General features: G+C 42.6%; 2 protein-coding genes and 1 long non-coding RNA gene across 13 annotated transcripts; all 3 read left to right on the top strand.

The window, feature by feature from the left end:
- The first annotated feature begins 49,465 nt into the window (after nt 1-49,465).
- LOC139547762 (uncharacterized) lies at nt 49,466-53,392 on the top strand. 2 transcript variants are annotated; one of them, XR_011669598.1, is made up of 9 exons: nt 49,466-49,601; nt 50,399-50,459; nt 50,548-50,595; nt 50,957-51,001; nt 51,101-51,150; nt 51,268-51,325; nt 52,101-52,674; nt 52,776-52,822; nt 53,036-53,392. It is a non-coding gene; the product is annotated as an uncharacterized lncRNA (long non-coding RNA). The 2 variants fall into 2 exon arrangements; XR_011669599.1 differs by lacking the exon at nt 50,548-50,595 and having other exon boundaries at nt 49,480-49,601.
- Nucleotides 53,393-55,146: 1,754 nt separating this feature from the next.
- On the top strand, nt 55,147-81,634 carry LOC139547761 (echinoderm microtubule-associated protein-like 2). Of its 5 annotated transcripts, none has more exons than XM_071356820.1 (23): nt 55,147-55,295; nt 68,567-68,773; nt 69,314-69,446; nt 69,679-69,783; nt 74,191-74,213; nt 74,952-75,081; nt 75,807-75,956; nt 76,818-76,887; nt 77,050-77,064; nt 77,208-77,318; nt 77,503-77,598; nt 77,832-77,966; nt 78,052-78,151; nt 78,334-78,488; nt 78,746-78,871; nt 79,049-79,180; nt 79,415-79,482; nt 79,658-79,746; nt 79,936-80,033; nt 80,135-80,222; nt 80,309-80,404; nt 80,816-80,946; nt 81,138-81,634. In XM_071356820.1, the coding sequence occupies exons 1-23, from the start codon at nt 55,223-55,225 to the stop codon at nt 81,261-81,263; spliced, it is 2,457 nt and encodes an 818-aa protein (XP_071212921.1). In that variant the 5' UTR covers nt 55,147-55,222; the 3' UTR covers nt 81,264-81,634. The 5 variants fall into 5 exon arrangements, with proteins under 5 accessions (XP_071212921.1, XP_071212922.1, XP_071212923.1 ...); XM_071356822.1 differs by lacking the exon at nt 55,147-55,295 and adding an exon at nt 65,715-65,736; XM_071356821.1 differs by lacking the exon at nt 77,050-77,064 and having other exon boundaries at nt 55,148-55,295.
- Nucleotides 81,635-87,269: 5,635 nt separating this feature from the next.
- LOC139547760 (G-protein coupled receptor 4-like) lies at nt 87,270-135,276 on the top strand. Of its 6 annotated transcripts, XM_071356816.1 has the most exons (4): nt 87,276-87,608; nt 103,229-103,583; nt 103,914-104,009; nt 133,097-135,276. In XM_071356816.1, exon 4 carries the CDS (start codon nt 133,626-133,628, stop codon nt 134,748-134,750), a length of 1,125 nt encoding a protein of 374 aa, XP_071212917.1. In that variant the 5' UTR covers nt 87,276-87,608; nt 103,229-103,583; nt 103,914-104,009; nt 133,097-133,625; the 3' UTR covers nt 134,751-135,276. The 6 variants fall into 6 exon arrangements, 5 of the variants coding, with proteins under 5 accessions (XP_071212916.1, XP_071212917.1, XP_071212918.1 ...); XM_071356817.1 differs by having other exon boundaries at nt 103,229-104,009; XM_071356815.1 differs by lacking the exons at nt 103,229-103,583; nt 103,914-104,009 and having other exon boundaries at nt 87,270-87,608.
- The last annotated feature ends 5,798 nt before the right edge of the window (nt 135,277-141,074 follow it).

Raw genomic sequence — 141,074 nt, 5'->3', positions numbered from 1 at the left:
TTGAAGTGTGTTTCATTAAGTGATGGATTGCAGCTGCATGTTCCAACACCGCTCTGGGGTGTCAACGCTGATTGGGATGTATGGGAGAGAAGGGACCCCCAGGCAATTACGGTTAACCACCCTGCTAGCTTAGCCCACTGTTGGTTCAATGGTTTGTTTTTCCTCATGGTGAAGAATGAATGACTGAGCTTTGTTTCATAAGCCATAATTCACCCTGAGCACTAGCCCATTCATCGTAAATAAACAGAACTGATGGGGACTCTCACTCACTCCCAAACAGATCATCCCCAGGGTCATCCCTAGAGGTGGGTTTGTGTGTGTGTGTGTGTGTGTGGGGGGGGGGGGGGGGGGGGTTGTGAAGTGGTAACTCCACTGTTTAATCTCCAGGCATATCGATCAAGGACTGTGTATGTGAAAATGTTCCAAGGAAGTTGTTGACTTTGGGAATTCAATACTCATGCATTTGCCCCCCAATTCCACCAATCCCCTTCCTACACACACAGTAGCCTCCACATACATTATTAAACATGCTACAGTATATGTGTAAAACCATATATTTAAAATATGAGAAATAAGAGCAGCATGGCTATATCAGGAGAGGAAAGGAGAGAGGAAACATTCTCAAAATACCATTTTCATTGGTGGGGTGTGGGAATTAATGTTATGGAGGCACAAAAGCAGCATGGCTTACTTCCCAAATCCTCATTCAGCCACCATCTCTAGTTTCAAACAATAGCAACCTTGGGGTGTATCAGGATAAACCGAAACAAACCATCCTCAGCACCCTGACCACCATGAGACGAAAGGAACCTACAGTACCACATCCTGCAGCAGCACAAGGGAAAAGCCAGTCAACAGGAGTCAGACCTGATTTACAGAGCCTCATTAACATCTGAACATCACTCCAAGGGAACCAATGCATCACAATTTAGAAGGTTCACCGAGGTCAGAAGAGCGCTGTCAAATTCTTACTTTACAGATTTAAGGAGAAAGGGAAGGGGGACAAGAAGGCGGGGTGCAAGGAAGGGAATGTTGGTAGGTAGCTCGAGAGAAATAATGAGAGGATTACGATGTTATGTACACAGAGAGTTGGATACTGTGACATCGAGTGGGTTATGCATGTTGAAGAAACAAGACCTGCAACAGCAGTCTGAGAGACTATGGTGGCTAAGTCTCTGCCTAAACACACTGTAACAATGGCAGCCCACAGAAGCCCTCTAAGCACAATGCTCAGGTTCAAGCATTTCACAAGATCAAATCAAATCAAATTTTATTGGTCACGTACACATGGTTAGCAGATGTTAATGCGAGTGTAGCGAAATGCTTGTGCTTCTAGTTCCGACAGTGCAGTAATATCTAACAAGTAATCTAACAAATTCACAATGAAGACCTTATGCACACAAATGTAAAGGGATGAATAAGAATATGTACATACAAATATATAGATGAGCGATGGCCGTGCGGCAATAGGCAAGATGCAGTAGATGGTATAGAATACAGTATATACATATGAGATGAGTAATGTACGATATGTAGACATTATAAAAGTGCTGTTATTTAAAGTGACTAGTGATACCTTTATTAAATACATTTATTACATTTATTAAAGTGGCAAGAGATTTGAGTCTGCATGTTGGCAGGAGCCACTCTATGTTAGTGATGGCTGTTTAACAGTCTGATGGTCTTGAGATAGAAGCTGTTTTTCAGACTCTCGGTCCCAGCTTGGATGCACCTGTACTGACCTCGCCTTCTGGATGATAGCGGTGTGAACAGGCAGTGGCTCGGGTGGTTGTTGTCCTTGATGATCTTTTTGGCCATCCTGTGACATCGGGTGCTGTAGGTGTCCTGGATGGCAGGTCGTTTGCCCCCTATTGATGCGTTGTGCAGACTGCACTACCCTCTGGTGAGCCTTGCGGTTTTGGGCGAAGCAGTTGCCGTACCAGGCGGTGATACAGCCCGACAGGATGCTCTCGATTGTGCAGCTGTAAAAGTTTGTGAGTGTTTAAGGTGACAAGCCAAATTTCTTCACCATCCTGCGGTTGAAGAGGTGCTGTTGCGCCTTCTTCACAATGCTGACTGTGTGGGTGGACCAGGAGGGTGCTATGGTGTTGAATTCTGAGCTGTAGTCAATGAACAGCATTCTTACAGTACATAGGTATTCCTCTTGTCCAGATGGGATAGGGCAGTGTGCAGTCTGATGGTGATTGCGTCGTTTGTGGACCTATTGGGGCGGTCAGCCAATTGGAGTGGGTCTAGGGTATCAGGTAGGGTGGAGGTGATATGATCCTTGACTCAAAACACTTCATGATGACAGAAGTGAGTGCTACGGGGCGATAGTGATTTAGTTCAATTACCTTAGCTTTCTTGCGAACATGAACAATGGTGGTCATCTTGAAGCATGTGGGGACAGCAGACTGGGATAGGGAACGATTTAATATGTCCGTAAACACACCAGCAGGCTGGTCTGCGCATGCTCTGAGGACGCGGCTAGGGATGCCGTCTCGGCCGGCAGCCTTGCGAAGGTTAACATGTTTAAATGTTTTACTCACATTGGCCACGGTGAAGGAGAGCCCACAGGCTTTGGTAGCGGGCCGTCTCAGTGGCACTGTATTGTCCTCAAAGCGAGCAAAGAAGTTGTTTAATTTGTCTGGGAGCAAGACGTCGGTGTCCACGACGGGGCTGTGTTTTTTTGTGTACTCCGTGATTGACAGTAGACCCTGCCACATACGTCTCGTGTTTGAACCGTTAAATTGCGACTCTACTTTGTCCATCAATACACGGATTCTGGTTAGGGAAGGTTTTAATAGTCACAGTGGGTACATCACCGATGCACTTGCTAATAAACTCGCTAACCGAGTCAGCATATATGTTATTGTCTGAGGCTACCCAGAACATATCCCAGTCCACGTGATCGAAGCAATCTTGAAGTGTGGAATCCTATTGATCAGACCAGTGTTGGATAGACCTGAGCATGGGCGTTTCCTGTTTAGCTTCTGTCTATAAACTGGGAGAAACAAAATGGAGTCATGGTCAGATTTGCCGAAGGGAGGGCAGGGGAGGGCTTTGTATCATTCGCGGAAGTTAGAGTAGCAATGGTCCAGAATGCTACCAGCCCGTGTCGCGCGTTCAATATGCTGATAGAATTTTGGAAGTCTTGTTCTCAGATTAGCTTTGTTAAAATCCCCAGCTGCATTAAATGCAGCCTCAGGATATATGGTTTCCAGTTTACCTAGTGTCCAGTGAAGTTCTTTCAGGGCCGTCGAGGTTTCTGCTTGGGGGGATATACACGGCTGTGACTACAATCTAAGAGAATTCACTTGGTAGATAATGCGGTCGGCATTTGATTGTAAGGAATTCTAGGTCAGGTGAACAAAAGGACTTGAGTTCCTGTATGTTGTTATGATCACACCATGAGTCGTTAATCATAAGGCATACACCCCCGCCCTTCTTCTTATCAGAGAGTTTTCCGTTTCTGTCGGCGTGGTGCGTAACGAAACCAGGTGGCTGTACCGACTGTGACAACATATCCTGAGTGAGCCAAGTTTCCAATGAAACAGAGAATGTTACAATCTCTGATGTCTCTCTGGAAGGCAACTCGTGCCCTAATTTCATCCACCTTGTTGTCTAGAGATTGGACATTGGCGAGTAATATGCTCGGAAATGGAGGATGGTGTGCTCGTCTTCTAAGTCTCATCAGTAGGCCACTCCGTCTGTCTCTCCTGCGGCGACCGCATTGTTTTGGATCAGCCTCTGGGATAAGATCGCATGTCCAGGGTGGAGGTCCGAACAAAGGATCCGCTTCTGGAAAGTCGTATTCCTGGTCGTAATGTTGGTAAATTGACGTCACTTTTATATCCAATAGTTCTTCCCGGCTGTATGTAATAACACTTGAGGTTTTCTGGGCTAACAATGTAAGAAATAATACATTAAAAAACAAACTGCTGCATAGTCCTAAGGACCATCTCTGTCGGCGCCATCACAACAAGATGTGTTTTGTTACTCGTGCAGCTGAGGCTGGTGCTGCTGACAGCTGATATGACACCAGTCATAGTGTTTGTCAAGAGAGCACGTTATAAATTAGCACAGGAGAGAGTTGAATAACTCAATAAGCTTCAATAAATGTTGCCCTAAAGGTGATACAGTATTAAAATCTAGGAGACATAAACTCAGCAAAAAAAGAAACGTCCACTCACTGTCAATTTAACATGTGTAAATATTTGTATTAACATAACAAGATTCAACAACTGAGACATAAACTGAACAAGTTCCACAGACATGTGACTAACAGAAATGGAATAATGTGTCCCTGAACAAAGGGGGGGTCAAAATCAAAAGTAACAGTCAGTATCTGGTGTGGCCACCAGCTGCATTAGGTACTGCAGTGCATCTCCTCCTCATGGACTGGACCAGATTTACCCGTTCTTACTGTGAGATGTTACCCCACTCTTCCACCAAGGCACCTGCAAGTTCCCGGACATTTCTGAGGGGAATGGCCCTAGCCCTCACCCTCCGATCCAACAGGTCCCAGACGTGAACCCAGACGGGATTGAGATCCGGGCTCTTCCCTGGTCATGGCAGAACACTGACATTCCTGTCTTGCAGGAAATCACGCACAGAACGAGCAGTATGGCTGGTGGTCATGCTGGAGGGTCATGTCAGGATGAGCCTGCAGGAAGGGTACCACATGAGGGAGTAGGATGTCTTCCCTGTAACGCACAGCGTTGAGATTGCCTGCAATGACAACAAGCTCAGTCCGATGATGCTGTGACACACCGCCACAGACCATGATGGACCCTCCACCTCCAAATCGATCCCGCTCCAGAGTACAGGCCTCGGTGTAACGCTCATTCTTTCGACGATAAACGCAAATCAGACCATCACCCCTGGTGAGACAAAACCGCGACTCGTCAGTGAAGAGCACTTTTTGCCAATCCTGTCTGGTCCAGCAATGGTGGGTTTGTTCCCATAGTCGACATTGTTGCAGGTGATGTCTGGTGAGGACCTGCCTTACAACAGGCTTACAAGCCCTCAGTCCAGCCTCTCTCAGCCTATTGCGGACAGTCTGAGCACTGATGGAGGGATTGTGCGTTCCTGGTGTAACTCGGGCAGTTGTTGTTGCCATCCTGTACCTGTCCTGCAGGTGTGATGTTCGGATGTACCGATCCTGTACAGGTGTTGTTACACGTGGTCTGCCACTGCGAGGACGATCAGCTGTCCGTCCTGTCTCCCTGTAGCGCTTCTTAGGCGTCTCACAGTACGAACATTGCAATTTCTTGCCCTGGCCACATCTGCAGTACTCATGCCTCCTTGCAGCATGCCTAAGGCACGTTCACGCAGATGAGCAGGGACCCTGGGCATCTTTCTTTTGGTGTTTTTCAGAGTCAGTAGAAAGGCCTCATGAGTGTCCTAAGTTTTCATAACTGTGACCTTAATTGCCTACCGTCTGTAAGCTGTTAGTGTCTTAACGACCGTTCCACAGGTGCATGTTCATTAATTGTTTATGGTTCATTGAACAAGCATGGGAAAAAGTGTTTACAATGAAGATCTGTGAAGTTATTTGGATTTTTACGAATTATCTTTGAAAGACAGGGTCCTGATAAAGGGATGTTTATTTTTTTGCTGAGTTTAGTAATAGAAGAATATAATCTCCCCTGGCTGGAAAGATGATAAGATCTGGATATGCAGGGAAACACATGAGAAACATAGAACCATATCAGACATCAGAAGTGGAAACTTCCCATTGCTGGGCGGTGGTTGTTTCCTGCACTTGTCAGGGATCATTAGGGATGCTGGCTGAATGTCGTTGTATGGCTGCAGGCCAAAGTGTTCCAACTGGCAAGTGGCAGTCTGGCAGCTGCTTCATGCATGAGCTTCATCGCAGCTGATATCTTTTAGCTCTGCTGCCCATCTCAGGTCCTGGAGGACCAAACTGTATGTCAGATTCACACCTCTACTCCCAGTACGAGAGAGGAAGCTGATCTGGCCCACTCCAACCATCATTAGACAAATGATTCATTGAGTGATTGGAATGAAAGCATTGAGGCTTATAGCATGTGTTTTTCTCTTGTCTCCAGGAAGTCACACTCTCCTCCTGACTGAGATTAACCTGATCCATTCCCGATAACCCTAAAACAGGGCTCCCCAACTTGCGGCCCGCGGCCCGACTTTTCCCCACAGGTGGTTTTATTTGACCCCCAACATTTTTGGAACAAAAATATGTACTTAAAAAAATACTTTTTTACTTTTTTTATTTTTATTGTTGGACATAAAACACTGTAAAAACACCAGGATTTTTATCTAAGAAATCTGTTCCCAAGTATTCCCACGCATAATAGAGAGACACATGATCGTATACAAATGTAAGCAAGGTTTGAAATTATTATGTGTTAGTCAAACATTATATCTGTTTGGGCTTCTTGCGGTCAATTTGCAGTCTACAAATTATTTGTAATTTTGTTCCTAGTTCATGATCCCTGATTTTCTACCACATTCAGTAAATTAACTACTTGAATCAATAAGGCACTGAAGCGCAGTATAGTCCAGCAGACCAGGAACCAGTGGAAGGCTGTCCTTGAGCTGGCCACAGAAGGATTGTTGGATGGATTATGACTGTGTTGGCTGATAGCCATCCTTTTTCACAAGCACTTTCTGGCCTAAAACCAGCTTGAGTCATATCCTTATGTCAATACAGACTCTACTAATGTACTGGCATCTGTGTTGGGGAAATTATATTGAGTTATAACAGGAAAAGCAGCTATTATCAGAAATGTTGTAAAAATCAGCACTTTCTCAATAGTGCTGATTTGGATGTTAATCAACACAACTACAGTATATTGAACTGTGGATGGTCTGAATATTTACATGTAAAGTGCTTATACAATAACACCTGTCGGGAAATGTTTAAACTTGCAGGAGACTGGAATTCCTTACCATTGATTGCTGTGTGAGCAAATGCAGTGCTCACAGGTCAATGTGGTGCACAGTACATTAGAGATTTCATAAATAGGGCTCATACATTAAATAATGGTCCATCATTTTCTGTCTTGTTGATATTTGTGGGAAAAATCACCAAATTAGCATCATATGGAGAGTGTTTCATGGAGGAACAGGTAGACTGATCAAAACCCAAACAAAAAACATGCCTCTGTGTGAAGACCAACATTTTTTATGTTTCGCCCAAATCCAAAAGAGGGCTTGGCACAGCACTCGTGTTAGGCATTATGAAAACACAATGATGGTTATTCCCCTAGCTTTCCAAATCCTCACATTCTCAAACACATTTCAATACACAAGATTGAAACAAAAATATTCTCACTGAAATGTTATGATAGTGTGCTCACATACAGCAGCAGCATAGATACAGTCCTGGCACAGGGTTACGTGGCATTTCTCATTGATTGCAATCTTAAATAAATGCCCTAATTGACTTTTTCTGCATTGACCCCTGCCGCAGGAGATAAATGCTCAAGGAAAAGACAGTAGGATAGTTGTGTGTTGATCAGAGGTTTTAAAAGCAACCGTTAACATGAACATTTTTAACACTTTCTTTTCAATATTTTCTTAATGAGCATCGCTTAAGATGTTGCCGTCAACAGTGCCTCTTAGGAAAATAGGTCAACACTATTTAAAGGGCCAGTGTTGAGTCACTGTGCTAAGTAATTTTTTGATGCACCACACAAAGAGGGATATTCAGCTCAGTAATCATACGTGTCACGGGGTCGTCAACTTTTGTGTGTGTGGTTATGGTTCTTCTGGTGTTTTCTTTGAGAAATGTTCCACTTGATTCTTCCACTGGCCCATGAGCCATCCAGGAAATATATATTTATCATATCTAATGAATAAATTACGTTCTGTCTATGTTACAAGGCTACATGACTAATTGTCTGTATCACACCCTGATCTGTTTCACTTGTCCTTGTGCTTGTCTCCACCCCCCTCCAGGTATCGCCCTTCTTCCCCACTTATCCCCTTGGTATTTATACCTGTGTTTTCTGTCTGTCTGTTCCAGTTCGTTTTGTTTGCCAAGTCAACCAGCGGTTTTCTCTCAGCGCCGGGTTTTCCCAGTCGCTCTTTTTCTCGTAGTCCTGGTTTTGACCCTTGCCTGTCCTGACTCTGAGCCCGCCAGCCTGACCACTCTGCCTGACCTCGAGCAGGCTGACCACTCTGCCTGACCTCGAGCAGGCTGACCACTCTGCCTGCCCCTGACCTCGAGCCTGCCTGACCACTCTGCCTGCCCCTGACCTCGAGCCTGCCTGACCACTCTGCCTGCCCCTGACCTCGAGCCTGCCTGACCACTCTGCCTGCCCCTGACCTCGAGCCTGCCTGACCACTCTGCCTGCCCCTGACCTCGAGCCTGCCTGACCACTCTGCCTGCCCCTGACCTCGAGCCTGCCTGACCACTCTGCCTGCCCCTGACCTCGAGCCTGCCTGACCACTCTGCCTGCCCCTGACCTCGAGCCTGCCTGACCACTCTGCCTGCCCCTGACCTCGAGCCTGCCTGACCACTCTGCCTGCCCCTGACCTCGAGCCTGCCTGACCACTCTGCCTGCCCCTGACCTCGAGCCTGCCTGACGCCCTGTATCATTTTGGACTCTTCCCTGGCTATGAACGCTTGCCGGTCTCCGACCTGCCTTTTGTCTATCCCTTAGTTTGAGCTCTGGTATTTATTATAATCCATCTGAATCCTGTGTCTGCATCTGGGTCTCGGCTTGTGTCGTGATAGTTTGTTATCCTCACTGACTCTATTCAAGGTTCTACAATGTCATTGTCTCATAAGTGTCCCCAAAACGAAGTACAGGAGTGATTACACTTAATAGTAGGGAAAGGTAGGGCAATTGCCTCCTGTTATTATTCCCACTGCTGGCTGTGCAGCGTTTGGGCTCCGAGAAAAGTGCAAGGGCACATAGCAGCAACCGCTCCCATTTATGCCTCATTTGAAATTAGATTGAGTGCCATACACTCAATACAGACTCTAGATATTCTAGACTCAGATCCATTCAAAGGAATTGGATAGGAAATGTTCCTCTCAGGGTCTCTTAAAGTGCTGACCGTTCCCACCTGAAACATAATGGATGGTGACATTAACCTCATTAACAGTCACTCGTGTCTATCTCACGCCCCGCCAGGCCCCGCCCCGCCAAGAACACAGCAGGGGAGGCATTTTTCTAATGAGTCTCGTTGCAACATGAGAATGGCAATCCAGTGTAGTGCATCATTATGATGGCATACATGAGCCCTAATGTCAGACTAATCACAATCTATGAATTAGCCATGAGAATATAGTCGCTCTCTGCGGTTTGTTCAAAATCATAACCATGTGTCGAACTCAGACAGACAAACCAATTCTACTCCAATTACACATACTGTACAGTACTTCTCTAGTTTGGAGCCCCAGAAACCAGACGATTGACTGTCTTTAACAATAGAGAAAGTTACTAAAGCATCTCCCTCTTAAATGTGGAAGGCACTTTTCAGTTGAATGCATTCAGTTGTACAACTGACTTGGTATCCCCTTTCCTTTCTCTATCACGAAGGTTTCCATTATAGGAACCAGCCAGTGAGCAGAGTAAAACAGTGATACATCGTAAGCAGGGGGAACAACGCATGAAACAAATAGTGGCACTAATGTGTGCCTCCCCAGCCTTGTCTACCCCTCATGCCTCATATTCAAAGAAATTGAACTGTAGCACCTTCCTAGACCCTGAATCTTGAGTGTCATGGTGATTATTAAGCTCTGTAGAGTCAAGAACGGTTTACATTTCGCATGTCGACCCCTGGAAGAAGCCCTGGGGAAAGCCAATAATCACCAGTACATAATATCTGCAAATGGAAAACAAAGATTGGTTGTTCTTTGTTGATGGTGTTGGTATGTGCATGACTTTATGTTAGAAGCTATAGCTATGTACAGTATATTAGGAATACGACATATTGGGCTCTCCAGTTCATGTGACTAGTTGTGGTTCCAAGGTGTCATGTCATTCGGATGTCAAATTTGTTGACATAATTTCAAGTGATGTGCCTGTAAGGGCTCAGGGCCAGACCCAGATGCAGACAGGGAGGCAGATGGTTTGAGTGCTTGATATTTATTAGTTCCAAAAGGGGAAGGCAAGAGAATAGTTGTGGACAGGCAAAAGGTCAAAACCAGATCAGAGTCCAGGAGGTACAGAGTGGCAGGCAGGCTTGAGGTCAGGGCAGGCAGACTGGTCAGGCAGGTGGGTACAAAGTCCAGAAAACAGGCAAGGGTCAAAACCGGGAGGACTAGCAAAAGAGAGAATAGCAAAAGCAGGAGCACAGGAAAAACACACTGGTTGACTTGAAACGGAACAAAACGAACTGGCACAGAGAGACAGGAAACACAGGGATAAATACACTGGGGGAAATAAGCGGAGACAATCACAAGGACAGGTGAAACAGATCAGGGCATGACAGTGCCATATCGATTGGTCTTTAAACTTGTTGGATTTAGCCAACAACAGTGTTTAAGCCAACAATAAAACATACACATGGAAATCCCACAGGGAAAAGTAACACAAATGGAGAAAGAACAAACATAAGGATTAAATCCATCCATCTAGTCCAAAGGGTTCTGCACTGATGAAATTCCAGATTGGAATACCAAAGCCACTGGCCGTGTCCAAATACCCATACTTGCATCCTAAATAGTAGGCCGTTTGAGTATGAGAAAAAATAACATTTTATAGTATATACACTTCTGAAATCCCAATCCCCATTAGCTGACAACAATGGTGACAGCTAGTGTTACTGGGGTCCGACAAATAACGAAAAATACATTTAAAAAATGTACATGTAGTGTGCGTGTGTGTGCATCTATCAGTTACACAGACAGTACATGTCAGTACATACACACAGATAGGCGCCGAAGGAGATGGCTGCCGTTTTATGGGCTCCTGACCAATTCTGCTGTTTTGTGTATTTTTTCGCGCTGTTTGTAACTTATTTTGTACATAAATGTTTCTGCCACTGTCTCTTATGACCGAAAAGAGCTGCTGGATATCAGAACTGGACGAAGATTTTTTCTTTAACGAGGCAGACGTGAAGGATTTACACCAGATATCGACCAGGACATTTTTCAACCAGGCAGGTGCGCCACGAAAGTCAGAAATAACGATATAATAAATGCCTTACCTTTGAAGATCTTCTTCTGTTGGCACTCCAAAAGGTCCCAGCTACATCACAAATGGTCCTTTTGTTTGATCAATTCCTTCTTTATATCCCCAAAAACTCTGTTTAGCTGGCGCGCTTCATTCAATAATCCACCGGTTTCCCTCCTTCAAAATGCATACAAAATGAATCCCAAACGTTACCAATAAACTTCTCCAAACAAATCAAACAACATTTATAATCAAACCTCAGGTACCCTAATACGTAAATAAACAATACAATTTAAGACGGAAAATCGTTATTGTCTTTACCGGAGATAAACAACAAAGAACGCGCTTTCATCCACACGCATGAAAACACTAGAGCCAAAATGGGAGCCACTTAGAAAAACTACAAATTCTAGCTCATTTTTCCAAAAACAAGCCTGAAACTCTTTCTAAAGACTGTTGACATCTAGTGGAAGCCCTAGGAACTGCAATCTGGGAGGATTTCTCCTCATAATAAACATGACAGCCATTGGAAACAGTGGTAGGCTGAAAAAAATGTTTTTTTTTGGGATGGTTTGTCCTCTGGGTTTCGCCTGCCATATCAGTTCTGTTATACTCACAGACATTATTTTTAACAGTTTTAGAAACTTTAGAGTGTTTTCTATCCAAATCTACCATGTGTATGCATATTCTAGCCTCTGGGCCTGATAAACAGGAAGTTTACTTTTCGGCACACTTTTCATCCGGGCGTCAAAATACTGCTCCCTAGCCCAAAGAGGCCACCCATTCCAAAACTGACTGCAACTCTTTGTTAAGAGTTTCAGTGACTTCATTAGCTGTGGTTGTTAGTCCGTATATGGTTGAATCATCAGCATACATGGACACAAATGCTTTGTTTAATGCCAGTGAAAGGTCATAGAGAGCAGCCCTGTGGTACACCACACGTTACATGTTTGACATTAGAGAAGCTTCTATTATAGAAAACCCTCTGAGTTCTATTAGATAGATAGCTCTGAATCAACGATATGGCAGAGGTTGACAAGCCATAACTCATACGTTTTCTCAACAACAGGTTATGGTCAATAATATCAAAGGCTGCACTGAAATCTAACAGTACAGCTCCCACAATCTTCTTATTATCATATAGGCTATTTTCAGCCTTTTCCTGTGTAGCTTATCAGAGGTAGACATAATATGAAAAGAGCAAACAAAGCAAGAGAAGAAAAAAAACAATCAGCAGTCCATAATAGTTTGTGTGTGTGTGTGTGTGTGTGTGTGTGTGTGTGTGTGTGTGTGTGTGTGTGTGTGTGTGTGTGTGTGTGTGTGTGTGTGTGTGTGTGTGTGTGTGTGTGTGTGTGTGTGTGTGTGTGTGGCAGCTTTCACTCTGGCAGCTTTCACTACTGGGATAAGTTCTTTCTTCTTCTGGCGCACAGCTTCAGGAAAGAAGATGTACGCTCCTCTCAAGTTCTTGGCTCTGTCCAGAACAGCTACCTTGTCCTTGAACCTCAAGAACTTTAACACTATCGGCCTGGGCCTGTCACCTGGACCGGTGGTGGGTTTTCCAGTCCTGTGATCCATCTTCTGTTTCTCCGGGATCATTTCCCTCACTTTGTCCTCAGACTCCGTCCAGGTCTCATGTAGAAGTTCCGCAATTCTGCCCACAATAATGTTGTTCCGCCATAATTGTCCCTCGAGATAATCAGATTTTTCTGTCATTGTTATCATGGATTCACATACAGAACTGATGTCCTCCTCTCTCAATGACTTACAGATCGCTGTCATCTTGCCGTTGTCCTGTTTAATCCTTAAGAATCCAGAGCCCAGTTTCATAGATTTCAGTCTAATCCTTGTTTAGACTTAGGGCTATGAGAGGAGTGGTAGATTTTATCCTGCAGACTTATGGCAGCCTATAGTTTTTAAGGGTTCACTTGGTCTGAAACATTCCACGAGGATAACCATTTCACAACATTGAGGGACATTGAGTTCAGAGACAGGTGCTTGGCACAGTTCACCAAAGACTCTGACTCACACTATTGACATTTTTACACACTGTGCCAATAAAAACCAAAGAGATGGCCACAAGAAGATTCTGACTGAAGAAAGTACAAAGACAGAGCAATAGCGCTACACAGAGCTGTGACAAGATGCATGCACACCTGTGATAGACATGGCTGGATAAATATACTGCATGTGTAATGTTCGAAGCAACATCGACCAGTTTAGACAAACAAATTTCTCACAGGCACAGTATGTAGAATAATCCAATTTCTATAGACTTAGTATGGGTGGATGTGAAATATTTGTCAACTAGTGGTCTGTGAAGAAATGTCCAGTTAAAAGTAGTTGGTCAATAATATTGGTGAATAATATCTTAAATCATGTGTTCTTGACAAGTGACAGCTTAGGCAAATATAAGTCTGTACATGGTTTTTAGATGTACTATGGTTTGTTGGGCTGGCCAACAATTCCAGTATGGCAACAATTACATGACTAAGTAATGCAATATAAAAACAATAAGAAATGATTTATTCCAAGAAACAAACCATTCAACAAAAATGCAAAAAAAGCTCTCTCTCTGCAGTCTGGAGTGCATTGCTGTTCCATGATGAATCGTGATTGGCTACATGAGAAGGAGTATGACCTCTCTAGGCTTACAACAAGCAAAAAAAATGATGATGTCATCCATATGAATGTCTCATCTCACCAAGGTGCTAATGCTATGTACTCTTCATTTGATAACCAAAATGCAAAGGATTTCCAATCCGATCCATATCACTCAGAATGTCTCTCAGAAGATGAGAGAGAGAAAGAAGAAGAAACAGAGAAACGGATGATAAGGCTTTTATATCTGTCAAATATATAATTTAATCACTGCAGTACAGTCCATGCTAGAGTGGTAAGATAGAAATATAACAAATATGGGATATTACTGATGGGGGAACGACCCTTTATTATACTGTTGAACAATCAAACATTAACAATGTGACATTAAAATGCATTAAAGCCCTGTGTAACCATCCTTGCCAGGATGAATATGGCAAGCATACAAGGTGTAGTAAAAGATGATACTGTATACAATAAGTATAGATTCAGTATAGATACAGATATAGATTCTACATTAATGTTACATGAAGAGTGCTAAAAGAAACAGTAGTCTTTTTCCATAAGCAAAATGTTCCACGTCACACACTCTGTGGGAAAAATGTATTGTTATAATACCCTTTCACAGCTGACATATTACCATTGATAAATGAAAAAAACTGTGTAAAGGTTGTCCAAGCCATTAAAAGGGGTAGGTGAATATACAGTGAATAACCTGTGAAAAAAGGAATGGAAAGTGTCCATTGCAACAATCCATGACATTGCATAATAGCTGTGGCTGAGATGGACGTGATCCAAGCCTTGATTGAGCTTCAAGAGCACAAACAGGCTGCCGAAATACCCACATCATCCAGGGTCATGCCTACTGGGCTGGATATAGACCGTTTCACATTGCATGGATAACTTCCTTCACCTGTCTGTCATGTATCCTGGATTATTATGTAGAGCAAGGCACAGACATAATATGGTTTAAAGAGCAAGGAGTTTTAGTTTTTGTGAACAATACCAGTCCATAACCACTGTCTTATACCTGCAAAAGTTTTATATCCCTAGTCAGTTTATGAAAAACATAAAGGTTGGATCGATTTTTGGTTCTCAGGTACCACATTTCAACCATCACTGAAACTAGGGTTAAACAAATTGACAGCAACCTTCTGTTTTCTCCAGCGTTTTCTGAGATGGTTTTAAAACTGCTGGTGTTTCTTTCATCCGAATGCGGTCCGGGGTCAACCCCGTCAAGGGTTTGTTTGCCACTCTAAGACGTGTTATCGGATTATTGGTGGATGATTATGGCGGCCTATTCAGTGTTGATTGACAATGTTTTATATGATGAGGCATTTCAGGAGCTTGCGCCGTACTATAAGCAGTCCTGCAGAATCTGGTCAATTTATGACAACTTAGTTTAAACTGCTTAATCCTTGTGAGAGAACTCTGAGGTGATCGTCCCCAGGCGTTGTCCACAGACTGGCCACGGACTGGAGCCATAAAACGCACCATTGTCGTTAAATGTACCAGAGAAATATCCTTGCTTAGTAAGTGAACTTATGCAAGTTTGGCTCTCAAACCAACTACCCGTTTTGTCAAACTAACCCACCCCCGGTTTATGCCCCCATTTCATGTGATTGGAATTAGGGGGGTGATTAATAAGGAGAGGAATGACTCTTGAATGTGCCAGTTTAGTGCTTTTGCTACTTATGTAATAATGCTGCTGGATTGGTTTAACAAGGGCCAGAGTCCCTAAGGAATATTTTCTCAGTGAAGGACAGGCTCTTTCCACTTTCAGAGGTGCATATAAACACATAATTCAAAAGCAAGCGTGAGAAGGGGAAGGGGAGGAGGGGTGTAAAAAGTGTTCCTCAGCCAATTGTTTTTTTGAAGGCACTGTCCTGACCACGGCCACACGCCAAACCCTCCAGATAAATGGATGGTGGCGTGCTAAAAGATGTCCTTTAGGATGTGATGAAGCAGGTGCATTATATTCAGTATAATGCCAGCTATATTATTCTTAGCAGTGATGAAGATGGAAGATGTATTCAATTTAAAAACCACTCACCAACAAGGTTCAATCCTTTGGAGATGAATGTCAGGCCTAGTGGTTAGAGCGTTGGACTGGTAACTGAAAGGTTGCAAGATTGAAACCCTGAGCTGACAAGGTAAAAATCTGTCGTTCTGCCCATGAACAAGGCAGTTAACCCACTGTTCCTAGGCTGTCATTGAAAATAAGAATTTGTTCTTAACTGACTTGCCTAGTTAAATAAAGGTCAAATAAAAAATAAAATAAAAAATACAGTAGAGGCTTGGCACCAGATGACGAAGTAAGGTCAATCACTAGCCATTCTTTACTAGCCGTCCTGTCCTTCAGCAAATACCTTTCTCCAGGATTGCACGCCAGCATTTCCCCCTTGTTATTAATGTCCAGAGGTTGTAAGTAGGGTGTGTGGAAGGTACTTCAGCCTGTGAGAGACATTCAGAGATGTGACCATTTCAGCATTGATTGGACCCCTAAGGAGGAGTCACGGGGAGGGGGTGAAAAGGGAAGAGGAGAGGGTAGAGAGAGAGAGAGTAGCTTAATGGGTACTTTAGGATGAGGGTGAACTTCAGTACTGCATAGAAAGGAATTTAAAACCATACGTCACTCCATTAAAGACAGAGCATTTACAATCTATTAATATACAGTGGGGCAAAAAAGTATTTAGTCAGCCACCAATTGTGCAAGTTCTCCCACTTAAAAAGATGAGAGAGGCCTGTAATTTTCATCATAGGTACACTTCAACTATGACAGACAAAATGAGAAAAACAAATCCCGAAAATCACATTGTAGGATTTTTTATGAATTTATTTGCAAATTATGGTGGAAAATAAGTATTTGGTCAATAACAAAAGTTTATCTCAATACTTTGTTATATACCCTTTGTTGGCAATGACAGAGGTCAAACGTTTTCTGTAAGTCTTCACAAGGTTTTCACACACTGTTGCTGGTATTTTGGCCCATTCCTCCATGCAGATCTCCTCTAGAGCAGTGATGTTTTGGGGCTGTTGCTGGGCAACACGGACTTTCAACTCCCTCCAAAGATTTTCTATGGGGTTGAGATCTGGAGACTGGCTAGGCCACTCCAGGACCTTGAAATGCTTCTTACGAAAGCCACTCCTTCGTTGCCCGGGCGGTGTGTTTGGGATCATTGTCATGCTGAAAGACCCAGCCACGTTTCATCTTCAATGCCCTTGCTGATGGAAGGAGGTTTTCACTCAAAATCTCACGATACATGGCCCCATTCATTCTTTCCTTTACACGGATCAGTCGTCCTGGTCCCTTTGCAGAAAAACAGCCCCAAAGCATGATGTTTCCACCCCCATGCTTCACAGTAGGTATGGTGTTCTTTGGATGCAACTCAGCATTCTTTGTCCTCCAAACACGACGAGTTGAGTTTTTACCAAAAAGTTATATTTTGGTTTCATCTGACCATATGACATTCTCCCAATCTTCTTCTGGATCATCCAAATGCTCTCTAGCAAACTTCAGACGGGCCTGGACATGTACTGGCTTAAGCAGGGGGACACATCTAGCACTGCAGGATTTGAGTCCCTGGCGGTGTAGTGTGTTACTGATGGTAGGCTTTGTTACTTTGGTCCCAGCTCTCTGCAGGTCATTCACTAGGTCCCCCCGTGTGGTTCTGGGATTTTTGCTCACCGTTCTTGTGATCATTTTGACCCCACGGGGTGAGATCTTGCATGGAGCCCCAGATCGAGGGAGATCATCAGTGGTCTTGTATGTCTTCCATTTCCTAATAATTGCTCCCACAGTTGATTTCTTCAAACCAAGCTGCTTACCTATTGCAGATTCAGTTTTCCCAGCCTGGTGCAGGTCTACAATTTTGTTTCTGGTGTCCTTTGACAGCTCTTTGGTCTTGGCCATAGTGGAGTTTGGAGTGTGACTGTTTGAGGTTGTGGACAGGTGTCTTTTATACTGATAACAAGTTCAAACAGGTGCCATTAATACATGTAACGAGTGGAGGACAGAGGAGCCTCTTAAAGAAGAAGTTACAGGTCTGTGAGAGCCAGAAATCTTGCTTGTTTGTAGGTGACCAAATACTTATTTTCCACCATAATTTGCAAATAAATTCATTAAAAATCCTACAATGTGATTTTCTGGATTTTTTTCTCTCATTTTGTCTGTCATAGTTTAAGTGTACCTATGATGAAAATTACAGGCCTCTCTCATCTTTTTAAGTGGGAGAACTTGCACAATTGGTGGCTGACTAAATACTTTTTTGCCCCACTAACTATTGCACGGTCCTCATTTAAAATGTTATTTGTACACTTTTTTCTCCTATTAGATCAAAAGGAGAGCAACATCTAAAAGGCCTAATACGATTACTGTCATAATTACTACAGGCTTCAGTGCAGACAGGCAACACAGGCCTGGGGCTCCAGATGTCGGAGCTGGAACGTCATTGGTAAGCTGTCAGAGTTACTCAGTCTTATCTCCTGGGGTGCTCTCTGGATGGATGCTTAACAAGACTGTAAAAGAAACAATTTTGTCATACAAGATTCCTCTAATGCTTAAGTAACACAAGTAACATTTTACTGCAGTGGGCTAAATCAGGGTCACACAGAGTGTTTCTTGGTAGTCTTAAACAAAAGTAAACACCTCACACACATGGTCATGGGCTTAAAAAAAGAAGACATCTGTACCATGTCAGATATGGAGTTGAAATGTATTCAGTTTTGAGTTTGCATCCAAATATTACAATTGATATACATCACAGAAGACTGAAATATAACAAAACCGTTTGACATAGAAACACCAGATTTTCGGCGGGTTAAATATTTTTTTTTTTTGTTAATTATGAAATTATGAAAAATATGAATAACATTTCACCCATGAGGCCACAAGGTAATTTGACTGCAGGAAAGGGTTTTAAGGAGGGACCCAATCAAACATCTCTGGAGAGACCTCAAAATAGCTGTGCAGCGACGCTCCCCATCCAACCTGACAGAGCTTGAGAGAAACTCCACAAATACTGGTGTGCCAAGCTCGTAGCGTCATACCCAAAAAGACTCGAGGCTGTAATCGCTGCCAAAGGTGCTTCAACAAAGTATGGAGTAAAGGGTCTTTATACTTATTTAAATGTGCTATTATTTTTTGGGGTTATATAAATTTGCAAAAATTATTTAAAAAGTTGTCATTATGGGGTATTGTTTGTGGACTGATGAGGGGCAAAACGATTTAATACATTTTAGAATAAGGCTGTAACGTAACAAAATGTGGAAAAAGTCAAGTGGTCTGAATACTTTCCGAATGCACTGTATATACTGTGTGCATCAGACTGGAAAAACCCACACGCTTCCGTGAACCCACACACACAAACTCATTCACACACACATTTCTGAATAGACACCAATTAGTAAATGTTCAACAAACATGTAAACATCCCAGTGTTTCCCTGTAGAGTGTCCGGTCAGACCACACAGCAACTAAAGGCCTTGTTGTTATTGGCAGATGAACAGAGTATACATTGAGAGGCTCTGTCCACAAACACCCACAGATAGTCATCTGCTTTTAAGCCCTCATAGTTCAATTCAATGAGTCTAAACTTTGGATCAACGCCGACATCGAACAAAATAAAGGATTGTTCTCTCAGCCTTATAATAATAATTTATAATAATTTATTTAACTACAGAATGATTCTCAAAGCGCTTGAAAATAAAAATAAATAAACAAGTAGCACGTAAAATATATATGTAGCTACATAACAGAGAGTAAGTCTGGACTATTGTCAACTAGAGTTGAACGTTTTGGGTGTTTCAAGCCTCCAACAGATGGGATCCACATAGCAGGAACAGAGGGAGGGGTTTGTCAACAGGGAAAGATGAGCAGGTACTTCGGTGGCAGGCAGGCAGCACAGTTCACTCTCCATTCAAGGCGTCTCACCAGCGCCTCGCCATCCCTGCCGTCTGACTGCCTTGTATGAGATGAAGTTCGTTGTTAAGTTCCCTCTCACTCAATGACGACAGTCCGGACAAAACTTTGGAGGAATCCTCAGACTAAACAATGGAATTATCACTGCCAGCTGGCCATCCAATGTAGTCCTCAGGGGTCAGGAGACCTTAGAAACAACCAGAAAATAAGGTGGCGTATTCAAATGAAAACACACTAGGTAACTAGATAGCTAACTTGCTAGCATTGTTAGCTAGCTACAGTATGTTCAAAGAGCTGATTTGCCATCAAATTCCAGGTGCACGAAACAAGTAGATGTAACCTAGGCTTAATTTATACGCATTTAGCTATTCAAAACCTAAAATAAAAAGATTCAAACAAAAAACAAATAAAAAATATTCAATATTTTCTAAATGTTCCGGAATTCTCTGCCTAGGTAACCACCCGGCGCCATTGCAAAATGGCAAATGTGTAGAATAGCAGGAAACATTTTCTCTCAGCCTCATGACAAATTATGTAAAATAGCATGGGATTAGCTATAAAACTGCAAATGTTTGGACTTTTTGGTAGGACCCGCAAAACTGCACTACACTACTGCCTGTCAACAATGGACAAGCTACATGGTTTTGACTGTGCGTTGGTTGGGTGGGGGGATAATAGTGTGCTGAATACCAGGCTGGCTGGCAGGCTAACTGTTTCTATCTGTCTCAAACCCATCTAGGGACAATGAACCACATGCTCTGATGGGCCAGAGCAGACAACGACACAACAGCCGCGAGAAAGTCCTAAAGCACTGATTTCATTAGCTGAATCCTGCATATGTACTAAGACATATAGCCATAGTTTGAATCATAATTTTACTATTTCAGTACAAAGGGAAATCCATCAGGATCTTGGTGACACAGCAGACTTAGTAGCCTGCAGGGTTTGAAAGTGCCAGCTTCAAATCTACTTTATTACCATTCTTTTAAAAAGCTATAGCGATGTTTGGACAATACCCTAATAAAATATAATGATGTAAGAAGATTGAAATGCCATTTGTTTCGAAGTTTGGCAACTTCATAAAGTAATGTAACATTACACATCAATATTAGCAGAACATTGCAGCAATGTTTCGGGAACTACTTGTACTATCGTTAAAGTATGTTTTTAGAACAATTCTGGATCATCATGTCATAACCTTACAGAATACCTTTATAAGAGTCTTGCAGGAACGTTTCTTGTTTGTTCTTATTCTTGTTGTTAGTAGTAATATCTCCATCAACATTAGCTCCAACATTTTATTGCTGAAGTACGTTCAGGGAATGTTATTAGAACGATCATGTCATAATGTCACACTCTAACTTCATAAGACCATTGTAGGAATATTCCCAACTTGTTATTCTATTTCACCCACACTTTGTTGTGGCAGTATGTTCCAAGAACATTACCAGAACATTGTGTTATTACATCCAATGGCAACCTAAGGAGAATCTTAACGTTAGCGGAACTTTCCAGTAATGTTTTCTCAGAACCAATGACATGATTGCTGAAGAATGTTTGGGGAACGTTATTGTCATAACGTCACAGTATATCTTTATGAGTGCATTGTGGGAATATTCCCTGCTTGTGGTTATGTATGTTTTTAATAACATCTCCATCAACATTATCAGAATGTTCCCGTAATGTTTTCTCAGAACCATTTCGATTGCTCTGCCATTTTGTTGCGGCAGTATGTTCTAAAAACATGGCAGATACATTGTGTATTTACGCTACCTGGAAACCTAATGAGAATGTTTGGGGAATGATCTGTGATGGTTGTTACAGATGTTGTGGGCAACATTTTAGTCCTTTAGGAGAACATTCCAAGGATATTTAATTTGCTAACATTTTCTAAAAAATATATATTTGTTATCAAAAACATGTTTTGGGGATGGTATCATCTTAATGTTAGATAAAACCCTAACTAGAACTTAATGTGAATCTTAGATGATGTTCTGGGAATGTTACTGGTTTGTTGGGAGGCGTCTGACATGCAATATCAAGGACTTATACAAAACCAATATTGTCTACTTATATTTTTACATTTCAGTCATTTAGCAGACACTCTTATCCAGAGGGACTTATCGTATGAGTGCATACATTTTTGTATTGGGAATATTATAATCACACCCATCCATAGTAACTGTAATTTGGTCCTCACTTTCCCAGAAACACACAAATGTAAGCCTTGTTGAGACCAGGGGCTGGACTTAACAACTGCTGGTCAGATTCTCTATTAGAACGTCAGCTTTTACAGTTCGACTACTACGCATGAAAAAAGAAGATAAAAGAAACCTGAGGAGTATTGGAGATTGTAGTGTGCTAGTGACTAATGCAAGTTTGAACCCCAGGAAACCTTTATCATTAGCATACATATTTACATACTACATAGACTCATACTTGCACGAATTGGATTCGTAGAATATCGCAAGAATTACAAAAATCCTATGATATCATACTGATATCATACAAATTGCTAAATTTGTTAACATAACACAATTAGTACACAATTAGATGAATTAGTACACAAAAGACTTAGACACGTTTTGGCACGTGAGCCCCACTTTCAAAACTAGTGTCTGAAATTATACAAAAGTTTGAGAGTGCATCTTTAAAAGTAAAATGTATTTTAATGACACAGAGGTGGCGGGATATGCTGATTGGAATGACCTATAGCCTAGGCTACCGCTGTTTTATTAATATAATGACTCATGTGTAGTCAGAACTGAAGAACACTCAAGGTGTACCTTATGGCAGTGTTGTCTATGCAGCACTTCTTTATTTATGATGAACAAACAAGTAAGGCGAGTTCCATAATGCTCCAATGGCCAGTGGTATCTCATCACCATCTGTTCCTAGCCAGCAGTCTGCCTCAGAAGACTGTCCAATCAGGCTTTAACAGGAAGTGATGTGAGCCAGAAGAAAAATGCATGCAGTCAGCTATGCAATGATCGGCCCATATATTTATTTCATGTACAGTGCATTTGGAAAGTATTCAGACCCCTTGACTTTTTCCACATTTTGTTACGTTACAGTCTTATTCTAAAATTGCTTAAACAGTTTTTTCCCTCATCTACACAGAATTCCCCATAATGACAAAGCAAAAACAGGTTTTGTAAAAAATAAAAGTAAATCACAAATACATGAGTATTCAGACCCTTTACTCAGTACTTTGTTGAAGCACCATTGGCAGTGATTACAGCCTCAAGTCTTCTTGAGTATGATACTACAAGCTTGGCACACCTGTATTTGTGGAGTTTCTCCCATTCGTCTCTGCAGATCCTCTCAAGCTCTGTCAGGTTTGATGGGGAGCGTTGCTGCACAGGTATTTTCAGGTCCCTCCAGATATGTTCGATCGGGTTCAAGTCCGGGCTCTGGCTGGACCACTCAAGGACATTCAGAGACTTGTCCCAAAGCAACTCCTGCGTTGTCTTGCCTGTGTGCTTAGGGTTGTTGTCCTGTTGGAAGGTGAACCTTTGCCCCAATCTGAGGTCCTGAGCACTCTGGAGCAGGTTTTCATCAAGGATCTCTCTGTACTTTGCTCTGCTCATCTTTCCCTCGATCCTGACTAGTCTCCAAGTCCCTGCTGCTGAAAAACATTCCCACAGAATGATGATGCAGCCACCATGCTTCACCGTAGGGATGGTCCCAGGTTTCCTCCAGACGTGACGCTTGGCATTCAGGTCAAAGAATTCAACCTTGGTTTCATCAGTCCAGAGAATCGTGTTTCTCATGGTCTAAGAGTCCTTTAGGTACCTTTTGGCAAACTCCAAGTGGGCTGTCATGTGCCTTTTATTGTGGAGTGGCTTCCATCTGGCCACTTTACCGTAAAGGCCTGATTGGTGGAGTGCTGCAGAGATGGTTGTCCTTCTGGAAAGTTCTCACATCTCCACAGAGGAACTCTAGAGCTCTGTCAGAGTGACTATCGGGTTCTTGGTCAACTCCCTGACCAAGGCCCTTCTCCCCTGATTGCTCAGTTTGGCTGGGCGGCCAGCTCTAGAAAGAGTGCTTGGTTTCAAACTTCTTCCATTTAAGAATCATGAATGCCACAGTGTTCTTGGGGACCTTCAATGCTGCAGCCATTTTTTGGTACCCTTCCACACATCTGTGCCTCAACACAATCTTGTCTCGGAGCTCTACGGAAAATTTCTTCAACCTCATGGCTTGGTTTTTGCTCTGACATGCACTGTCAACTGTGGGACCTTATATAGACAGGTGTGTGCCTTTCCAAATCATGTCCAATTAATTGAATTTACCACAGGTGGACTCCAATCAAGTTGTAGAAACATCTCAAGGATGATCAATGGAAAAAGGATGCAACTGAGCTCAATTTCGAGTCTCTGCAGAGACCTGAAAATAGCTGTGCAGCAACGCTCCCCATTCAACCTGACAGAGCTTGAGATGATCTGCAGAGAAGAATGGGAGAAACTTTCCAAGTACAGGTGTGCCAAGCTTGCAGCGTCATACCCAAGGAGACTCAATGCTGTAATCGCTGCCAAAGGTGCTTCAACAAAGTACTGAATAAAAGGTCACATATACTTATGTAAATGTGATATTTCATTTTTTAAAATTATTATTATCAAAAATGTTAAAAATAGTTTTTGCTTTGTCATTATGGGGTATTGTGTGTAGATTGATGAGGGAAAAAACTATTGAATCAATTTTAGAATAAGGTTGTAACGTAACAAAATGTGGAAATAGTCAAGGGGTCTGAATACTTTCCAAAGGCATTGTATATCAGAGAAAAATATAGCCCAAGGCTGCTGATGGTGGCTTACAGGCTATTGAGAACAATATACCCAGCAAATGAGCCACGGTACTGTTAAATGTAAAAGAACCTTTGGTTTAGTCTTCAAGCAGTTTTGATACGTTTTCATGATTCTAACCACTACTGTAGGAAAGTTTGTAAATGGTGTGGGTGCTGTACTTTGAAAATAGCCCGAGGTATTATTTGAATGTGTCAGAACAATGTTGTTAGTCGAAGGGTGAAAACGAATCAATTTCGAATCTGTTTCCTTAATACCTCAATCAGCCTGACTAACCGGTGTCTGTATGTAGCCTCGCTACTTTTATAGCCTCGTACTGTTATTTTTCACTGTCTTTTTACTGTTGTTTTATTTCTTTACTTACCTATTGTTCACCTAATACCTTTTTTACACTATTGGTTAGAGCCTGTAAGTAAGCATTTCACTGTAAGGTCTACACCTGTTGTATTCGGCGCACCTGACAAATAGACTTTGATTTGATTTGATTTCCCAGGATATAGACATATACAGTATTGGCAGAAAACTTAAATATATCTGATATTGGCAGAAAACTTAAATTCTTGTTAATCTCACTGCACTGTCCAGTTTACAGTAGCTATTACAGTGAAAGAATACCATTCTATTGTTTGAAGAGAGTGCACAGTTTTGAACATGACAAGTTATTAATAAACAAATTAGGCACATACACTGCTGCCATCTAGTGGCCAATATCTAAATTGCACCTAGGCTGGAATAATACATTATGGTCTTTCTCTTGCATGTCAAAGATGATGGTACAAAAAAATACAAAGAAACGTACGTTTTTTTCTTTGTATTATCTTTTACCAGATCTAATGTGTTATATTCTCCTACATTCCTTTCACATTTCCACAAACTTCAAAGTGTTTCCTTTCAACTGGTACCAAGAAAATGCATATCCTTGCTTCAGGGCCTGAGCTACAGGCAGTTAGATTTGGGTATGTTAGGCGGAAAAAAATTAAAAGGGGCCGATCCTTATTAATGTAAGCTTGGCAGGGAATGAGAGCTAGGTGGTGACAGCTTTGAATGTAGCCTGACCACTTTCTCTACAACATGTATGAGTAGAAAGTTAAGTCTCCAAACTGCCTGCGCATTGCAAGAATAGCTTGGACATACTGTACACTTACCTGTGCATGCCTTACAAAGTATATACTGTATACAGTGCAAGAGTGCATACAAATACACTACAGTACATGTCAACATTAAAGCCAGGACACCTGCCTCTGTAAACTCTTTGTGAAACTCTCAATTTCCACTGCAGGAGCTGTTATTATCATGTAGTTATTATCTAACAGCCATAAAGGTGTATACACATACAGGTAAAGGATACTCAATGAGGGGCTGTGGAGTTTGATGGAAATCATTCACGACACTGACCTTTATGCCAACTCAAACTTGCTGCCTGGGACCCAGCACCTTCCTTGTGGCCCATTTCTGACAAAAATCTACTTGGACAGCCTGCTGAAGCCACTAGCGCCATTCGACCCTGCAGCTGCCCTCAGTGTCCTACCCTCGCTGTGTGCAGATGGCCACAGTGGACCATATCCTTCTTAATATCTCCCCAAGTGAACAGTGGCCATACCAGACTGGGTACTAACTGCTGCCTGTTACCTCATGGCCTTGCTTATGTGACTGGAGGGATAGGTACTGGCATCATTTCATAGACATGGGCATGACCCCTTCCCATGTTTAAGACACAGGGTAGCCCTATCACAAGGAGAAACATTGTCATGTTCACACAAGCACTCAAGTTCACAAAGTTTCAATTTCATTTCAACCACACAACCTACTAATTATCTTTACCGCCCTCCTCTTTCAACTCTTCCTCCGTTCACTCAGAGTTCAATGAGCAAACAAACACAGGGGGAAAACAATAAGCTGGAGTTATTGCGGTGCACTGGGTGGTATCAATCCTGTTTAAGAAAATGTAAACGGGTGTATTTATAGAACCTGGTTCATAACGGAACACTTCCACAAGCAAACAGTCCTGCTGTGCAGCATCTATGGCATCTGGCCATGTCTTTTCTCCTCAGCTGCAGTCATTCTGAACATGCAGAATTGCTCATTTTGGCATCTCTGTAGATTAGTGTTGTGTATATACGTAAAGCAGACATATTGCAGACATATTGCTTGTTCCGAGGAATGCAATGGTGGATTTTATGTTCAGATACAGAAAGCTGCTTCAGTGGACTCAGAGATCACTGAGCAATGAATGACCCTGAGCTAGACATCATGCTTTAGATTCTGTGGGATTGTATCAGATCGTTTTATACATTTGTCAATGAATCCACCATGATACTATTACACTAGAATGTTATGTTTGTTTTCGTTGCTCTATAAGACGTCATTGTTTAAGAACAAGGGACATCTTGGACTACATGGATAAACTAAAATCATTCAAGTACAGCAGAAACTCAGCAAGACACCTGATTGACTACTGCGAAAGGCTGCTTCTTAAAAAATTTTACTGTGGGGAATTAGCAGAATCCCCACCATAGAGGAGCAGAGGCTAAATGAAGCCCATGAGTCATTGTCATGGAAGTGTTCCATTATGAACAAGCAGCCTACCCAGCTGGCAAATTTTGCTAGTTGGAAGTTGTGGGAACGTATATTTTTGGTTTCACATTGGTTGTAGGAATGAAGCCATACGTTTCCTGACTGGTAAAACAGCATGTTTTTTAATGTTCTGAGAACAGAAGTGAAAATTTTGCTTGTTCTGAAAATGTTTATTTTTAGATTGCAGGGAGGTTCTGAGAACGTTTTACTCTGCTCTGGTTCCTTGGAAGTTTTCCTGGGAAGTTTTATTAACGGTCTGAGAACAGAAATTATCGGTGATTTAGATTGTTTTGAATAACTTCCTTAAAACTTACATGAACGTTTCAATACAACTTTTAATAACACTGCTAGCTTTTTTTTAAACTTTTGAACTCCAAGCACAGATGGAAATTAATTTCCTTAGGTATTAACCATGCAAACATTTATTTTTTATTATGACACGGCATCAGAACCTATGATCTTCTTTTCTCTATCCATGGAATTACTCCAATGTGCCCACAGGATGGAGCTAGAATGCCATGTTTTTTTACTAAAATTCTAATATTTTGCCTAATTTCAGTTTGTGACTAAACAATCATTGTACCATCTAAACCACTGTGAAATATATTTTCAATAACTACAAATATTGTATTTTCAGCTATTTGAAGCTGGTGTACAAAAACGAGAGTAAAAGATGCAAAAACTTGGAAAGCATAGAAATAGCGCACATAGAATAGATCTACTGCGTCAGACTAGCTTTCAATGAGAATGACAGATCTATAACTAACGTTTCTATGTTCATTTTTGCTCGGGGTCGCCCAAAAAGTTACATATTGCAACTTTAACGTTCTTGGAACAATTTGAGAACATGACTTTAAACAGAACCACAAGGAAACCTGTAGGAAACGTTGAACTGAAATTCCCACAGAAGAATGTTGTTTCTTAATGTTCTCTGAACTACTTGAGATCATTCCCAATGTCAAACCAGTTGGAAAACGTTCCTACAACATTATCAACATTTAAATTAAATCTAACTATGTTTGAACTTTTAGGAAACGTTCTGTTAAAGTAATGAAATACCAAGAAATATGCTGATAATGTTCCAAAGCCAAGCAACTATTCTGCACCATTCCCAGAAAGTTGTGGGAAGGTTGTATGCAAAATAACCATAGGACAACCATGCTCGCACCAATCTCTAAGAAACATATTGTTCTCTGAACATTGTGTGCTAGCCTGGGTACGCCGTGGAACAACACGCCCCACTTAGTGTCCCTGACGAGGTGTCAAAGACACACATCAAGCCCAAACACTGCAGGCTGCATAACACACACCACACACAGTGGCACAGTTCAAACATCAAACATACATAACCAATCAACATGCTCCCATGAACACACACACACTCACGCACACACACTGAGGCATGCCCCGCCCTTCACCTGTGGGGTGGGACCAAGGCTGACATTGAGTGATTATAGCACAGTTTACTGTAAAATGAATACCGGTAAGCAAGTGTGGTCGCACCTTGTTATCACAGGCAAGAGCAGAGCATGACAAGTAGTCACTTATACGCTTTAGCTTGTTACCCCCGCAGGGTTCCTGGATACCACGATACACACAGTGTGTATCATGGGGCGTGGAATTATTGGATCCGTTGATAAAGATGATAGAAATAATAGAAATACTCAGCTATATTGTGTGCAACATGTTTTGTTGTTGTATTATATTATTCTATACATTACACAATTGCCCAGTGAAATAGATTTTGTTTAACAAGTAATGAACAAAAATCTCAAAAAGATTCAAAAATGATTTATGAGATTGTAGAACACATTGGGAAGTGATCTTAGACCATTCCTCCATACAGAATCTTTCCAGATCCTTGATATTGTTTGTGGACTGCCCTCTCCATGTCAAACCACAGGTTTCCAATGGGGTTCAAGTCCGGAGACTGAGATGGTAATGGCAAAATGTTGATTTTGTGGTCAATTAACTTTGTGGAGTTTCGAGTGTGCTTTCAGGGGTTATTGTCTTGTTGGAAGATTCACATGCAGCCAAGTTTCAGCCTCATGGCAATCAGGTTTTTGGCTAAAATGTCCTAGAACTAGATAAAGTTCAAGATGCTGTTGACCTTAACTAAGGGCCCCAGAACCAGTGGAAGCAAAATAACCCAATAACATCAAAGATACACCACCATATTTTACAGTAGGGATTAGGTATTTTCTGTCTATGCGTTGTTCTTTTGAAGGCCAAATCCACTACTGGTAATCTTGACCAAAGAGCTATTTCTTCATGTCATATGACCAGTAAGTTGTTAGCTCATCACAACATCAGCAAGGGCTCTGAGAACCCATTTAACAGTATAGAGTTTCTCCACTAGGTAACCCAATCACTGCTAATGAAATGTGTGTCAGGAGTTAGAACAGTCAATCCCAGGATGTGTATACACTACTGGGGATTCCAGGGGCCACAGTACTGCTTTCAGAAGGGGACCCAGAGTGAGAGGATGGGGACCCTGAGTGCAATCTGTCGGGTGACCTTATGATCTTCTCTCAACGCCATCTGCTCCCTGGGCATTAGCAACAGGTGTGACAGGAGAAAAGCTGTGGGTGTGTCACCACTCAGGAAAAGCTTCAACCGTGTGTGAGTGGTGTGTGTGTGTGTGTGTCTGTAGGAAACTCTAGGGGCGAGAGACATATTGTAGAACTGTCATATATTCTCTAAATTCAAAAACAGCGGTGTGAGGGTATATTTTTATTTATTTTTATTTCACCTCATATAGAGTAGGTGCTCTATAATCATCCTTCTACATGTAAAATATTGCTCCTCCTAATGGGATGCTAAAACAGAAAATGGCTGGAATGTCACACCAAACACATAAGAAATATTTCAATGTTACTGAGACACTTTTTTGCATTTATAAACACTTCTTCTGATCATTAGTCAAGGATAGTAGTCAAATGGGAGTGGAGCAATACCAAATGTTGCAAGAATATGGAATAGAATCATTTCTTAGGTCAATATCCTCACTCATCATCCTGTCCTAGAACTCATTAACGTGTTGTTTGTTACCAAAATCACTTTCCCAGAAAATAATACATGTGGTACATGTTTCCCACAGAATACATGTGGTATTTCATTATTACGTAATGGTAAAGGAATGACGGCTCCATTTTGGAATTGAACCACATGTACTCTACATGGCAAGGATCAATCAGAGAGGGACAGTTGTTGATTTACTGTATCTAAAAACAGCATGCCTTCATGGAGTGTCTGTCAGGTACTGATGAGTACAACATGTTGGATGACCAAACGCACCTAACATCAAATCAGATGCTCGTCTGCAATGGAGGGCCAGCCATTTTATGTTTATCAAAAACAACTGCTTTGAATTTCGACAGAGAGAAACCACAATCTTTTTCCCATATACTGTAACCCTCTAAGTTTTCCTAAAACATGGTGACTCAATCAAAAATAAATCCATTATTATTTAAGAGCGACTGCACTTCTGATTTCACGTTGTTTTCATGAGTGCTCATAAAAAAATGACTGAAGGAAAACGAGAGTAGTCTTGGGGTGTGGTTTGATGGGGGTGTTTCTTGGGTGTGTCTTCGCCATTCAATCATAACAAACAAGGACAGTAGCTACCCAGTTCAAGTTGAAACATTATTGAAAGCAAGCTGGCAACATGCATCAAACATGACGTCAGGTTTGCTTGTTTATGAGCTAATGTTAGCTAGCAGGGATCAACTTGTCTTCAAGTGAAATGTTAGCTATGCAAATCTTCCTCTCACAGTACAGTTCAGGGAGAGACTATGTATATAGCTAGTTACATTACAGTATCACAGCCTAGTATGATAACTGCATAACCTATCAAAGAATGACTTGGCTTGCTAGCTAACGTAGAAAACTTAGCTACTTAACAACAATACACCAGTCTCAGGTTTGATGGTTGACAGTCCAAGTAGAAGCTAGTCGGATGTAATCCATATCCTGGCCATCTGCCGGAGATTGTTGAACAACTTTATGGAAGCCCATTTTCACTAGAGAAGCTATTTCCAGAGTAAGGGCAAGTACTAACCACACGTCTTGTATGGGGAAGACATTCCAGTGGGCGAGTTCGTTTTTCAACCATTCCATTGTTCCTCCTAAGGAGAGGTCTCTGCCCGGGGCATCGGCCATGCAAAGCGAACTCGCCCAGTCTTTTCCCAATAGGCAAAAGGGGGCATGAATTGTTGACATAATTGTAATCCAAACCCTCAAGTAAGTCGTAATAGTCAATTTCTGACACTAGAATAAATGTTTCTGACTCATATCGATGCCACATAGGCCATTTTCAAATCGATGAGTTGGAAAGGGCAGTTGACCTTTAATGGTTCACATCTGTATCTAAATCGATTAAAGGGATAGTTTGGGATTTTGGCAATGATTCCCTTTATCTACTTCCCCAGAGTCAGATGAACTTGTGGATACCATTTTTATGTTTCTATGTCCAGTATGAAGGAAGTTAGAGGTATCAAATCAAAGCCAATGCTAACTTGCTTAATAATTAGCTGAATTAACTTAGCAAAATCCCAAACTAGGCTATAACTAAATTAATTCCCTACCTTGAAAAAAAGTACAAAGATTGGCTGCAGTTCATGCTAGATGTTGCCAGATGGGGGACTGGCATTGTAGGCAAACATTGTTTTTGCATGATATTTGAATATTTTCGATGGCCTTATGAAATTAGGAATGATTTAAATCACATAATTTTCTTAGAAACAAATTAGTAGACATTTTGGAACCTGTCATCCCATACTTTGAAGGTTTCTTGTCCAACTCGGATCAAAGAAATGTGAAAAGACTCTGGTCTCCCTAGATCGCCAACATCTCCAACATCTCCAGGTGTCAGGGCTGTGGTGGTGAACTGTAGTTTAATCCCTGACTGTTGATGCTGAATGAAATCTCTCTCTCCCCCTCTATCTTTCTTTCTTTCTCTCCCTCCCTCTCCTTCTCTCTCTCTTCTTCTCCACTTCTCTTTCTTAATCAAAGCTTAGCTGTCTACATTATTACAGCTCCTGAGTGGCGCAGCGGTCTAAGGCACTGCATCTCAGTGCTAGTGGTGTCACTACAGATACCCTGGTTTGAATCCAGGCTGTATCACAACCAGCCTTGAGTCCCATAGGGCGGTGCACAATTTGCCCAGTGTTGTCTGGGCTTGTCCGGTGTAAGCCATCATTGTAAATAAGAATTTGTTCTTAACTGACTTGCCTTGTTAAATAAAAAATACAATTTTAAAAATACGTCAAGGTCAGTGGCCCATTATCTGTCTGGAGAGGTGCTGTCCAACCAAAGACTTGATTAATGCCACACACAGATGTATTGAGCCAAAAGCAAAAGGTGGAGAAAAGCAAGTCAGTCATGTAAACATTGACTACAAGGCGTCCAGCAACCCCTACTAGAAGGCATACATCAACTACAAGGCATCTATCAAAATCAACTACAAGGCACCCTCTCCTTAGCAGCATACTCTAAATGTTATTTGTACGGTATGCGGCTCCACAGAAGCAAACACACCTACAGTGCAGGCTGAAACGAACTAACAGCAAAGGACTTGACTCTGTAAAAGCACTCTAGAGAATGACAGGTTGTTCAGTTGCAATGCAACCACTTGAAAAAACTGTATGTAGCCTACTGATAGACGGTTTCCCCTTCGCCTGACTAGAAGCTATAGACATTTCAGCAGTCAATTAGTCGATTCACAACATGCAGGATGAATAGGTGTTCAGGCAAGCACGTCTCAGCTGTTGCCTCTCGGCTGTAGTGAGTGTGTGAGACATCGTTGACAAGCCTGGTGGCAGCTCTCTTTGTGCAAACATGTTAAATAAAACAAAGACACACAAGCTTACTGGACTCCCACTGTGATGATTGAGAAAGGTACAGTAGCAGTCATTTGGCTATGTATGGGAAAGCCCTCATCTCGTACCATAATCTACAGTACATTATGCAATGTGGAACAGACCAAAATACCTATATTAGATGATCATCAACAGACTTCAGATATATGGAAAATCCCTCTGAAAAGCTTTTGTCTTTCTGGTGATGTTAATATTAGCTGATCCTGATACTGTTTAAGATGTGAGTTAGTGTTTCATTGACATTGTAGCATTGACACCCCAAAGCCACAAAGCTACAGTGTTATGAGATGGAGCCTCTGGCAGTGACTCAACAGATATGAGTTAGGGCCTACCATACTGGCAGTCATTAAATCTTGTTTTTAATGTGCTGTCCTTACTCACTTCACGCTCCACAGCCCTTGTTGGCCGCACAATTGACTGGTTTATACTTGCCATTAAATTATCTTAATTAAATTTAATCATCCCATATGTTTTACGTTTATATGGAATCAAGAGCAAACAGCCAAACAGCATAAGCGGTCACAGTGAAATTGGACATTAGTTGTCCTCAATGTAACTGTTTAACACGTCAAAAGGTTTGGCGAATGGTATCACTTGTACGTTGTTGTTTACATCAATGCAGAGGGCCTTTGCTTCACTAGGAGTTAATTAAGTAAAAGTTAAGTAAGTCATGACATCTATGCATGTGAGTAGCTGTGGAGGCTCCTCAGAGGAGGAAGGGGTGGATCATCCTCAGTGAATTTCATAAAAATAAAAATTGTAAAACAGTTATCCTTTTTACATTAAACTACACTAAATATATTCACGTCACCAAATAATTGATTAAAACACACTGTTTTACAATGAAGGTCTACAGTAGCCTCAACAGCAATCTGTAGAGTAGCACTATGGTGTAGCTTGAGGACAGATAGCTTCCGTCCTCCTCTGGGTACATTGACTTCAACAAAACCAAGGAGGTTCATGATTCTCACCCCCTGCCATAGACTTACACAGTAATTATGACAACTTCTGATGAACGTCCTCCAACCTATCAGAGCTCTTGCAGCATGAACTCATATGTTGTCCAGCCAATAAAAAAGGATCAGTGAATTTAGTACTGAAAGCATAAGCTACAGCTAGCTAGCACTGCAGTGAATAAAATGTGGTGAGTAGTTGACTCAAAGAGAGAGAAAGACAATAGTTGTACAGTTTTGAACAAATTAATTTCTTCCAAAATGAATGAGAAGCAAGAGAGCGATGGAGAGAAAGATTGTCATTCATTTTCACGTCCTCCCTCATGTTAAACGGCACTGACTGACACTGGTGAGTAGCCATAGCACCACAGCATCTGACAGCTACTGTACAGTCTAGCTGTCAAATGCTCACCAGATAATATCAGTCAGTTAACATCACCTTTATGAATTATGAAGCCTTTAGGTGCTTTATGTGCTTGTTTTGACTACATACTGTAAATGCATCAAAATTCACAAAAAGCGACGTTAGCGGATGAAGATTATGCCATAGAATGAAACAAATAAGATTTCCTAAGCCTGTGTTTGGGGGCAGCAGGCAGGGGCGAAAATCTTATATCAACTTTGGAGGGGACAATTACATGACATTTTCTCAAGAGCAATTCCTGAGGGGGACACCAAAAGTAGTGCTGTAACACAGCCTACGTTATAATATGTTAAATGTATATTGACGAACCATAATACTGGATAATTGATAGGTAGTTAACTGAAGGGTTGTCCCAACTTGTTCAAATGTTTAAATCATTATAATACTACTACAAATAATAGTTATAGCAGTGTTCCTTATCAGTCCAGTAATATGCAGGCATTTGTATTTACAACCAGCAATACCAAGAAAAGCCAGTAGGTAGCAATGGTACTGTACATTGTGTATGGGTGCAGTTTTCATAATTATAATGAGCATGGTGTGATCTCATCTAAAATAATCTCCATTGAGAACCAAAGTTTGTCTCAGTATTGAATTTACGTTTTTATTTGACTTTTTCTGATACATGTATATGGTCATTAAATATGTGCTACTGGCCTGAATCTACTACAATAGATTTACAGGAACAAAAAGCTCAAAATAAGTACAATTCTAAAAGCGAAAGAACTACTTCAATGAATAACCCAAATAAATCAAATATCCTTCAAAAATACTTATTTATTGTTCATTCTGTGTCTCAACTCTTCAAACAACAGCTATGGACAAGTTCATTACCGTTCAAAAGTTTGGGGTCACTTAGAAATGTCCTTGTTTTTGAAAGAAAAGCTATTTTTTTGTGCATTAAAATAACATCCAATTGATCAGAAATACAGTGTAGACATTGTTAATGTTGTAAATGACTATTGCAGCTGGAAACGGCAAATTTTTTATGGAATATCTGCACAGGAGTACAGAGGCCCATTATCAGCAACAATCACTCCTGTGTTCCAATGGCACGTTGTGTTAGCTGACCCAAGTTTATAATTTGAATAGGTGTCACGAGAATGTCTATCCCAATGCTCTAACTGAACTATTTTATATCTCTGTCTAATTCCTGAAGGTTGTAAATCTCCAGTTCAAAGAAATAGACAGACAGTCTCAGCCTGCAATAGATCAATTCTTTATTCAGAGAGTGCTCTGCCCCCCTAGTGCAGAGCAAGTCTTTTTATACACACACACACACACACACACACACACACACACACGTTTCTTATCATAGGCTACTCCCTGCTTAGACAGGCAGTATTTTCCCACTACCCCCATACATAGTTATCTCGTCTCACAGTTGCTCCCTGCTTGCATAGCTACTGTCACGCCCTGGCCTTAGTTATCTTTGTTTTCTTTATTATTTTAGTTAGGTCAGAGTGTGACATGGGGGAAGTTTGTGTGTTTTTGTCTAGTATAGGGTGTTTGTATTGTCTAGGGGTTTTTGTAGAGTTCATGGGGTTGTGTTCAGTGTAGGTGTTTATGTAAGTCTATGGTTGCCTGGATTGGTTCTCAATTAGAGACAGCTGTCTATCGTTGTCTCTGATTGGGAGCCATATTTTAGGCAGCCATAGGCATTAGGTAGGTTGTGGGTAATTGTCTATGTCTTGACGTTAGTTGCTTGTGTCTGCACTTTCGTTTTGTAGCTTCACGGCCGTTTGTTGTTTTGTCTAGTTTGTATTAGTGTTCGTTTCATCTTCAAATAAAATATGTATTTATATCACGCTGCGCCTTGGTCCTCGCTTTCACCCGAAGACGATCGTGACAGCTACAAAAGAATACAATGCCCTAGTTATAATTCTAACCAAGCTACACACATCATCAGATTATATTCTTATGATTCTAACACATTTCACACGGTTATACAGTTTCATGGAATACTTCAGTCATTATCTTAAACATACAAATTCTTCGATCAATAGGCTAATTGATCATTAGAAAACCCTTTTGCACTTATGTTAGCACAGCTGAAAACCGTTGTTTTGATGAAAGAAGCGATAAAACTGGCCTTCTTTAGACTAGTTGAGTATCAGCATTTGTGGGTTCGATTACAGGCTCAAAATGGCTAGATACAAAGATCTTTCTTCTAAAACTCATCAGTCTATTCTTGTTCTGAGAAGTTAAGGCTATTCCATGTGAGAAATTGCCAAGAAACTGAAGATCTCGTACAACACTGTGTACTACTCCCTTCACAGAACAGCACAAACTGGCTTTAACCAGAATATAAAGAGAAGTGGGAGGCCCCAGTGCACAACTGAGCAAGAGGATAAGTACATTAGAGTGTCTAGTTTGAGAAACAGACGCCTCACAAGTCCTCAACTAGCAGCTTCATTAAATAGTAACCGCAAAACACCAGTCTCAACGTCAACAATGACGTAGTGACTGTTTTATTGTATTGAGTGGTAGAAGTAAAGAAATGTCGAACATAATATCCTTTGTTTGAACTACTTAATGGAGGTCAGGATCAAACCATTGTGAGGCAAAGGGTGGGGGTTCGCAATCTTTTGAAAGTTAAAACACGCTATTAGGTGTCTAATCATCACAAGTGCTTTCATTGCATATTATTGAAATTACATAGTTATGTTACCAGTGATATATTGTGGGGGAGAAATCATATTTTTCCCAGGATGGGGGGGCCGTGTCCCCCACGTCTCCCCTGGGATTTCCACCTATGGCGGCAGGTAGCCTAGCGGTTAGAGCGTTGGGCCAGTAACCGAAAGGTTGGATCGAATCCCGAGCTGACAAGGTAAAAATCTGTTGTTCTGCTCCTGAACAAGGCAGTTAACCCACTGTTCCCCGGTAGGCTGTCATTGTAAATAAGAATTTGTTCTTAACTGACTTGCCTAGTTAAATAAAAGGTTAAATAAAAAAATACCACATACCTTGTTTTTGGCATTTATCCACAACCCCTACAGAAACCCGTTAATTTCCCCATAGGCTTTGTCCAACGAACAATGGCAGAGTTAGTGCCTACAAAAAGATGACATTACTATTGCGCTCTATAGCTACACTGTTTAGTACAGTATAAAATGAATTAAGAGGAAAATGAACAAACGGCAGCCTATGTTTATGTGCATTCTTCCATGAATAAACTGAACTGACAGACATCATACATTCTCCTGATGTGACCTGACTTAGTCTATAGCTGCTCGAGGCTGACATAACACGATCAAAAGTAACCTGAACTGAGGTCTGACCAAACATGAGTAGTACAGAAAGCAGAGTTGTATGTGATCCCTCCCATGTTGGGATTACAGTAAGATTAAAAATGTATCACTAAAGACTCTAGACCTTTTGAAAGTCAGCCTACACAGTAGGCCTACGTCTAAAATTTAAACTACGGATTACGAAAAACAATCATGCATACTTTTCAAGCATTCTTTAGAGCGAAAAATTATTTTTGATTTATAATAAATTCTTCACTTGCACACGAGAAAAACAGGATTAAAAATGATTTACACTCGTTATTCAACATCACCTGTTCCTCAGCTCACATAAGAATGAAAACTTCAGTAGCTTTTCGCTAATCTTCCGGGGCTGCCCCAGATTGATTTAACCCCGCTCTGATCAGTGTTCACATAGCATAGCATCCAACTAACACATCCATCCAAAAGAGACCTGGCTCTTAATGAACTTAGTATGGTTCCATCATGGAACAGCTTTGAGTGTTTCAATTTTGCTTCAATTAAAAGGAATCCATCATTTTTCATTGACTGGATTTGGGGTCTGTGGTCAGTGAGCAGCAGAATTACTCCGATCTTTGTCAAAGTCATAAATATTCTTTGTTGAAATAACCATTCGTGTGCCAAAATGTGGTTCATTTCAATTTGCCCAGAGCGTACACACAGATATTGTGTTAGAGGTAAAAGTTAAAGAGTATAGTGTATTTACAAGTCTCCAAGTCTTTTTTCTTAGTAGGCTGTAGCACACTTTCAGCGCTCAGGTACACAATTGGACAGTGATCGTAATTTCACGTCATCACTTCCACGGCCAGACCCTTTAAAAACCCCAACATGTTTTCTGAGGCAGACTAATTTTATTTTGTGATGCACTGACCAAACTAAAGGAAGGCTAGCTCCTGGCCAGTGTTCTCTGATGAAGACACTGCTTGCGTCTTCATCAGTATTAATGCAGGTCACGTGGTGGAGGTCCATTATGGGTTACCACACCCTGCTACTGTAATTCAACGGCTCAAACACGAGACCTATGTGGCAGGGTCTACAGTCAATCACGGATTAGAAAAAGAAAACCAGCCCCGTCGCAAACACCGACGTCTTGCTCCCAGACAAATTAAACAACTTCTTTGCTCTCTTTGAGGACAATACAGTGCCACTGACATGGCCCACTACCAAAACCTGTGGGCTCTCCTTCACTGTGGCCAATGTGAGTTAAACATTTAAACGTGTTAACCCTCGCAAGGCTGCCGGCCCAGACAACATCCCTAGCCGCGTCCTCAGAGCATGTGCAGACCAGCTGGCTGGTGTGTTTACAGACATATTCAATCAATCCCTATTCCAGTCTGCTGTGCCCACATGCTTCAAGAGGGCCACCATTGTTCCTGTCCCCAAGAAAGCTAAGGTAACTGAGCTAAACGACTATCGCCCCGTAGCACTCACTGCTGTCATCATGAAGTGCTTTGAGAGATTAGTCAAGGATCATATCACCTCCACCTTACCTGATACCCTAGACCCACTTCAATTTGCTTACCGCCCCAATAGGTCCACAGACGACGCAATCGCAATCACACTGCACACTGCCCTAACCCATCTGGACAAGAAGAATACCTATGTAAAAATGCTGTTCATTGACTACACCTCAGCATTTAACACCGTAGTACCCTTCAAACTCTTCATTAAGCTCGAGACCCTGGGCCCCGCCCTGTGCAACTGGGTCCTGGACTTTTTGATGGGCCGCCCCTAGGTGGTGAGGGTAGGAAATAACATCTCCACCCCACTGATCCCCAACACTGGGGCCCCACAAGGGTGCGTTCTCAGCCCTCTCCTGTACTCCCTGTTCACCCATGACTGCATGGCCATGCACGCCTCCAACTCAATCATCAAGTTTGCAGACGACACTACAGTGGTAGGCTTGATTACCAACAACAACGAGACGGAGTGTGGTGTCAGGAAAATAACCTCACACTCAATGGGAGCACCCCCCTATCCACATCGACGGGACAGTAGAGGAGAAGGTGGAAAGTTTTAAGTTCCTCGGCGTACACATCACGGACAAACTGAAATGGTTCACCTACACAGACAGCATTGTGAAGAAGGCGCAACAGCGCCTCTTCAACCTCCAGAGGCTGAAGAAATTTGGCTTGTCACCGAAAACACTCACAAACTTTTACAGATGCGCAATCGAGAGCATCCTGTCGGGCTGTATCACCGCCTGGTACGGCAACTGCTTCGCCCACAACCGTAAGGCTCTCCAGAGGGTAGTGAGGTCTGCACAACGCATCAATAGGGGTCAAACTACCTGCCCTCCAGGACTGCTACATCACCCGATGTCAAAGGAAGCCAAAAAGATCATCAAGGACAACAATCACCCGAGCCACTGCCTGTTCACCCCGCTATCATCCAGAAGGCGAGGTCAGTACAGGTGCATCAAAGCTGGGACCGATAGACTGAAAAACACCTATCTCAAGTCCATCAGATTGTTAAACAGCCGTCACTAACATTGAGTGGCTGCTGCCAACACACTGACTCAAATCTCTTGCCACTTTAATAATTAATTATTGAATGTAATAAATGTATCACTAAACACTTTAAATAATTCCACTTTATATAATGATTACATACCCTACATTACTCATCTCATATGTATATATTGTACTCTATACCATCTACTGCATCTTGTCTATGCTGCGCGGCCATCACTTATCCATATATTTATATGTACATATTCTTATTCATCCCTTTACACTTGTGTGTATAAGGTAGTTGTTGTGAAATTGTTAGATTACTTGTTAGATATTACTGCACTGTCGGAACTAGAAGCACAAGCATTTCGCTACACTCGCATTAACATCTGCTCACCATGTGTATGTGACCAATAAAATTTGATTGGATTTGATCTATCTCCCACCCCATCAAAGAGCAATGAACAGACAGAGAGGGGGGAAGATAATAAGAGACGCGCATTCCTAAAGCCAGTATTGTCTGCTTCAGACCAGTCTCCTGCTGAGAGCGTGACGGCTCTAGAATCTGAACCCCTTTCATGCCCGGTAGCCCCTCTCATCCATACATACAACCCCCCTCTATAATAATCAGCCACGATGAATGGTTTTCAGAAAAACACATTTTACAGCGCAGAATGCATGAAAACAAGCTTTATGTTTGTTTGGGTTAGCAACCTGGACTCGGGTAGACTAACATGGTAAATGTGACTCGTTTCAGCGGGTCACTACTTCACAGGAGAGCCATTTGAACGTAAACTTCTTTTTTTAATCAAAATGCATTTTTTGGGGCAGAAAAGCTTCCTGGAACATGTGAACGTTCATGTGCCTTAATAACAAACTTGTATGCCATCTGTAAATACGAATACAATTGTTAAATTACGAGCCTAGTTGGTTCAGCCACAGTCGCGGTTTTGTCTCACCAGGGGTGATGGTCGGATTCACGTTTATCGTTGAAGGAATGAGCGTTACACCGAGGCCTGTACTCTGGAGCGGGATCGATTTGGAGGTGGAGGGTCCATCATGGTCTGGGGCAGTGTGTCACAGCATCATCGGACTGAGCTTGTTGTCATTGCAGGCAATCTCAACTCTATGCGTTACAGGGAAGACATCCTCCTCCCTCATGTGATACCCTTCCTGCAGGCTCATCTTGACATGACCCTCCAGCATGACAATGCCACCAGCAATACTGCTTGTTCTGTGCGTGATTTCCTGCAAGACAGGAATGTCAGTGTTCTGCCATGGCCAGCGAGGAGCCCGGTTGATCCGAGTGTTCTGTCCTAACAGCAGTCAAGCACCAAAGCTGTTATACAGGATTACCTACACATACTGACCAGCTCAAATAGACAGAAGCGCACTACATGGCAAACCAATAGACGCATAGAGTTGAGATTGCCTGCAATGACAACAAGCTCAGTCCGATGATGCTGTGACACACTGCCCCAGACCATGATGGACCCTCCACCTCCAAATCGATCTCGCTCCAGAGTACAGGCCTCGGTGTAACACTCATTCCTTCAACGATAAACGTGAATCCGACCATCACCCCTGGTGAGACAAAACCGCGACTCGTCAGTGAAGAGCACTTTTTGCCAGTCCTGTCTGGTCCAGCGACGGTGGGTTTGTGCCCATAGGCGATGTTGTTGCCAGTGATGTCTGGTGAGGACCTGCCTTACAACAGGCCTACAAGCCCTCAGTCCAGCCTCTCTCAGCCTATTGCGAACAGTCTGAGCACTGATGGACGGATTGTGCGTTCCTGGTGTAACTCGGGCAGTTGTTGTTGCTATCCTGTACCTGTCCCGCAGGTGTGATGTTCGGATGTACCGATCCTGTGCAGGTGTTGTTATATGAGTTCTGCCACTGCGAGGACGATCAGCTGTCCGTCCTGTCTCCCTGTAGCACTGTCTTTGGCGTCTCACAGTACAGACATTGCAATTTATTGCCCTGGCCACATCTGCAGTCCTCATGCCTCCTTGCAGCATGCCACATTCACGCAGATGAGCAGGGAGCCTGGGCATCTTTCTTTTGGTGTTTTTTTTAGAGTCAGTAGAAAGGCCTCTTTAGTGTCCTAAGTTTTCATAACTGTGACCTTAATTGCAGCATGTAAGCTGTTAGTGTATTAACGACCATTCCACAGGTGCATGCTCATTAATTGTTTATGGTTCATTGAACAAGCATGGGAAACAGTGTTTAAACCCTTTACAATGAAGATCTGTGAAGTTATTTGGATTTTTACAAATTATCTTTGAAAGACAGGGTCCTGAAAAGGGGACGTTTCTTTTTTTGCTAAGTTTAGTTGAAAAGTAGCTAAAAGGTCGTTTCTAATTAGCTAAAATGCTAAAGTTGTCTGTGATGAGATTTGATCACGCAATCTTTGGGTTGCTAGACATTCGTGTTATACGCCACCAAACCAGCCAACTTTTGTTTTCGCCTTAAGTAACCTTCTGTCTCATGTAACCATACCATACTAATTTGAGTGTGCCGAATTTATATTTACTATGTTACATCTAGCCTATGAGACCAGGCTGGTGTTAGTGCACTGGGGTGGAGTTGAGCAGCGGTGCTCGGAGGCATGTTGGCCCCTCTGTTAAGCTCCTGGATGTTAAAGCCAGACAGTCCAGGGTTCTGGGGGCAGCACAGTGGGGCATCCATGTCAAACGCAAAGAGCCACAGTGGTGGCCCAGTAGTGTTGGAACACAGCTAGCATGTAAACACTTTGGATGGAGCTGGTCTCTTCGATTGACTTCATATTCTTCTTCCCATTCACTCTTCTTCACTGGATTATTGTTACGCCTGGGGTCCTTTCAAACACTAGAGCTTGAGTGGTCACCAACCTTTTCGGAGTCAAGATCACTTTCTGATTCAAAATGCAAGCTGAGATCTACCGCTCAGATTGCAGTCAAAACACAGGAGCATACCGTAACTTGTGCACTGAGTGTACAAAACATTAGGAACACCTGCTCTTTTCATGACATAGACTGACCAGGTAAATCCAGGTGAAAGCTATGATTCCTTATTGATGTCACTTTTCAGGGACTAAATCCACTTCAATCAGTGTAGATGAAGGGGAGGAGACCGGTTAAAGGAGGATCTTTAAGCCTTGAGACAATTGAGACATGGATTGTTTGTGTGCCATTCAGAGGGTGAATGGACAAGACAAAATATTTTAGTGCCTTTGAATGGGGTATGGTAGCAGATGCCAGGCGCACCAGTTTTAGTGTGTCAAGAATTGCAACGAGTGGGGTTTTCACGCTAAACAGTTTCCCGTTTGTATCAAGAATAGCCCACAACGCAAAGGATATCCAGCCAACTTGACACAACTGCGGGGAAGCATTGGAGTCAACATGGGCCAGCATCCCTGTGGAATGCTTTCGACACCTTGTAGTCAATGCCCCAATGAATTGAGTTGTTCTGAGGGCAAAAGGGGGTACAACTCAATATTAGGAAGGTGTTCCTAATGTTTTGTACACTCAGTGTGTAACTTCGGGCTAGGGTAAGTGTACACTTGCGTAACGAAAGGCATTGACCCGATATCTGAGGAAAGAGCTTCAGCTTTGTTTTCACTAATTGTTCAAAATGCTGATGGGGATGGATAGGTTTCCCCTGAAATGAACAGTCAATTAATCTAGTCCAATCCTCTCATCAACTAAGAGACTAGTTGCAAGGATCATTGAGCACAATTGGTGCTTCACAAAGTGATTGGACCAATGGCTTTGTCTGGGTTGTCTTGGTAGCAGGAAGAAAAGGCACCAAAAAACAAACAAACAAAACCATTTGTGGGCACTAGTGATTTGTTATGAAAGGCAGTGACCTAAATGAGCAATAAATATCATCATCAATGCCAAAATCAGTTATTCAGCCAGAACATTGATGTTCCCCTGTGAAGATATATCTACAATTAAAAATCTATAGCCCTCTAAAGCCACAGGATAGTGTCCTATCCTTCAAGATACAGTACAATATACAGTATTTGAGCTCACAGAGTGAGTAGTTCCTCTCTTGTCTGATACTGGGCCCCATTCCATCATACAAAAGCATCACTCTAGTACAATTTTTTCATATTTTTCCAATTTTATTTTGTCACATTGACACCTAAAAACACTTTTTATATAAACATCTTAATTTTAAACAGATTGAAATGATTAGCATCAATAACAGTCTAAGTTTAACTCAAAATGAGAGATATGACAAAAATGCAACCGGTTTATTTAACTGATTTGATTGTTGTTGCAGTGGAATAGAGGCATGGAATAGACGGGGGAGTTTGTTTTATTGGATAAAGAAATATTAACACCACTTCCTGTGGTCTCTGTGTCCCCTACTGCTGATCCAGCCAGGCCATGAGCGTACAACAGTGTCCTGAAAGGAAAAAAAACATTGCTACAGTTATATAGTGAACATACTGACACCCTATACTAAACTTGTATACAGTACATGTAGAAGTAAATGGGGTTCAGCCAAAGGTAGGGCATAGAAATACTCACCACAATACATCAGAGACCACAGTTCAATAAATGTATGTTAACCTAACCAATTGGTTCCTTCACTGAACCTGCTCCACTCCCAACACAAATAAATCAAGTATCCTGTCATGGCAAGCTTTCCGTTAAGCAGTCAAAGTGGTGTAGATTCTGTGGCTTTTGGGTACACACAGTAAATAACCACAAATGGCCAGCAGAGGGATAATTAGAGCATGTGCATTGCCAATAAAAGTCTGCAGAGAGGAGATATACAAACACAGGCCCGCAGCTCAGTACACAGCTGCAACCAGGCAGGCAGCCAGCACAGTCAGAGCATCACTCATCTTCCATACACAAACCACCCTCTTAATGGAACCACTGAATAGACTTGTTATCCTCTCTCACAGTGGTGCAAGCACAGACTCCTTCAGGAGGTAGAATGGACACATCTTGGCAGTCATGTGAGAAATGCGGAGTGTGTTAAAGGTTATTATGATGTCATGCTCATAAATGATTCTGGACATGGTGGAAGGCATGCAAGGTTGACACAGCAGCCAGTTGGTCAAGACATGCGTGCCTGTGTCACTGGACCCTTTTAGTGCACCTGAATTATTTTAGCAGCACTGTGGCCTGCAATGCAGTCTCATTCCGTCAAGCACAGAAACCACTCAGTCTGAAATGTGCATACAGCATGCCCACAAGAGAATTGTATTACAATACAGGGGAAGTACTAATCAGCAGTACATTCTAGTGGTAGAGGAAGAGACCCTGCCGTGTTCAGGGAGGTGCTTTGCACTCTGGATAGGCAGGGTCTGGATAGGCCAAAATCCCATGAAAAGCAAGAGCCCCAGCTCCCATGGGGCAATTCCCTTACACTACCTGCAGAGATGTGCAATATATCCTCTACTTCTACAGTTCCATCCCAACTGTGTAACTTTAGAGGTCAACGCATAGATACAACATTTTTGTCAGGATTAGTAATAGGCCGTCATTGTAACTAAGAATTTGTTCTTAACTGACTTGCCCAGTTAAATAAAGGTTCAATTAAAAAAACGTATAGTAATGTGCTCAGGAGCTGTGCAGGCATTGGATTTGTTTGCTGTTTTATTGCTTTCTAGAATCATTTCCATGTAATGTGTTGCACATTTTCTTGTCAGTTAATATTTAAAATAAGTTCATATATTTGAGGTATTGTGCTATTATCATCTTGCATTAAGTTCAATTGCCTTTTTGCAGATTTGTACGGTCTTACTTGACAGCTCATTTCCCTGTTTTACACATCTTGGAAGCACTTTGCAAAGACGAAATGCTCAATTGCTCAGAAATACACATGAGTGGGTGTAGAAGCCGAATATGCAAGTCATTTGGCACAGGATAACCTTTCTCCTCCCAGACTGGTTTTGGTTACAGTGCCAGCGCCAGACATACATCACTCCTGTCAAATGTCAGATGTGTCCTTGGATTTCAGTAAGGCAGCATTTGAGGTCTAGGGAGACTTTTCAGCACAGGGAGTCAATGACGTGTTTCCAATGCTTACGTCAAATGTGCTGTCCCTTAATATAGCTATGTCCTTTCTTTGGTGCCAGTGGGCTCTCCATCTTTTACTCCTCAAAATGCAAAAGGCAGACATATTCAGAGCAAAATACTATTCCTTTTTTTTGCACGAAAAGCTACTGTTCGGGCATGCATCCATTTCATTACATTTGAAAGAGAGGGCATTATATAACATAGGGTTTGATCCAGGGACGGCACAAATAATGTTAGTCTACCCATTGGTTGTATGAGCATCTGCTGAAAATATATTCTGTAGAAGATCTAAAAGCATGTCTAATGTAAGCATGTTCATCATGTTCAGGAGAGTGGAGCAGACATGAGTCTATCCAGTATCACGGGTGTTTTTCTTTTTTTTCTGTCTGCCTGCCTGCCTGCCTGCCTGCCTGCCTGCCTGCTCGCTGTTGAGAGGTCTGTGAGGTGGATGCACATACTCAGGAGTAATCAGATCTAGAGATAGGAGAGCTGCCTCTGGTTTGATTTTTCTGCCCTAGTTCTCAGTGGGAGGCTCGCTGCCTGACTTCCCGAAGTTCCTCCTGAAGGCAAAATGGAAATCAAACTTGACTAAGTGCAACCGGGAAACACAAATTGATGCACATTAAAGCAAGTCAATGAAATGTGATTCTCATTCTTATCACAGGGTAGAGGTGCATGCAGAGGCGCTGTACTCTAAATCTGGCCATTACTAATAAGACTGTCAGACCTTATAACATTATTCACCATGTCTCTCTCTCTCTAGCATATGTTATCTATCTCAATCTGCAGCAGTCGGAAACTGAATGCACTTTGGCATCTCCTCCTGTACACACATAAGGTTATCACTGGCCATTTCTGTATAGTGTTACCCTTTGGCTTTGACTTTAAGTGCTGTGTTAGCGTGCGGTGCTCATACGGGGAGCCTCACCTTCTTTGAGCTGTGTCATATGTGTTCCATAGCTGCTGCTGAGATTTTCTTAAGCGATACCTTCCATGTGCGCCAGTGCTCTGCACTCTGCTATCACAGTCAAGATCCACCTAGGTGCAATATTCTGTTCCATTGTGGCCTTGCTCCAAACATGACTATGATGAAGCCGTTGAATTAGAAAAAATTACTTCTCATGACCTGGGACTTGTCATAAGAGTCCTGTGTGGCAGAGAAAAATGGAGGATCAATCAAGATCACATATTACACACTGAAATGGCTGAGAGCCAGTGTGATCATTTTATATGTGTATTTCAGCTCATCATCTAAAGTCTCAGAATGAGAGACTGAGGTGATGGACCTCTGATCAATGGAGAAAAAGAGATGCGATTAATGGAATGGAGAGTGGTTTCTATGTGGTGTGAGGCAGCTCCCTCTACAGTTCTCTCTACACCTTGCACATGAGAGACGTGACGGAAGCTTAAACAAGGCCTGCTCTCATTCCCTCAACTCATATTTCGATATAACATGGATTCCACTTGTTTCTTTCGCGTTGGCTGAATTACAATAGAACCCAATATTTTGTTGTACCCCTCCCCACTACATTTATAGGGTCCTAGACTACAGATTAACAATATATATATGCATTATAAGGTTTAATATTGTTCCACAGTTATTTTCTAGTCTCTGCCTCTTATAAAGAAACGGTCTGAGAGATGTGTGAGTTATTGCAGTCAAAACAGGGTGTCTGTGAGAAAGTGCCTCAAGGCTAAAAGAGATTCATAGACACAGAACCCTGCAGGGGAGTGAAAGAGATAAGAGACGAGTCAGACATACCACTATAAAGCAACTTGGGGAGTGGACATTTACTGCTGAGCCCTTATAAAACACTGGAACTATTGTATCTCCTGCAAGTTTGTAAAACTGTATATGCATGGGCTTGGTCTCATGAGTAGAAGGTATTGACATAGGCAGTTACATCACTTGGGGTTGACTGCAAGCATATTAAAAGCAACTTGGACTTTTCCTATTTTGCAGAACTCAGGAGAGACATCAGATGTATGTGTGATGTTTGATCTTTGACTTCTGTCTACAGCTGTATTTCGATTAAAATTGTTATGATTTATAAGTGCACATTTTGAGTGTTCCTTATTTGTTAAGTAAATAACGGAGCCCAGAAAAGTGGAACCAACAGGTTCAATAACCAAAATATTGTTTTTCAAACTCAGTGTCATATTTTAGCAGACACCCCATTCTTTCTGCAGACATCTTTGAATCTTTGTGTGAACTATGTGGGAAAGTAATTTTTCTAATAACCAAAGAAGAACCTTAAGGGAACGTTGCTACTTGATAGGGAGAATCACACAGTTCTGAGAAAGTTCTATTACCTTTGTAAAATAACGTTATTTTGTTGGAATTTGAGAACTTGTACATAACGTTCCCCACATAGTTGTAAAAAAACTATTCCCATAATGTTATGGGAAAGTTCTTTTTCTAAAAACCAAAGAGAACCTTTAGGGAACATTGCTATTTTGGTAGGGAAAATCACATAGTTCTGGGAATGTTCAATATAAAATGTATTTTGATTTGTTTAACACTTTTTTGGTTACTACATGATTCCATGTGTTATTTCATAATTTATGTCTTCACTATTATTCTACAATGTAGAAAATAGTAAAAATAAAGAAAAACCCTTGAATGAGTAGGTGTTCTAAAACTTTTGACCGGTGGTGTACATTCCCACAACTTCCAAGGAACCAAATGTGCTAGATGGGATTCTTTGGAAATCCCAGACCTGGCTGAAATATTATGGGAGGCAACCCATCTGTCTAGAAAGACTATTATGACATCTTCACTGTGTACTGATCCTCTCTGTAGTAAACTGCTGGAGATGTCTTAGAGCAGGGCTGCCCAACCCGCTTCCTGGAGATCTACTGTCCTTTAGGTTTTCAGTCCAACCCTAATTTAGCATATCTGATTCAGGTAGTTAAGGTCTTGTTGAACAGCTAATAAGTAGAATCAGGTGTGTTAAATTAGGGTTGGACTGAAAACCCACAGGACGGTAGATCATTGCCTTAGTTATATGGAAAGACAGATAGGTGGTCTGACTTTATTCAGTAGACTATTGAGATTCAATGGAGTGGTAAAGACTAGTGTAATGTCGCCCTCCAGTGATAGGAAAATATAAACCGTCAAATCACCAATATTATTTGTAGACACATTGCAGGTTTGGTATTTTGGGCCTATGAGGCATGACATGTAGCCTTTCATCAAATCATATATCAATGTCTTGGAACATGTGGCCTTGATGAAATATAAGAGAACATTTTGAACTTCCCCTTTGTAACAATAAATATTGTAATGTTTCCTAATAGGCCTACCAACAGTTTACAATTATTTATGTGGGCGTTGCCTAATGCGAATTAAAGCTACATCACAGATTATCCATTATATTGACCAGATACCCTAGTGGCCGCTCTAACAATGAAAATAATTGTCTTGAAAAATGGAAGGCAGTTGGAGGGAGAAGCCCCTGACTGCAGTGTGCAGTTTGGGGCCGGGCTCAATGTGGGCGGAGTCAAACGTCTGGGCCGGGCTCAATGTGGGCGGAGTCAATCGCGTTTAACCTGAACCCGTCCGGTCTCCTTCAAGGTCACCGAAGTTGAGGTAAACGTCGAAGGTATCACGTCAACGAAAGATAATCTTAATTGAACCTAACCTACATGGATAAAAATATAAACCATGGAAGTGAGACTGTCATTATGCAGTAATGTACTTTGTAATATTCATGTTATACCAGTGCAGTGGTATATTTTTATATGACCAACTACCGCACCGATGTTAGCATAGCATTAATTAGCACCCATTTGCACGTGAGCTAGCTAATTGCTCACAATGAGGGAATTTTATTTGGACAAATTTGCCTACTTGAGCAGTAAGCCCAGGTTTACATGTACAGTTATGTAATCGATTTGATCGTTGATTTTCTGTGTTTCTTCAATGTATGCCTTGTTGTGTTTGGCTGGCTCTAAATGTGTATCGTTGATGCCATTCCCTTAGTTACACATAGTGAGTCTACACAGCCTACACATAGTATATACAATAATGAAATCACCTGGTCCCAACATACATGGAAAGTCAAGAAAAGTAATTGTAACTTGTCCACACTGCAAACTGAAGTTTAATAAGAGAAACTTCAAAACACATTTACGAAGAAAGCATACACATTGCTTTGAAACAGTATCCAAGGAAAGATTTTTGGCATGTGAGCGCATTGATGTGAGAAATGGTGTGTTTGTTTGCAGTCTAAAATAAATTTTCTGGTCCAGCAACACTCAAACATGTTGTGAAAAATATTTGGGCTAATTCAGTTCCAACTGTGTTCAAAACTGTTATGCGTGCTGGAGTATAAAAAGCTGTTGAATTGTACTTTTTCTTTACTTTCACATACACTGTGTTCACAGAACCATTGCTTGGATCTTGTCCCCTGGACCTTGGAGGGCTTTTGGTGTGGATGATGTTCAGGTTAGATATTCCTTTAAATTATTCCACTGAACTGTACCATTTGATTGACATTCCTTTATTGAAAATTGTACCTTGTTCACACCACAAGGCCTACCAAAGCAAGGTTTCTCAAACAACTGGGGTGTTTGTTTTGATGGTAAGATGCTATTCAGTTTATTATATTAGTCCTATTTTCTGTTGTAACATATGTTATTATTATTTCTGTGCTTGCAGCCTGCAAAGCACACTATTGTTATTGCTCATACTTTTTCTTGTTTATTTTTCTTGACACTTTTTGGGACCAATTTCCTACAGTTTTTACACTACTTACACAATTCATACATCAAAAACTCCTGCAGAGCTGGATACTGATGTGACATGCTGTGACTTCTTGGGGGGGACGTCTTCTACATCCTGAAATATATTCCTGGGGGGTGGTATTATTATTATTTACTATTATCATTATTGTTGTTATCATAACTATCAAACTTAACAACCTACTCTTTCTTAACTTACAGTACGCTCTGTACATTGCAATGGAAGCACAGTGTGATTTCACTGAGGTATGTATAAATTATGAAATTCTCATCACTTGTGGACATAATGTTTTTTGTGATCCCCATCCGATTGTGTGATTTTCTTTTTCAAATGAAAACATGCAGCAAATTAGGCGAAGGTGGTGCCTAGTTCTCCTGCAGAACTTTCCCATGCAGTAAGTCTTGAACATTATCTTTTTAAATAATTTGCATCCTTAAAATCACTTGTTTCACTGTAGCCAGACTGACCTGAATATATTTTCATATTGAATGTATGTCATTCACTCACTAAGGTCTGAAGAAGAGAGGTTGAAAGATTGAAAAAGGCGGCGAAAACAAAACACACTACAGGTAGGTGTCATATGATGAATGGTATAGTCTTAAACCAATGTTTAAAGACTTAACCCCCCCTCTCATATGATGAGTGGTATAGTCTTAAACCAATGTTTAAAGACTTAACCTCCCCTCTCCAATATATTTCAGGATGATGCAGACTCGGTCTCAACCTTTAAGTCTTTACTGAAGACTTATCTCTTCAGTAGGTCATATGATTGAGTGTAGTCTGGCCCAGGAGTGTGAAGGTGAACGGAGAGGCTCTGGAGCAACGAACCGCCCTTGCTGTCTCTGCCTGGCCGGTTCCCCTCTCTCCACTGGGATTCTCTGCCTCTAACCCTATTACAGGGGCTGAGTCACTGGCTTACTGGTGCTCTTTCATGCCGTCCCTAGGAGGGGTGCGTCACTTGAGTGGGTTGAGTTACTGACGTGATCTTCCTGTCTGGGTTGGCTCCCCCCCTTGGTTTGTGCTGTGGTGGAGATCTTTGTGGGCTATACTCGGCCTTGTCTCAGGATTGTAAGTCGGTGGTTGAAGATATCCCTCTAGTGGTGCAGGGGCTGTGCTTTGGCAAAGTGGGTGGGGTTATATCCTTCATGTTTGGCCCTGTCCGGGGGTATCATCGGATGGGGCCACAGTGTCTCCTGACCCCTCCTGTCTCAGCCTCCAGTATTTATGCTGCAGTAGTTTATGTGTCGGGGGGCTAGGGTCAGTTGGTTATATCTGGAGTACTTCTCCTGTCTTATCCGGTGTCCTGTGTGAATTTAAGTATGCTCTCTCTAATTCTCTCCTTAGGACCATGCGTCAGGACTACCGGGCATGATGACTCCTTGCTGTCCCCAGTCCACCTGGCCTTGCTGCTGTTCCAGTTTCAACTGTTTTGCCTGCGGCTATGGAACCCTGACCTGTCCACCGGACGTGCTACCTGTCCCAGACCTGCTGTTTTCAACTCTCTAGAGACCGCAGGAGCGGTAGAGATACTCTTAATGATCGGCTATGAAAAGCCAACTGACATTTACTCCTGATTATTATTTGACCATGCTGGTCATTTATGAACATTTGAACATCTTGGCCATGTTCTGTTATAATCTCCACCCGGCACAGCCAGAAGAGGACTGGCCACCCCTCATAGCATGGTTCCTCTCTAGGTTTCTTCCTAGGTTTTGGCCTTTCTAGGGAGTTTTTCCCAGCCACCGTGCTTCTACACCTGCATTGCTTGCTGTTTGGGGTTTTAGGCTGGGTTTCTGTACAGCACTTCGAGATATTAGCTGATGTACGAAGGGCTATATTAAATAAACTTGATTTGATGTAGAAGAAGTCTCCAAGAAGTCACAGCATGTCACATCAGCATCCAGCTCTGCAGGATCAGGTACTGTATAGGCTATTAGCTAAAGTAAGGTGCATACTTGTACACACATCCCTAGAGGTTCCCTTACATTACTTAATGACCACAATCTGTTTTCTTTCTAGACAATACTTAAAACAAAATGCACGGCGAACTGGGAGCTGTGAACTGGGTATGTAGTCTACAGTGTGTAATGCTGAAGGCTTGATGCATGGCAAGATATACTAGTTGTGATGACTTGTTGAGTAGTTATAGATATCACTGAAAACCCCTTTAGTAATAGTAGATTTTGTTTGCGTGGTGGTATTGTGAAAGTGGGGTGTAATTTGTCTTGATCACCCAATGAGGCATTACTCTTAAGATTTATTCTTCCTTTTTCTTCAAGGAAGCAGATGTTCTTCTAAGGGACACCCTAGAGACAGCAAGGTGGTGCGAATGCCAAACATTGAAAGGCACTGTTTCCCTCCCTAGTGTAATTGGGATGGATGGGGAAGACCGCATTAACCCTTAAAGAACTACGGTTGTATGATGGCCTGGATGAAGAGGAACATTTTCTCCTCAAGGAGCCCTTCATGTTCCAGAGAGATTATGAGATGTTCTATGTGACAAGAAGAAAATGACTGTCTTTGCCTCTTTTGAGGAGGAGGAGCGAAGCCATTTCTGAGGAGTGATCAAACCTTGTTTTTGTCTGCTGTCTTAATTGTTAATTGTGTTATGTTTAGTAAAGATGATGTAGAAGTCACCCGAGTCTCTGATCTCTTTACTGGAGCTGGTATAACTTAATGTACAAAGCACATTCAGCTTATCAGTATGTCTATTTGGTATAGTCTGTCTCCATTCTCATGAGGAAAGTAAATAGCATTATAAATCAGGATAGGTAGTAACTGTATGTATGTGTGTGTGTGTGTATATATGTATATATATGCTCAATGAAATAATATAATTACAAAGGTATAACATTTATCAACACAATTTTAACAGTACATGACAAGCATAACAAGTCTGTTCACTGTAACAATATCTGTAGCTTGTCTCAAATATAGCATGAAGCAAAAAGTGTTACAACAGATCTGCTGGTACTTCATATAATATTTCTTACGATCTTCAAAAATGAAATATATTTGTATTCAACGTGTGCCTTGCGCAAACGTGTGTGTTTGGATTCAGTGTGTGATTGTTAAACCTCAGATGGACAAAAAAAAGGTGGGCGGGGTCGAACATTGGCCCCGGATTTGATTTTTTATATATTTTTTTAACCCGGCCCTGGTTTGCACACTGCAGTCAGGCGTACTTGGTCGGAGGAGGCAAGATGAGGTGGGACCATTCTAGCCAATGTTAGAGCAGATACGCGTGTGATCAACAGGCACAACGGTTTCCACTAGTTACCTGTCACAAAGTCAAAATATCGCGGCTATATCGTATAAAATTCATAACAACTAAATGTGCTTTGTGGATTTAATTCAAGGTTAGGCATACAGTTAGCTTGGTTACGGTTGGATTTATTAAAATCACATTTTAAAAAGAGAATTTATAGAAATTGGCGGCGTTTATGACTGTGGCTATGGTAACTACTGACGACCAGGCAAAACTCTGATATAACGTGTTTTTTTCTTAAAGTTGCCGTGTCCTACTTATATCAGTGCACTCGTAACAACATAATGATTAGGGGAAAAAACGATTTGGTCAAATAAGCCATTACATTTCTTGTTACACAAACTCCTCGCTTGATAAGCGAAAAACACGACAAACTCCACCTTCTAGAGAAGTCATTTTGGGCCGAGTTATCCCTCCATCCTCCACATTGAATACTCCCAAATTGTCCTTTAGGGTAATTATATTTCTATGCAGGTATCAAATAAGGGTGCGTTCGTAAATTCACTCTGGAACGCTCAGGGTGCGCTCTTAAATTCAGAGCTTTGTCAAATTGTCCATTCGTAAATTCAGAGCGTTTCGCTCTCCGAGTGTTTAGAGTGTGGCGGAGGAGTAGGGTTGATCCAAGCGTTCTGACCTCACAACGGCAGTCAAGCGCCCAAGCTTAATGGCTAAAGTTAGCTAGCTTGCTATCTACTTCCAGACATAAATGAGAGAACACCTCACTCTGACCATTGTACATAACGTTACCCTAGCAGAGCTGTTTTCATGTTATCCAGAGCGTTGGTGACTGTAACTGTGCTGCTGGCAACAATTTAATTAAGCTTTTTTTGCCAACGTTACTGACACCGGTCATATTCAACGGGTGTTGAGCGTTCGTAAATTCATCAGTTAAAGTCTGCGCTCTAGCACACTCAGACGAGAGTGCTCTGAAATCGGAGTAGATAGCCAGAGCGAATCTACGAACGCGTCCTACGTGTCACGTACCCCCCCACCCCCCCCCTTCCGAATGGTTGGCAAACTCGATGGTGAGGCTGTTGCTATAGTAACAGATACGGAGAGCAGACGGTAGTCTGGCTGGTGAGCGACAAACAGCGAAAGGTGTTGAGGGTTTCTGGATGTGGAGAAGTGGGGTGGAAAGACGTGTGGATAAGGAGGCTGCAAGAAAGGGGAGGTGACGGGTCTGTTTGAAAAGAAAGAAATGTCGGAGAGGATCGCTTCATCATGTGGGAACCTTTATGATACCACTTCACTCCTTCTCCAGTACTGCAATGGTGAGTTCACCTTTGACTTGGTGGCATCTTAGTCGACGGTGGTGGGACTAGGTTTTCGTGCACCTGTTTGCAGGTTTCATGCACCTGTTTGCAGGTTTCATACCAGTTTACACGAAACAGAGATGTGCCTCGAGCTACAGATTGTTGAATAGAATGTTAGCTTGCATCGTTAGAAATTATCTAGGATCTATCCATCCATCATAGAGCAGGCTGTCATGAACTTCATGTTCACTCACTGTTATTTTGTGATTGATAGGTGTAACCCAGAGCCATGTATTTAGAAACATATATGGCTCTGGTGTAGCCTATGGTCGACCTGCCAACCCTCTTTGACTATATGTAAAACATCCGGCTGGGGGGAAACAGATAGGCTATCTCTATGATATTTAATAGTGTTACTATTTGCATATTATGGTTTCACTGTTTCAGATTAAGTTGAATTGCCTTCGAGAGAAGAGTGACAGATGAAGTACACTGTTGTGGCTTCATCTCGCTGTGTTATAAATTAGAGAATGGTGTTCAATTTTTGAGGGGCAGCAGGGGCTGGACATGACTGTAAAGAGCGATCATAACATTACAGCTAATCAAAGAAAAGCTGATGCAATGATGCTGTAACTGGCCACATCACAAGACCAGGTTCATGCATGTCCAGTGTCCACTGTGTGAGAAGAAAACAAACACACTATAGGTAATGTCTTTTACTCTAAAGTATTAATTTATATTTCATGCACCCATGCTATCCAATGCATTTTCACATAGTTCACAAATCCACTTATGCATCAACACCTCGTTTGCCATGTAAGCAGTGTGAGAGTGAACATATGATATTTGATAGGACGTGTAGCATACCGAAATAGACGGTAGAAGGTTTTCAATGTATTGCTAAACAAAAATCTGTGAAACTCAGAGGTTCTGTGTATTGGGCTACATGCAGGTCTACATATAGCCTATAAGTAGAAGATAGCCTACTATAAAATCATATTCAGTGACAGGTGGACAGACATGGAGAGAGACATGTCATCTGTTCAAATGTCCAGGCTGTCCTGACCCTGTAAGCCTGGGTAGATAATTCCCATGGCAGGGTCTGGTATGCCCAGTACCCAGCCTAGGTGTCCTGCCAGGGTCTCCCATGGCCAATGCCTACCCAGCTAGCACATAATGTTCTAAGAACCATATGTTTCTTAGAGCTTGGTGAGAGCATGGTTGTCCTATGGTTATTTTGCATACAACCTTCCCACAACTTTCTGGGAATGGCGCAGGATAGTTGCTTGGCTTTGGGACATTCTCAGCACATTTAGGTAAATTGACCTAAAAAATGTCATTAATTTCTTGCTATTTCATTACTTTAAAAGAACGTTTCCTAAAATATCAAATATGGTTACATCTAATTTCAATGTTTGTAATGTTCTAGCCTCTTACGAACCATCCTGACCTCGCAAGTGTAACAGTATAACTTTAGTCCGTCCCCTCGCCCCGACCCGGGCGCGAACCAGGGACCCTCTGCACACATCAACAACAGTCACCCACGAAGCATCGTTACCCATCGCTCCACAAAAGCCGCGGCCCTTGCAGAGCAAGGGGAACCACTACTTCAAGGTCTCAGAGCAAGTGACGTCACCGATTGAAAGGCTATTAGCGCGCACCACCGCTAACTAGCTAGCCATTTCACATCCGTTACACAAGCTTACATTATGTTTCGCTACACGGATACAGTCTGGCCACGACAAGAGTCAAACCGTTTGAGCCCCTCCCTTCTATCCACCGTATGGCCGGACCACTCAGCATCCTCTAATAATCTGTGGATCGAGAACCCAATACTCGTTGTTGTCGCCCTTCATGGAGGACCAGATCAGAGAGGTTGTGAAGCTGGGGATCACTGCTGGGGATCCATGGACGTTGCCAGGTTTTCAGTAACCCAGAGTCTTGGTTGCTGAACAACAAGTGGTGGAAAATGCTGGCATCAACAGTGTATGGAGAACCTCATGAGGATTGTTGTGGAGGAGGTTCACGTTACATGCAAATGGTAACTATACATAATTTGATATTAATTAAGTCCACGCTATGTTGAACATTTATTGGACTCCTAGCTAACTAGCTAGCTAGTAGTGCATAAGTAAAAATGAAATGCTTGAAAATGTCCAACATATCTGAGAATATATTTTTATCATAGAAAACAATGAGATGGTACCTTTACAAATGGTTTACCATGATATTATAATTTTTTTATGATGTTTTTGAAATATCATTGTTCTTTTGTCATGTCTATTGCATTAACTAATATGTATTTATCATTGTCGTTATTACTTATTATCGCTAGTCACCATAGCAGCACCCACCCGTAGCACGCGTTCCAGCAGGTATATCTCACTTGTCACCCCCAAAGCCAATTCCTCCTTTGGCCGCCTCTCCTTCCAGTTCTCTGCTGCCATTGACTGGAACGAACTACAAAAATCTCTGAAACTGGAAACACTTATCTCCCTCACTAGCTTTAAGCACCAGCTGCCAGAGCAGCTCACAGATCACTGCACCTGTACATAGCCCATCTATAAATAGCCCAAACAACTACCTTCTTCCCCTACTGTATTTATTTATTTTGCTCCTTTGCACCCCAGTATTTCTACTTTGCACACTCATCTACTGTCAAATCTACCATTACAGTGTTTTAATTGCTATATTGTATTTACTTCGCCACCATGGCCTATTTATTGCCTTTACCTCCCTTATCTCACCTCATTTGCTCACATTGTATATAGACTTATTTTTCTACTGTATTATTGACTGTATGTTTGTTTTACTCCATGTGTAACTCTGTGTTGTTATATGTGTCGAACTGCTTTGCTTTATCTTGGCCACGTCGCAGTTGTAAATGAGAACTTGTTCTCAACTTGCCTACCTGGTTAAATACAGGTGAAATAAAAAATAAAAATAAAACTTTTTTGAATTTGTATTAACAGATGTCCCAGACTGTTTAATTCCCGACCACATCATTAGTGGTTCACCTGATGTAAAAAGGAGCTGGCTGCTTGCCTCTGTGTCACAAATCATGGACAGATTCATCATGTTTGGTGACATCACTGACATTGCAACCGGTGGCAGAAATATGTCCAGGGGCCAACCTCTACAGAGGAAGCATCTCTCATGCCGTATGCCAGGTTGCAGTTTTTCTTTTACTCATACAGAAAAGCAAGGGAGAACCATGAGAAAGAACATCATGACTTGGTAGTGGATTCAGTGCCAGATGCAACCAGGGGTTTAATCATTATGCCAATTCTGTTGCAAAATGTTTAGTCTGTTGCAAAACATTTTGCAACAAACTGTTTACTCCAATGGAAATTCTAATTGGACATTCTATTCTGGACATTCATTGGACATTCTATTGGACATAAACAGGTAGGTCCCTCCCCGTTTCGTTCCGTTTGCTCTGTTTGCTTCCATTTGGTTCTTAAATGGTAAACCGTTTCCGTAATGAATACGCCCAAGTCTAGTGAGGAGGACCACAAAAAACAACATACTGAGGCAAAACTCAGCTTTGGCTTCTTCCTGTCCAACATGTAGGGAGATGGGGAGATGTTGTTGTGGTTATACACTGTAGCTCTGTTGTTCTACAAAGCCTATGGTCATAGCCAATATGCCTACAGTACCCTTCTACTGACCTTGCAAGTCATTGCCACTCTTTCCCTTCGGTTGGCACACAGTCTTACCTGGAACAGGTTCTAGAATGTGAAGGGAAAGAATATCCCTCTTGACTTACACCTGGAACACCTCAGCTTCTTGAAGTAATTTTTGAAGGACCTGGGTCCAAACATGACTGAGCAAGCAACAGACAGGATTAGCAAGTCCATTGTTGTCTAGGACATGATGGACAGACGCTGAGTTAGAGGCATCAAAGTCTAGTGGCATCCATCATGCTGGTCGCCAGACCGGGGACATTCTAGCCTTTGTGGAGGTTGTCAGGGAGGCAGAGCTGTTAAAACCCAACCAGGCAGAGAGTTCACAGCATTCCCTGGTTTAAACAGAAACATTCTCTCTAAAGTGAAGTACAGTGAGTTGTTCCCGTTTGATTTGAAACAGCTTAGGTGCTAGGCTAGCTGGGGATGTGGTTGGTTTAATCTGACCATCTAACCCCGTCTAAGAGGACGGGGTAGAATAAATACACTGTTGTCACTGTAAATATTTCTTATTGACTTGTATTTATCAGTACAACTGTTTATCTGCTATTAGCTGTATAACTTTCCATGTATCATTGTTCTGTTGTCTACTGTAACAAAGTACAAATCTAACTTTGTATTATGCTTCTTGATTAATTCATAACTTAAAAGAAAATCCATAATGTTAAATTGAAATTAAACAACACCGCTGACAGTTATGATGGTTAGCATTTGAACAAGGAACAACATAATGATAGTAACAAATGCACATTTCATTCAGCTATCTAACTGCTATAGAACAACAATGTCCTCAGCTCAACAATGTCCCCCCCCCCCCCCCATTGTGCAAAATTTCTCTTGCGTGTTGTAATCAGAATACTGAAAGGTTGTTGACAATGTAGACACTGATGCTGTACCTGAAACACATACATTCACCAATAATAGCAATTATGACAGCCTGCATTTCGGGAAAGTTCTCAAAACCTGTGTCATATCTGATGTTTTTGAAAATATTGTAGAAACACTGCAGCGTTTCCAGATGTAATATTTTTTCAACAATCATCTTAGTGTCACGTTCTGACCTTAGTTCCTTTTTTATGTCTTTGTGTTAGGTTGGTCAGGGCGTGAGTTGGGGTGGGTAGTCTATGTTCTTTTTTCTATGTTGTTGTATTTCTATGTCTGGCCTGGTATGGTTCTCAATCAGAGGCAGCTGTCGATCATTGTCTCTCATTGAGAATCATACTTAGGTAGCCTGTTTCCCCCATTTTGGTTGTGGGTGTTTATTTTCTGTTTTAGTGTCTGTTCACCTTGCAGAACGGTTTCATTTTCTCATCGTTGTTATTTTGTGTAGGGTTCAGTTTTAAATTAAAATATGACGAACACTTACCACGCTGCATTTTGGTCCTCTTCTCCTTCACCAGACGAGAATCGTTACAGAAACACCCACCAACAAAGGACTAAGCAGCGTGGGAACATGGACTCCTGGACATGGGAGGACATTTTGGACGGCAAAGGACCCTGGGCACAGCCGGGGGAGTATCGCCGTCCGAAAGAGGAGCTGGAGGCAGCTAAAGCGGAGCGGCGACGCTATGAGGAATTGGCGCAAGGAAAAGTGCACGAGAGGCAGCCCCAGAATGTTTTTTTGGGGGGGCACACGGGTAGATTGGCGGACTCAGGTAGGAGACCTGAGCCAACTCCCCGTGCTTACCGTGGCGAGAGAGTGACTGGGCAGGCACCGTGTTATGCGGAGAAGCGCAAGGTGTCCCCAGTGCGCACGCATAGCCCGGTGCGCTACATCGCAGCTCCTCGAATCGGCCGGGCTAGAGTGGGCATCGAGCCAGGATGGATGATGCCGGCTCAGCGCATCTGGTCTCCAGTGCGTCTCCTCGGCCCGGTGTATACTGCACCAGCCCTATGCACGGTGTCTCCAGTTCGCCAGCACAGCCCAGTGCGGCCTGTTCCAACTCCCCGCACTTGCCGGGCTACAGGGGGGATCCAGCCAGCACGAGTGGTGCTAGCTCTGCGCTCGAGACCGCCAGTGCGCCTCCACGGTCCAGTGCATCCGGTGCCTCGGCCAAGGACAAGGCCTTCCTGCATGTCTCCCCAGCCTGGTGAGTCCTGTGCCTTCTCCCAGAGCCAGGCCTCCTGTGTGTCTCTCCATTCCAGTGATAATCCATGGCACGAAGCCTCCAGTGATAATCCATGGCACAAAGCCTCCAGTGATGATCGATGGCAAGAAGCCTCCAGTGATGATCGATGGCACGAAGCCTCCAGTGATGATCCATGGCACGAAGCCTCCAGTGATGATCCATGGCACAAAGCCTCCAGTGGTGATCCATGGCAAGAAGCCTCCAGTGATAATCCATGGCACGAAGCCTCCAGTGATGATCCATGGCACGAAGCCTCCAGTGATGATCCATGGCACGAAGCCTCCAGTGATGATCCATGGCAACGAAGCCTCCAGTGATAATCCATGGCACGAAGCCTCCAGTGATGATCCATGGCACGAAGCCTCCAGTGATGATCCATGGCACGAAGCCTCCAGTGAGGATCCATGGCACGAAGCCTCCTGTGAGGATCCATGGCACGAAGCCTCCGGTGAGGATCCATGGCATGAGGCCTCCAACGAAGGACATCAGTCCGGAGCCTCCAGCGACGCCCTCTAGTCCGGAGCCTCCAGCGACGCCCTCTAGTCCGGAGCCTCCAGCGACGCCCTCCAGTCCGGAGCCTCCAGCGACGCCCTCCAGTCCGGAGCAGCCGGAGTCTCCCTCCTGTCCGGAGCAGCCGGAGTCTCCCTCCTGTCCGGAGCAGCCGGAGTCTCCCTCCTGTCCGGAGCAGCCGGAGTCTCCCTCCTGTCCGGAGCAGCCGGAGTCTCCCTCCTGTCCGGAGCAGCCGGAGTCTCCCTCCTGTCCGGAGCAGCCGGAGTCTCCCTCCTGTCCGGAGCAGCTGGAGTCTCCCTCCTGTCCGGAGTAGCCGGAGCCACCCGTCTTGAGCTGCCGGAGCCGCCCGTCTGTCCTGAGCTGCCGGAGCCGCCCGTCTGTCCTGAGCTGCCGGAGCCGCCCGTCTGTCCTGAGCTGCCGGAGCTGCCCGACTGTCCTGAGCTGCCGGAGCCGCCCGTCAGTCAGGAGCCGCCGAAGCCGCCCGTCAGTCAGGAGCCGCCGGAGCCGCCCGTCAGTCAGGAGCCGCCGGAGCCGCCCGTCAGTCAGGAGCCGCCGGAGCCGCCCGTAAGTCAGGAGCCGCCGGAGCCGCCCGTCAGTCAAGAGCCGCCGGAATCGATCATTGTCTCTGATTGAGAATCATACTTAGGTAGCCTGTTTTCCCCATTTTGGTTGTCGGTGTTTATTTTCTGTTTCAGTGTCTGTTCACCTTGCAGAACTTTCGTTTTCTCATCGTGTTATTATTTTGTGTAGTGTTCAGTTTTAAATTAAAATATGACGAACACTTACCACGCTGCATTTTGGTCCACTTCTCCTTCACCAGACGAGAATCATTACACTTAGCTAACACTATCCACCCCGACCAACTACCCTACTTTCGTTTTTACAGAAGTAACCTTCTGTCTTATGTACAGTGTCTTCAGAATGTATTCATACCCCTTTACTTTTTCCAAATTTGTTTGTGTTACAGCCTGAATTGAAAATGTATTACATTTAGATTACACACAATACCCCATAATGTCAAAGTGGAATTATGTTTTTCGATTTTATTTACAAATGTAATAAATGAAAAGCTGAAATATCTTCAGTCAATAAGTACTCAACCCCTTTGTTATGGCCTAAAATAAGTTCAGGAGTAAAAATGTGCTTAACAAGTCACATAATACGTTGCATGGACTCACTCTGTCTGCAATAATAGTGTTTAAAATGATTTTTGAATGACTAATACCTAATTTCTGTACCCCACACATACAATTATCTGTAAGGTCCCCCAGTCGAGCAGTGAATTTCAAACAGATTCAACCACCAAGACCATGGAGGATTTCTGATGCCTCGCAAAGAATGGCATCTATTGGTAGATGGGTAAAACAACTAAACAGACATTGAATATCACTGAGCATGGTGAAGTTATTAATTACACTTTGGATGGTGTATCAATACACTCAGTCACTACAAAGATACAGGCGTCCTTCCTAACTCAGTTGCCGGAGAGGAAGGAAACCACTCAGAGATTTCACCATGAGGCCAATGGTGACTTTAAAACAGTTACAGAGTTTAATGGCTGTGATAGAAGAATGGTACTTACTCCACAAAGCTAACCTAATTCACAGAGTGTATTTGTACAGAATACAAATATTTCAAAACATGCATACTGTTTGCAACAAGACACCAAAGCAATACTGCAACAAATGTGGCAAAGTAATTACTTTTTTTTCTGAATAGAAAGTGTTATGTTTGGGGCAAATCCAATACTACACATTTCTGAGTACCACTCTCCATATTTTCAAGCATAGTGGTGGCTGCATCATGTTATGGGTATGCTTGTAGTCGTTAAGGACTGGGGAGTTTTTCAGGATATAAAAAGAAACATAATGGACCTTAAGCACAGGCAAAATCCTAGAGGAGAAGCTGGTTCAGTATGCTTTCCACCAGACACTGGGAGATGAATTCACCTTTCAGCAGGACAATAGCCTGAAACACAAGGCCAAATATTCACTGGAGTTGCTTACCAAGAAGACTGTGAATGTTCCTGAGTGGCCGAGTTACAGTTTGACTTAAATCTGGTTGAAAATCTATGTCAAGACCTGCAAAACACTTTGGGACTATATCAACAATGGACTAATCAAACAAATGCCAAAATATCGCTTTGGTGTTTTCCTTTAGGTGTGTTGTCCCGTGCCCACTAATTGGCCACACCTGATCTTTAACGATTGCTAGTTTCTTTTAAAATGGGGTCTGTTTGAAAATACTAAGAATGAACAGTTTTGTATGCTTAAAAAAACATGGTATGCTAGCTCCATCCTGGTGGCTCAGTTGACTAATTCCCATGGCTAGAGAACAGAAGATTATAGGTTTAAATCTCACTGATACTGTGTTGCTATAAAAAAATAAATGTTTGCATGAATAATGCCAAAGGTAATGAATTTCCATGTGTCCTATCTGTGCTCGAAGTAAAAAAACAATTAACCTCAAATAAGCTCGCAGTGTTATCAAAAGTCCTATTGAAAAAAGGAAGTTTAATGAAGTTAAACCTCTACATAATCTATCATTTCTGTTCTCAGAGCATTAATAAAACATTTTTTTTGTCACATACATGATGTTTGATTGTCACATACACCAGATAGGTGCAGTAAAATAAAGGAACCAGATTAAAACATTCTCAGAACCTCACAGCAAACTAAAAGTAAACGTTCCCAGAAAAGGAGAAAACATTTTAAAAGGGATCAGTTTTACCAGGTCATGAAACATATGGCTTCGATCCTGCAACCAATGTGAAACCAAAAACATATGTTCCCACGACTTCCAAAGAACCAAATGTGCTAGCTGGGTAGCCTGGATGTGCTGCAGACTTAGGATCGGTTCCAGGCTGCAGATCACCCCAGACGGTGGAATACGGAGGGGAGCAGCTCAGCTTCTCTGCCAAAGGGAGGTAGAATTGACTTTGGAGCCATCTTGGTCAGGGTTGACCTTTACTGTAGATTGGTTGCTGCCTTTGTGTCTGTGACCAAAGCTCTAGTCTGGACTCTGAATGGTCTGGTGCTGGTGGTGACGGTGACAGTTTAGCTCCTACAGTCACTATAGGTTAAGCACTTTAACAGCTGAGATAGCAATTGTGTACAGGTGTATTTTATCCCACAACAAGCTATTGATTATCATGAATGCAAACAATAGATAGTAAAAGGCTTGCAAAGGTAAATACACTAACTTGTGACCATCTGGCCCATTTGTGTTATTGACTGCCTCAGACTTCGTGCAACAATCATGGCTCATCTGTCATGAAATCTAATACCTACAGGTCAGCGTTTAGGTGTATTAACCATTGGCTCACATGGTGTAACAGCAGGTAGTACGATGCCCACTCTAGGGTTTGCTCACATTGTTACTCATGTAGACCCTGGTCCCAGTGGTGTGTGTGTGTGTGTGTGTGTGTGTGTGTGTGTGTGTGTGTGTGTGTGTGTGTGTGTGTGTGTGTGTGTGTGTGTGTGTGTGTGTGTGTGTGTGTGTGTGTGTGTGTGTGTGTGTGTGTGTGTGTGTGTGTGATTGATAGAGAAGACCTCAGTGACTTCCTTGGAGATGAAGGCAGGGGGCTGAATTGTGTCTGTCATTCTGTCAATGATATTATGTACAGTATGATTCCAGCCATGCCATGGTGTGCCTGATGTGAGCACATTCACATTTATCTCTCTGCATGGGTGCATTTGTGTGTCATGAATGGAGGAGACTCGGATCCCACCCACTGCAGTCTCACTTCCTGGTTGTGCCTGGCTGTTTCTGCAGCGGTGTAAATGTCTGGCCCGCAGCCAAGCCAGCCTCGGGCTGCATCCACTGCTGCTGCCGCTGTGGAGGCAGGACTGCCGGGAGCAGTGTCCTGTTACAAACAGTGACTCGCCTGTCTCTTTGTGAGCCGCATGTACTTCTAGAAAGGAGGAGGAGAATAAGTAGAAGGAGGGAGGGGTTGGTCCAGGGAGAGAGAGGCAGAACAGGCACTGGCTGTAGAGGAGACGAGGGGAAAACCCTACATCAGAAAGAAGCCCATCCTTGGCATCCCGGGACCCCCCAAGAGAGCTAAGGAGAGGAGAGCAGGCTGTCAGACTGACTGAGTGACTGGCTGACTGGTTGAGTGACTGAGCATGACAGGTAGGGGAAGGCAAGCAGACTCCAGAGCCCAATGAATATTTCAGCAGGCTTTGCTTTTCGCCCTGACCTCCATTGTCCTCTCGCATCACACAGGGGTTCATCCCTCTCCACCTTACGCCATAGAGCTAACCTTCCCTCCTCCCCTCCCATTCCCTCTCCCCATTTAGTCATTTTCAAATTATATCATTAGTAGCCATGCTTTTTTTTTACACAGCTGCCACCTGCTTTAACTGTGCTAGCTGTAATTGTCCTTTGCCTGTGCTGTGTCATCTGCTGGAGGCAATAAAGAGAAAGTTATTGAGTATGCATCATAAGCCTGCAGTCTGTCGGACAGCTACTGCGTGTAAAGTGCGAGGGGGAAGGTTGTTTCATTAACAAAGTAATGGGATGGCATTCCTGTGGAAACGTTGTTGAAAAATTAGGTAGGTATAAATGAATGAATGATCACACTTAATTCATTACCAGAAACAATTCAAACTGTTTTTTTTTTAGTTTGACATGGGGATGGGTGGAGTGAACATCCGTAGATGTGGTTGTTTCGTACCTTGGCCATTCAGAGGCAGTGTAATTGACATTAACTGCAGAGGCGATTTAAATCTTATCAATGCTTTTACTCAGCAGATTTCAAATTGTGACTAAGGTTATAAAGCACGCCATGGTTAATTGACAGCGTCAGCCAAGTAAATAGGTATTTGTTTATGTATGTCGGAGTAGGTATTTGTTATGTCGGAGTATCCAGTATGCATAGTCACTTTAACTATACATTCATGTACATACTACCTCAATTGGGCCGACCAACCAGTGCTTCTGCACATTGGCTAACCAGGCTATCTGCATTGTGTCCCGCTTTTACGCTACTGCTACTCTCTGTTCATCATATATGCATAGTCACTTTAACCATATCTACATGTACATACTACCTCAATCAGCCTGACTAACCAGTGTCTGTATGTAGCCTCGCTACTTTTATAGCCTCGCTACTGTATAAAGCCTGTCTTTTTACTGTTGTTTTATTTCTTTACTTACCTATTGTTCACCTAACACCTTTTTTGCACTATTGGTTAGAGCCTGTAAGTAAGCATTTCACTGTAAGGTCTACACCTGTTGTATTCCTGTTGTTTTCGGCGCACGTGACAAATAAACGTTGATTTGATTTGAGTTTGACATGTTCTTTCATTTCCCCTCCTGCTGAATCAAAAACATCTAACAGATGTTGGGATTCTTAAAGTCAAACGCTCAACTATGCCCAATTTGAATGTGTGTTCTCCCACAATCTTTCTGACTGAGAGATGAAATAATTGGTTCTACTGGGTCAGGCATGTTACAGGCAGAGTAAATAGGCATGTCAGTCAGGGCAGCATTATCCTAAGAAATCTTGTTGGTAGTACTGCATATCCTCCAAAGACACATTAATCTAACAATGTTCTCTTGGTCATTTGAATGGCATCAGTGGTGTAAAGTACTTGAGTAAATATACTTTAAGGTACTACAGTACTTAAGTAGTTTTTTTGGGTATCTGTATTTTACTTTACTATTGATATTTTTGCAACTTTTATTTTTACTTCACTACATTCCTAAAGAAAATAATGTACTTTTTACGCCATACATTTTCCCTGACACCTAAATGTACTTACATTTTGACAGGAAACTTGTACAATTCACACACTTATCGTGAGAACATCCCTGGTCATCCATACTGCCTCTGATCTGGCGGTCTCACTACACACAAATGCTTCGTTTGCTGGAGTGTGCCCCTGGCTATCTGTCAATAAAAATAAAATAAAATTGTGCTGTCTGGTTTGCTTAATATAAGGAACTTTAAATTATTTATACTTTTACTTTTGATACTTAAGTACATTTTAGCAGTTCCATTTACTTTTGATGCTTAAGTATATTTAAAACCAAATACTTTTAGACTTTTACTGAAGTAGTATTTTACTGGGTGACTTTCATTTTTACTTGAGTCATTTTCTATTAAGGTATCTTTACTTTTACTCAAGTATGACAATTGAGTACTTTTTCCACCATTGAATGGGATATGACGATAACAAGCACTGGAATTTTGTCAAGTGGCAAACAGTCGTCAACTCAACATTATAATGTATGTACAGCATTCTGTTACATTGTCACAAAATCTGTTTTAACTGCATTGTTTTGTTGAAAGACATTTGAAAGAATTGTCAGACCTTTCAGTTACAGGGCATCCTATCTGATATTGCACAGTTAAGCATTTGAGCTGGAACAGAGGATTAAATTGGACTGCCAAATGATGTCATCCCAGTGAAGGACGAGAGGTTACGGTCTAGCTGGCGAAGGTGCATAATTGACATCAGAAATGACGTCATTGTTTTCGCACTATTCACTGAGTTTTTAAAGTACGACGCGTGACATGGTTCAACGCGCTAATAAAATCAGCACAATATTCTTTTTCAAATTGCCGCCGGAGCTAGAACTGAGCTCAGGTATAATGTGCTAATGACAACACATAAAAGAGTAAAGTCTTCAAAATGGGGTTGGCCTCAATTTTGTTTCAAGCAAATACTGCTTTTCATTAATGTCAGAACTGCACTGTAATTTTTGTTCTTTGCTGTAGGAATTTAAGACCAACATATTGTTTGTCAAGGAAGTAGCCTAGTGTAATCTTTATTAGCAAAAACTAACACATAAAGCTTGGAGAATTATGCAAATTCCTGCTTTTGTACTGGGTGAACAACAAAACATCTTTGTTCCATCCCCCTGACACCATCTCTGTCTCTGTCCGTTTTTCCTTCTCCCTCTCTTTCCTCTCTCCCCCTCCCTCTAACCCCCACTCTCTCTCCCTATCTCTCAGATGACAATGTGTCTGCGGGCAGCACCATGGAGGTGGACGACCGCCTATCGCACCTGGAGCAGCGTGTCCAGTTGCAGGAGGATGAGATCCAGCTGCTGAAGGCTGCACTGGCCGACGCGCTGCGCAGACTGGGCAGCTGTGAGGAGCTGACTCAGCCTGGGGCCGGCGCGGGGGGGAGGAGGCCTACCTTGGCCGCACCCACCAAGGGTGAGGAACTGGGAGGCTGGGACCACGTTAGACCAACGTAGTCTCGTCAACATACAGTACTAGCTGTAATAGGAGAGTCTAGAAGCTTCTACTGAGGAGGTTGCATTATAAACCTGACGCACAAGGCGTGGAGAGTGTTGGTTGCCAGCCAGGGGAAATTGTTTTAAGATGTTCATACCCAGGATAATTTAGCTATTTGATTTGGAATTTTAGGACCCCTTAAAGTATCAAAAATATATATACAAAAATTATTTGATTAAACATTTAATTTGGCCCAAAGAAACACATTGAATAAAGAAAGTCAAAAATATATAATTTAAGAAAGTTTGTTCTGAAGTGTCTGTCCTATTTCTGAGAGATATAAGAAATATCAGGATACAATTTATATATTTTTTTTACATGTATTTAAAGCTTGCAATGGAGAGATACACCATGTACTGTATGTAGTTTTTGGTAAGAATTTGCACTGTTGATTTGTAAAAACTTCAACAACAAAGGTCTGTTTACTGAACCATTCTTCTTTCCCTCTTTTGATGCCAGTGCGCCAACTCTTGCAAGCCTTACCATCCAAGCCTCTCACTCTCAGCAATGGTTATGTCCAGCAGAAACATATGGGGGGATACCCTTCCTCCCCCTCTTCTCCCAAAAAGGAAGTGATGCTGTCCATCAAAAGGTAAGACATCCAAATGTGTGGATCTAATACTGTTTTTCTTGGTATCCTTCTATTTTGCATTTCCAAGCCCTTCCTTAGGGTGGCAGTGTGGCGTTGAATCTACAGTCTGCACTGCAAACTTATGACCGGAGACATTTCATATCCCTCTCATTATCCTTGTTCACTCTTCGCCCTCCCCCTCTTTCCACCTCTCGTCTTTTTCCTCTCCCTCTCACCTATTCTCCCCCACCAGGAAGAGCATGTCGACGGAGCGTCTGTCCACGGTCAGGAGAGAGATGGTGTCTGACAGCAGAAGCAGAACCACCTCGTCAAGCAGCTCCACATGTGGCAGGAGCAGGTGATTGTCTGATACAGCACAGACACCGCTAACCCCCTAAACACAGACACTGACTCAGCTAACCCTCAAAACACTGACACACCAAACACTCCTGCTCCATCTGTCTAACTGAGAGAGCATAGTGTGCAGCCAAGTAACCCTCTGACTGACAATGATGTAGTCATTGACCAGAGAAGACCAAAGCAGCAACTTAGCGTTGCATTCTCACATAAGTTTATGCTTAGGCAGCTCGGTGTTACAGTTAACTATGATTTGTTCCCCGTTAGCACACATCAATGTCCCTCTTTTATCCACAAGACATCTGTGTCCGTAGCTCACATCGGTGTTAATATACAGTACCAGTCAAAAGTTGACACACCTACTCTTTCCATAGTTTTTCTTCATTTTTACTATTTTTCTACAGTGTGCAAAGTTGCCATCAAGGCAAATGGTGGCTACTTTGAAGAATCTCAAATATAAAATATATTTCGAATTGTTTAATACTTTTTTGGTTACTACATGATTCCATGTGTTATTTCATAGTTTTGATGTCTTCACTATTATTCTAGAAGGTAGAAAATAGTAAAACATAAAGAAAAACCCTTGAATGAGTAGGTGTGTCCAAACTTTTGACTGGTACTGTACATCCATGCATACCTTATACATCTGTGAAGTCTACCCAACATCTGAGAATGGGTATACAGCTCATCTCTGATCTGAGGAAAATATCAAGACAGCTTGTCACGTCCTGAGCAGCCGTAACTGTCTCACTTGCCAGATAAAATACCCTTTCTTTCTCCCTGTTCGATCAGACAGGTGACATATGGTGTGGGTCTGTGTTCTTCTCAGCTATTCCTCTGGCTGACGTATTCTGAGAGTAGAGGTGCCAAGGTCTCAGGGGGTTTTGTTGACGTCCAATTTAGGACACTGATCGTTGTTTTTAACCTCTTGCTGTTCAGATCAGATGACAAATGATCCTTAAACACTTGTGTGAATGCACCAGTGATGCATTGCTTTGTAACACCGTGGTGTTGTATTTCTATGGAGAGAGCAGGTGAATGGACGCTGGATGTTTGACTGGCTTGAATCATTTAGACCCCTGTATGTGTAATGTCTAGGGAGGAGAGGAGACGGTTGGAGGTCATATGACCTCTCTATGTCGTCTACATACATATAGAAATTCAGATCTACTGATGTGTTTTTAACATGTACTTCCATAATTTTAGTCCGGTGCAGTGTTATGTAGGCTACTGTATTTAACAGCATCAGTCGTTTAATAAAGGAAGATGGAACAGTGTATTCACAGTCAAATGCATGGATGGTTGATTGTACCAAACAGAAACGCCCCACACCTGCTCATTGTTTGAATAGCAGATAACAAGATCTGATTGGTTTTATGGAGGTGCTATTAAGCTTTGAAAGACAGATGGATACAGTCAGTCCGTCCACTCCCTCTTCCCCCAATGAGCTCACTGCTGAGGGTGTCAAATTTCAGGGGCTTAGGTAACGGAGGTGTGGTTACAGAGCAGAAGGGAGGTCCAGCAGAGTCAGGAAGTGCCTCCCCATTGGTGGAAAAAGTGCCCAGACTCCGGACACAGCTAAAGTTAACTGAATCAACAAGGAAGCCTGGTAGTTGTCGACAGGGTTCTGTTGTGTGAACCGCATTGCCAACACCGTGCTGTTACCTAACGGAAAAGTTACCATGAAGAGATCACCCAGGTAAATTAATACGTAAACATTTTGCAGTTAAGAAGGTGATTGTTTGACAAGCCATTTTGGGTCGATGGATAGTTTTTTCCAACAGGAAGCAGTAACTGTTTTTATCTTATGTAGGACCTTTTGATGCGTTATCTTTCAATGGGGTTTGGGGAGGGGCAGCAAAGAAACAAGGCCAGAATGATGCAAAGACCAATTGCGATTTACAACAAACTAAAGCCATAGATAACATGACTAAGAAATCAAAAGAAGTGCAAGTAACGTTACTTTCGTACTGTACAAATACCTTTCCATTGTATCGTCTCTTTAAGAACATAAGTGTTTGCATGGGGGAGCTTTGCTCTGGGGAACCCAAGGGAACATTCTGTCTTATCACTAGGGTTCTCAGCTGTAAGTATTGGCCATCAGCTGGGACCATGTGAACGGCAATCCCGACGCACTGTTTTACGTTTAGAAACGTTAATAATTATCGCGTGCGATACAGTTTTAGAAACACAAAGCCCTCTACTTTAACATCACATCAAAAGAATTTCACAAATACAAAAATATACACTTACTGTACACTGTTTTAACCATTTGTAACACAGTTGCAGCCCACTTTTTTTTCTCCAGTTGAAACACTATTCTGGCGTCCTCCTTCCGTTACTCACAGGTGTTCGGAGCGTGCTAGATAGCTAATTAGCACAGGTGGTCGCCTCTGTCTTCCGTAAACAAGCGCCGTGTGGGAACTCTAACCATATAAAGGTGTGTAGTTAATTTAACCTTTTGTTTAAAATAATAATCAAACCGATATGAAAGATAAGGTCCTTATGCTTCCAAAACTGTACCGCAAGCGATGCATGCTAATATTCAGACCGAGCGTCGGGACTCTAAAACCCTCCCCGAACGGAAGATACCTTTGTGAATATGCACTAGGGTTAGCGTCAATGAATAGGCTAAGGGGAGCTCTGTCCCATTCCAGTTTTAGCTAGATCCTTTACGAGTTTGCATTACGGATGTGTGAGTCAACAAACCAAAAAGAATGGCCATTTTTCTATCTGTGGTTGATTTCCCCCCCTTGCTGTTGCAATGTTTCATTGGGATTGTGGGTGGATGGGTAGCTTGTTTATCTGGATTACGGATTCCTCTTGCTCTGCAGAATGACTGTTGATTGGCACTCTTGCTCATCCACATGCATTAAACATCTCGACTGAGGCACCCTGATTGCAGACTGGCTTGATGGGATAGCTGAGCCTGAGGACGAGGAACAGATTGCATGTATTTGAATGGGAAATTTGATTCAGGGGTCTGAGTGCATGCAAATACTGGTTGAGGAAGAGTGAATGATGTCCTGTTGGACCACTTTTCTATCTCTTGCTCTTTTTAAAGGAGATGAATCAGCAATCTGTACCTGAAGTCGACTATGGATGTATTTGCATATTTTGTTCTCTGCATTCGGGTAGCACCTGGAATTTACTAGGTAGGCCTAATGATGGTAGGTTATAATGGGTACTTTAGTATTTACTTCATAGATTTCAACATTAACGTTCTACCAAATGGTACAGTGTTTCTTGTTTTGAGGAACCTTAAAGAAATAAACTGCGTTGTCGGAGGCCTTTCAAGCCACACCATTATTTATCTCCCTTGGCCTTCCTGTTGCCAGTTCCCATCAAGCCTGGCTTTAATTAGTGGTTTTGACTCTTTCAGCGGCTCTCATTGGACACAACAGGGCCTCTCCTCTTTTTGAAAAGCTGCATGCAGGGAGACAAACAGGCCTTTGTGGCTACTTTTTAAAGAGAGCCCTTCCCCGACTGTCTCTGTGGTTGTCCCACAAACAACCAGGCTCCAGATATAATACACTGTAGTGAATGAATGCTCAGCCAAAGACAGAAACATGAAAGCCTCTCAGTTTACTTGCACTTCTTCCCTCAAGTTTTCAGTCTGTCGATCTGTATTGGATCTTAGTGTGTGCTATGCCTTGCGATTAACCAAACTGGTATTTGCCCATATGTACTACTAATACGGTTTCAGTTTGAAGCATGATTTAATGAGACAAGCTGTCAAAGAAAGTAATCTGCAGTAGTATTGTAATTGTATCCAGTCTTCCTCCAAACTGAATAACCTACTGCTCTATACTCTCGGATTAGTTAAAATGCACAGATTGGCAATTAATGTTCCTCCTAGACTTTTCTCTCTTATCTTACTTACCATCACTCCTGTGACTGTGTTGCCATGGTAATCTCAAACTGTCCTAGCTAGGCAACCTTTCAGTGGCTTTGACAGAAACTCATTGCTTTTCAGCTGATGTAGGGGAGTGCTGAAGAGGCCACCCGACAGGATATTGACTGTCTGTGCTGTCTCTGTCACTCTCTCGTGCTCTTTATTTCATTCTCTATCACTCTCTCGTAACTGGCCTTATTTTCCATTTCATGGCACGGCACCAGTTGTATTTTCTGTATCATGAATACAGTATTTTCCCGTCCGCATTGTTTGAATACTGTATTTAATGTTTGTTGTCTATATGTTCTACAGTATGAACTACTACTTTTAATATTGCAGACTATTTGGATAATGCTCACCGTGCATTCTGGCGCAGGTAGATGGGTTCTAGTGTAGATAGAAAAGTCAGAGGCATAAAGGATGAGGTCACTGAATAATTTAGTCCATTGCAGCAACACCATGAGTTTAAAAACGGCATCTCAGAAAATCACTCTTCTCTTTTTCTCGTTTCAGCAAAGAATGCGCCGTCAATGCAGGTACGTCTTAGCACGGCAACAGGCCTGCGTGTGATTCCTTTACCATACGCGGCACCCTTTTTATACCTTATACCCCCTTTTTATACCTCAAGCATTGGCCAGTTTACTACACAGGAATCCATGAGCACTGAAGTACAGAATGAACATGTCCAATAAACAACAACCAATAGCCTGTCTGTTATTGTTGGGGTTGTGTTCATTTTTAACAAGCCAATTACCTGCATTTTCCCTTGTCCTCTCTGAGTGCTTGGGTAGATGATTCGGGACCACAGAGCTGCATGCTAAGAGCCAGAAAGGACAGCACACTGCTCCGTTAATGAGCTCAATTGACTGGTGTTATGGCAGCAGCCACAACACTATAATGCCAACCAGAACCGCAATTTGTTTTTAATATGACGCTATGTCAGCCAAGAGAGACCGTATTATGGGGTGCCCTGAGTTATAGTGCCTCAATGTCATGTTTTTGTGCAAAGCTTCAGAACCGTTTGAAATGACACACTGAAGCTGTGTCTTTTGCCATCATGCTTCAGTGATTCGACGCACAAATCCTACCTGTTATATGGTTGAGGGCACAGACTTTGTTGCCGTGCTTATGTACAAAAGACTTACATTTCACTATCTACCGTTCATGCTAGCAAGGAACGGTATAGATAGGAAGGGTTTCACCATTAAAAAAAAACAATTTCTCTCTCCTGCAAGTTCTTATCTCCCTGTTCTCTCCCCCTCTCCTTGTATCAGAGGATGGCTATGTGAGGATGTTCTTGAGGGGTCGGCCAGTCACCATGCACATGCCTGACCAGAAGAGGGACAGCTACAGACTGGACCACAAGGGTGCGCTGCCTGAGCACAAGCTCAAACTGCAGTGGGTGTATCCTTCTGTCGCTGACAAACAGAGAGTAGTGCTGCAAGGCATACAGGGGTGTATTCACTACGAACCAAACGGAAAACAAAACAGGGTGTAACCTACCTGAACTATTCCAATATAAGCTTGTTTTTGTTGCTTTTTTCCCCAGTTTGCTAGGGTTGGAGTAAGGATTACACCCCAGATGAGGCAGGGAAAGCTTGTGATGGACAATGGCTGCAGAAATATATTTAAGCAATAAGGCCACGGGGGGGGGGGGGGGTGTATATGACCAATATACCACGACTAAGGGCTGTTCTTAGGCCCCACGCAACGCGGAGTTTGGCCACATACCACAAACCCCCGAGGTGCATTATTGCTATTATAAACGGGTTACCAACATAATAGAACAGTAAAAATACATGTTTTGTCATACCTGTGGTATACGGTCTGATATACCACGGCTTTCAGCCAATCAGTGTTCCGGGCTTGAACCACCCAGTTTATAATGTGCATTTGTGAAAGAACATTTCAGTGCTGCAGTACTGTCATCACACCTGAATATAGTACCACATTACTATTTTTATAGTTGATTACATGTGTGTGAGTTTATGGCCTCTGGGGAGTAACTTCTTTGATTTGTATTGTACTTCCCTTCCATAAGTTCTGAGATTGCATCAGCCTCCTACTGTTCAACAGTATAATTGTTCAGACAGGATTACTGTTGTGGTCCTTAACCCTCGGTTGTCCAGGTATGGGTACAGGGGCAGAGACTGCCGCTCCAACCTCTACCTGCTCCCCACCGGGGAGATAGTCTACTTCAATGCCTCCGTGGTGGTGCTCTACAATGTGGAGGAACAGCAGCAGAGACATTACCTGGGCCACAACGACGATGTCAAATGGTAAGGCTAGTTGGTGTGCTTGGTTCAGCAGCTCCACCACCATAACCTTTTAAGATGACTGGTGCAAGCAAGCAACTTTTCTTCAGGAATTACATTTTTTCTTCTTCTTAGCCTTGACTCCAGATGGTGACACCCCACTGCATTTAGTGCAGCACGTAATAAGCTATGCAAAAGGCAAGATGTGTCATCTGGAATTTATTTAGCTAAATGTGATTGCACACTAGATGGCATTCACAGTTTTGTCTGATAATCATCAGCTATCGTTTGATTTAAATCGGGGCAAGGTAGTTTTGCATTTTCCGAGGCTAACTGCCAAGAGAACTTCCTTGAATGACACATTGATTCAGAATAAACTTTATTTAAATGAGGTCCCGTTTGAGGCTTAGTGTCTCCTGTGCAAACAAAGGTTGGGCTGGTATATGTTAATGTCCTACTTGCACAGTATCATTTTCATACATTTTGGGCTATAGCTAACTCTTTGATACACCTGACCAGAATACTCATTCATTTGTATTGTGAACTGTTTTTAGTGTGGCTATAATAATGTAGAATTTATCTTCAAAATGTGCAAATGTGTTCATGAAACTATTACTTATCACAACACTAATGCTTCAAGGGCTTTTCATACCAGTGTATTTGTTGTAGGGCCTGTTATTTGCTTTTTGAAGTATCATTGACTGTTTGTTTATTTCATGGGTCATTAATAAAGGGCTGAATAAATGAGTTGACTGTGACGGCATTACAGCCCGTTGTATACAGAGACGGGGAAAAATACACAAGAATTCCCCAGAGGACAGTGGGAAAGGTTAACTTGGCCTTATGACTCGCTACATCACTGTGACTGTACTGTCTTCCCGACAGCTTAGGCATCCATCCAGACATGGTCACCATAGCCACTGGACAAGTCGCCGGAACCTCCAAAGATGGCAAGGTACATTTTTAAAATCAACGGTTTTCTTCAATTCAATTCAATTCTGATTCTCTTATTGGAATCGTATGTGGGTCACAGTAGTGTGTATGTATGACTGCAGTGGTTCCAATTTCTCTCTCTCAGACCCACTCTTTCTCTCTCTTTCATTAATTTCATTATCAGCTGTTAGAGGGCAAGGTACATTTAAAATCAACAATTTCTGAAGAAATGACCTGTTATATCCTCTTATGGCCATCTTATATTGTATATTATTTATATTTCATTATAATGCATGACTGCACTTTATCCAATTTCTTTCTCAAACCCACTCTCTCTCTCAGCTGTTGCCTCCTCATGTGCGTGTGTGGGATTCGGTCAGTCTCAATACCCTGCATGTGATTGGGATGGGCGTGTTTGACCGGGCAGTCACCTGTGTGGCCTTCTCCAAGTCGGTAAGCCCTCCCCAACCTGCTTACAGACCGAACTTTGAGAAAGTCATTCATTAGTACTTTGAAAACATGTTCCGTGACAATAGCCAGCATGTATATGTTAAATATCTATAAATTGTCTGAAACAAATAGAGCCATTTATTTACATGATTACGTATGCCTCTGACTAATACCTGTTCTTCAACAGAATGGTGGTGCTCATCTCTGTGCCGTCGACGATGCCAATGACCACATCCTGTCTGTGTGGAACTGGCAGAAGGAGAAACAGCTGGCGGATGTGAAGGTGATGAAGCCTCAGATTTATCTACAATATGCATGAGGAGAGCTGCTTTATTTGGTATTGCATGGTATATCACTGCAATAAAGACTAGTCATGATTGATCACTGATCATAAATAAAGAAAAGTGAAGGCGTCAGCAGTGTAGGCCTCGGTATGATTAAGTGTTAGGTCTGTGGTGTAATCAGTCACCATCGTCTGCCAGTTCAGGGGTCTAATTCTCCTGTCATCCCCTCCAGTGCTCTAATGACTCAGTTCTGGCCGCAGCCTTCCATCCCATGGACGACAACCTGATCGTCACCTGTGGGAAGTCCCACTTGAACTTCTGGACCATGGATGGAAACACTCTCACCAAGCGCCAGGGCCTGTTCGATGTATGTGGATGAGCGAAAGACAACTTAACTTCTGCCTCCTGTTAACTTTTTAATTATAACGGAACTGTTAAACCTTTTCTTCCAGAAAAACGAGAAGCCCAAGTACGTGCTGTGTGTGGCCTTTGCTGAGAACGGAGACGCCATCACAGGAGACTCCAGTGGAAACATCTACGTCTGGGCCAAAGGTCTGTTTGAAGACCGTAGCCTTCTCAGCCACTGTAGCTTAGTGCTCTGCAACCAGTCGTTCAATTCACACATCCATTTCTTATATGAAAGCAATTTATTAGGAAAAAAAGTACACATCGCAGAAGTCCACCTCACGTCCCTCCTTGAAGCATATTATTTGACAGCGGTTTGTGATTGACAGGTGGGAACCGGATCAGCCAGGTGGTGGCGAAGGCCCACGAGGGCGGGATCTTCTCCCTGTGTGTGCTGAAGGATGGTACACTGGTGTCCGGTGGAGGGAAGGACCGCAGGATGGTGCTTTGGGACCACGACTATAACAAGCAGAGTGAGATGGAGGTGAGAGAAGAGGGTGTGGATGACTCCGAAGGTTGAGTAAACCTTATGCAGATAAGGACACACTGTACTCTTTATGACCCAAAATTGAGACTGCTGAGCTCATGGCTTCCCTTGACTTTTCCCCTTAGCACATAACAGTTACAAAGACCAAGTGTTTAACTGTATAGGTGTCCTTTGGGCAGCTGTAATTCTACTTGAGAATGACAGATGAGATGTATAGTTTTATGCTTGTTGCTGTCGTGTGTCCTCTTTCTCAGGTGCCTGAGGCGTTTGGGCCAGTGAGAGCCGTGACTGAGGGGAAGCAGGGGGAGCTGTTAGTGGGGACCACCAAGAACACCATCCTTATAGGCTCATTCCCTGAAACACTCAACCCTATAGTACAGGTACACAACCTGGCAATTGCCAATGTAACATATCAGTAGGAAGTATGTTTTTACCTGTAACCCCCATATTTCTCTTCTCTCCCTTCCTCTTTTACCGTTCTTCCTCATCTGTCTCATTTTGCTTTTTCTGTACATGCAATACCCTTTATCATCTCGCCTTCTCTCTTAATCTCTCAGGGTCACACAGATGAGCTGTGGGGTCTGGACATCCATCCTTCCATGGAGCAGTTTGTGACTTGTGGCCAGGACAAGCAGGTCCACCTATGGGACACCAACTCCCATCAGCCTCTCTGGAGCAAGACCACCGAGGTGCTCAATCTTCCAACTCTTCTCTGTAGCTACTCTCCTTTTGAATATACACCAGCTTCAAGAGGAGAGTTGTACTTGGTCCAGATCCGCACTTGGTTACCTTGCTGTAATGACCAAGGCACCTGCAACATCTAGCTTAGTGAATTTACATCAGTCCATAGTAGTTGTCCTGACTTGTATGTGATGGGCACCATGTAGCCCTGTTGATCCTCCATGTCTCCCTCCATCTTCCAGGACCCAGGGCGCTCTGCAGGGTTCCATCCCAGTGGAGCTGTGCTGGCAGTGGGGACCATGACAGGAAGGTACTTCAGATCCTCACGCATTGGCTTGACAATCATCTCTTATTGGACAATGAAATGCTAACAGCACAATTTAATTGGACAGGATGAAGGATTTGGTATGGAATTTGATTACATAGTATCAGTGCAATGACACCATCAAATAACCTCTCCTATACTTTCCTCATCCTGTCTGTAGGTGGTTGGTGCTGGACACTGACACACAAGACCTGGTGTACATGCACACTGATGGCAACGAGATCATCTCTAATGTCAAGTACTCCCCAGGTACCGTGCAAGAGTCATTTCCAATATTATAAATCCCACCTTAAATATACACGTTGTTTATGGCTCCAATAAGTGTAATCTCAAATGGCTGGCCATCTGTCTGAACTGAACGGTACAGGATTATACAGTGTTCTTATCCACCTCCTCCTACATCCACAATCACAACTAACCTAACTCTCCTGCTCTCAGACGGCAACTTCCTAGCCGTAGGTTCCCATGACAACTTTGTTTACATCTATGCCGTGATGGAGAATGGCAAGAAGTACAGCCGCGTGGGGAAATGTACTGTAAGTAATAAAGACAATCCCATTGATGGGAAATTAAATCCCTGTTTTAAAAACTATTACACTAACATTTTTGTGATTTTGTTTATTTATTTTCCTCATAGGGTCACTCCAGTTTTGTCACCCACCTGGATTGGTCCGTCGACAGCCAATACATTGTAACCAACTCAGGAGACTACGAGATCCTATTCTGTGAGTCTCTTTTGTCCAAACGGATAACTCTGTCTATAACTATAGTGTTGTGGTACATTCAAGCTTATCTTCTGTTTGTGGTAAAGGGGAAGCTTCCAGCGGCAAACATGTGACGAGCATGGACCTAGTTCGTAATGTGGAGTGGGCAACCTCCACTTGTGTACTAGGCTTCAGCGTCTTTGGTGAGTCACCACTTCCTGTTTCACTTGTGATATGGGGTAATGATGGCAAAACCAGACTGTAGCTTTATAAAGACAAGAAATGAAACTTCTATGCGTCATCTGTAACTGAGTTCTTTAAACAGTCGGTTCAGGTCACTCTAGAAATTGGTGATTGTGACAGCAGTCAATCATTTTAAGATGGAGCTGTTAGTCTTTGCAGTTGTATCAAGTGGGAGTCTATATTGTTTCCTGCCTCTGGTGTGGTTCTATCTAGTGGAGTAGTAGAGTGTTTACTTGCGTTTACCGTCTACCCACCTTTTGCGGAAGAATGCTTTGAAAGTATAAACACGTGACTTTTTTTTTCACCACGACTGGCGATCACAGTTTATCCAGCTATTGTTTCTTTACCACTACATCGCTGGTTCAATCTAGGTGTTTGGCCCGACGGTGCTGACGGCACAGACATCAACGCCGTGTGCAAGTCACATGACTCCTCCCTGCTGGCCTCTGCTGACGACTTTGGCAAAGTGCACTTGTTCTCCAACCCCTGCTCCCAGCCAAGGGTACGCTTGTCGTCATTTACATCTTATATGCTTTTATATTAGTGTTTTCACTTAAATTAACTTGTTTGCATCTAAACATATGTAAGTTAATCATTCAGGGGACATTTGACGGAAGTGGAAGTTAGGATTTGCCCCTCAGTGGATGAATTATGAACCTTCTCTTTGTTTGTCTCCCTTGTCACGCCATGCAGGCCCCGAGCCATACCTACAGTGGCCACAGCAGCCATGTGACCAATGTTGCCTTTCTCCACGACGACAGTCACCTGATCTCCACTGGCGGGAAGGACACCAGCATCCTCCAGTGGGTGGTCGCCTAGACAACTCTGCTGCATCAGTCTCCACCGTCGCCTCCTGCCCTCCAGAGGGCAGCACTTCTGTGCCTATAAAAACACCCACTTTAACCCTCTCCTCTCTGCACTCCTGTTTGTCTGATGGTACTGTCCTGAGGTGCCACTAGGTGGGGCACTGACTTCAGAGAATAAGCATGTCGAGCCTATTTAAGACTATTTAAACACAGTTGTAGCTGCTATTTATGTTGCAAAGGTCTATAGAAGTATATCTGAGTGGCTGTGCTATTCTAATATTAACTGTAATGTGGTGTGGCACCTACAGTAGCACTTGAAACATATTTAGGACTGAGTTTAAGCTGTGCATTGCCTTCATTTGTTTAATAAAGTTTCTAACCCGATCATGTTTGAATATTCTCTGTGACTGTATTTAAAGAGCTATCTATCAGAGGCAGTGACTCAAATGGTGTACTGCGACTTTAAAAGGTAGCGTTAAATAATCATGTTGAATGTAATGTAGAATTGCAAACATTTTGGGTCTTCTGACTTGCTTTGGAGCTACCGGTATGTAGTTGATCATCTACTACAGTATACTCGTATCACTTCCTACTTCCTGTTCTCTGTAGACTGTCGACATGCTGACGACCATAACAACCCTTTTAACCTATTTGTTTGAAGGCTCAAGGTCACCTGTTATTGGTCATGAGGCTGCTGTGGAGATGACCTGTCAACACGTGTCTGATTAGCAAGGAAGAAGGTCATAGTAAACCTCAAACAGCATTAACGTCCTATTTTTGTTTTGCCCTCTGTGGTTCAATCATGTGGATGAAGTCGTGTTTTTTCCTGTAAATCCTAGGTAAACAGACAATGTCCTTGATCATTGTCCATTTGCAATCCTATTTTACTCAGTACTTCAAAAAAACTTAGTCATAGTTGGTAAATACACTTTCAGGTACTTTGGTGTGTTTTGCACCAAAAACCTCTGCACTCCTACTTACGCATCAAAGTAATTGCTGTCCCGCTTAAAAGTAATCTGTCAGCTATTCAGAATACCTCACTCATCATTTAACAAACATTCCCGTGTGTTACTGAAAACAAACACGAAAATGGTGGTGCAAGTGGGTTGACTGTCTACATATAGCAAACGCTGCCGTACTGTATTATGTAAAACGGATCTCTACAAACCCAACCTCAAGCATGGAGGTTAGTGGATTTTAATCTTCAAAGAGGAAGTGCATATCTTGGGTAATTGGTTGCTGGGCAACAGCTGGGTTGATGCTGCTGTGTTGAAGCCCTGGCGTGTGGGAACACTAATCTGCGTCTTTCCAGGCCGCCTCAAACTGCTCCCTCCCTGGTGCTCACACTCACTGAGGTTGGGGGGTGGGGTAATAATATCGACTTCTTGGGAGATATCAAAAGTTATACAAAATTACTAACATTTCTAGAGTGGAATTAGGCAGATGAGACTCCCAGCAGCTGTGCCAAGCAGCCACTTGAGTGGCTTTTTTGTGTTTTCACTCAAAGATTAAAGCCCAGGCTCAAAATAGAACCACTCTAGTACTAGGAGGTCTAGATCTTTTACCCCACCTCTTCCCCTTGAAATTCCCTCTAAGATTGATGACAAAAATTTAATTATTTGTGGTATAAAGGATGATTGAGCAATTATGAGTAATTTGGTTACCATGAAGTAGGTCTAAATGTTTTGAAGTGCTTGCTGCTTATCAGCTGTCAGAATCGAGTACATCAAGACAATGAAGGTAAAATAAATTGAAATAAGATTTAAATGACTTGTATTAAGCCTTTTTTAAGGTTAAAAGAAGCAAAATGATCTACCAATGACGTTCAGATCATTTAGCTTGGCAAGAAAAGAAAAAACAAACACACCAAAAAAAACAAGTGATGTATTACTCTATATAAGATTGCTTACATTTAACTTTTTGCAGTGTAAATAAATCTGAGTTGCTTTTCTCTACTGTCTGGACCATGGGCTCAGATTCATTACCAACAAATATTTATCCATATTAAGCTCTAATACTAAACAGTCTGTGATAAACATAAAATATTCCAGGTTTAGGCATGAATCCAAATCTAAAAACTAACCGAGGAATACAAATATAAGAATGCAAATGTAATGCTATGCCTTTTTGTCTCAATTCACTGCAATTGGCTTGTCCTTGTTTCTTTTAAATTCTTTTGAAAACGTGTATTTAAAATTACACTGCAAGGTGCCTGTTGATGAAGAATTGATGGATTAACATTTGTAGACCTAAGAATGGCCACAAGGGGATTATGTCTCCAGTCCAATATCTATAAGGTGTGGTGCCTGTAGGATGTCCAGTAGTAATTCAAGTCAATAGCCAATTTGGAGGAATCATTGACCGGGTTGTCTCTTGAAACATTCAAGACCAGAATATTTCTGATTTATATCTCTATATAAATTATTCATATCCCTGTATAAATATAATTAGAATGAAATGAATCCTCTTAAAACAAAGTAATTTTTTTTAGTGGGAATAACTGTTTGATGTTTACCCCTTAGAGATGGTGATTCAGGACAGAAAATAAGCAGATGGGCCAAAACAGATTCCAAGTAAAACCGCAGCGGGTGGAAGAGTTTGACTCCGGTCTCCCACAGAACATAAAATGACGCTAGATATCTATTTGATTCTTTGACACACGTCTAGCCTGTGCTGAGCCTGTTTACCATACTTCTGATCACACTGTTCCCTTAGCCCACCACATGGAGAGAAGCCATCCTTTCTCCTCTCAACAAGGACCATTTAATTGATCACTTTCCAATACACAAGACTGGGAAGGCTGATACGGCATGTCTTTCTCTCTGGTCTTGTGTGGAGTATTTATGTTGGCCAGCATGAATCAATCTCCAGCTGGATATGCAGAAGAGATACACTGTGATTCCTTTTCCATTTGTGGCTTGCTTGTGAATTGTAGATGCACACTCACTTATAGCCCTGACATCCCATCAGACTGGATGAAAGACTAATTGGATCTCACACAATCACAGCGTAAACTCACAGGTCATGTGGACAGATGCAGGGATGTAGGTTCTACAACACACCCTAGTGACCACTGATATGGAAAGTCTACAGTGGGGTCTGAAATTACTGACAGCCTTGATAAAGATAGGCAAAAATGACTGTTTAAAAGAAATCATTCATATACTGAGCTATACACTCAAAAATATTTGGGATTATATAATTGTATACTAATACAATTGCGCAGAGAAAGAGATCTTGTTTAACCTTTAACCTCTAACCTCTAAATTGTTGTTAATCTAACTGCACTGTCCAATTTACAGTAGCTATTACAGTGAAAGAATACCATGCTATTGTTTGAGGAGAGTGCACAATCATGAACTTGAAAATGTATGAATAAACCATTTAGGCATATTTTGGGCAGTCTTGATACAACATTTTGAATAGATGTGCAATAGATCATTGGATTAGTCTAAAACGTTGCACATACACTGCTGCCATCTAGTGGTCAAAGTCTAAAATGCGCCTGAATAATTCATTATGGCCTTTCTTTTGCATTTCAAAGATGATGGTAGAATTTTTTATTTTTTTTAAACATGTTTTTTTATTTTATCTTTTACCAGATCTAATGTGTTATATTCTACTACATTGATTTCACATTTACACAAACTTCAAAGTGTTTCCTTTCAAATGGTATCAAGAATATGCATATCCTTGCTTCAGGTCCTGAGCTATAGGCAGTTAGATTTGGGTATGTCATTTTAGGTGACTATTGAAAAAAAAGGGGCAGATCCTTAAGAGGTTTTAACAAGTAATATTTTTTTCTCTCAAAAAGGTAGTGGTCAAAATTATTGACACCCCTAAAGATTCTTATAAAATAAAGTAGTCAAAAGTTTAGTATTTCGTCCCACATCCCATATCCCCACGCAATGACTACATCAAGATTGTGACTCAAACTTGTTGGATGCATTTGCAGTTAATTTTGGTTGTATTTCTAATTATTTTGTGCTCAACAGAAATAAATGCTAAATAATATAGTGTGTTATTTAGGAGTCATTTTTATTGTAAATAAGAATAGAAATTGTTACTAAACACTTCTACATAAATGTGGATGCTACTATGATTAGGAATAATCCTGAATGAATCATGAATAATGATGAGTGAGAAGGTTACAAGGGTCAAAGATCATACCCCTAAGACATGAAGAGACACAAACACAGGCACAGACACATGCATACACACACACGATAACATACACACTATACACACACGTACTCATGGATTTTGTGTTGTGGATATGTGGTAGTAGAATAGTGGCCGGAGGGAACACACTTGTGTTGTGAAATCTGTTGTGAAGTACTGTAATGTTTAAAAAAAATTATAAACTGCTTTAATTTTGCTGGACCCCAGGAAGAGTAGCCGCTGCCTTGGCGCAACTTTTTTAATGACGCTAACTTTTTATTCATCAATCATGACAGTCAGCCTATGCTATGAAGTCATGGTCAGTATAGGCTGTTATGTCTCTGTACAAGAGACTACAGCATCATTTCAACATGTGTTTTTTGTTTATGATTACAGATGCTTGAAGGCATCTGGCTGATCGGAATCAAAGCTTGGTGATGCAGCAGTGTGCTGTCCAACATTTTGTTTACAATTTGAGTGTATTACTGGAAAACTGTACTCTTAATAACATGCCCAAAAATAGCCTGGTTTTGGCCTGAGTCAAACCCCAGGCCGAAACAAAAAGACACAGCTAGGAATGTATGTCCAAAACAAAAATGAATTGACACTACAGGGATCCATAAATGCACAGGTGTGCTTTTGAAGTGGAATGTTGATGGGAGGAGCTCATATAGAATATGGAAAATAATTTTAAAAAATTATGGTGGAAAAACTTGCATCTAGCAAACAAGCATATGATCTGACGTGGAAATCTGTATAGGCTACAATGCATTGCTTCATAAGCTATTGTAGGTTGGTTACTATGACACCAGAACTGCATTTGACAAACCCCTTGCCTTTATCTGTCTTGTAGATTCTAATTCCCTGGCTATCTATCTCTGTGTCTCTTTGGAGGTTTAGTTTTATCAGAGCTGTTTGTGCTGTGCATTTGACACATTCCATTTGCCACAGTAGTGGGTCGGCAGAGCAGCGTGGGGTACACAACTCCCGCTCTCTCTCTCTCTCTCTCCCTCTCTCTCTCTCTCTCTCTCTCCCTCTCTTTATCTCTTGAGTTCGTCTGGTGTAACACATGAAATGGAGCTATGCACCGTAAAATGAGGAAGATGGCTCTTTTAATGGACTGTAATGACTGTTGTTGCTAGGATAGAAGCCTTTTAGTGTGATGTACGGAAAGAGGGGCCGTGATTTCAACATGTTTCATTTCACATTGGATCCCTCTTTTGATGTTGACCATTACTTTACAAGAATTTATGTCTTGTTCATGGCAGCAATTTAATCACTATCTCTCTCTCTCTACCCCCGCCACCTCATTACATAAGTGTTGGGATAACAGCTTATTTTAAGTATCCCCCTGTTGAAGTGAACCTGTAAATATTCCAATATTATGAATATGTCAAGAATGTGAAGTACTGTTTTCATTTAAAACAATGCCCTGGGATCCACCCTGAAACCCTATCTTGGCTGTGATGGTAACATCCTTGTTTAGTTGTTTTTTTCTCTGTTTATTTGAGGATTTTGTTCAGGGAACTTAAGAACTGAAACAATCAATGGCAATATGTTTTGCCATATCGAGTCTTAAAATCAACCCAAACACTTTATAGTGTTAGAAATAAAAGCTAAACGGTATTTCCAGCTCTCTAAAAAAATCACACGAGTGTAATTTCTCACCTCCACTGCTAGGATGGGGGCCTTTAAGTGTGATGTACAGACAGAGGGGCCATGATTTTAACAGGTTTCATGGCATCAATCTCTCTCTCTCTCGCACACACACACAATCTCTCTCTCTCTCTCTCTCTCTCTCTCTCTCTCTCTCTCTCTCTCTCTCTCTCTCTCTCTCTCTCTCTCTCTCTCTCTCTCTCACACACACACACACGCTCTCTCATATACGCACGCACTCTTTCTCGCGCTCTCTCTCTCTTCACTCTCCATTCTCGCTATCAATAACTTTTTGGGGTTTTTCACAGAAGTTAAAGAAATGTAATGTCCGATGATAAGCATCTGATTGCAAATATGAAGCATTCTGCCAAATAGAGACTACAGTGTGGCGATTGCAGACGCGTACCTTGAGTGCACTGTCCCAGTGGCGCCATCCACATAAGGTGAGCAAAGCAGAATTCGACATAGCGCCGTACTCAGAGGAGTGAGGATTACACCGTTTACTCAACGAATCAGTTGTACTACGGACAATATCGCGAATGTAAGTGTTTCACCTTGTATTTCATGTAAACTATAAATGCCAATTAAGACTTCAGAAGTGCGCGCGCCTGTTATCACCTGCTTGACAAAGGATGGGCATTTATTTTAGGCGCATGTTTTGTACCATAACTACATTTATCATTGCCTTTTTTTTATTAAGCTCTCTGTTTTGTATCTATCTATCTAATCTATTTAGAGTAGACCTATCGAAAGTAACGTACGTAATAGTGTGAATTCCTGATAAGATAACATTTACAATTGTTGATGGGTCTCGTGAAATGTGAAAATTGAACGGCTATATTGGCAGCATTTATAGTAACTTCATTTCACTAAAGGTTTTACTATCTCTACCGCGCCCACTTATTTGACAGTAGCAAAGCAGTTCATTGAATTGCTCTCCTGCTATAATAAATACTATTCCAACGAGTATTAACGGAGTCAATTCAATGCACATTGGGGGTCTTTTCTGTAAACATTCAGCACAATGGAACGTCTGTTCCTCCTTCAGAATTCTCCCCATTGGCTGCATTGATGGTTGTGGTATTTACAGCATAATCTCACCCTTTAAAGACTATCTGTTTTGTATTCAACTAATCCCCATTTCTGAACCAGTAGGAACGATCACCCTTTAACTGTTTGAGCTGCTGATCTTTAAGACTCACATATGACAATGTGGTTTGCTAAAAGCTCTGGAATTATTTACCCTGTCTTTTAGACAGTGTTTTCTTACCAAACCGCTGCAATTAACTGCGAACGCTCACTTCCCTTGCTTTTGTAAGCCATTTATTAAAACATTCTAGGCCTGTAGAAGTGTATAATCTCCAGTAGTTGTGCGTGTGTAAAATCAGTGGGTAAGCCAAGCCAGAAAAAAAGCCATATTACACCCTATGTGTTGTGATAATTGTGTTGTTTGCTCTAGAACCTGTTAGTTCATAAGCCTTGCAAGTTGCCACCTTGATATACAGGCCTAAGGCAGAGACAATAAAAAGACACAGTGGCAGAATAAATTCAACCACACCTTTGTTTCATTTCAAAACCGCAGCAACATCTGTCTGGTGGTGTCCACAAAGCATACAGTTACATGAAGCTGGCTGCAACCTGGTCTCAGAGCGTTTTGTATTATTCTGTATGTAAATCTGTGGTAATACATTTAGTATGCTTTGTTTCATTTCATATGGTATGTATTAATTTGTGGATGTCCATCACCCATTTCACATGATATGTTACGAATGATAATTCATAATATATGTAACAAATTTGCTATATGTACAATATGTTACAAATTTGCAAAAACAAACTACAGTCGTGGCCAAAGTTTTGAGAATGAGACAAATATACATTTTCACAAAGGCTGGTGCCTCAGTTTGTATGATGGCAATTTGCATATACTCCAGAATGTTATGAAGAGTGATCAGATGAATTGCAATTAATTGCAAAGTCCCTCTTTGCCATGCAAATGTACTGAATCCCCAAAAAACATTCCCACTGCATTTCAGCCCTGCCACAAAAGGACCAGCTGACATCATGTCAGTGATTCTCTCCTTAACACAGGTGCGAGTGTTGACGAGGACAAGGCTGGAGATCACTCTGTCATGCTGATTGAGATCGAATAACAGACTGGAAGCTTCAAAAGGAGGGTGATGCTTGGAATCATTGTTCTTCCTCTGTCAATCATGGTTACCTGCAAGGAAACACGTGCCATCATCATTGCTCTGCACAAAAAGGGCTTCACAGGCAAGGATATTGCTGCCAGTAAGATTCCACCTAAATCAACCATTTATCGGATCATCAAGAACTTCAAGGAGAGAGGTTCAATTGTTGTGAAGAAGGCTTCAGGGCACCCAAGAAAGTCCAGTAAGCGCCAGGACCGTCTCCTAAAGTTGATTCAGCTGCGGGATCGGGGCACCACCAGTACAGAGCTTGCTCAGGAATGGCAGCAGGCAGGTGTGAGTGCATCTGCACGCACAGTGAGGCGAATACTTTTGTAGGATGGCCTGGTGTAAAGAAGGGCAGCAAAGAAGCCACTTCTCTCCAGGAAAAACATCAGGGACAGACTGATATTCTGCAAAAGGTACAGGGATTGGACTGCTGAGGACTTGGGTAAAGTCATTTTCTCTGATGAATCCCCTTTCTGATTGTTTGGGGCATCCGGAAAAAAACTTGTCCGGAGAAGACAAGGTGAGCGCTACCATCAGTCCTGTGTCATGCCAACAGTAAAACACCCTGAGACCATTCATGTGTGGGGTTGCTTCTCAGCCAAGGTAGTGGGCTCACTCACAATTTTGCCTAAGAACACAGCCATGAATAAAGAATGGTACCAACACATCCTCCGAGAGCAACTTCTCCCAACCATCCAGGAACAGTTTGGTGATGAACAATGCCTTTTCCAGCATGATGGAGCACCTTGCCTTAAGGCAAAAGTGATAACTAATTGGGTCAAGGAACAAAACATTGATATTTTGGGTCCATGGCCAGGAAACTCCCCAGATCTTAATCTTATTGAGAACTTGTGGTCAATCCTCAAGAGGCGGGTGGACAAACAAAAACCCTCAAATTCTGACAAACTCCAAGCAAGAATGGGCTGCCATCAGTCAGGATGTGGCCCAGAAGTTAATTGACAGCGTGCCAGGGCGGATTGCAGAGGTCTTGAAAAAGAAGGGTCAACACTGCAAATATTGACTCTTTGCCTCAACTTCATGTGATTGTCAATAAAAGCCTTTGACACATATGACATTTTTGTAATTATACTTCAGTATTCCATATTCCATACATCTGACAAAAAATATCTAAAGACACTGAAGCAGCAAACTTTGTGAAAATAAATATTTGTGTCATTCTCAAAACTTTTGGCCACGACTGTATATGTTACAAATTTGCAAAACATATGATATGTTACAATTTCTATCTTGGTGCCTAGCGTTAGCTAGCTGGCTAACGTTAGCTATGCTAGGGGTTAGGGTTAAGTTTAGGAGTTAGGTTAACTGTTTAAGGTTAGGGTTAAGGGAAGGGTTAGCTATCATGCTAAGTAGTTGCAAAGTAGCTTAAAAGTAGTAAGTAATTGAAAAGTTGCTAATTAGCTAAAATGCTAAAGTTGTCCATGATGAGATTTGAACTCACAACAGAACTCACAACATTTGGTTTGCTAGATGTTCGCAATATATCCCCACCCATCCACCCCGACCAACCACCCTACATTTGTTTTTACCTTAAGTAACCATCTGTCTTATGTAACAATACCAAATGTAACATATCATACTAATTTGGGTATCTCGGATTTACATTTACTATGTTACGTCTAGTCTATGAGACCAGGCTGGACCTACAGCTCGGTCAATCAAGTTAATGTTTCCGACATTTTCGCAGTACTAAACAACTATTGATGTAGAACACAAGTGTTACCATAAGTCGCAAAGAAATAAGGAGCTGCCGCCACTATTCCAGCACCATTTCAACTTCAACATTTCAACATCATCAAATCACCTATGCTTAGTCTAATATAGGGACAACTAAAAGATTCCATAACAATTTAGTCCAATTAACGTAAGCTGAATATCATGTGACTGTCCATGGTATGGATTTCTGTGTGTGTGTGTGTGCGTAAGTAGAAAAAACATGTTGACTCACTCTATTTGTAGAGAAACGGAATGCCATCCTCCTCTCTTTCATGTTGCCAAAACAATCTATGACTATGTCACACAGTACATACGTTTTTAGTTTTTATTGTCCTAGGCTACCTGCCCAAAATGCTTGCTCGCTAGCTTAACTTCCAATCATGGGCAACGATGCGCCAGCTAGTTAACATTAGCCTACTACATCTAGCTACATATTGAACTTCCATTCTTTCAGGCCAGAGGTACAATGTATGAATTTATGGTTGGATCAGAATCGCCGTTATAATCATTGACTAGTACGGAGAATTAAGTAAAACCACAAGTCCAAATCCCTATCTCCATACATGGCTAAAGCTAGCTAGCTAGCTACCCGGAAGACAACAACACAATGAGATGCTACAATTCAAGTAATTTTTTTGTCAGTAATATTTGGCTTTTGATGTGATGTTATTGGTGTGAAGCCAAATCCAAGCTGGCTACCCTTGACACTTTTTGGGGGTGTGCCAGGACCATTCACAGTTGAGCTCACTCAGTTTAGCTGAATGCTGATTGACTATTATTGTATAATTTTCTTATCAAGAGAGGCCAAATGCTCGCTGGCTTCCCTTGCATTCAATGATACGGGCGGCAACAATATCATATTCTTTTTGACCAGACAGCATCAAATAGATACACATAGAGAGACAAAGGGGCGCTGTTTTGCTCACTCGGATGCTTTCTCCAGTGGGATACATTCAGCATCTTGCGAATTGAAGGACAATTTTGAAACACAGAGAGACGAACAATAAATTATTTTATGTTTTTTCTTTTATCTTGGTCAATTTTGTGGGAAAGCCTGGCTTCCCTGGGCATCCATGAATACACGCCACTAATACTCTCCAAAATACTTCATATTGTTTAATCGAGTGCAGCCGTTCAAACCACAGGGATAGATCAGCGGTTTTGCTCATTTTAAAATTTGTTCCCTTACCTTGAAAGTGGTCTATGGACAACGAATGACTGCAATCCACACTGCAAACAATTAGCAACATGAGCATTGTGGGATTAATGTTGCAGTCACTCCTTGTCCATAGACTGGAAACAAATATCTAAATATGTAAAAATGCTATCCCTTTAAAGTACAGTACCCTTCTTATACACTCAATGTGTATTGGGTTGCATGCTGGCACCACCGTACCTACTGTAGTGTACTGGACCCATTGAACGGGAGCTATGGAGGGTTTTACTGTCTCATTGACTGCATTTTCATGGCATCATATTAAATCATGTCCACACACAATGGCTGGTGGATGATCTTTTCCAGGTCAACCACTCATGAGGGTTCAGTAGCTAGTCCTCCTGCCTCTGCATGCCAGCTTGCGTGCCTGTTTCTCTGGGGCTGGGTCCTCAATATCCAGGGTCACTGAAGGGGGAAGCCCTAACACGTTTAATCTAGCCGAGCTAGCGCCGCGTAATTGCTCACGGTCTCACACAGGGGAGGTGTGATAAGCATGGACACTTAAAGCTGCAATATGTAACTTTTGGGCGACCCAACCAATTTCACATAGAAATGTGTTTTATAGATCTGTCATTCTCGTTGAAAGCAAGACAAAGAAGTGGTAGATATTTTCTATGTGCGCTATTTCTAGGTTTCCCGTTCTTAAGTTTCATTTTTGCGTCTTTTACTTTAGGTTTTGTACACCAGATTTTGTAGTTATGGAAAATATATTTCACAGCGGGTTTAGATGGTACTGTCACGCCCTGACCATAGAGAGCCTTTTTACTCTCTATTTTGGTTGGGTCGGGTGTGACTAGGGTGGGTGATCTAGTGCATTTATTTCTATGTTGGCCTGGAATGGTTCCCAATCAGAGGCAGCTGTTTATCGTTGTCTCTGATTGGGGATCATATTTAGGCAGCCATTTCCCCACTGGTTTTTGTGGGATCTTGTTTGTGTGTAGTTGCCTGTGAGCACTCCATGGCTTCACGTTTCGTTTATTGTTTTTGTGAGTTTCCTTTATTAACCTCTCTTGGGTACGTGAGATGTTAGCGTCCCACCTCTTCAACAGCCAGTGAAACTGCTGGGTGCCAAATTCAAATACAGAAATACTCATTATAAAAATTCAGAAAACAAAACATATTTTACATAGGTTTAAAGATTAACTTCTTGTGAATCCAACCACGGTGTCAGATTCAAAAAATGCTTTACGGCGAAAGCATACCTTAATATTATTTGAGAACATAGCCCAGCAGACAAATCATTACAAACAGTAACCAGCCAAGTAGAAAAGTTACACAAGTTAGAAATGGAGATAAAATGAATCCCTTACCTTTGATGATCTTCATATGGTTGCACTCAGCAGACATTCATTTACTCAATAAATGTTCCTTTTGTTCGATAAAGTCTCTTTATATCCAAAAACCTCCATTTTGTTTGCGCGTTTTCTTCAGTAATCCACAGGCTCAAACGCAATCAAAACAGGAAGACAAAAAAATCCAAATTCTATCCGTAAAGTTCATAGAAACATGTCAAACTATGTTTATATTCAATCCTCAGGTTGTTTCTAGGCTAAATAATCTATAATATTTCAACCGGACAATAACGTCGTCAATATAAAAGATAAACAAGAACACACTCTCTCGGTCTCGCGAATGAAAAAGCTCTGTGACACTTTAGGGTCCACTCATTCAGACTGCTCTTACTTCCTAATTTTTCAGAATACAAGCCTGAAACAGTTTCTAAAGACTGTTGACATCTAGTGGAAGGCATAGAAACTGCAATTTGAGTCCTAAGTCAATGGATACTGTAATGGCATTGAATAGAAAACTACAAACCCCCCCCCCCCAAACTACTTCCTGAATGGATTTTTCTCCAAATCAGTTCTGTTATACTCACAGACACTATTTTAACAGTTTTGGAAACTTTAGAGTGTTTTCTATCCAAATCTACCAGTTATATGCATATCATATCTTCTGGGCCCGAGAAGCAGGCAGTTTAATTTGGGCATGCATTTCATCCAAAATTCCGAATGCTGCCCCCTACCCTAGAGAAGTTAAACATGTGGAACCCAAATCACGCTGCACGTTGGTCTGAGTATATTTCCAGTTCGTACGACTATCGTGACAGAAGATCCCACCACAACAGGACCCAGCAGCGTGACCGGGAAGAGAAGGTATCCTGGGCTTGGGAGGAGATAAAGGAGGAGAAGACATCCAGGACTTGGGAGGAAATTATGGCTGGAGACGAAAGCCTTCCGTGGAAGCAGACGCAGGGAGAGAAGAGAGGACAGCGACGACGCCGGGGTTCGCGGCCTCAGAGTAAGCCCAAAAGACAGCCCAAATCTTTGGGGGGGAACACACGGGGTGGTCAGTGGAGCCGAGGAACGAGCCAGAGACCGTCAGGGAGTCGAAGGAGAAACTCGACGAAAGATTCCGGAGAGAGGTGGTGGCGATGAGAGTGCTGCAGCGTGGAAGTGCTGAGGAGCGTGACACCAGTCCGGTGTCATCTGCACCGGTTTCACGCATCTGGCCTCCAGTGCGTCTCCCCAGTCCGGTACGTCCTGTGTTTCCTCCACGTACTCGCCCTGAAGTGTGTGTCACCGTTCCGGTACAATTTGTGCCGGCCCTACGCACCAGGTCTCCAGTGCGCCTCCACAGCCCAGTACGTCCTACGCCAGCTCCCCGCACTCGCCGTTCGAAGTGTGTCATCGTTCCGGTACAATTTGTGCCGGTTCTACGCACCAGGTATCCAGTGCGCCTCCATAGCCCAGTACGTCCTGTGCTAGCTCCCCGCACTCACCGTGCAGAGTCTGTCATCGTTCCGGCACCATCTGTGCCAGCTCTACGCACCAGGTCTCCAGTACGCCTCCACAGCCCAGTACGTCCTGTGCCTCCTCCTCGCACTCTCCCTGAAGTGCGAGGCCCCAGTCTGGTACGTCCTGTGCCTGCTCCTCCTACTCTCCCTGAAGTGCGCCTTCCCAGTCAGGTACGTCCTGTGCCTGCTCCCCGCACTCGCCCTGAAGTGAGTGTCACCAGTCCAGTGCCACCTGTGCCGGCCCCACGCATCAGGTCTCCAGTGCGCCTCCCCAGCCCAGAGCGTCAGGTGACGGTCCCCTGTCCAGAGCTTCAGGCGACGGTTCCCAGTCCAGAGCTTCCGGCAACGGGTCCCCAGTTTATTTTTTTTATTTCACCTTTATTTAACCAGGTAGGCTAGTTGAGAACAAGTTCTCATTTACAACTGCGACCTGGCCAAGATAAAGCATAGCAGTGTGAACAGACAACAACACAGAGTTACACGTGGAGTAAACAATAAACAAGTCAATAACACAGTAGGAAAAAAATAGTCTATATACATTGTGTGCAAAAGGCATGAGGAGGTAGGCAATGAATAGGCCATAGGAGCAAATCATTACATTTTAGCAGATTAACACTGGATGATAAATCATCAGATGATCAATGTGCAAGTAGAGATACTGGTGTTCAAAAGAGCAGAAAAGTAAATCAATTAAAACAGTAAGGGGATGAGGTAGGTAAATTGGGTGGGCTGTTTACAGATGGACTATGTACAGCTGCAGCGATCGGTTAGCTGCTCAGATAGCAGATGTTTAAAGTTGGTGAGGGAAATAAAAGTCTCCAACTTCAGCGATTTTTGCAATTTGTTCCAGTCACAGGCAGCAGAGAACTGGAAGGAAAGGCGGCCAAATGAGGTGTTGGCTTTTGGGATGATCAGTGAGATATACCTGCTGGAGCGCGTGCTACGGGTGGGTGTCGTTATCGTGACCAGTGAGCTGAGATAAGGCGGAGCTTTACCTAGCATGGACTTATAGATGACCTGGAGCCAGTGGCGACTAGAGCATACAGGTCGCAGTAGTGGGTGGTATAAGGTGTTTTAGTAAAAAAACGGATGGCACTATGATAAACTGCATCTAGTTTGCTGATTAGAGTATTGGAAGCTATTTTGTAGATGACATCGCCGAAGTCGAGGATCGGTAGGATAGTCAGTTTTACTAGGGTAAGTTTGAGTGAGTGAAGGAGGCTATTTTTGCGAAATAGAAAGCGGATTCTTGATTTGATTTTGGATTGGAGATGTTTAATATGAGTCTGGAAGGAGAGTTTACAGTCTAGCCAGACACCTAGGTATTTATAGATATCCACATATTCTAGGTCGGAACCGTCCAGGGTGGTGATGCTAGTCGGGCGGGCGGGTGCAGGCAGCGAACGGTTGAAAAGCATGCATTTGGTTTTACTAGCGTTTAAGAGCAGTTGGAGGCCACGGAAGGAGTGTTGAATGGCATTGAAGCTCGTTTGGAGGTTAGATAGCAAAGTGTCCAAGGAAGGGCCAGAAGTATACAGAATGGTGTCGTCTGCGTAGAGGTGGATCAGGGAAGAGCAACATCATTGATATATACAGAGAAAAGAGTCGGCCCGAGAATTGAACCCTGTGGTACCCCCATAGAGACTGCCAGAGGACCGGAGCTTCCGGCGACAAGTCCCAGTCCAGAGCTTCCGGCGACGAGTCCCAGTCCAGAGCTTCCGGCGATGGTTCACAGCCCGGAACCTCCAACGACGGTCCACAGTCCGGAACCTCCTGAGACGGTCCACGGTCCGGAACCTCCTGAGACGGTCCACGGTCCGGAACCTCCTGAGACGGTCCACGGTCCGGAACCTCCTGCGACGGTACACGGTCCGGAACCTCCTGCGATGGTCCACGGTCCAGAACCTCCAGCTCCAGGGCAGGAGCCTTCCTCTGCACTGATGCCCAGTCCAAGGACGGCGTCCAGTCCCGCTCCATGGCAGGAGCCTTCCTCTGCGCCGATGCCCAATCCGAGCACGGCGTCCAGTCCAGCTCCATGGCAGGAGCCCTTCTCTGCGCCGATGCCCAGTCCGCACCTTTGGGGGGGGTACTGTCACGCCCTGCCCATAGAGAGCCTTTTTATTCTCTATTTTCGTTAGGTCGGGGTGTGACTAGGGTGGGTGATCTAGTGCATTTATTTCTATGTTGTCCTGGTATGGTTCCCAATCAGAGGCAGCTGTTTATCGTTGTCTCTGATTGGGGATCATATTTAGGCAACCATTTCCCCACTGGTTTTTGTGGGATCTTGTTTGTGTGTAGTTGCCTGTGAGCACTCCATGACTTCACGTTTCGTTTGCTGTTTATTGTTTTTGTGAGTTTCCTTTATTAAACATGTGGAACCCAAATCACGCTGCACGTTGGTCTGAGTATATTTCCAGTTCGTACGACGATCGTGACAGGTACAATGATTCTACTCTACACTATACTTGCTTGTTTAGTCACATAAACTGAAATTAGGAAATGGCGGAGCGATTTCTGCACAGTGCATCTTTAATAGCCTGACAGGTGAAGTGGTTATCGCCCAATAACGAGGGGGGAGCCTCAGCCGGCCCAACGACAGCTTGGTCTAATTGGATATTGTTTTCCAGGTAGAGCTGGATTGCCTGCTAAGGTGTTGTCATTGGACTGTAGTCTCTAATTTGCTGTGCAAGTCACTGAGGTAGACGTTTCACTGAGAATATGCCATGAAAAGGCTTTTGACATGTTTTTAGCTCTCTTGTGGAAGAAGTTGGATTTTCAGTTTAATGAAACCTTTCAATCCACATGCCTACTTGGCATCCTAACTATGAGCTCATATCCGTATATTTGCTGTACCCTCATAAAGCTAACTGAAATGTGCAATGCAACAATCCATCTATTCACGTCTCCTGTGCTTATTTGTGTTATATTGGTAAGGCAACCAAGCAAATATGTGTTTATTCAAGTCTGATTTTTCAGATTAGAGAAGTTAAAAGGTTTCACTTTGTTTTCAGTCTTGATGATCTTTGCTGCTGTTTCTGACATTCCAGGTTTAGCACCTTGGTAGGGGTCAATTCCATTTCAGCTCGTTCAGTTTAGAAAAGTAACTAATGCTGAACTGATTCAATTAACATTGGGATTAGGGATGTTAACGGTTAACTGTTAATCGGTGTGAAAATACATTTGACCGGTCATGTTTATCGGTTTATAGGTTAATTTAGTGTCATTAAATTGGCCACTAAATTGTATTTTAGTTAGTCGTCATGTATCTTATTCATCACACGCACACAACATACAGCATACATACAGAGCCTAGTTTGAGGAGAGGAATAGCCTATCACCTGCCAGACAGCACGAGAGTACCTTTTGAAAAAGCTGGTACTGGAGTGAAACGTGCTTTTATAAACTCAGTCATTGTACATTGCGCAACAAATAACTATTCTAAATGCAATCTTGTGTTAGAAACTGTTTTGATGGCCAGGATAAAAAGAGCTACTTGTAAATTCAAGCACCTCTCCCATTCGCCATTCGATATTATAGTCAACGGAAGGCAAGCTATCAGTGCGTCACCCACCACTTTGCAACGGGAGCTTGAGGAAAGGAAAGGAAAGGAGGATACCTAGTCAGTTGTACAACTGAATGCATTCAACTGAAATGTGTCTTCCGCATTTAACCCAAACCCTCTGAACGAGAGGTGCGGGGGCTGCCATAATCGACATCCACGTCATCGGTGCGCGGGGAACAGTGGGTTAACTGCCTTGCTCAGGGGCAGAAGGACAGATTTTTACCTTGTCAACTCGGGGAGCCGATCTAGCAATCTGCAGTATAATTGTTTGAAATCTGAACGATTTACTTTACTTCAAATAATGAGGCATGTCTTACTTTGCTTCAAAGTAGCCTAGCGGAAATCAAACCTATAGAAACTTGGAGGCAATTATTTTATAAAGACTTCCTCATGCCATGAACCAGAATTTCTCTACTGTTCTATTGGTTTTCATATCAACTTTCTTTCATTGTCCAGAAGCCAAAGGCACAATCCTAGCCATATTAGCAACCCATCCTAGTTGTTGCTATGAGATTGATTGGTGTAGTGCTGCAGAGATGGTTGTCCTTCTGGAAGGTTTTTGCTTTGACATGCACTGTCAACTGTGGGACCTTATATATGTGCCTTTCCAAATCATGTCCAATGAATTGAATTTACCACAGGTGGACTCCAATCAAGTTGTAGAAACTTCTCAAGGATGATCAATGATCGATGCACCTGAGATCAATTTCGAGTGTCATTACAAAGGGCCTGAACACTTATGTAATAAACTATGAAATAACACATATGAATCATGTAGTAACCAAAAAAGTGTTAAAGAAATCAAAATGTATTTTATATTTGAGATTCTTCAAAGTAGCCACCCTTTGCCTTGACAGCTTTGCACACTCTTGGCATTCTCAACCAGCTTCATGAGGTAGTCACCTGTAATGCATTTTAATTAACAGGTGTGCCTTGTTAAAAGTTCATTTGTGGAATTTCTTTCCTTCTTAATGCGTTTGAGCCAATCAGTTGTGTTGTGTCAAGGTAGGTGTGCTATACAGAAGATAGCCCTATTTGGTAAAAGACAAAGACCATATTATGGCAAGAACAGCTCAAATAAGCAAAGAGAAATGACAGTTCATCATTACTTTAAGGCATGAAGGTCAGTCAAGCACTTGTCAGCACTTTCACACAGACATCACAGAGGGAATACAAGCCTCTGAGTGGTCTGCACTCTGTCTGCACCTGCTACCAGCACTTTGCCTAATCTGCAGGCCTTCGATTACTCAGCGCTCTGAAAATGTAAGTGCATGTGGATGAAATATCATATAGGAAGAAAGCCTTGGGGTTAGAAGAGGAACATTTCTTCTTCTGTATTTGGAAAGTGCATAGCTCCAGGGTACTTTATCCATGAGCGCTGTTGTGACATACATAATGATTTGTATTTTGAATGTGAGGGCCATTGGATTGGCATAGCAAAATGGTTGGTTGAGTTTAGGTGAAAAAATAGTGGTTGAAATATACTAAATCGAATTTAGATAGAGTCGAGGGCTATCCTTCCTGTCAGAGGTTGTTTTTATTTCATATTCACTGGCAGGGGGACCGCTGCTTGTAAACTGGAGGATTTCCTGACTTGGAGTGGTGTTTTAAACAACAGATGGGAAAAACACACAGAACAAAACATGCCAACTTGAGTTAGTACTGCCTCAGATTCCTTTACACTTCCCAGAAAACCTTTATGGTGGGCTAGGCCTCTTTCCTCCTTTTAAGCAGTAAAAAATTTTAATAAAATATTTTTTATTTTTATTTTAACACTGTGAGGACAGAGGAAAGCTTGTTGGGGACTTGTTTTCTTGATCGTTAATTAAGTAATGTATGGTTAATTTTGGTACCCGTCCCGCATACTGGTCACCAGTATTATGAGGAAGGACTGTCTTCACACAAACAGTATGAATTCAAGCTTTGATCTGCAATAATTTAGTTTGGTTTGACCTTTTAAGACCTCATGGCAAGCTGCGTGTTTCCACCAGAAGAGTACTAATCAAGTAAACTAAACTAAGTTTGACAGAACAGGAAGTCACACAGGGACTGACAAATCCCAGCGGCACCCATACCTCCTCCACCCAGAGCCAGACCTCTCTTCATTGAAGTGATCTATTTGCACTCTGGCATTCACCTTGTAGCACTACCGTGTATTTCCTCTGGCAGGGCAGCTGTTTTTTTTGTTTAGGAAGTGTCAGTGGCATTCTTCCACTGTGTACTCTGGGTCTGCTGCCACTTCACGCCTGTCAACCAGCTGGCTGATAACAGTGACTAGTGGGACTTTGGCTCTGGGACTCTGCACAAAGCTTCCTGGAGGATTTCAAAGCCTGAATTCAGACTCAGAAATAAAACAGACTGTCATAAAGTGCTGGTGTTTACAAAAATCCCCCAGACCTTGTTTATCTGTGGCAACTTGAATGCCCCAGTGTGTCCCTGGAGGTGACTGATACTTCAGAATCCTACCTCAGAGGGAGAGGAGAGGGTGATACATCAGTTGTCTTGTAGGAACCTCGAAAGGGGTCGACAGGTCAGTGTGGCTATTGTCCAACACTCATTCATTCATTTCCGGTGCAACAAGCTGATTGGGCCAAATTAAGGCTCAGCCAATAAAACCCTCTGGTGGGAATTTGAGTGGAAAATGTGGCACTTTTATTGAAGTCATCAATTTCCCCTGCAGGACGCCTGCCCTGGGCTTTATAGAGACCCGAAGTTGGCTCTCCAGCCGAGCGTGAAATGAGCAGCCTGCTAGGCCCGGATTAAATACCTGCTCTTTGCTTAGGGCCAAGTGAAGGTTGCTGCGGCCGACACCGTACATGGGCTGGTCTCCCCCACATCAGTCACTGGCTGTATAAGTCACAGGGGTGATGCAGGGAGCTAAGGACACTGTGTGCTGCAATGGTTTACAGTGCAGACGTGGAGGCCAAGGCCGATGGCAGCTGACCTTGCCCTTCAACTCATGGACAGTACAGTATTTCACATCATAATGTCCGTCGAATGGGATAATGGAGCTAGTATAGGTAGTTTACCTCCACAATGTGTCATTCAGTTTAAATTGACAGACTTTGTCATGGTATGAAAGAACAGACTGCCACCAGCCAAATACAGGTCAGCATTCAAATCAAATGTTATTTGTCACATGCTTTGTCAACAACAGGTGTAGACTAACAGTGAAATGATTTCACTGGCCCTTCCCAACAATGCAAAGAGAAAGAAAATAGAGAAATTATAGAAAAGTAATAACATGTAATAATAAATACACAATGAGTAATGATAACTTGGCTATATACATGGGGTATATAGATATTGTCATGACTGTCCTGTGAGGATCACAGGTCAGATCAGCATGGCAATGGTTGACAATAACCAGACATTCTCTCACCCACAGAAGAGGTGAGGAGGGGACTGGGCCAGTTTGACAGTTCACACCCTGTTATAAATTGCAGGAGAAGGGAGCTCTTTCTCCCCCTTCAGTAAAATCCACCAGAAGAATATCTTTGTTAACAGACTTTTCCCGCCGAAACTATAACACGTTCAAATGTGGATACTGGAACAATAATTCTAACATAAAAATGTGGGGAATGGTCAGTAGGGAGCTAAAGAAAACTAATGTCACATTGGTTTTTATTTTGTGATGTCATTAAAAAGGTTATGAAGGAAATACTGTAACTTGAAAAGTATTTACACTACAGGTATGAAGTCTCCACCCATAACGTTGTATATGAAATATGAAAAATTATGAAATTATTTTAGTTAAGATAGGAATGTGATTTTAGGAGGTATAAGAGAATCTATCTCCTATAAACTGTGCATAGTAAGTAGCCACGCCTCGAGTGCGGTCGGCGAGTGTGTCAGACTGACGGAGCCGTCCCCTTTGGCCAGAGTGCATAAAAGGATTGCCCACAGAGATTAACATCAGACCAGGAAAGACTAGGAGTTGCAGCCCACATCTAAAGTGATTTAACCTCTCTTGGGTATGTGAGACGTTAGCGTCCCACCTCTTCAACAGCCAGTGAAACTGCTGGGCGCCAAATTCAAATACAGAAATAGTCATTATAAAAATTCAGAAAACAAAACATATTTTACATAGGTTTAAAGATTAACTTCTTGTGAATCCAACCACGGTGTCAGATTTTAAAATGCTTTACGGCGAAAGCATACCTTACAATTATTTGAGAACATATCCCAGCAGACAAATCATTACAAACAGTAACCAGCCAAGTAGAACAGTTACACAAGTCAGAAATAGAGATAAAATGAATCCCTTACCTTTGATGATCTTCATATCGTTGCACTCTGCAGACATTCATTTACTCAATAAATGTTCCTTTTGTTCGATAAAGTCACTTTATATCCAAAAACCTCCGTTTTGTTCGCGTGTTTTCTTCAGTAATCCACAGGCTCAAATGCAGTCAAAACAGGCAGACAAAAAATACAAATTGTATCCGTAAGGTTCATAGAAATATGTCAAACGATGTTTATATTCAAACCTCAGGTTGGTTTTAGCCTAAATAATCGATAATATTTCAACCGGACAATAACGTTGTCAATTTATAAGGTAAACAAGAAAGGCACTCTCTCGGTCTCGCGCATGAAAAGGCTCTGTGACACTTTAGGGTCCACTCATTCAGACTGCTCTTACTTCCTCATTTTTCAGAATACAAAGTGAAGTGGTCTGAATCCTGAACCCTGAGTAATCAACACGAGGTGTAGGCGAGAAGCTCACCTCCCAGACAATCACTGGTACGGCTGATTAGCTGTCCTAAGTCAGGTATCGAGAAAAGCTAATCTAAGTGAGACTATCCTACTACGCTCATCACCAATGGGAACCGTCGACACGGCTGGCTATCTCACGGCTGGCTATCTTCCAGAGTGAACAACAGTAGAAGAGATGGGTCCGGACCCTTCCGGACAATCAGAGCTTTACAAGCGTGCCGCTGAAAAGCCAACCCACATCCTTCCTAAGAAGGCCTGGTTCCACCAGAGATAAATGGCAAACAAGGCACTCACACGTAAATACATTCATGATTTCTTATTCCAAACGGGCAGCAGTTCATGTGCAAAGTATATGATTCATGTGAGAATAGTTCTAAAATGTATCCACGATTAGTGTCCCTTTTTCTCTCTCTCTCTCTTCCTTACCCTTTTTCATTCGTTGTGTACAAGCTGCCATATTTTATCACTCCACTAGGGACCTTTGTCTCATGTAAAGGTTGTATGTTTATTCTGTGTTATTATTTAGTTAGCTAGTACTACAGTAATTCCTGTAATTCCTGTAGTCCATGATCAGCTCCTTTGTCTTCCTGATGTTGAGGGAGAGGTTGTTGTCCTTCTCCCTGTAGGCTGTCTCATCGTCATCTGTGATCAGGTCTACCACCATCGTGTCGTCAGCAAACTTAATGATGGTGTTGGAGTCTAGCACGGCCATGCAGTCGTGGGTGAGTAGGGAGTACAGGAGGGGACTAAGCATGCACACCTGAGGGGCCCCCGTGATGAGGGTCAGCATATTTAAATCACAAGTCACCATTTTGGACGTATAAAGGTTGGTCAAATAGATATAACTGTGAACAATAAATCACAGTTATATTTGATATGATCAAATAAATAACTTACAGAGGTATGGATCAGTGTTTCTCCCGTAGCTTAGCTTCCACTTCATCTGACCATTTCCGTATTGAGCTGGGACTGTACTTCCTGTTTGAGTTTTTCCTTGTAACCATTTGCCAAATGGAGGACAAGGGGGAGCTTTGTAGGCGTTTCTGTTTGTGGAGTAAAGGTGATCTAGAGCTTTGTAGTCCTCTAGTTGCAAAGGTGACATGCTGGTAGAAATTGGGTAAGACAGATTTCGGTTTCCCTGCATTCAAATTAATTCTGTTTCGTAGGTACTGTAGTAGCCTAGGAGAGACAAATTGCGACAATGGTGAAGTAAGTTTGTGTGCTTGTGTGTGTGTGTGCTCTGCGTAGGAGATGTTTATGTTTGCTCTTAAGACCTTTACCGAGACAAAATCCTGACATAATCCTAATTAGGGGGCTAAGTGCATGTTGACGACTGAGCACACCACATAGTCTAGACGGTGATAACTGCCCTGACACCTAGACTACCCCTATGGTTAGCAAAGCTGTAATGATCTACTGTGCTGTCAGGCCTCCAACTCCCATTCTGAGCTGCTTTACATCGATGAAATAGGAACTGAAACCAGGGTGTCTACTGAGCAGCAAGCACATTGCTTTCTGCGATCTCATAACAGATAAACAGGATCTCATGCACATGAAACACATATGCTGACCCTATTGAGCCCACGTTTCAGATGATCAGTTAGTCAGATGAAACAAAAAGAAACAGATGAGACCATGATCAAAAGCCAGCCTCTGTAAAGTAGAGCGGGGCGTTGTTTTCGTCAGAAGAGTAGAGACTGGCTGGGTAATGAATGTGTCCCTGACTTGGTCTTAGCGCCTCTTATCCATCTCCCTTTCCCTGTTCTTTGCTAAATTGAATTTTCTTGCTCCTGGTTGGGTTGGGGCACTTCTTATCTTGATATTTTCACCAACCACCTCATCTTTGATTGAAATTTCAAACACACACATATTCACACATACACATACACACACAAAGCTTTGGTCTTATGACAGTCAACAACTCATACTTACAGTACGGTCAGAGTGAGTGACGATAATTATGATTATCATATATCAAGCGTGATAACTATCTCTTGCCCACCGTACTGGGTTTGGATTGCTGGTTTTGCTACCTATATTTTGGTCATGACTCTGTTATCATGTTTGTGGTTTTGTTTGGCCGTGTAATGTACATTTTCAACAATCTCTCTTATGAGTTCATTTTTCAGTTCCAGCTAGTGTACAGTTGTGGCCAAAAGTTTTGAGAATGACACAAATATACATTTTCACAAAGTCTGCTGCCTCAGTTTGTATGATGGCAATTTGCATAAACTCCAGAATGTTATGAAGAGTGATCAGATGAATTGCAAAGTCCCTCTTTGCCATGCAAATGTACTGAATCCCCAAAAAACATTTCCACTGCATTTCAGCCCTGTCACAAAAGGACCAGCTGACATCATGTCAGTGATTCTCTCGTTAACACAGGTGTGCGTGTTGGGGATCACTTTGTCATGCTGATTGAGTTCGAATAACAGACTAGAAGCTTCAAAAGGAGGGTGGTGTCACGCCCTGACCTTAGAGAGCCTTTTTATGTCTCTATTTTGGTTTGGTCAGGGTGTGATTTGGGGTGGGCATTCTATGTTCTGATTTCTATGTTTTTGTATTTCTATGTGTTGGCCGGGTATGGTTCTCAATCAGGGACAGCTGTCTATCGTTGTCTCTGATTGGGAATCATACTTAGGCAGCCTTTTCCTCTTTTGTCATTGTTGGAAGTTGACTTTGTTAGGGGCGTTATAGCCCAAGTTAAGCTTCACGGCCGTTTCTATGTTTATTGTTTTGTTGGCGACATCATTATAATAAAAGTATGTCCGCTCACCACGCTGCACTTTGGTCTTCCTTGAACAACGGTCGTGACAGGTGGTTCTTGGAATCATTGCTCTTCCTCTGTCAATCATGGTTACCTGCAAGGAAACACGTGCCGTCATCATTGCTTTGCACAAAAAGGGCTTCACAGGCAAGGATATTGCTGCCAGTAAGATTGCACCTAAATCAACCATTTATCGGATCATCGAGAACTTCAAGGAGAGCGGTTCAATTGTTGTGAAGAAGGCTTCAGGGCGCCCAAGAAAGTCCAGCAAGCGCCAGGACCATCTCCTAAAGTTGATTCAGCTGCGGGATCGGGGCACCACCAGTACAGAGCTTGCTCAGGAATGGCAGCAGGCAGGTGTGAGTGCATCAGCACGCACAGTGAGGCGAAGTCTTTTGGAGGATGGCCTGGTGTAAAGAAGGACAGCAAAGAAGCCACTTCTCTCCAGGAAAAACATCAGGGACAGACTGATATTCTGCAAAAGGTACAGGGATTGGACTGCTGAGGACTGGGGTAAAGTCATTTTCTCTGATGAATCCCCTTTCCAATTGTTTGGGGCATCCGGAAAAAAGCTTGTCCAGAGAAGACAAGGTGAGCGCTACCATCAGTCCTGTGTCATGCCAACAGTAAAGCATCCTGAGACCATTCATGTGTGGGGTTGCTTCTCAGCCAAGGGAGTGGGCTCACTCACAATTTTGCCTAAGAACACAGCCATGAATAAAGAATGGTACCAACACATCCTCCGAGAGCAACTTCTCCCAACCATCCAGGAACAGTTTGGTGACGAACAATGCCTTTTCCAGCATGATGAAGCACCTTGCCATAAGGCAAAAGTGATAACTAAGTGGCTCGGGGAACAAAACATAGATATTTTGGGTCCATGGCCAGGAAACTCCCCAGACCTTAATCCCATTGAGAACTTGTGGTCAATCCTCAAGAGATGGGTGGACAAACAAAAACCCACAAATTCTGACAAACTCCAAGCATTGATTATGCAAGAATGGGCTGCCATCAGTCAGGATGTGGCCCGGAAGTTAATTGACAGCATACCAGGGCGGATTGCAGAGGTCTTGAAAAAGAAGGGTCAACACTGCAAATATTGACTCCTTGAATCAACTTCATGTGATTGTCAATAAAAGTCTTTGACACTTATGAAATGCTTGTAATTATACTTCAGTATTCCATAGTAACATCTGACAAAAATATCTAAAGACACTGAAGCAGCAAACTTTGTGGAAATTCATTTTTGTGTCATTCTCAAAACTTTTGGCCACGACTGTACATCTATATACAAGCACAGCTGGTAGGATGTAGGATGTATCCAAACACCTAGTTATCAGTAATCTAAAGGATGCATATACATCATGCATGTAGAAATGGTAGCCTAACATTTGAAATATATTCCTTGTCAGCTCTGGTATCCAGTGATGCCTTGTGCAGTTCTCACTACCCTCTGGAGAGCCTTATGGTTCTGGGCGGAGCAGTTGCCGTACCAGGCGGTGATACAGCCCGACAGGATGCTCTCGATTGTGCATCTGTAGAAGTTTGTGAGTGCTTTTGGTGACAAGCCGAATTTCTTCAGCCTCCTGAGGTTGAAGAGGCGCTGCTGCGCCTTCTTCACAACGCTGTCTGTGTGGGTGGACCAATTCAGTTTGTCCGTGATGTGTACACCGAGGAACTTAAAACTTTCCACCTTCTCCACTACTGTCCCGTCGATGTGGATAGGGGGGTGCTCCCTCTGCTGTTTCCTGAAGTCCACAATCATCTCCTTTTTGTTGACGTTGAGTGTGAGGTTATTTTCCTGACACCACACTCCGAGGGCCCTCACCTCCTCCCTGTAGGCCGTCTCGTCGTTGTTGGTAATCAAGCCTACCACTGTAGTGTCGTCCGCAATCTTGATGATTGAGTTGGAGCCGTGCATGGCCACGCAGTCGTGGGTGAACAGGGAGTACAGGAGAGGGCTCAGAACGCACCCTTGTGGGGCCCCAGTGTTGAGGGTGGAGATGTTGTTACCTACCCTCACCATCTGGGGGCGGCCCGTCAGGAAGTCCAGTACCCAGTTGAACAGGGTGGGGTCGAGACCCAGGGTCTCGAGCTTGATGACGAGTTTGGAGGGTACTATGGTGTTAAATACTGAGCTGTAGTCGATGAACAGCATTCTCACATAGGTATTCCTCTTGTCCAGATGGGTTAGGGCAGTGTGCAGTGTGGTTGCGATTGCATCGTCTGTGGACCTATTGGGTCGGTAAGCAAATTGGAGTGGGTCTAGGGTGTCCGGTAGGGTGGAGGTGATATGGTCCTTGACTAGTCTCTCAAAGCACTTCATGATGACGGAAGTGAGTGCTATGGGGCGATAGTCGTTTAGCTCAGTTACCTTAACTTTCTTGGGAACAGGAACAATGGTGGCCCTCTTGAAGCATGTGGGAACAGCAGACTGGGATAAGGATTGATTGAATATGTCCGTAAACACACCAGCCAGCTGGTCTGCGCATGCTCTGAGGACACGGCTGGGGATGCCGTCTGGGCCTGCAGCCTTGCGAGGGTTAACACGTTTAAATGTTTTACTCACGTCGGCTGCAGTGAAGGAGATTCCGCAGGTTTTGGTAGCGGCCGTGTCAGTGGCACTGTATTGTCCTCAAAGCGAGCAAAGTAGTTATTTAGTCTGTCTGGGAGCAAGACATACTGGTCCGCAACGGGGCTGGTTTTCTTTTTGTAATCCGTGATTGACTGTAGACCCTGCCACATACCTCTTGTGTCTGAGCCGTTGAATTGCAACTCTACTTTGTCTCTATACTGACGCTTAGCTTGTTTGATTGCCTTGCGGAGGGAATAGATACACTGTTTGTATTCGGTCATGTTTCCGGTCACCTTGCCCTGTTTAAAAGAAGTGGTTCACGCTTTCAGTTTCGCGCGAATGCTGCCATCAATCCACGGTTTCTGGTTTGGGAATGTTTTAATAGTTGCTGTGGGTACGACATCGCCGATGCACTTTCTAATGAACTCGCTCTCCGAATCAGCGTATTCGTCAATGTTGTTGTTGGACTCAATGCGGAACATATCCCAATCCACGTGATCGAAGCAGTCTTGAAGCGTGGAATCAGATTGGTCGGACCAGCGTTGAACAGACCTGAGCGCGGGAGCTTGTTGTTTTAGTTTCTGTCTGTAGGCTGGAAGCATCTAAATGGAGTCGTGGTCAGCTTTTCCGAAAGGAGGGCGGGGGAGGGCCTTATATGCGTTGCGGAAGTTAGAATAACAATGATCCAGGGTTTTACCAGCCCTGGTTGCGCAATCGATATGCTGATAGAATTTAGGGAGTCTTGTTTTCAGATTAGCCTTGTTAAAAACCCCAGCTACAATGAATGCAGCCTCAGGATATGTGGTTTCCAGTTTACATAGAGTCAAATAAAGTCCGTTCAGGGCCATCGATGTGTCTGCTTGGGGGGGAATATATACGGCTGTGATTATAATCGAAGAGAATTCCCTTGGTAGATAATGCGGTCGACATTTGATTGTGAGGAATTCTAAGTCAGGTGAACAGAAGGACTTGAGTTCCTGTATGTTGTTATGATCACACCACGTCTCGTTAATCATAAGGCATACCCCCCTGCCCCTCTTCTTACCAGAAAAATGCTTGCTTCTGTCGGCGCGATGCGTGAAGAAACCAGCTGGCTGCACCGACTCCGATAGCGTCTCTCGCGTCTTTTCACAATTTCACAGTGTTATTAAATAAGGAATGCCCTTTTATATATATATATTCCAGGATTTTTCTTTATTTTTTGCTATTTTCTACATTGTAGAATAATAGTGAAGACATCAAAACTATGAAATAACACATGGAATCATGTAGTAACCAAAAAAATAATTTATCTACTTTTCTATTGGTTTTCATATCAACTTTCTTTCATTGTCTAGAAGCCAAAGGCATAATCCTAGCCATATCAGCAACCCATCCTAATTGTTGCTATGAGATTGATAGGTGGAGTGCTGCAGAGATGGTTGTCCTTCTGGAAGGTTCTCCCATCTCCACAGAGGAACTGTGCTCTGTCAGAGTCACCTCCCTGACCAAGGCCCTTCTTAACGGATTGCTCAGTTTGGCCTGACGGCCAGCTCTAGGAAGTTTGGGTAGTTCTAAACTTCTTCCATTTAAGAATGATGGAGGCCACTGTGTTCTTGGTCACCTTCAATGCTGCAGACATTTTTTGGTACCCTTCCCCGATCTGTGCCTCGACACAATCATGTATCGGCGCTCTACGGACAATTCCTTCAACCTCATGGCTTGGTATATGCTTTGACATGCACTGTGAACTGTGGGACCTGAGATCAATTTCGAGTGTCATTACAAAGGGTCTGAACACTTATGTAAATAAGGTATTTATGTTTGTTTTTTTAGTACATTTGCAAAAAATTCAAAAATCCTGTTTTCGATTTGTCATTATGGGATTTTGTGTGTAGATTGATAAGGATTTTTTTTTAAATCAATTTTAGAATAAGGCAGTAACGTAACAAAATGTGAAAAAAGTCAAGGGGTCTGAATACTTTCTGAATGCACTGTATATTGTTTGTATATGCAGTGCCAGTCAAAAGTTTGGACACACCTACTCAAGGTTTTTCTTTATTTGTACTATTTTCTACATTGTAGAATAACAGTGAAGACATCAAAACTATGAAATAACACATATGAAACCAAAAAAAGTGTTAAAGAAATCAAAATGTGTTTTATATTTGAGATTCTTCAAAGTAGCCACCCTTTGCCTTGATGACAGCTTTGCACACTCTTGGCATTCTCTCAACCAGCTTCATGAAGAATACTTTTCCAACAGTCTTGAAAGAGTTCCCACATATGCTGAGCACTTGTTGGATGCTTTTCCTTCACTCTGTGTTCCAACTCATCCCAAACCATCCCAAATTGGGTTGAGGTCGGGTGATTGTGGAGCCCAGGTCATCTGATGCAGCACTCCAAGACTCTCCTTCTTGGTCAAATAGCCTTTACACAGCCTGGAGCTGTGTTGGGTCATTGTCCTGTTGAAAACCAAATGATAGTCCCACAAAGCACAAACCAGATGAGATGGGGTATTGCTGCAGGATTCTGTGGTAGCCATGCTGGTTAAGTGTGCCTTGAATTTGAAATAAATCACAGACAGTGTCACCAGCAAAGCACCCCCACACCATCACACCTCCTCCTCCATGCTTCATGGTGGGAACCACACATTCGGAGATCATCCGTTCGCCCACTCTGCATCTCACAAAGACACAGCGGTTAGAACCAAAAATCTCAAATTTGGACTCATCGGACCAAAACACAGATTTTCACCGGTCTAACGTCCATTGCTCGTGTTTCTTGGCCCAAGCAAGTTTCTTCTTATTATTGGTGTCCTTTAGTAGTTATTTATTTGCAGCAATTTGACCATGAAGACCTGATTCACGCAGTCTCCTCTGAACTGTTGATGTTGAGATGTGTCCGTTACTTGAACTGTGTGAAGCATTTATTTTGGCTGCAATTTCTGAGGCTTGTAACTCTAATGAACTTATCCTCTGCAGCAGAGGTAACTCTGGGTCTTCCATTCCTGTGGCGGTCCTCATGAGAGCTAGTTTCATCAAAGCGCTTTATGGTTTTTGCGACTGCACTTGAAGAAACTTTCAAAGTTCTTCAAATTTTCCAGATTGACTGACCTTCATGTCTTGAAGTAATGATGGACTTTTGTTTCTCTTTGCTTATTTGAGCTGTTCTTGCCATAATATGGACGTGGTCTTTTACCAAATAGGGCTATCTTCTGTATACCCCCCCTACCTTGTCACAACACAACTGATTGGCTCAAACACATTAAGAATGAAAGAAATTACACAAATTAACTTTTAACAAGGCATACTTGCTAATTGAAATGCATTCCAGGTGACTACCTCATGGAGCTGGTTGAGAGAATGCCAAGAGTGTGCAAAGCTGTCATCAAGGCAAAGGGTGGCTACTTTGAAGAATCTCAAATATAAAATATATTTTTATTTGTTTTAACACTTTTTTGGTTAATACATGATTCCATGTGATATTTCATAGTTTTGATGTCTTCACTATTATTCTACAATGTAGAAAATAGTACAAATAAAGAACAATTATTTACAGTATATATAAACACCAGGAAACCACATTTTTGATTGCAGTGGGCCTTTTAAATGACTTATTTTGAGAATGAAAATATGAAGCATTATTTAATATACTTCCTGTTACCTAGTCACCTTACACTGTCCTGAAAAAGGCAAAGTCAAATTTGTCACTATATGAATAGTTTGAATGTGAACATTGTGAGGCTTGTATAGTTGTGCACCGCTCTGCTTCCTTGTGAAAAACCAAACTACGTGCTGTGAGCAGTTCTTAATTTGAACAGATGTTGTGTTGACCGTTACAAAAAGGAGAACATTAGATCACTTCAAAGTCATCACCAGGCCAGTGAGGCCACACAAAGTGCCTGTGTCTTCACATCTGAGTTTGGCCTCTGGCAAAACATACTCCAAACAGTGGTGACAGGGACTCTTGAAAACAGATGCCCTCGACAGTCAGCTAGCTCGGTTCAGTTGAGTTCGGTACAGGACATTGTGTGACACCAGAGACTCAGCACAGTGTGGCCTCTCCACCAGCTGGAGGAGCAGGATTCCCCAGAGAGCACAACAACATATGAACTCGAATGTGTTGAACCTAAAGAAGCTTTCGACTCTTATCCACATTCTGTTGATAGCATTGCTGTGTTATGGTACAGTACACTAAGAAAATAACACCCACACATTCTTATGGCTCTTATACAATACATGTAATAGATACCAACAGTTTGACAGGTATGCTTCCCTCATCAGGGTTTCATCTTGTACAGTATATGTTGTGATGTCACAATAACTATTTCCAATGGCAGTTGGACTTGAGATGGCCATGTGTTGGCCTAGTGTACAGCTGCATCCTGTGGGTTTAGAATCAGTGAAGCAAGTAATCCCTCTAAAGATGATTTTATTATCTTACGACTTTCATTTCTTTTGATGAATAATATGTGTGATTAATAGCTAGATGTATGAGTGGCAGCATCTGTATTATGTTGGTTCGATATTATTTTTCCACCCCACCAGTTATTGTCAGCAGCAGCTGCTAGCTTGAGATATCTAATGTCATTACCTACCCACCCGGCACACACTGGTTGAATCAACGTCGTTTCAATGTAATTTGTCAATGTCTTGTGACGTAGAATCAATGTGGAAAATACATTGGATTTGAAAAAAGTTATCAACCAGCACTGTTTTCATCTGATTTCAACCTGCGTTGTAAACGTTGAAATTAGGGTAAAACTTCAACTTAAATATATTGACTTAACCTGACTAACATGTTGTTGCATCAATCTAATTTCAACATAATCATCAGAACTATGTATACGTTGAAATTCCACGTAGAAACGTAAAAAATATTTGACATCCTATATTCAATATACACTGAGTATACAAAACACGAAGAACACCTGCTCTTTCCATGACATATACTGACCAGGTGAATCCAGGTGAAAGCTATGAACCCTTATTGATGTCACTTGTTAAATCCACTTCAATCAATGTAGTTAAAGAAGGATTTTAAAGTTTTGAGACAATTGAGACATGGATTGTGTATGTGTGCCATTCAGAGGGTGAATGGGCAAGACAAAATATTTGAACGGGGTATGTTAGTAGGTGCCAGGCGCACCGGTTTGTGTCAGGAATTGCAATACTGCTGTTTTTTTCCACACTCAACAGTTTCCCGTGTGTATCAAGAATGGTCCAAAGGACATCCAGCCAACTTGACACAACTGTGGGAAGCATTGGAGTCAACATGGGCCAGCCTCCCTGTGGAACGCTTTCGACACTTCGTAGTGTTCATGCCCCGACGAATTGAGGTTGTTCTGAGGGCAAAAGGGGGGAAGGTGTTCCTAATGTTTGGTATACTCCGTGTATAATGGGATGGTTGGAAGTATGTAGAATTTCACATTTGATTAGACATATTTTATTTGAGTTAGAGGAGTAACTTTCAACGATTCAATGTTATTTAAGTAGTCTACGCAAATGAGTTTGGAAGCTGATCAATGTCTAAATGTGTTGACATGATAGCTCAGCTTAATCAAACACACCTTGTTTCCATAGATAAGCAGGGTACATAGAGGAAGGCATCTGGATGGTGGACTAGTTCACACTGAACTGCATTACCAGTAGGAGTCAATGTTCAGGCTGGAATCGTTGAACTGTGTCTTCACATTTTATGTCAATATACAGTACCTTTTTATTTAGGTTGATGGCATGACGTTAAAACAATGATGTTGATTCAAACATAGCATTTTACTATCAACATCGAAACAAGATCAAATAATGTGTCTAATCAAAATAAAAAATGAAACACAATCTCAACCACCCCAATATAGGCTATTTTGAATATACAGTAGGATGAAAAATATTTATATGGTGAATTTTCATTGGAATTTAAACGTATACATCGTTCTGATGATTATGTTGAAATTACAACCTGTTAGTCAGGTTAAGTCAATGTATTTAAGTTGAAGTTTTACCCTAATTTCAATGTTTACAACGCTGGTTGAAATGAAAACAGTACTGGCTGATAATGTTTTTTAAATTCAATGTATTTTCTGCGTTGACCCCACTTCACAATAGGTTGACAAATTACATTGAAACAACATTGATTCAACCAGTGTGTGCCCAGTGGTATAGGCGCCTGAGCAATGGAGCAAACGAAGCGGCTGCACCCCCACTTTCAAAATGAACATGACCCAGTGGGTAATTTGTTATTTTCAATAATTAGTCATGTTTTGAGCTAATCTGTTTTACAATAGATATGTCCATTTTATATATGATATAATAATTAACAGATTGCATTTTGCACCCGTCGTCGCCTTAAGATGAATGGTTTTGACCACTCTAAAGTTTTGCTCCGCTCCAGCGCGCCACTGTTTTGGTTCAGTGCAGTTAGAAAGCGCTAGTTGCATCACTGGTGTTTAAAATGAAAAGGCACCTGCCTAAATATATATTTTGTTGTATCGTTGTTTAATTTTCCGATGCACTCAGGGTGTTGTTACATATCGTTTTAGTGGCGTGCACCAAAAGCAAATTCATTGTATCATTTCACTTCGCCTGTAAGAACTATGATGAGCCTGGCAGCCTGGCATGTCTGATTAGGCTTCGCTGTATCGCTGCCTCTGACTCTGGGTAGCCTGCCCTTCCATCAGCCTACCAGAAAACTGCATGCTCAGTAGTTGTGTCTGTATGCGCCTATGCACAAAAGGGAAAAGTACAGGATATTTGTATCTCTATAAAACAGCTCTTCTTGGTTTGGTAAGTCATATCGACCAAATAAGCCATTTCTACTCTCGTTGCATCAAATGTGTATGATGCTGAGACAAGTTCATTTGAAACATTGTCATGGTGACACTGTAATGTGACAGCACTTCAAACAACAGCACAAAAAATCGATGTCGGGGGAAAAGGAGGGAAAGCCGGACGGTCATTTAATGTGCTTGTTGAGACTACCCTTTGGTTATTCCCCATACTTTTCATGATTATTCTGTTTCTTCACGATTTGTCGTCACCTATGTAGCCTACTGTGTTGTTTAAAAGGCTTTTATTAAACAGAATTACAAGTGAAAAGAATTGGAGAATCATTTATAGTAGCCTAGTCCTGTAACTGCAGGCTACATATTTGTTCAAATATAAAACCCTTTTATTTCCTCATCTTAAAATGGAAATATTTATGAGGTAGGCTACAGTAAAAATGATTTTTGTTCAAATTGTGTGGTTTTAAGAACCAAAACGCAATTACAGTATGCAGTGCTGTTCATTGTTTCTAGTCATCAAATTAGGCCCACACAATAACAAAATATGCAGGCTGTATATGAGTAGCATGGTAAAAAATGTTTTGGTATGAGGTAGGTTGGAGACCCTTGCTCCAACCCAAACCGTTCAAAAATGACCCATATTGCCAGAACTTTATTATTTCTATTGCAGATTCAGGGCAGCAATTTATGTATATATATAGCTGGTAAAAAAACAAACATTTTAGAATGATACATTCATAATACGTTAGTAATATTATTTTTATGTGACCAAATTTAAATGCAACACTCTAGTTTGCATTTTCAAGTTGACAGTTCTCGTTCAATGCCCTTTGACCTTTCCCTGTGCCTTACGCATTCAGTTGAATACAAATAAACCTTAGCTGACCCCTCTGTTTGTTGCCTGTTTAGGAGACCTGCCAAGCCCTCTCGTACTGTAGTATCCTCTCACTAATCTGCCCTAATGAATGAATAATCATGCAGCTCAATTCTAGACCCGTCATCCTCGCTCTCTCTCTCGTTAAGTGAGGGGGAAACAGAAGCGCCTCTCTCTCTCCCGGGCATTGCTGGTGGCTGATTAAAAGGATGCCAGGTTCGTGCTCACCACCCCCACTGTGTTTATTGTTATGAAACTGATTCAATAACTCAGGGTCTTTCCCACCAGACCTCAGGGAGTTGACAGAGAAGGGTCCTCGCCGAGGCCATCGGGAAGCCTATGTGTTTAGACTCATTATTAAACTGGGACCAACTGGGCCGTCCACTGGGACGCCTGTCCAAAACACAGACTTGCGAATGCCTGTGACACTGTCCAACTTGTAATGTCACTTGTCCAACTGGCTATGTTCCAGGAAGGGAACAACCATCCTTACCATTTGTCACGCCCTGACCTTAGTTCCTTGTTTATGTCTCTATTTTGGTTTGGTCAGGGCGTGAGTTGGGGTGGGCATTCTATGTTTTGTAGTTCTATGTGTTTTGGCCTGGTATGATTCCCAATCAGAGGCAGCTGTCAATCGTTGTCTCTGATTGAGAACCATACTTAGGTAGCCTGTTCCCACCTGTGTTTGTGGGTAGTTATTTTCTGTTTAGTGTTGGTTGCACCTTGCAGAACTGTTTCGGATATTCTTTTTGTTATTTTGTATTCAGTGTTCAGTCAGTTAAGCGAATAAAGATGAACACGTACCCCGTTGCATTTTGGTCTGACGATTCCTCTTCTTCTTCCGATGAATGCCGTGACACCATTACTAATATTAAGTGATGTTGGGTCATTGTGACGGTATAGATTGCCTATCTGGAGTGAGGTCGATCTACTGTTGAGGTAAGGAATGGACTAGGAAAAAACTGATCATAGAATCATATATTACCTGGAGTGTATTCACCGTGTCATTTGTGTCAAAGCAATTATTATTTAGATAGTACAGAAGTTTATCACAATCTCAAAGTTTCCCTACGAAAACAAGTCATAAGCTAAATAAATCGATTATGAACTGTCTATTATGGCGCTAGCTTCTCAATTGTCCGTTCACCAAAAGGGTTACTCTTCTGTCTGTCAGAAAAATTATAGTTTGAATGTGCTTCCCATCCCAATCCAAGCAACACTGACAATTTCTCCCGGGCTGAAATAGATCAAATTATGATATTATGGTAACTGGTTTTCAGGCTTAACAGTGTTAGGCAGTTTTAAGTATATGTGCCGTTTGAACATTGGCCAGGGGGCCCTGTTAATTCAGTTGAACAAATGCACCGATTCATGTGCGGTAAAGTGGCGATTGTTGTTGAATCTAAAGATCGCGAGTCACCATTACGAAACGTTTGAAGGTTGGTCAAATAGATATACAGTAACTGTGAACAATAAATCACAGTTATCTGATATGTTTAAAATAAATAACTCACAGGTGTTTGGAGGTCGCTGTTCTTCCGCTGTGTGAATCCTGACTAACCTGAAGCTAATGCTCCACTAATCCTAAATTAACCAAAGAAACAAAGAAAGGCCAATGTGTTTAGTGAGTTCAATACTGTGCAATCTCTGTTTTCATTGGCATTAGGATTAATTAAACAAAGCTAACCAAATAAATGCTAATCTCAATAGATGTATCCTAGTGTTTTTCCTGTGGCTACATATCATTTTCACTAGTTCATGATGGTATAGTATAGAGTCTAATGAGTTAAGATTAAGATTGTTCACAGTGTTTGTTCTGATATAATTAACACTTAGCTCTAAGTATAAGCAAGTGCAAGCAAACGAGCTGCGAAGAGGTAGGCCTATTCCTTCAGCACTTTCGAAATGAACAGCGACAAAAATTCAGATAGATGTTGAGGCCTTAACTTTACTATTCTTTAAGGAGGAGAGAGAGAGAGAGAGAGAGACTCCGCTATTAGCCTACCGTTTTACATATTATATTAGACCTATGTGGTCTAAAGGAAGGACAATACAATCACAAGGATCCACTTTTGTAGACAACATTACAGACGCACTGGCAGCGCATTGCGCAAACAAAACAGCCCTCGCAATATGAACTGGAATTACATGGGTCTATTACTGAACTTTTTGCTGAACAAAAGTATTTGAATGGGAAGAGACTGTCACTGGCAACTATGGTTACGAGGGGATACTGTAATAGAATGTTGTTGGGTCTATAACTTACCACCCTCTTCGTGGAGAAAAGCGCCAGAGATTATTATAACACACAAAGTAAGAAAAACAATGAAATGCATCATTCTAACATTGCCTAAAATTATGAATAAGATAGTAATGAGATAGACCTATATAAGCAATATAACAATGCCGATGTACAAACTATGGCATATATGACGATAAGCGGTTAAGAGGCAAGCCGTAATTTCATTAAGACATGCGCAAACTGAGACGGATGTAGCCTATATGCCACCTATTTGTTCAGCACTTTTGAAATGGACAGCGATATAATTCAGAATATGGGCTGTTCTTAGAGTATTCTGACTGTACACCAAGTCCGAACCGTAGGATAAATAACGGGGGCACATAAGCATACAATGAAAGCTGTTACAATGGGGTCAGGTAAGCAGGCAATGAAATCTGTTACAATATTCAACGATGACATTTCTCTAAAACTGGCTACAGGCTAGATGTGCACCACCAAGTCAGAACAGTAGGCTAAGTTCTAAGGAGGGAAGGGACAACATTCTTAGGGTGAGGCACATGGGCTACTAACTGCTTACTACACAACATACTTAGTATTACTTTCTTAGCCACAGTATACATATCTCCCTGGCATATTACATCACTTATGCAGCAGCATACTAGACATATTTATGGACTCATCATTGTTGTGCTGTGCTGTCTTGAACAGGAAGTTGGCAAGGCGGTCCTTCTCGTGGGCAAACTTCTCAATGACTTAGTCATCAAAGTCTGGCATTCTCTGGATAAAGTCATGCTGGTTTGACAGCATGGCCCAATGCATTTAACCTTTTCTGGCCCATGGAGTAGCGTGTTGTTTTTATCCTTTTAAGGGGGGAAAGGTTTCTCTCTGACTCGGCGGTTGTCATTGGAGTGGTGATGATGATTTTGAGAAGAGAGACCCATCTCAGACAAGGCCTCCCGCAGGTTGTTCTCGTTGAGTGATTTAAATAAAGAAAGTGCTGTCTTACCCGTGTGCAGCTCAGAATGCCAGTAGAGAGTGGACAGCTCCGTTTTCAACTTCTCCTGGTTGCCCAAAGGCCATAGTTTGGTAGCACACTGGAGTTCTGCGGTCAGAAAGCAAAATACATACTGGGAGAAAAATTAGCTGTCCACCAACTTTGCTGCAATTAAGTGGTTATTTTCAGAAAACCTTTCTTACACATGAGCAGCGATTGTGTCGCATGCCTCCTTCATCATGGATGCAGTGTTAAGTTTGCTCCGCCTTGGTTCAGTGGCATCAACATGTCCTTTGGCCAGTGTATTAGTTTGCTCGCAAATATTTTGAATGTTCACCTTGAAGTTGTTGATTGCTCTGGCGATTCCTTCTGCATCAATGGTTCGTTTCTGCATTATGTTATACAAAACATCCACCTCTGGCATGACCACGGAAAATTCTCGAGCAGTTGCAGAAATGTGGGATCCTTGAGTTTCATGGACAGGCCATAAGCCTCGCTGATGATGATCTCATCCCATCCAGGCTGCGTTTGGATGTCCTCCATGCACTGGGCCAGTGCCCCACAGTCCTCCCACACAGCATTGACGGTTTTGAAGTTCCATCGTGTACTCCGTGGCCTGGTGACCTGTCTGTTCGTTGATTCCGCGAGAGCAGAAAGTCTTTCGGGTGAGCCCGTGAAAAAGGTGGAAAAGGAGGATTGGTCTGCCAAAAACACTTTAAGCACGCTCACTCTCCCTGCACAAAGTTGCTGAAGTGTTAGATTCAGTTGGTGTGCCGAAACAGTGCACAAATTGCGCGTTTGGATAAGTCTCCTTCAGTAGCGTTTGGACACCATGTACTTTACCACATACATTTGTACAACCCGCTTGTCCTTGATATTCAGAGTCGCGTTGGTACTGGTTTGATAGTGTTGGAGAGGCCAACACCGGTTTTGTCCTTCACCTCTACAAACTCCAAAAACCTCTCACACACAGTGTGGTCTGGTAACATGTAGCGCAGCACTATTACCATCTGCGATTTACAGGAGACGTCAGTGGTCTCGACTGCCTGTACAGACACAAAATGAGTCTCAGACACCTCCTTAGCTATAGCTTCTCTGTACACTTCATACATACAATCCAAAAGTGTGTTTTGGATCGTGCTTGATGTACCCTTAGAAATTGGTTGGTCGTCATAATGCCTTTGTAGCCTGTAATCTCCTTCCCGAAGGAGCTGGGTGAACGGTGGCCAGGTATAGGTCCAGTTGTAAAAGGAAACCCTGGCACTGTGCGGCCGTCCCATCGTACTCCCTGGGAAGGGAGAGATGCATCCCACTGGAGCTGGATCCGTACGGGACGGGTAGAGGTAACCCCGTTTGCGCTGGTCAAGACTTCCTGTCTCTCCCAGCAGTCCATGGTCTGGACAACGCGATCCATCATGGCACCGAGATGATGCAGCATTGCCGAGTGTTCCTGGATGCTCTCCTCGACTCCTCTGACCGGGGTACCTGCTCCTGCTGACTCCATGGTAGGTGTGAGATTCTGTCATTGGTGTGTGTACTGGGAGCGGAGTCAGGTGCAGGAGAGCAGAGTTGTGAACAGGCGCACACTTCATTTAGGCAGGAGACACCAACAAACGGACAACACTGCGTCAAACTCCAGCCAATTGGCAAACGCGCAAACAGTCACAATAATATGTACAAACAAATAAACATACCTCGTGAAATAAAACACGGAATAAACACATACCAGTATAGCGCGTCAAAATAGACACGTAACACAAAACAATCTCACACAAAGACATGAGGGGGACCAGAGGAATAAATACATGTAGTGTGATTGGGGAATGAAAACCAGGTGTGCAGGGAACAAGACAAAACAAATGGATAAATGAAAAATGGAGCGGCGATGGCTAGAAAGCCGGTGACGTCGACCACCGAACGCCGCCCGAACAAGGAGAGGTGCCGACTTCGGCGGAAGACGTGACAGTTAGAGCACTTGTGTGAGTTAGGACATCATGATAACTTCAACACAAAGGTGACACCAAGATCGTGGTGGGGCTCACAATGACATTGTGAAATTAGACTTAGTTAAGTTGGGATCCATCATTCATCAAGTATCCACATGAATGTTTTCAATTAGTTTCAGTTACACACTGTATTATGGTGTGAGAACACACTCTCACACAAACTATAGCTGAATATACCCAGGGAAAGACATCCTACATATACACACTTGACAATGGACACCTGTGACACAAAAGTAAACAAACGAGCTACAGACTAAAATTAGTTGAACGGAAATTACATTTGTAAGAGTCAGCAAAAAGTGTGAGCTAAGCACATTTATGGGAGCGGGGGGCAAATGCGTTGTGCGGGGGTGCTGGTTGCGACAGCCAATGTGGCAGGCTTCGTGTGGCGGGGCTTCGATAATCCTAGCTGGCAGCTGATCAAACGCCACGCCTTTTTGCACGATGTGTTCCAGGTTAGCACAGGCTCCCCTAGTTCCCCCTGCTGCTCCCACTAGAATCTACAGGCTGCGTGGCCAATAATGTCCAGCCCTCACAAACTACTGGCTAGCATAACGTCCAATATGGCACAGGTTTATCCAGAGCACAATTCCATGTGTCATCCAGCCAATCAGGTCTCTGGGCTTGACTGACCAGGTAGGAGAACACAGGACAAAACACCCTTCTGATGAGTTACGTCATACAGGCTGAGGCTCATAAGCCAAAGCGAGCTGTTGGCAGACGTTGAACCTGATGAATGTCGCCAGGACGCCTGCAACCTTCAAAAGACTATCGCAGGTGTGCTGATAACATCAGTGTGGTCACTGAGCCATGAAGGAAGAGTTGTCAACACAGTCTAAGTAAAATAATAATAACAACACAGTCTAAAATACAATAATAATCACCAGGGTGTGTAACCTACTGGCTTCATTAAAGAACATGAATAGAATAACCTGTGCATGACTAACTTCAAAGTCAACCAAATACTAAGCATGTTAAGTCCAGTTTGTCCCAGGGTTAGGTAGAGGTCACAACTACATTATATTGTAGTTGACATTGCAGTGTTAAGATTCCTCCCTCGCATCCAAATACTCTGAGATAAGCATTTGACAGTAAGCACAAACCACATTCTTCAGTGTCAGTGTTCATATTTGTTTCCTAGAAAGGAACCAGATCAACGTAAGCGTCAAATCTGTGAAAACTTCGAAACAAGTGTGTGTGGGGATTATATATATTTTTTACTCGGTGAACGTTATTTTTGCACACATATAGCCTTGTGCACTTGATCGACGTCTATACTGGCCAGTATAATAGAGCAAAAATAGAATGCCTGTGTCACGTGGGACTAGGTGGGTGAAGGAATCAGACGCAGAGAGAGATCCACTTGGAAAAAATATTCCTTTTACTAATGCACAAAAAATGATAAGCCCAAACATCCAGGGCGCAGAGAACAACTTGATAACCCAAAACACAGGGTACCAAGTAAATAGAAAAAATAATACACCTCTACCTAAAACACACACACATAACATAAAGACAATCCCGCACAAAACAAGGGCGGGTCTACCTACTAAATATAGGGAAGCTCATTTACGAAAACAACAGAAACACAGGTGAAACTAATAAGACAAAACAAACAGACAAACGAAAAAGGGATCGGTGGCGGCTAGTAGGACGGTGACGACGACCGCCGAGCACCGCCCGAACAGGCAGGGGAGCCAACTTCGGCGGAAGTCTTGACAGCCTGTTTGTTTCATTCTATTCTATTCTACTTTATGATGTTTTTTTCCCCAAGTGCAATATTCCTGTGTGTGGTCACAAGTGTTCTGTTCTAAAGGCTGTCATGGTAACAAGTGTTCTATTATAAAGGCTGTCATGGTAACAAGTGTTCTATTATAAAGGCTGTCATGGCTAACTGCAATATTAGTGTCTTGTTTTTTCTCAAGACTTGAGTGTCATTTGCAGTAAAGTCTAGGCAACAAATACAATTGGATTGCTTTCTTGATTTTTTTTTAGCTGTGAGTTAGGTTCACATGAACCACTTTTTATTTTACACACAGAGACTGATCATGTAGATCATATTCTTTGTTGTTGAATTAGTTCAAACCTGCATTTCCCCCTAGCAGGGATTTTTTGTACGTTTCAGTGCAACAACAAAAAAGTGTCACCTTTTTAGGCCCTCAGCAGTTATCATCCCTGAACATTGTGTGATAGGCTGAGAGACTTTCAATTATGTAAAACATTACGCTACCCCCTTCTTAAACTGAACACACCCTGTTTAATAACCTGGACAAACACACAGAAAATACCCTCTGAGAAGTATACAGTAAGCAAACACATTCAGAATGCTTTGACCGTGTGAAAACTCAAAACAGGCCTCCTAATAGTTATTTGGGCTCCAACCACATGACCCATGTGATCTTCTCAAAGGAGACACTTTCTCTTGCAGGTGCACAGGGCAACTCGGTGTTCACCTCCGTTTGTGTGGTATAAGTCTCTGTGTCTTTGACTGAGCTTTCAGTCCTGACAGTGTTCCGTTCCGCTGAGGTATTAATATCCCTTGGAGCCCACAGTCTCACAATGTCCACCACCCTTCTCCTGAAGGGTAACCTAGGCAACATTGGTTGCTTTTTCCTCAGAGCATCCTGTTTCCTTGAGAGGTAGTACGACTGACTAGGCACAAATGAGTCAATGCTCAACTCAGTCTCTTGTCCCGTGCCAGGGACCTCATGCTCTGAAACAACCCCAAAGTAAGGTTTGATCCTGTTGTAGTGTACCACGGCATGATAAGGTCCATTACACTGTACTACTTCATACAGCACCTCTGACAGTTTCTTTGCGATTTTGAAAGGATCTTTGAGTTTCTTTATCAGTTTGGGTGACAACCCCTTTTTCCTCTGGTAGTCTCTAAGTCAAACAAATAAATTTTCCTCGTACCTCTGGGGTGTCACATTCAGATCAAAGTATTGCTTTTGTTTACCTGTGGCTTTTAGGTGATTTCTCTTTACAGCTTCCCTTACAGTGCTAAAATACCCTTGCACCTTACTGAAAAACATACTGTTTCCCTTCATTTTGTTGTGTTCCCATAACCACATCAAGCGGTAAAGTCATTTCAGTACCAAACAGCATCCTGTATGGTGTGAACACCGTGGAAGATTGAACACTACTCCTGTATTCCATCATCACATATGGGAGTATCTCATCCCAATTTCTTTGATTGTCATCAACAAAAAGTGACAGGATATTGAGTTCTGTTCATTCTTTCCACCAAACCATCTGATTGTGGGTTATACGGAGTGGTTCGTGTTTGGTTCATTTGTAAAAGATTGCACATCCCTCTAAAAAGAGTACATTCAAAAATGCTCCCATTGTCGCTATGGATAGAGAGGAACGCCTAGCTTCAACACAAATTCCTCTACCAGTTTCTTGGCCACTGTTACTGCATCCGGATTGGGTATGGCATATGCCTCTGACCACTGAGTAAAGTAATCTGACACAACCATAATGTGTTTGTTACCTCGTTCCGTCTCTGTAAACGGACCCATTAAGTCTACAGCTATCCTCTCAAAAGGGCGGCCTGTGACAGATCTTGTCATACCATCCTGGCCAATAAAATCTTGCTCTAATTTTACTGGCGAGTTTTTCAACTCCTAAATGGTCTCCTGTTCTATCATTGTGGATATAGCTACAGTTGAAGTCGGAAGTTTACATACACCTTTGCCAAATACATTTAAAATTCGTTTTTCACAATTCCTGACATTTAATCCAAGTTAAAAAAAATCCCTGTTTTAGGCTCACCATTTTATTTTAAGAATGTGAAATGTCAGAATAATAGTAGAGAGAATGATTTATTTCAGCTTTTATTTCTTTCATCACATTCCCAGTGGGTCAGAAGTTTACATACACTCAATTAGTATTTGGTAACATTGCCTTTGAATTGTTTAACTTGGGTCAAACATTTTGGGTAGCCTTCCATAAATTTCCCACAATAAATTGGGTGAATTTTGGCCCATTCCTCCTGACAGAGCTGGTGTAACTGAGTCAGGTTTGTAGGCCTCCTTGCTCGCACACGCTTTTTCAATTCTGCCCACAAATGTTCTATGGCATTGAGGTCAGGGCTTTGTGATGGCCACTCCAATACCTTAACTTTGTTGTCCTTAAGCCATTTTGCCACAACATTGGAAGTATGCTTGGGGTCATTGTCCATTTGGAAGACCCATTTGCGACCAAGCTTTAACTTCCTGACTGATGTCTTGAGATGTTGCTTCAATATATCCACCTCATTTTCCCTCTTCATGATGCCATCTATTTTGTGAAGTGCACCAGTCCCTCCTGCAGCAAAGCACCCCGACAACATGATGCTGCCACCCTCGTGCTTCACAGTTGGGATGGAGTTCTTCGGCTTGCAAGCCTCCTCCTTTTTCCTCCAAACATAACGATGGTCATTATGGCCAAACCGTTCTATTTTTGTTTCATCAGACCAGAGGACATTTCTCCAAAAAGTATGATCTTTGTCCCCATGTGCAGTTGCAAACCGTAGTCTGGCTTTTTTATGGCGGTTTTGGAGCAGAGGCTTCTTCCTTGCTGAGCGTCCTTTCAGGTTATGTCGATATAGGACTCGTTTTACTGTGGATATAGATACTTTTGAACCTGTTTCATCCAGAATCTTCACAAGATTATCTAAGATGTGCAGACGTGGTTTGTCGTCCTCTCGTTTACTTTTTGTATTTTTCGTCTTTTTTGTATATATTTCAATTTATTTTTCAATCTCTTTTCCATTTTAAAATTAAATATACCTTCCGGTAACCCGCCTCACTCAATGTGACACGGATCCACAATTTTTTTTAGACCTTATAGCCAAAACGTTCACCAGAAGCTAGCCATCAGACACTAACCAGCTAATTTGCTACTAGCTATTTAGTCAATGTTAGCCACTGCTAGCGACCTTTACCCTCTGCACAGGCACCAGGCGTTTTTTAGCCTGTATAATACCTGCCAGCCTCGGACTGTTTTACTCCACTACAATGCCGGCTTCCTGCCGTAAACCCTGGACCATTACTCCTGATCATCACAGCTAGCTAGCTGCCACCGAGTGACCCAGCCCCGATGCTAGCCCTGAGCCAGGCGCATCTCCCGGCTAGCAAATGAAATTACTACAACTACAATACCTCTTTCGCCATCTGGCACAGTCCCTTCGTCGACACGGCGACCCGCCGTACCACCACGACTGGTCCGCAGACGTAATTCCATCCGCTGTGCCCTCAACCGGCCTTTGCCGGACGTCGGAGTAGACGCTTCTACCTACCCCGGCCTGCTAACTCTAATCGCCGTGTCTCCCGCATGCTAGCGTAGCAACGACTACCCCGCAGCTTCCTTGATCCATCTATTGCTGTTCACTGGACCCTATGATCACTTGGCTACATAGCTGATGCCTGCTGGACTGTTCATTTATCACGGTACTCCACTTTGTTTATGTTTGTTTCTGTCGGCCCTAGACCTGAACTCAGGCCCTGTGTGTAGTTAACTGACCCTCTCTGCCCAGTCATCGCCATTTTACCTGTTGTTGTTGTCTTAGCTGATTAGCTGTTGTTGTCTTACCCGTTGTTGTCTTAGCTATCTCTCCCAATCAACACCTGTGATTGCTTTATGCCTCGCTTTGTCTCTCTCAAATGTCAATATGCCTTGTATACTGTTGTTTAGGATAGTTATCATTGTTTTAGTTTACTGCGGCGCCCCTAGTTCCACTGTACATGTCTCAGATACCTCCTTTGTCCCACCTCCCACACATGCGGTGACCTCACCCAGTATAACCAGTGTGTCCAGAGATGCAACCTCTCTTATCATCACTCAGTGCCTGGGCTTACCTCCACTGTGCCCGCACCCCACCATACCCCACCTTTTGTTTTCTGTACCCAATGCACTAGACGACCAGTTTTGCTAGCCTTTAGCCGTACCCTCATCCAACTCCTCCACTGTTCCTCAGGTGATGTGGAGGTTAACCCAGGCCCTGCGTGTCCCCAGGCACTCTCATTTGTTGACTTCTGTAATCGAAAAAGCCTTGGTTTCATGCATGTTAACATCAGAAGCCTCCTCCCTAAGTTTGTTTTATTCACTGCTTTAGCACACTCCGCCAACCCTGATGTCCTTGCCGTGTCTGAATCCTGGCTTAGGAAGGCCACCAAAAATTCTGAGATTTCCATACCCAACTACAACATTTTCTGTCAAGACAGAACTGCCAAAGGGGGAGGAGTTGCAATCTACTGCAGAGATAGCTTGCAAAGTTCTGTCATACATTCCAGGTCTATACCCAAACAGTTCGAGCTTCTAATTAAAAAAATTAATCTCTCCAGAAATAAGTCTCTCACTGTTGCCTCCTGTTATAGACCCCCCTCAGCTCCCAGCTGTGCCCTGGACACCATATGTGAATTGATTGCCCCCATCTATCTTCAGAGTTCGTTCTGTTAGGTGACCTAAACTGGGATATGCTTAACACCCCAGCAGTCCTACAATCTAAGCTAGATGCCCTCAATCTCACACAAATGATCAAGGAAACCATCAGGTACAACCCTAAATCCGTTAACATGGGCACCCTCATAGATATTATCCTGACCAACTTGCCCTCCAAATACACCTCTGCTGTTTTCAATCAGGATCTCAGCGATCACTGCCTCATTGCCTGCATCCGCTATGGGTCCGTGGTCAAACGACTACCCCTCATCACTGTCAAACACTCCCTAAAAAACTTCTGTGAGCAGGCCTTTCTAATCGACATGGCCCGGGTATCCTGGAAGGATATTGACCTCATCCCGTCGGTCGAGGATGCCTGGTCGTTCTTTAAAAGTAATTTCCTCACCATCTTAAATAAGCATGCCCCTTTCAAAAAAATTTGAACTAAGAACAGATATAGCCCTTGGTTCACTCCAGACCTGACTGCCCTTGACCAACACAAAAACATCCTGTGGCGGACTGCAATAGCATCGAATAGTCCTCGCGATATGCAACTGTTCAGGGAAGTCAGGAACCAATCCACATAGTCAGTCAGCAAAGCAAAGGCTAGCTTTTTCAAACAGAAATTTGCATCCTGTAGCTCTAACTCCCAAAAGTTTTGGGACACTGTAAAGTCCATGGAGAACAAGAGCACCTCCTCCCAGCTGCCCACTGCACTAAGGCTAGGTAACACGGTCACCACCGATAAATCCATGATAATCGAAAATTTCAATAAGCATTTCTCTACGGCTGGCCATGCTTTCCTCCTGGCTACCCCAACCCCGGCCAACAGCTCTGTACCCCCCGCAGCTACTTGCCCGAGCCTCCCCAGCTTATCCTTCACCCAAATCCACATAGCAGATGTTCTGAAAGAGCTGCTAAACCTGGACCCGTACAAATCAGCTGGGCTGGACAATCTAGACCCTCTCTTTCTAAAATTATCCACCGCCATTGTTGCAACCCCTATTACCAATCTGTTCAACCTCTCTTTCGTATCGTCCGAGATCCCTAAAGATTGGAAAGCTGCCGCGGTCATCCCCCTCTTCAAAGGGGGTGACACTCTAGACCCAAACTGTTATAGACCTATATCCATCCTGCCTTGCCTTTCTAAAGTCTTTGAAAGCCAATAAACAGATCACTGACCATTTCGAATCCCACCGTACCTTCTCTGCTGTGCAATCCGGTTTCCGAGCTGGTCATGGGTGCACCTCAGCCACACTCAAGGTACTAAATGATATCATAACCGCCATCGATAAAAGACAGTACTGTGCAGCCGTCTTCATCGACCTGGCCAAGGCTTTCGACTCTGTCAATCACTGTATTCTTATCGGCAGACTCAATAGCCTTGGTTTCTCAAATGACTGCCTCGCCTGGTTCACCAACTAATTCGCAGACAGAATTCAGTGTGTCAAATTGGACCTCTGGCAGTCTCTATGGGGGTACCACAGGGTTCAATTCTTGAGCCGACTCTTTTCTCTGTATACATCAACGTGGGTGATTGTGGGTGATTCCCCGATTCACCTCTACGCAGACGACACAATTCTGTATACATCTGGCCCTTTGTGCACTGTTAACTAACCTCCAAAGGAGCTTCAATGCCATACAACACTCCTTCCGTGGCCTCCAACTGCTCTTAAACGCTAGTAAAACCAAATGCATGCTTTTCAACCGTTCGCTACCCGTGCCCGTCCGACTAGCATCACTACTCTGGATGGTTCTGATCTAGAATACGTGGACAACTACAAATACATAGGTGTCAAATCAAATCTAGAATCGGCTTTCTATTTCGCAACAAAGCCTCCTTCACTCACGCCACCAAACTTACCCTAGTAAAACTGATTATCCTACCGATCCTCGACTTCGGCTTCTACAAAATAGCTTCCAATATTCTACTCAGCAAACTGGATGCAGTCTATCATAGTGCCATTCGTTTTGTTACCAAAGCCCCTTATACCACCCACCACTGCGACCTGTATGCTCTAGTGGCTGGCCCTTGCTTCATATTCGTCGCCAGACCCACTGGCTCCAGGTCATCTATACGTCTATGCTAGGTAAAGCTCCGCCGTATCTCAGCTCACTGGTCACGATAACAACACCCACCCATAGCACGCGCTCCAGCAGGTATATCTCACTGGTCATCCCCAAAGCCAACACCTCCTTTGGCCGCCTTTCCTTCCAGTTCTCTGCTGCCAGTGTCTGGAACGAATTGCAAAAATTGCTGAAGCTGGAGACTTACATTTCCCTCACTAACTTTAAACATCAGCTATCTGAGCAGCTAACCGATCGCTGCAGCTGTACATAGTCCATCTCTAAATAGCCCACCCAATCTACCTACCTCATCCCCATATTGTTTTTATTTACTTTTCTGCTCTTTTGCACACCAGTTTCACTACTTGCACATCATCATCTGCTCATCATCATCTGCTCATCCATCACTCCAGTGTTAATCTGCTAAATTGTAATTACTTTGCTACTATGGCCTATTTATTGCCTTATCTCCTCACGCCATTTGCACACACTGTATATAGACTTTATTTTTTTCTATTGTGTTATTGACTGTACGCTTGTTTATTCCATGTGTAACTCTGTGCTGTTGTTTGTGTCGCATTGCTTTGCTTTATCTTGGCCAGGTCGCAGTTGTAAATGAGAACTTGTTCTCAACTAGCTAACCTGGTTAAATAAAGGTGAAATAAATTTTAAAAAAGGTCCTTTGCTGTTGTTCTGGGATTGATTTGCACTTTTCACACCGAAGTGCGTTCATCTCTAGGAGACAGAACGCTCCTCCTTCCTGGGCGGTATGACGGCTGCGTGATCCCATGGTGTTTATACTTGCGTACTATTGTTTGTACAGATGAACGTGGTACCTTCAGGCATTAGGATATTTCTCCCAAGGATGAACCAAACTTGTGTATGTCTACAATTTTGTTTCTGAGGTCTTGGCTGATTTATTTAGATTTTCCCATGATGTTAAGCAAAGAGGCACTGCGTTTGAAGGTAGGCCTTGAAATACATCCACAGGTACACCTCCAATTGACTCAAATTATGTCAATTAGCCTATCAGAAGCTTCTAAAGCCATGACATAATTTTCAGGCATTTTCCAAGCTGTTTAAAGGCACAGTCAACTTAGTGTATGTACTGGAATTGTGATACAGTGAAATAATCTGTAAACAATTGTTGGAAAAATTACTTGTGTCATGCACAAAGTAGATGTCCTAACCGACTTGCCAAAACTAGTTTGTTAACAAGAAATTTGTGGAGTGGTTGAAAAACAAGTTTTTAATGACTCCAACCTAAGTGTATGTAAACTTCCGAACTTCCTGATGGCAACTGTAAGTATCTCATATACGAGCTCATCTGGTACAACCCCTCTCCAGATGGTGTCATCTGTCTCATAGTTTTGACTCTTAAGGCATAACACCTTATTCTTCACATGTAATGCCCCCCACACTTGTTTGAAAAGCCTAAACTTTGGCTCCGATTGCAACTCCACAGGGAGCTCTGCTCTACCCTCTTTTTTCCATGTCTTTAACTGGGTGACCACTGGGTCACTATCCTGTGCTTCCAAAAGGAAAGCTGCATTTTTGAGTACTGCCTGGCTTGTTTGAGCTCCAGCTACAGGCTCAATAGTGACATCCTGAGGCTTGTTTACGATGGCTCTCAGATTGACAGTGGCCTCCTGTGAGACAGCTGTGTCCACACTCTGGCTGTGTGTGTCGGCGTGACACACCATCAGCATTACTGTGGAGTCTTCCTGGCCTGTGGACAATATCATAGTCAAACTGATCCAGTTTCTCTAACCATCTAGCCAACTGTCCCTAGCCAACCTCAGTGAGCTGTGATCAGTTCTCAGTAGAAATTTCCTCTCCAGAAAAAAGTGTTGGAAACACTACCACAGCAAGAAGCTCCTTCTTCGTACTTGAATAATTCATCTTCTGTTTTGACAGTGCCCGACTGGCATATGCTACTACTCTCTCTCTCTACCCCTGACTGTCTCTGTTTTCATGGGGTCAGTGGACACTCCCTCAGCCCAAGATGATGTGTCCCAGGTAGCTCACCTGCGACCTGAACATGTGGCACTTAGATGGCTTCACCTTTAAGTCCTGCCTGCTCCAATCTGCTGAAAACCTCGTCTAAACGCTTCACATGCTCTTGGAATGTACAACCAAACACTGATGTCATCTAAGTACACCAAACATGTTGTCCACCCTAAATCAGCCAAAACCAGGTCCATGAGACGCTGGAAGCTGCTTGGAGCATTTGTCAACCCAAACCCCATGACCTGGAATTCGAAAAGCCCTCACTGGCATCTCGACTTGCCAGTACCCATACAAACACACACACGTACACACGAGCGTACTTGTGAACTGATGAGAATGATTTACATTATTGGTCCCTCGCCACCATGACAGTGTCATTATCTCTCCTATTGTGGGTACTAACAGGAGCCGTAACGCTTACCACTTTTGATTATGGCTTGCTGACTACGTGTTTTGTGACCCAGTTATTCTGCTGAATATCAGAAGGATCGTCCCCATTGAACTGCATCCTTCCTTTCACAACAAAGACTAGCATGGTATCTTTCATGGTCGTAATTACTGTTCAAAACCACTGAATATTATACTGCTAGTGATTGGTGTAGTTTCCATAAGAATTGTGACTAATTGGACCAATCATGACAGGTGGATTAGAAAGGGCTGTCCCTTGTGTCCGTCTGTATTTCTGTTCAAGAAGGATGACCTTGGAATGTGGTTAAAAAGTAAACACTTTCGTATCAAATATGTATTTATACTCTTGTGTAAAGCATACACTATGAGTAAAAACATAAGAGTGTGAGAAAGACCATTGGTCAGACCGGAATGTTCTAAGAATAAATAATAATGGCTTCAACATGAAAACAAGCAGAGAGGTGAGGAGTATTGGAAGTTCAAGGTTAGAGTACATACCAGAAACAATAGGTACAGAAAGCTGATATAGAGTAACTTGAAAAATTAATGGATCTGACCATTCCATCCAAGTGCATAAACATCAACTGTATGTGAACAACTAACTGGGTTGGAAAACTGAAACAAATTAAAATTGGCAATACACACTATCTCACACACTCTCCTTTCTTCTGTTTTAGATGGGCAGTGCCGAAGAGGCCTGAGTTAACAGATCGCCTGCTGCTGCTGTGTGCGTGGCATGGATCGTCAGTGACAATCTTGGAGGAAGGGTGTGTTGTTTGGCCTTTGAAGAGCTCTCATCCAGCAGAAGAGCTCTCATCCCCCTACACCCCATCAACCTCCCCACCTCCCTCTCCACAGCTAGCGACAGACCTTGGACAATAATCTCTCCAAGATTTATGATGTCCTTGTGCCGGAGTGGAGGCCTGGCTCTTTGTTCATAAGAAGGGTTTTATATCACCACTTTTTTTTTCTCTCATCTTCTTCCTCAATTGAAAAAGGAGTGGGACCAGCCGTGAAATGGGAAACGTCTGTTTGACATGTGAAGCCCATCTGGAGAGAAAGTGTGTTTTCAGGCCTGGATATAAGGAATTACTAAACAAAAAGGAAACGTCACTGTACGGAATGTCGTTTTCCCTCTTTCCTTCTCATTAACAACAACATGTCGGATTGTTCTGGCCCTTTAAACGCTTAGTCACAAAATAAACGATGCACCTACAGAATATGAGGACAATGTGCAACATTTCCTTCTGTAATGTGGACTCGAAGATCGACCAGTACTTCCAGCCTACGCTGTACATCATTGTCATCGTCCTGGGCCTGCCCACCAACTGCATGGCTCTGTGGGCAGCTTACTTGCAGGTGAAGCAGAAAAACGAGCTGGGCATCTACTTGATCAACCTCTCCTTGGCTGACCTCCTCTACATCGGCACCCTGCCCCTATGGATCGACTACTTCCTCCAGCACGACGACTGGATTCATGGCCAGAATTCCTGCAAGCTCTTCGGCTTCATCTTCTACACCAACATCTACGTCAGCATCGCCTTCCTCTGCTGCATTTCCATCGACCGATACCTGGCCGTGGCCTACCCGCTCAAGTTCGCCAAGGTCCGGCGGGTGAAAACTGCCGTGCTGGTCAGTTCCGTGGTGTGGACCATTGAGATAGTGGCCAACTCTGCGCCACTCTTCCACGACGAGCTCTTCCAGGACCGTTTCAACCACACCTTCTGCTTCGAGAAGTACCCCATGCAAGACTGGGTGGCGGGCATGAACCTTTACCGGACCTTTCTGGGTTTCCTGGTGCCCTGGCTGATCATGCTGGGTGCGTACCGGGGCATTCTGCGGGCGGTGCGTGGCAATGTGTCCACGGAGTGTCACGAGAAGGCGAAGATCAAGCGCCTAGCGCTGAGTCTAATCCTGATCGTATTGCTGTGTTTCGGGCCATACCACGTGCTCCTGCTGTGTCGCAGCATCCTCTTCCTCCAGAAGCCCTGCGACTGTGGCGCAGAGGAGGACCTGTTTGCAGCCTACCACGTGGCGCTGGCGCTCACCAGCCTGAACTGTGTGGCTGACCCCATCCTCTACTGTTTTGTTAACGAGGGCGCACGACATGACGTCGGTCACGCACTCACCACCCTGCTTGGCGTCTTCAAGCGGAACTCGCCCGCGCCAGCTGACGCACTGGCAGCTGGATCTTTCACCTTGGAGACACCACTGTCCACCAAAAAGCAGCTGGGCCTGTACAGCGAGGTCAAGGCCAGCACCTACAAGACAGAGCTGGTGGCCCTCAAAGAGGAGTGTCTTCAGATGACCATACTCAGTGTTAAGAAATGAACAGCCATCCTGATCCGCCATGAGAACACCCAAGACTATGGGGAAGTGGGTCAGTTTATGTTGCATAGAAAATGGGAGATGTTTTATTATGTGTAATGTTTTAGCTGTTTTTTAGTTTTGGGGATGACACCTCATATTATGTACCTCATATGGTAAACTGTGATTGAAATGTGTTTGATATAGACGAAAATAATCAAATCAAGATGGACCATGGGTACATTGTGACAACCGTAAGAAAGACTATAGTAAGTTCAGTGGCATAGATGTGATGCAATGTGAAACAAAGGATGTTTGCCATCAAACAGTTTCTTTCTCCTCGTGATCTATAGCAGGTATGTGTTCTGGTTGGGACAAGGTTATCTAACAATGGATTCGACATGTTTACATTTCTCTTTCAATGAGCTCCAGATGCCTTGTAACAGCTCCAAAAATCCCAAATGTGTTCTGTCAGCCGGAGAGTGAAGCACAATACTACTTGTTTTTGTTCGACAATTTCACTGGGAAATAAATTATATCATTGTTTCAATTGTGTTGTGTCTACTGTAACAGTACTTTGAACAAATATGTCAGGAAACCGAAGACAGGGGGTCAACTTTATGGTTGATGTGTTGCCGTAAAAGCATTAGTGTGTTGACCATGGGCCTGATAACAGTGTTGTGTCCTTCTTCAATGTTGATGGTCATACTCTTGAAACTACTGTATATTTTCTTGCAGTTGGTGCCTATTTGAATAGATAGAATAACAAACACTTATGATTATTGTCCCCATCAACATTTCTTGGGTCTTGTCTGTCATATCCGAAAATCAGACATAAAACTCCAAATGACTTTCACACCGCTTATCACACCATTCACTGATGTGATAATGAGGATGATGGGTAATTCCACTGGGGGGGGAAAGTGTTTTCCCTCCGCCCTGTGGCTGACGGACCACGATGTTGATGGTGTGTCGATGGGACTGTCACATTGTTCCATGCAGAGGGTGGTAGTTCTTGAGATGTCAGGGAGACAACTCCTCCCAATGCAAACAGTGCAGTGTGAACCAGGTCCACACTACATCGGCATTGCAAGTCCTGCATGATGTGCCTATTTAAAGTAAGCAGGGCAAGGCAGCTATCACCCTCATCACCACCACTTACCTGCTAATGAGCCAGTGAGATTCCTAATCAGATGTGATCACAGCTCTGCCTGTAAAATGTTTCCCAGATCAGATTGGGACCATCTGCAGCCTCTCGCTCTTCCTCCATGGTTTAAGGCTGTTGCTCAATGACATGGAAATGATCAAGGTCAATAGTTCAAATACAATGGGCTTCTTATCTCCGAGAGGCAGGTTATGTTTTCATTGATATTAAGGGGTTTAAAGCGAGCCTCGTGACCTACTTTGTTATGACAATATGGAAATACGAATGAGTATTGAAATTAGATGAAGCTATTTCTTCAAATGGATTCTGAATCACCTAATTGTGGCAGCTTCAGGAGGAGGCATAAACAAGTGACATACACTAGGTTTGCCTGGAGTCTGTACAAAATGTTATTTCTGAAGGATATCTTGTCACAGGAATACTCGGGGAAAGAACGACCAGTGAAATATCACAGCCCTAGCCCACTGATGTTTGTTGTTGTTGGCGTAGGCCTCTTAATCAGATATAATAATGGCCATGCTGTAACCAAAACAGTCATTTCTCTATTATTACGCTTGTGTAATCTTAGCATGACAGCCCACCCTTTGCTTTAGTGAGCACCGCTTAGAATCCGCGGAACAAATCGCACTGCATCTTACCACAAACAGGTCTCTCCAATGCGTGCTGCCAACATACAGATAAAACACAAACTGCAGAAACAAGGTTTTCCCTTGCTAACTCATTGGCATCATAAACCCATGTTCATTCTGAACTGAAATTTCATCTGACGTTTCCCACAAACCAAATCACTGGCTTGACACTGACACAAAATAAGAGAAACTATCTAGAGGCATTTCGTTTGATTGATATCCTCAGTGATAAGACAAGGTGTTAGTGTGCCCCAGTTGTCCTATATCAATCAGGAATAACAAACACTGTGACTAATGACCTTTGTCGTGTATTACTACTGTACGTTTGGATTGTCATGCAAATGATCATTGGCATACTATATTACTCTCTGATGAACCCAAGCTTGAAATTACTGTAAGCTTTTACCCAACTGAACCCATTAATTTGTATGGTACAGTAAGACGGTTTATTCTATCACAATGATACACAATGAATACATTGAAAGCGTGACGTGTGATATTGTGAATTTTCAGGCAGAGCTACAGATAACCTCTTATGTAATTACTATCTCATTGTGCTGGCGTTTTCATTCATACAATCATCATCTTCTCTACCACAGTATTTTGTGGTATCCTCTGTAAAACAAAAGTGTGGCTTGAGTCTCACATCAATATACTCCAGGGTTTTGGTTCCTGACACGTGCTGTTGAGAGGATTCTGGCAAAAGATAACAGTGCTGTATTTATGTAAACTGTTGTTTTCAACAGATGTCCATTCTTTTCATCAAAGGTTTCATATTCTTATCCATTCTATGAAATCTGATATCCAACTAGAATACCTACTCTTTACATAACTGAAATGTGGAATAATTTTAAGTATAAAATATTCACAGTACCAGTCAAAAGTTTGGATACACCTACTCATTCCAGGGTTTTTCTTTATTTGTACTATTTTCTACATTGTAGAATAATAAAAGACATCAAAACTATGTAATAACACATATGGAATCATGTAGTAACCAAAAAAGTGTTAAATAAATCAAAATATATTTTATTTTTGAGATTCTCCACCCAATGCCTTGATGATAGCTTTGCACACTCTTGGCATTATCTCAACCAGCTTCATGCGGTAGTCACCTGGAATGTATTTCAATTAACAGATGGGCCTTGTTAAAAGTTAATTTGTGGAATTTATTTCCTTCAAAATGTTTGAGCCTATTAGTTGTGTTGTGACAAGGTAGGGGTGGTATACAGAAGATATCTATATTTGCAAAAAAAACAACTCCATATTATGGCAAGAACAGCTCAAATAAGCAAAGAGAAACGACAGTCCATCATTACTTCAAGACATGAAGGTCAGTCAATGCAGAACATTTCAAGAACTTGAAAGTTTCTTAAAGTGCAGTCACAAAAACCATCAAGCGCTATGATGAAACTGGCTCTCATGAGGACCGCCACAGGAAAGGAATACCCAAAGTTACCTCTGCTGCAGAGGATAAGTTCATTAGAGTTACCAGCCTCAGAAATTGCAGCCCAGATAAATGCTTCACAGAGTTCAAGTAACAAACACATCTCAACATCAACTGTTTAGAGGAGACTGCGTGAATCATGCCTTCATGGTCGAATTGCTGCAATGAAACCACTATTAAAGGACACCAATAAGAAAAGGAGACTTGCTTGGGCCAAGAAACACAAGCAATGGACATTAGACCGGTGGAAATCTATCCTTTGATCTGATGAGTCCAAATTTGAGATTTTTTTTGTTTGTGAGACTGTGAATGTATGTTTGGTTCCCACTGTGAAGCATGGAGGAGGATGTGTGATGGTGTAGGGGTGCTTTGCTGGTGACACTGTCTGTGATTTATTTAGAAGTCAAAGCACACTTAACCAGCATGGCTACCACAGCATTCTGCAACGATACACCATCCCATCTGGTTTGCGCTTAGTGGGACTATCATTTGTTTTTCAACAGGACAATGACCCAAAACACACCTCCAGGCTGTGTAAGGGCTATTTGACCAAGAAGGAGAGTGATGGTGTGCTGCATCAGATGACCTGGCCTCCACAATCACCCGACCTCAACCAAATTGAGATGGTTTTGGATGAGTTGGACCGCAGAGTGAAGGGAAAGCAGCCAACAAGTGCTCAGCATATGTGGGAACTCCTTCAAGACTGTTGGAAAACCATTCCTCATGAAGCTGGTTGAGAGAATGCCAAGAGTGTGCAAACCTGTCATCAAGGCAAAGGGTGGCTACTTTTAAGAATCTAAAATAGAAAATATATTTGGATTTGTTTAACACTTTTTGGTTACTACATGATTCCATATGTGTTATTTCATAGTTTTGATGTCTTCACTATTATTCTTCAATGTAGAAAATAGTAAAAAATAAAGAAAAACCTTTGAATGAGTAGGTGTGTCCAAACTTTTGACTGGTACTGTGCATATGGCAGAATATGTATTTTTCTATTTAATATGACATATGTTAGAATGGAACCTTTAGCCAGTAATATAAATTGCTTAATTATTTCTGCCTGCTTTATTGTGATCTAGTTTGGTGGTTCCTATTAAATTAGCTAAATACGCTGTATGGGCAAAATGTAATATCATTTTGTACAAATGTAGAAGAGCATTAGCAGAGACCTTGGAAGCAATATAACATCAAGACAGACTGTACACTCTTAGAAAAAAGGTTATACCTAAAACCTAAAAGGGTTTTACGCAGTGACGAACCATGGCTATTGGACGTAGGTCTTCAGTGTGGGAAAAAAATCTTCCAACACGTTGTACCAAACAAAACAAAAATCTACCCAAAGCCAGTAGGTCCCAATCATAAGAATACAAGAACAGCCATTGGCTAGGGCCTCAGAAGCTACAGTGCCTTCAAATAGTATTGACCTTATCCACATTTTGTTATGTTACAGCCTGAATTAAAACATTTATTACATTGAGATTTTGTGTCACTGGCCTACACACAATACCCCATAATGTCAAAGTGGAATTATGTTTTTAGACATTTTTGCTAATTAATAAAAAATGAAAAGCTGAAATGTCTTGAGTCAATACGTTTTCAACCCCTTTCTTATGGCAAGTCTAAATAATTTCCAGGGGAAAAGATTTGATTAAACAAGTCACATAAGTTGCATGGACTCACTCTGTGTGCAATAGTAGTGTTTAACATGATTTTTGAATGACTATCTCATCTCTGTACACCACACATACAATTATCTGTAAGATCCCTCAGTTGAGCAGTGAATTTCAAACACAGATTCAACCACAAAGACCAGGGAGGTTTTCCAATGCCTCGCAAAGAAGGGCACCTCCACAATACCACATCTGCGGAGTTGAGTGAAAACTATAGTTTTTGGAGTGAAGCTCCGACTCCTTCAAGTCACTTCTGCCCTAATATATTTGAATGACAGATACCTTTAATCTTGCTTCTGAGGGCCTAGCCAATGGCTGACTTAGCTAGCTAGATTTATCTCCCCAGAGACCATCAAAGAAAAATCCTGATTGGATCTTTTTTTTTCTCTTCAGTGTTAACCCTTTACCACCGCCATGCTCTACCAACTGAGCTACAAAGTGTAGGCTGCTCCATCTTTGTGATGGAATGATGGTGGACCACAGAGAAGAAGCAGGAAATCAGCCCTAAGGCGCATCCCACTTCCTGCTGGTATCATCGTCATGGTGATGGCTCGTGGTTCGTCACACTGTTGGGTCACCGGGGAGACGGGATTCCAGCTGGCCCCACAGTGTTGAGTCCAGTGGGACCAGGGGAGACAGAGACAGATTCAGGATGCGGTCATGTTTCCAGCATTCCCACCCCATCTGTAAACACAGTCTCCAATAACTCCGTGACTGCACCAGTGAGGGGCCTGAGAGAGAAAGAGAGAGAGAGAGATTGAGAGCGCGAGAGATAGAGAGAGGTGAATAGTGTATGATGACAAAGCGTACTAGCAACAGACCTAAATCCCCAAACAAAGAAATGGTCAGACTGTAGCTGTGTTCGAATACTCATACTAACTGCACTAACCATACTATTTGTGACGTAAATTGAGTATATAGTATGCTTATTGGTCATAGTATGGATATAGTTAAAATGCCAAAAGTTCCCGGATGTCGTACTAAATTCGCCAAAATATGAAGTATACACGCAGAGGACTTTCACGATCGTTGTTGTAAGAATCGTACCAAAATGCAGCGTGGTTTGGGTTCATCATCTTTATTACGTGAACCGGCAAAAAAACAATAAAGAACAAAACGAACGTGAAGCTATGCAGTGCTCAAGGCAACTATGCACAAACAAGATCCCACAACAAGCAGGTGGGAAAAGGCTGCCTAAATATGATCCCCAATCAGAGACAACGATAGACAGCTGCCTCTGATTGGGAACCATACCAAGCCAACCTAGAAATAAAGAAACTAGAATGCCCACCCTACTCACACCCTGACCTAACCAAAATAGAGAATAAAGGATCTCTAAGGTCAGGGCGTGACAGTACCCCCCCCCAAAGGTGCGGACTCCGGCCGCAAAACCTGACTCTATAGGGGAGGGTCCGGGTGGGCATCTAGCCTCGG

This window comes from Salvelinus alpinus, chromosome 21 (assembly GCF_045679555.1).
Source record: "Salvelinus alpinus chromosome 21, SLU_Salpinus.1, whole genome shotgun sequence".
In the NCBI taxonomy this organism is placed as follows: Eukaryota; Metazoa; Chordata; class Actinopteri; order Salmoniformes; family Salmonidae; genus Salvelinus; species Salvelinus alpinus.
This window is presented reverse-complemented; position numbering and strand designations above follow the sequence as displayed.

Excerpts from the sequence above, each read along its gene's own strand:
- LOC139547761 (XM_071356820.1), top strand. The coding sequence starts at position 55,223 with ATGTCGGAGAGGATCGCTTCATCATGTGGGAACCTTTATGATACCACT. Across the intron at positions 69,447-69,678 it reads GTGATGCTGTCCATCAAAAG|GAAGAGCATGTCGACGGAGC; the intron begins GTAAGACATCCA and ends CTCCCCCACCAG. Across the intron at positions 80,405-80,815 it reads ACTAGGCTTCAGCGTCTTTG|GTGTTTGGCCCGACGGTGCT; the intron begins GTGAGTCACCAC and ends GGTTCAATCTAG.
- LOC139547760 (XM_071356815.1), top strand. The coding sequence starts at position 133,626 with ATGCACCTACAGAATATGAGGACAATGTGCAACATTTCCTTCTGTAAT.